This window comes from Peromyscus californicus, unplaced genomic scaffold (assembly GCF_007827085.1).
Source record: "Peromyscus californicus insignis strain IS unplaced genomic scaffold, ASM782708v3 Scaffold_21__1_contigs__length_65335640, whole genome shotgun sequence".
Classification (NCBI taxonomy): Eukaryota; Metazoa; Chordata; class Mammalia; order Rodentia; family Cricetidae; genus Peromyscus; species Peromyscus californicus.
The window spans coordinates 11916709-12060887 of NW_026294514.1; the positions used below are offsets into that span (position 1 = coordinate 11916709).

Genomic DNA, 144179 nt, shown 5'->3' on the forward strand with positions numbered 1-144179 from the left:
GTTGGCAGGGAGAAATTTTGCTTTTTTTGGCTTTTCACACTTGTGCCATTCCTTAAAGCATTCTTTTCGCAGTGTAAAGACAAAATCAGCAAACAAGGACACTTAGTGCCCAGACACTGATCTGAGAGCCGTGGGAGCCGCCGCGTGCTGGCATCTCTTCCTCCTCACCGACTGCAGTAAGCTCTGGTTGGAAAAGGCCCTCCAGCGGCTTACCCCTGGGGCAGGGAGAAGTGTGTACTGAGCATGCGCTTCGCCAGGAAGGGGCTTCCAGGGTGGTTTAAGGAAAAGAGGAAAGTGGAAGAACTCAGAGGAGAGCAGTGAAGAAGGTGGGGAGCTGTGATGGGGCAGGGCTGGGTGGGAGGAGTCCACAGACAAAGCCACAGAGCACACAAAGCCCAGATCCTGTGGGGCTCTTGTCCTCCTCAGAGCACAACAGTTCTTCCCAGAGAGACGGGTCTCAGGCACAGGAGCTTTAGACACAACGGCATAGAACACGGGCGACGGTCATCAAGTCATGTCTCGTGCTAAGGAGTCAGATGAACTCGTTTTCTTTGTGAATGGAAAAAAAGTAAGTGCTCTACCCTGTAACTAACAGCTGCCCATAAGAAACGCTGGTAGAAGCCATCTGTTACCAACTTTGCCAAAGTGAAGGTTTTGGGTGGAGGGTGTGTGTGGGGAGAGGTGCTAGATCTAGCGATCTGCCATGCTTCCTGGGGGAGAAGGGAGGGAGGAAGAGAGAGAGAGAACCGACAACATGTGTGGAATGTGTTGGGGCTAGCAGAGGGAAAGTGTCCAGTTAGGTGTCTCCAGACCAAACCTCACCACGTTTGAACGTACCTAAGCATTAGGCATTGGCTTTCACTGGGTGCTTCCCTTTCTGCAACAGGAGCCCCTCTTTCTTCCTCTACACCTCCTTTTCCAGCTCCAGCTCAAACTTCTATGCCACCCAAGCAGTGCTTTCACATGTATGTGCACACACACACACACATACACACACACATACATACACACACACATACACACACACACACATACACACACACACACACACACACACACACACACACACACACACACACACCCAGAGTCCAAGGTTTTCAGGTCACTTGCAAATAATTATAAAACCTTCAGTCAATACGAATGGAGGAGAAAACATACTGGAAAGCCAGAAGTGAACTGTTAGTCTGAATGTTAACACCTTACACCTTTAAGATTGGATTCATGCCTGTTATCCCAGAAGAGCAGGAGCTTTGAGGCTACCTTGGTCTGCAAAGTAAGTTTCAGGACATGAAGGGACTACGTGATGAAACTGTCTCAAAAGTAAATAATGAGTGAGCGAATGAACAAATGAGGGGTCTTAACTCGCTGAGGAGAACAAGCTGAAGTGTCCTCTCGTCCCTCTACCCTGATCTCTTGAGACCTAGACAAGACATAAATGACGGCAATACACCCTTTGCATATATGCTGGATGTCCTTGACAATTGTGTGTGATGCGAAACCCAACACCCTTGTTCTCAGCACTATTGGCACAGAGAGAGGGCAGTCAAAGTTTAAACTGGGCTTATGGTATTGTGTACTGTGTGCTGTGGGCTGTGTGTGTGCTGTGTGCTGTGTGCTGTGTGTGTGCTGTGTGCTGTGTGTGTGCTGTGGGCTGTGTGTGTGCTATGTGCTGTATGTGTGCTGTGGGCTGTGTGTGTGCTGTGTGTATGCTGTGTGTGCTGTGTGCTGTATGTATGCTGTGGGCTGTGTGTGTGCTGTGTGCTGTGTGTGTGCTGTGTGTTGTGTGTGTGCTGTGGGCTGTGTGTGTGCTGTGTGCTGTGTGTGTGCTGTGTGTATGCTGTGTGTGCTGTGTGCTGTATGTGTGCTGTGGGCTGTGTGTGTGCTGTGGACTGTGTGTGTGCTGTGGACTGTGTGTGCTGTGGGCTGCTCTGTGCCCTGTGCTCTGTGCTCCGTTGCTCTGTGAAGGTTCAGGGTGGTTGCGCAGCATGCCCAAGGTCACTTGGCTAACAAATATGGGAGAGACCTTGGCTTTCATCTCTGGGCTCCTTTCCCTGGCTCTGTGACCGCCTCCTGGGGAGATGGCCATTCTTCTAGAACACTGATGCCAAGGGGAGGGGCTGGAGATTTGCATAGCTTTCCTGCAACTGCCAAAGGAATGCATTTTGTCTACCACTGCCAGACTCCTGCTTACTTAACTTCTCAAAGCTGGATGGTGCACACAGACCAAAAAGCATGCTTAGTAGGTGGTGATAAGAATTATAACCCTCAATTTAATTCTTTATCTTTTATTATACTGTAGGAATGCAAGAATTTTTAAAATACTTGGTCCTTCAATTTTTTCTGTCTTTTTTATTATTTTCTTGACCCCATACTGTGCTAGAATTCAAAGACTTGTTGCTCCTCCTCCGAAACAAAGCCAAACATTTACTTGTCAAAGTCTGACCAAGTATCATACAGCGGCGTCTGATTTTTGTCACTGCAAAGAGTGAGGTTTAATCAAGTCAGGCAAATAAGATCAGCAAACCTGTTCTAAAGCATTCTTACTGTTTAGAGATCAAAATGGAAACTGCCTCTACTTATATAATCATGTCCCCTGTCCAGGTCATCGAGAGGAATGCAGACCCTGAAGTTAATCTGTTGTTTTATCTGAGAAAAGTCAGTATCCTTTTGCTTGTTTGTGAAAACAGAACGAAATTTCCAACTCTGGGAACTGTGGTCTCTCTTGCATTTACAGAACTGTTTCCACCACATTTCACGGAGAATGTTTTGCTTGTGTGTAGGAATAGCGAAGCTGCTTGCCATGTAAATGGTTCCGAGTGTATGCAAGTCTAAGGATCCCCTGGGGACGGTGGTTAAAATGTGACGTTCAGAAGCAGGAAAGGGGCTCAGTAGGGAAAGCGCTAACCGCACAAGTGTGGGGGCCGGGGTTTGGGTCCCCAGAAATCACACAAAGCCTGGCATGGTAGTGCCCATCATCTGGTGTTCTTATGGCCAGGTGGGGAATGAAGAGAGTAGAGTCTCGGGACATTCCTGGGCTAGCCTGGGGTTAGCAGTACTGCAGGGAGCAAGACACTGTTTCAAGACAAGGTAGAGGGCTCACAGCTGACGTTCTCCTCTGACCTCGATATCCATACCGAGGCATGCTTGCATGTGCATGTGAACACACACACACACACACACACTCCTCATTTGGTCACAAGCTCACAGCAAACAGCATTAAAGTCTGTCAGGGTTTCTCCTTGGATGTTCCTGTTCATTGCCTGGGGACAGGCAGAGCTGTGAAGGTTTCTAAACTGGACCAAGATAGGATGAGGCACCTGTGGTCACCTAGAGATTAGAGTTTGGGAACCAGTCAAATCCTCCTCTAGAAGGCAGACTATCCAGTTAGGAGGTTTTTCAAAATAGTTTTGTGTCCTTGGAAGCAGGACTAGATAAATCCATATTCTTCAAAATTTCTCTGTGTATAATCTGTATTGTATGCGTGTGCATGTGTGTGTGTATGCATGAATGTATATGTAAGTGTGCATGTGTGTGGATATGTGCATGTGTGCATACATTCATGTGTGTATGTGTATGTGCATGCATGTACATGGGTGTATGTGTGTGTATGTGAGCATGTGCCTTTGTGTGTGTGTTCTCTCCACTTCAATATTTCACGCCCACATAACTAGCTAGATGTGATGTTTTTACCCATTGACTCCTCAGTCCTGTGATTCGGGAGACACAGAACACAATGTAGGAGCCAGGCGAATGTATTGTAGGCTGACAGGACACTCCGGGAGTGAGTGGTCAGTGGCCAAAAGGACCACTGTAGAGGGAAGCACTTTCAAGGGTGAGGGTGGAAAGTGGCCAAAAGGACCACTGTGCCAATATGCATGTTTAAGTGGGTTGTTATATTCTCATCCTCGTGTCTCTGGAGCAGTTTTTGAGGAGCATTTCCCAGTCCAGGTGATTGACAGGCCCATTTGGAGTAAGTACTGAAGGAGATATGTCTTTGCTCTTTATCAGAAAGCTACATAATAATCATATAGTCTCCCTGGTAGTTCATAAAAATCGTGTCTCCACATGGGGTCAGAGCTACAATATAGATATACAGATTTATTTATTTACCAAAAATCACATAACAGAGTAGGTTAAAAATAATTAAAGAGAAAATGAAAAAAAAATCTATAAAATGTTTGCCTGGCTTAGCCTGGGGATGGAGCTCAGTTGGTATGGTACACACCTACCATGCACAAATCCTTGGGTTCGGGCCCAGCACCACACACACATAAACCAGGTGTGGCAGTACCTGCCCATAACCCCTGCGCTCAGGAGGTGGAGGCAGGAGGATCAGACGTCCAGTGTTACCTGAGACTCTGTTCTGAAAACAACAAAGTGAAGAAGAAAGAGGCCCCACTTCCCCGGGAGGAAGTAGCAGCCCGTGCAGGATTCAGGAAAAGCCTGCTCCATCCACCTGCCTGACCTTCACCCGAACTCCAGTTCTCTTCTCACGCGGTATCTTAAATCTTAAGGGCGATAAAGGTGGGGCAATTGGGACATTTCCCCTTCCTGAAGAACTGCCGCGTCAGCAGGACTGTAGTGACTGGGTCCCGATCCTTCCTTGACGACCCTGAAGCATGCTCATTTCTTCTGTCGTCGCTTTTACCGGCATTGTGTCCCTATACGTAATAATGGGCCTCCCGTGATGTTTTCGTACACATATACTGTCCTTTGAGTCACCCCGTTACCCTGCCCCATGCCCCTCACTCTTGATGACCTCCTTCCTCTCCCCAGCTTCCTCCTCTACTGCTTTTGTATGTATATTTTCTTTTCTATGACTCAGTGAGCTCCACAAGGTTTGCTTTCAGGACCATGGGTACAGGTTATCTACCAGAACATGGACACCTGAACCAGTGGCTTCACCCCTGAAGAAAACATCTCTTCCTCTCCTGTCAACCGTTAACTGTCTATAAATCCTCAGAGGTGTGATGCTGCATGAGACATCCCAGCCCCGATTATAGACTATTGATGGTACCACTCTTGTGCAGGTGGTCACAGATGCTCTCTGAGTTCAAGAGTTCAACGGCCATATCATACCCAGAAGACAGCCTCTTCCACCATGTTCCCTAAATCTTAGAGAGGGTGATATAGATGTCCTACCTATGGCTGAGCATCCAACAGTCACTTCTTTTCATAACTTTGACCAACTATGAGTCTCTGCAGTTGCTGCTGCCCACTGGAAAAAGAAAAAAAAAAAGAGCCATTTTGGACCAAATCAGACAGCAGTACTAATCTATGGGCATGAGTAAAATTATTTAGAAGGCTGTTTGACAAGTGTACCAAGTCCATTTAACAAAACAGCAACATTTACTTCCCCCTACTTCAGCCTATGACCTCCCCAGTCACAAGCTTTTGACAGTGGGCCATTCAAATCCAAGCAGAGTCGTTGGTTACCCCAATAACAGACTAGCCACTGCTGTACTAGTGGACACATCCTGCCTGGTCAGCCAATAGTGTTGTAGATAGCTGAATAAAAATACTGATGACAATTGTCCCCAAGTAGCCTGCATAGCATCGTCAAGGACTGTGAGAGACTTGCGGATTTCTAACTAGCTAACACCTGTGTCTACGAAGAGTTACAACCCTCTGCCCTCCCTGCTGTCAACTCAAGAATGAACTGAAAGCTTAAAGAGCTTTCTGTCAGGTAACTCTCAATTTCTCGGCCCTCTTTTTAGGACAAGCACACCAACTTTTATTGTGTTTTTGGTTTTAGTTTTTCTTTCCTACCTTTCTGTTTCCTTGACCAATAGAGGTTGTGTTGTGGAGTCTCCAGTGAACTGGGGATGCTCCATCCTCCAGGGTTGGGATGCTTTTCAATTGCAGTTAACTGGGGATGCTCCATCCTCCAGGGTTGGGATGCTTTTCAGTTGCAGTTAACTGGGGATGCTCCATCCTCCAGGATTGGGATGCTTTTCAGTTGCAGTTAACTGGGGATGCTCCATCCTCCAGGGTTGGGATGCTTTTCAGTTGCAGTTAACTGGGGATGCTCCATCCTCCAGGGTTGGGATGCTCTTCAGTTGCCTTCCCCTCCTGACTTCATGTAAGTAAAGGGAAAACACTGATGTGAAACCAAAGTCGGAGTCTTTCTAAATAGGAAGGACCAGGACTTCAGAGTGCTGGAGGCGAGGGGGATCTCCCTTGCTGTTCTGGAGGTCCATGGGTCTAGCTACCTCCCTGCTTGGCAGCAAGTGCTGTCTCATGAGATGCCACATTCTGACTGACTTACACTGAGCACCCATCATTTTTCAGATGAGTGGGGTACTTCACGGAGGCCTGTACTGTGACAGTAAGTGTTCATTGTCACCCAGACAGAATCTAGAATCACCTGAGAGGTGTCCTCTGGGCATGCCTGTGGAAGGTTATCTTATGAGTCGATACGGGAAGACCTGTCTTGATTGTGGGTGGGACCATTCTCTGGCGGGGGGATCCTGGACTGTAAAGTGGAGGAAACAAACTGATTACTGACGCCTGCCTGCATTCAGGATCTGCTTCTTGCCTGTGGATGCAACATCGGTGTCTTCTTCAGTTTCTGGTGCCCCGACCACCCCACATGGTGGACTGTACCTTGAACTGTGAGTCAGAACAAACTATTTTTTTGGTCAGAGTTTTTTATCATAGCAACAGGAAAAGAAAGGGTATATACTCATCCTGATGCCATTCTTGCCATTTGTGAAATTTTTTATGGTAAGAACTGAAAGCTCCAGTTCCTCTTTCTTCCTTAACCCTAACCCTTCCAGTCCGACTCACAGGGACAAAGTACGGCTGTGGAGGAGGTGGCTGTGGGGCCTGCACAGTGATGGTCTCAAGATATGACCCCATCTCCAAAAAGATCAGGTACCTTTCCCCTACCCCAGACCGGCTCCCTGTGGGATTTATTCCTGGCACACTGTGGACTGTATTTCACTCCAGAAAGGAATCTGAGACAACCTCAGTTTCATGAGCTGGAACTAAAATACACAACTTGTAAGTTACTATTTGAAGAATGTGGCACAGAGTAGCCCGAGTCCTAGCAACGCTGGCGTTTTACAAACGATGGAAACTCGGGTTCTGAGGGAATTTGTATTCTCACCACAGCCATAGAACCAGTGAGTATTAGATCATGAGCCCCCCAAGTCCATTGGTCTGTAAAGCCAAGATCCTTTGAATAAGTGCCACCCCAAGAGAGCTGTGAAAGCCTGCTTCCTTCTACCTGTGAAGTTACTCTTTCCCCATGCCCAGGGGAATACTTGTATTCATGGGTCGGAGACTCTGGTGGAACTACTACCTCACAGGTCACCTCACTTAATTTCGTCCCAAGCCTTTCAGGCTTTTTCTAAAACCACACACAACTGATACCACTCAGAAGAGAAACAGCTCCGTATTTAACTATCTTCTACAGCTGATGGGATGAAATGGGCGCATCCAGCAAGACCATTTGAACTCCTGTTTTTAACAAGAGAATTTGGAGGAGATAATGACTGTCTTAATTATAATATTTATTTTTAGGCAGACATAGTTAAATTCAAAATCATTTATTTGATGATTTAATTTTAACATGCACTCAATTATGTTCCTGTCAAAGTAATTATAATCCTGTAAATGCATCTTTTTTTTTTCTAATGCCACTGTTGTTTCTATGAATTCTTTTTGACGTCGCTGCATAAACTTTGAAGTCATTTCTCTGTTGCTGCCTGCCTGGTTCCCGTCTGCTCTCTCTATGGGGCTGCTGTCACCACAGTTGAAGGCATAGGAAGCACCAAGACCAGGATTCACCCCGTCCAGGTAAGAGCTTGCTCTAACAAGTTTAAGATTTAACAAGTTGTCCTACTTATCATTAACCCTCAACCTGACACAAACTAGAGTTGTCTGGGAAGAGAACCTCAACTGAGGAGCCGTCTAGATCAGGTTAGTCTGTGGGTGTGTCTGAAGGGGATGGTCTCCATTGTGAATTGATGGAGGAAGGCCCGGCCCACAGTGGGCGGCCCCATTCCTTAGGCAGGTGGTTCTGTATAGGAAAGCTGGCTAAGCACATGCCTGCCTGACAGCCATCTAGCAGCACCCTCCATAGTTCTTATCACACTTCTTTGGTTTAGAATTGAGTTCCCTGGTCGGAGGTAAGGCTACATGGACTAGCAAGTAGACCTGCCTTCAAGTTCTGATTTGACTTCACTCACTGATAGACTGTGACCTGGAATTGTAGTCCAGATAAATCTTTTGTCCCCCAAAAGCTGCTTGGGGTTAGGTGGTTGTCATAGTGACAGAAATGACACCAGAACACAGGTTTAGGTGACTTCTTTAGTTGTCCAGACCTTGGCTTATGGTTTTAGAGGACAAAGACAGTAAGTGAAGGGCTCTGTTCCCTTTATAGAAAAAGACAGCATTTTTCCCCTGAATCCCTCGAAATCCTTTCGAGGCTTTCTTTGTCGCCACTTGAAGTTTATTTGGCTTCTGTAAAAGTGGGGAGGAGAGGCTAGAGAAAGTGGCTGGTAGACTGGGTGGGGAGCCTGGAGAAAGTGGCCGGTAGACTGGGTGGGGAGGAGAGCCTGGGGAAAGTGGCCGGTAGACTGAGGGGGGAGGAGAGCCTGGAGAAAGTGGCCGGTAGACTGAGGGCGGAGGAGAGCCTGGAGAAAGTGGCCGGTAGACTGACGGGGGAGGAGAGCCTGGAGAAAGCGGCCGGTAGACTGGATGCCTTCTGTTGCCTCACAGTCTCAGCGGCCCCACCACTTTCTGGGAATGCTTTGGTTTTATCACAAAGACTATGAAGGAGACAACTCCCATGTATCTTGGTTTAGACAAGAAAATGAGAAAAACTGGGATGTGTATTCTCTTTGGTTGGGTAAATAGCCATGTTGCTGATTCTAGTCAGAAAAACTAATTTTGTGGCCTACATATTTGCACTTAGCACTTATGCTGTGAGAGTCTCCTATGAAGGTTGTGTGTGCTAAGTAGCCCCAAAATTAAGTCATAAGCTCTTCCAGAACAAGGATTTTCACCTTAGCCTGAAAAATACCTTTCCATGGCACATACACACAAAAAAAATATATTCCATAAAGACTATCAGCAGGGCTGGGAAGATGGTTTAACCAATAAAGTGCCTGCCTACAGCATGAGGACCTGTGTGCTAGCCCCAGTACTCATATAAAAGGAGTCCAATGGCACTCGCCTCCGGTCCCAGCACTAGGGAGGCGGAGACAGGAAGATTCCTGGGGCTTGCTGGGCCAAATGCTCTAGTTGAATTCATGAGGTCTGGTTTCAGTGAGAAACACTAACCCAGACAATAAAGTGGTAGACAACGAGGATGACCCTTACCATTAACATCCGTCCTTCACACACACATGTGTCTATACATACACACACACACACACACACACACACACACACACACACACACACACATGAGTTCATTGCTTTTTCAAGAGATGGTTGGCAGACTACCAAATCACAGGCCTGCTTGTCCTCCTGCCTCTAAGGAACCCCTCCCATCAGAGGCACACAACTGAGTGTATCAGTCAGTCTCCAGGCCAAGTACTTATAGAATCTTTCCATTCATGCAGTAAATATTTCTTAGTAAAACTATCCAAATGTGAACAAAACTTCAGGTAATTACTGTAGCTGAAGTTTTCCTGTGTCCCACGGTCAGGACAAATCTCTCTCACCCGCCAGTCCTGCAGCCGCTTGGACCCAAATAAACACACAGAGGCTGATATTAATTAAAACTGCTCGGCCATTAACTCAGGCTAACTATTGATTGACTAGCTCTTACACTTAAATTAACCCATAATTCTTATTTGTGTTTAGCCATGTGGCTTGGTACCTTTTCTCAGTTCTGCCTTCACATCTTGCTTCCTCTGTGTCTGGCTCTTCCCAGAATTCTCTTCTCTGCTTGTCCCACCTATACTTCCTGCCTGGCTACTGGCCAATCAGCATTTTATTTATTAACCAATCAGAGCAACACACAATCACAGCATAGAGAGCGATATCCACAGAAAATTACTAAAGTTAACCCAAAAGGCAAGAGGTAGAAAAAGTGGATTTCCCTTCGTGGAGGTAGTCCTTGACAACAAATCTCCAGTTTAAATTATTTGGTATGACTGAGGGTAGAAGGGTTGCCTGTGTGGTAGCAGAATGAGGGAGTACTGAAATAAAAGTGGTCTTGATGGAAGACACTGGGTTAACATGGAGAACTTCCCTTCCAGACACTTCAATGGGACCTTCCCCAAAAAACCTCCCCTGGCTCTGTAAATATGAACAATTGCAGCATTCATGGTTCCTACTGTTAGTCCCGAGACTCACAACAGAAAAACCAGCTCCACAACTCTGAGCCATATTTGAAGCAAACTTTAATTAAATACTGACCAGGATGGACTCTGGCCAGGCCCACCCCTGGTTCCCAGTGAATGGCCACAAGACACGTGTTATAGGGCTTCTTAAGGGCAAAACCATAAGGATACTGTATTTCCCATGTGGCTTTGTTATTTTCCAAAAACTACAATTCCTGGCATTCCAGGAAGTTACCTGGCCCTCGGGCAAGTGGGGCTTACAGGTTGACTTTGGCTCTTACACTCTGCAACAGAGCTGCACCTGTTTCGTTTCTGAGAACTAAAATTCTCAGCCTGGAATATTCCTGCTCTTCATTTTTAGGAAAGGATTGCCAAAGGCCATGGTACCCAGTGCGGGTTCTGCACTCCAGGCATGGTGATGAGCATCTATGCTCTCCTGAGGAACCATCCGGAACCCTCCACAGAACAGTTAACAGAAACCTTGGGCGGTAAGTGGTGACTTCTTAAATTGTAGGATAAGGAGGCAGCAGGTAGCAGGGATGCTGGAGCATCTCCATGCCCAGAAAGCCAAAGCACGTGACACAGGTCTATACACTGATCTTTATGAGCTACACATCATCAGTGCTGAAAAGTATTCATCCCCATTGAGCAGGAGGGAAGACTGAGGCAACCAGAAGAAAGTCAAGTGCATTCCCCATGGAACTATGACATTCTTGGCAACATATCCTCTAAGGGACTTTAGTGTGTTACATATTGGCATGCCGTATGCTTACTGAAATAGTCACTGTCTGGGCATCACTGATGTAAATTCAATGCTATTGAGATGGCGTTTGGAAATATTAAGACGCTGGGATCTTGCGATTAGGCGATTGGAGCTAGCCTACACGAGCAGCGACCTTGTGGCTTGTTTTTGTTTGTGGCTGGGGCTGCTGTCACACTTGTTCCTGGAGTAAAACTGATGCTCATGAAGTCACAGATGCTAAGAAATCAAGGAGGAAAATGTGGTGACTCATAAACATGCATGCCATTGAAATGCCTTGAGACCTCAAAGGTAATTTCTCTTCCTTTGTCCTCTTGGAAAATTTTATTCTCCTCAAGTCTCATATGCGCATATCCTTCTGTCAAGACCCTTTTTAATTTCTCTGTTTTTGCAAATCTGATCAACATTGCCTTCTGTCCTTATGCAAGTCATGGTCCAAACGACTGAATAGAATAAGTCAAGCAGAGCTTTGTGAGAAAATTAATCCACATCATTAACACTGAACTGCTGTTTAATTGTGTTGCGTGCACTGACATTTTCTGTCCTCGATACAGAGGAGCCCAAACTTGTCAAATGCCCTGGGAAATCTCCTCGCACTATGTCTGTGGAATTAAGCAGATCCACCCCAGAATTCTTATCCCAGAAGAGAAGGCTAGCTTTCCTAAGTCCCTCGTCTCCTCTTGGACAACACTGTTTTTAGACTCTGTCACAAATAACCCCTGTCAGAACAGATCCAGAGAACTGGCCAAGAGTAGAGTCAACCTCACCTAATACCCATCTTTAAAAAAATAAATAAAAAACAGGCCAAGGGTTGACTGTCTCCAATGTTCTAGAACATTATGTCTCACAAAGACGGCCCCTCATAGTTTCACAAGCTCATCCTGCCATGAGACATAATTCCCTTGATCCATCTGACATCTTGAACAAATTCAAAGAGGCTACAAGTTCTCTTAAAGTCTCCATGTATCTTGGACTTCAAGGCTTTTGGAGCAAGGCCCAGCCAATGCTTAGTTACCAGGTATTCCTGTTGTGAGAAACATGTGAGTGATTTTAAGAACAAGACAGCTGTGCCTTCTCTCGGGCATCTCTTAACGTTGTGAGAGACGTGAGCAGTTGAAAGAAGGAGGCAGCTGTGCCCTCTCTTGGATGTCTCTTAATGTTACTCTGTTCTGTTGGTTCTCTTTTTGATGTGTTGTTGATGACGATGACAGTATTTTCTCCACAACCTGTCTCAGTCCCGGGTCCAGTCAACCTGACCCTGCTCTATACCACACTTTGCCGTTCGTTCTCTGCCTTGCCTTATGATGTTCAACATTTCTTCTCTCCTTTCTGGTTTGGCTGGTCGGGAAGCAACCTGATCACAGCCCTCCTCCCTCAGTTCTTGCCACATCCAGTTACATCCTCTAAAGCCCACAACTGAGCGCTTCCCTGCTCCCGTACCAATGCTTCCATCTGTGGTTTCTGACCAGTATGGGGGTGGTGCCGGGGGGCTCTGTCACTGTGCCGTGCTCTTTGAAATTGCCTCTTCACAACTACTGCCCGGAAGAACATCGAGCACTCTTCACCTTCAGAGACCCTGTCCCCAATGCCTACCATTGTCGTGTCACAGCCTTTGTGGTTAGCGTGACAGCCTTGACCGACACTGGTCTCTCTGACTTTCATGACCCTCAAAAAGCCTTTACCCTCCACCCCCCTTTTAAGCAGAGGTGAAACCTCCCAAACTTGGGTCACTACAGGATGCTTTCTCAGCGGTGACTTCCTCTGTTACAGCTTCTCCAAAAAAAGGTTCTGTCCATACCTTGAATTGGGTCAGGCGACCTGGGTTGTCCATCCCCTCTAGCAGCCAGATGCCGCCCCAACTAGTAGGAAGGTGTTGGCGGTATGAAGGGTTTCCGAATAAGGGCTGCAGGGGGTGCTGAAGGGAAATTTTCAGGCAGAGCCTTGAGTCAAAGGGGAAGCCGGGGTTCATCAGGAAAGGAGTCTTGACATTTTGCAGCAATCTGAGGGACTACAAGCAGATTTCAAAAGTCACAGGCAGCTAAGAATCAGAGAATCAGGTTAAAACAGCAAGTTAGGAAAGGGAACAGTAAATCAGGACAATTGCCTGCAGGAAGCAGCGTGGCCTGTGATGTGCTACAGAGCCCACAGCCTGCATTTCTCATTAAGTTGTCACCCTAATGGTCTCGATATCCTTCCTTCGGAGAACTTGGATTTCCACTCAAGTACGTACTTGATGATCCTAGTTCCTGCCGCCTTGGTTAGTTTTTATTCTGTAATATTGCACGTGTTTTATCGAGTCTCATCTCTCCAGGCTTTAGAGGTTCCTGCTAGACCCCCAAAGTCTCATTGCACCAAAATTGAAGTGATTCTCTGTATGCCTTCAGTCTGTGCTCTTACATCTAGAGACTGCCACAACAGCTAACTTCTGGAATAATTTTTGTACACTATATCATTCCACGAGAAGTACTACATGTCAATTATGCAAAAGAGGAACTTGAGGTGCAAAATAGTAAAGTTACTGCCCAAGATCTTAAGCCTAGCCAGGGAAAGAGTCTGCTTTTGAACCTGGATAATTGATGTAGACCCCACGCCTTTATCACCTTGTCTGAATTATGTTTACAGGACTGTTTTTTTCTTATTATTTTCTCTAGAAAAATGACAGAGACTCCTCTACTTACCTCATACATTTGAGTAAAAATTATGTATGTTTCGAGTCATTTCTCTTTCTAATGCAGTCCCTTGTCCTTCTGTAAGCATTAACAACTGCCTGCTCTATGGCAGGCAGTGTGCCTGTCTGTGGGCCTTAACCTTGGGGACAGTGCATCACAAGGACTTCTGATGCCAATTGTTGTTTTGAAGGAGTCTGTGAAAACGTTGTGTAAAATGCAGAACAGAACAGAAATGCCATCATAGTCTCAGAGTCTATGATCTCACCTGATAACAGTGAGAGCCAGTGGTCGAAAGAGACCCGGCAAGGTGAGATGACCCCTCTGTGTCAGGGTCAGTCCCTCTGATAGTATGAGATTATTAACACCACCTACTGGGGCCTCAAGAACTTGCAAGGGTCTGCAATTTCACCCTGCTCGCGGGCTAACAAGTTATCCTGCCGCCATTGTGGGATGCTGGTGGAGACGTGAGATTCTCCAGCTGGGTCAGTGACTGACAGAGAAGCATGGCTAGAGCAGCTGCACCCGCCACAGCAGCTCCTGGGTCCCAGATCCCACAAGGCAGTTCGGATAGAGCCAGTAACCCCTGCAGGTGTGATAGGTCATGTTACAAGGAAGAACCCTGGATTTAGGAACTCAAGTCTTATCTAGAGGAACGCCCTCTAGAAGGTGGCATATCTTGGTTATACTAGAAGTGCTCATTTCTGTAATGAGATCCTGTGCTTACTTACTCTGTACAAGTGTCCTGGAAAATGATCTGGATCTAAGCAGTGAATATTCACAAGCTATGTACATCTCTGGCATGTGAGTTGTGTCCCTTACAGTGGTATTTTCTGTCCTTTCCTTTCACCCAGTTTCTGTTCTGTACCTCTCTTGAGAGTGTACCCCATAAATAGGTCCCGAGTAACTCCTAATAATATGTGTGAAATCTAGAAAGATTCCTTTTAAATGATTGGCAAGGGAGGTAATATAAAGAGAGAGAGAGAGAGAGAGAGAGAGAGAGAGAGAGAGAGAGAGAGAGAGAGAGAGAGAGAGTCGGTATGAATGAGAGAGCTACAGCAAGCCCAGAGAAATGGCCTTGGAGTTGAAACCGTGTATTTCATTCCGCCAGGTAATTTATGCCGCTGCACTGGATACAGACCCATTGTGGAGAGCATGAAAAGTTTCAGCCCTGTGAGTGTGAAATGACTGATGGCTGCTGAGCCACCGTTATGCCCACCCCCACACTGGCTCCTTCCTAACCGCCCCGACACACACGCCAGATGGGTTTCAAGGAAAGTACAATACTGTGTTTTAAAGAAAAATGATTTTCTGTTTTCGCCCATCTCAGTAAGCGAAACTGGGTATTTTTTTCAGAAATACAGACAGGTAGCACCATAATAGCTCTTTCTCTGAAGGTGAAGTTTGGAAATGGCGTATCCTTAGTGAAAATGGATTAGGCCGTTCTAACATCTTGCTCCATGATGAAGAAAAACTGATAAAAGTCTGTTTTTCAGACTGTCACTTCCACAGCACTTTTGGTTGAGACATAGCCCAAGTGAAGCGTTTCCATCAAGTGAATGCCCCTCTTTGCTCTGATTGTGATTCCGTCTGAGATTAATACTGATGGGAGATGGGGAAGAGAGGAGAAGCCGTCTCCATCATTCACGTTAGGTGGACTCAATTGAATGTGAGATCTGCAACATCCACAAAGCATCAGTCTGGGACTCCCTCTGCCCTCGCCATCTGCAGACCTCTCCGAAGCAGACACCACATGCTTCCCCACAGCCCCCTAGAGCAATCCTGATGTCAGACATGCAGGGCTTCCCACACCAAGCAGTCTTCCAACCCCCCAGATGCTCACAGGGCACTCTCTGCTTTAACCTAGTAGTGTGACACTAACTACTCAGAGTTAGTGTCACACTCTACGAGTTAAGGGCTCACAAGACTGATTTCATCTTATCATCAAATGCCGGACTGGGCCTTTGGTATTTCTGATCCGCTAGCTAAAAATTAGGAGTTCCTAGGACCTTACCTCCTCAGCTTCAATAATTTGCCATAAGTCAGGAAACACTGCTTATTCTTGCTGGGTTACTTTAAAATCGGTTATAAAGGGAACAGGTGAATAGCTAGATGAACTAGTACAGCAGGCAACAGCCAGAAAGGGCGTCCAGTCAGTGGATTTGAGGTCTATCATGTTCCTAGCACAGGGTGCTTCACCGACCCAAAGGCTCATAAATTCTCTGGTTCAAAGTTGTTGTTATTGTTTTGTTTTGTATGTTTTAAATGTATACAGTGTGTGAACACACACGTGTGGAGGTCAGAGAGCAACTTGTTAAGTTGGGTCTCTCTTTCTTTTGTTTTTGTTTGTTTGTTTGTTTGTTTTTTCGAGACAGGGTTTCTCTGTGTAGTTTTGGTGCCTGTGCTGGGTCTCCCTCTGTAGACCAGACTGGTCTTGAACTCACAGAGATCTGCCTGGCTCTGCTTCCCAAGTGCTGAGATTAAAGGTGTGCGCCACCATCCGGCCTTGGTTCTCTCTTTCTACTCTTACCCAAGTTCCAGGGTTTTGAACTCAGAAAGGACTCTATACAGTGAGCCATCTCACAGCCCCAGAAGTTCTTGTAACTGTACAGTTGCACACATCTGCAATTCCAGCACCCAGGAGGTAGACTAAGACAGAATAATTGCAAATTCAAGACCAGTCTGGGCTACATAGTGAGTTCAGGGATGGTGTAAGCTGTAAAGTAAGACCTGTCTCATCTCAAAAATAAATAAATAAAACATTTTTAAAGCACTCAATCTCCAGCCCTATTAACCCCCAGGCTGGTCCACTCACTGAGCCAGATTGGTGGGCTGCAAATTTAAACCTATTGATGGCAGGATCTCTGCCAATTGGCTCCATCCTAAGGCTATTCAGGAGTGGTCAGAGGTTCAGCAAAAGGAAGGAGTTGTCAGTGAATCCCTGCATCTTGGTGACAACCCAGACGATGTTGTTCTGATTTCAGAAGCTCCAGGTCCTCTATGTCTCCCACTCCTCCTTTGGACAACCTGCCTCCCACCTTCTCTCTGGAGAGGTTCATTGAAAGCTAAAAGTTTTAATACATGGGAAGCAATGAGCATAAGCCTAGACTAGGATAGACAATCGGGAAACTGCAGTTACTATTAATAATTAGAACATAACAAGTGTAAACTAACTTCATATCAGAATGCATAGCCTCAAATTCTGATTCCACAATTCTCTAGCTACATAATTTGATAAATTACATAACTTTCCTAAGCTCTTGTTTTCTTGTCCATGAAGTGGAATCGTGATTAAAAGAATTAGAACATAACATGTCCACAAAACACAAAACGTCTTGCTGAGCACAGACTGTTCGCTCAACCTAACCTAGACCACAACCTACACAGTTTACCACTTCCACCACCTCTGTGTCTGAGTCCATTTTATATTCCTGTACCAGAATACCACACACTCAATCAATTCTAATGACCAGAAATCTATTGGTCACAGTTCTAGACGCTCATACAGTCAAGATCAGGGGTTCCATTGAGCAAGGACTCTCTTGCTGTGTTATAACTTGGCAGAAGACATTGAAATCGTGGAAGAGATTTGAGGGTAAAAGAGAGCCAAATGTGGTGATATTTTGTTTGTGCTCTAACAAATAAAGATTTCCTGGAGATCAGAGAGCGGAGCTAGCCACTAGAGGCCAGGCAGTGGTGGCACACACCTTTAATCCCAGCACTTGGGAGCTCATGCCTCTGATCCCTGTACTTGGGAGGCACATGCCTTTAATCCAAGTACTTGGGAGGCACATGCCTTTAATCCCAGTACTTGGGAGGAGGAAACAGGAAGTGATATTGCTAGGTGGAAAGAGGAAGTGATAAGGCGGGGTGGAGACAGGTGCTTGGCCCTTTCAGTCTGAGGATCCCTGGAGGTAAGAAGTCTTTCTAGTGACTGGCTGCTAGGGGACCTAGACTGTCCTTTAAATAGGAATTTTCTCCAGCTGTAGTGGCATTAGTCCATTCTTGAGTGGAAACTCCTTCTAACACAATCACAGTGGCTCTTAAGTATGCATTCTGGAAGGACACACATTGCAAGCATACCATCCCATCATCATAACCATCCTTACCTCTGGATTCATACAACTCTATGACTCTCTGATTTAACCATTAATGTTGTCTTCTACAGAGTTCATCTTGCTGCCGGATAAATGGGAATGGGAAATGTTGCTTGGATGAAGAAAAAAATGAGCCGGAGAAGAAAACCAGTGTGAGTCTCCCTTTTCTCCCCTCGAATCCCTCCATCTTCTTCTATTTGCCCTCAGTGCATCCCACCCACATGAGTCAGAGGGTTTTGTGTGCTGGGAAAGAGCAGAGGCTCCCAAAACAACTGTCTTACTCCTGGCCTTTCCACCCTTTCTGTCCATTGACCTCCGGTTACTGCCAACAGGAGTCCACCTGGAAGAAAGGGAATCTTCCGAACAGGGCTGCAGTGAATAGTAAAGATGGCTCCAGCATGGAGGGCAGGCTTTGGGAAGACAGGACCTGGCTCAAAGCCAGCTCAGTGACTTCTTCAGTATAATGGGGTAACCACTGAAGGAAGTTTGCAGTAGAGCACATTTGCTCATAAAGTCCCAAGTTGAATGACACACAGCAGTTGTGTATTAAATGTCTGATTTTCCTGATGACTGGGGTTCAGAATCTCCCTTTCAGCCAGTTGTGGCAAGCAATGGAATTTGTGTGTCGAGGGCATTAGATATTACTTTTGTACTTTCTGACTGAGCAATTTCGCTGCCAGAAATCCACTCCAGGAAAATAATTAAAAGTAAGTCACATATTTACTATGAAAAAATATATGCACCACAGGGTTATGTGTAGTAAGGGTTGGTGCTAACCTGAATGTCTAGCAACAGGGGGTCACTTAAGACTCTCTTGACATAACTGCTGAATTGGACCTTACACTAACCTGGAATCTTCTTCTGTTACCTTTAAAGAATTTAAACATAAAAATGACTTATCTAAAATGAAGTAATTTGAGATTTGAGAATTTGGCACCATTAAATATTACCAGCATATGCAATATAAATACATATATACAAAGTGAAATTAGGAATGGGAAAAATAGACATAATGACAGTAGTGGTTACATCAACACCATGCTATTACGAAGCTGTTTTATTTCTGAAGACTTTTAAAATCATGTAGACATGATTTTATTATAATTGCACACACACAAATGTTTAAACAAAATGAAATTCCCGTGGATATTATAGTAGTTACATTAAAAACACAATTTCCTCTAAAAGTCAAGATCACTTGATTTCTAGTCTAGAGAGAAAGGAGAGGAAGAAATTTGCAAGAATAATGTAGGCTCTTTAGCCCACAGCCACCAAATATCCCTGCGTGTGGTGACAGAGGTCAGGTCTGTCACCGGTATCTGCAGGCTCAAAGCAGAAACATTAAGGAGAAGAGCCCAGTTCTCATCTCTCTGTGCCCAGCTCTGTCCCACACGGCTGACATCACAGACTGAACACCCAGCTCGTGTGTCCCAGTTCCACCCACTCCCAGTCTCTTCCCTCAGCCCCGGCTCAGGCATCTCTCAGTGAGGAGGGCGTGGAGCAGAGAAGCCTGCAGGGGTCCTGGAAAGTGGACAGGGGGCTTCTGGGTGGAAGAATCCTGAGGTCATGGTGCCAAAAGCCTGTGGCTAGCAGGCAGTGGGGTGCTGGCTACAGGTGGAATGTTCCCTAACTCTGGGATCTTTTTACACCCTGTGGGAGGGACTTGGCGAGAGAGGGCCAGATTAGGGACTGGGTGGCCAATAACCTGGGGGCAGATGGGGATAGACTTCTTGAAGCTGCATTTGTTGTTTCCTGTAGCTAGAGTTTTCCTGCCTGACCCACAGTCAGGACAAATCTCTCTCACCTGCCAGTCCCACAGCCGCTCAGACCCAACCAAGTAAACACAGAGACTTATATTGGTTACAAACTGTATGGCTGTGGCAGGCTTCTTGCTAACTGTTCTTACAGCTTAAATTAATCCATTTCCATTAACCTATACCTTGCCACATGGCTCGTGGCTTACCGGCATCTTCACATGCTGTTTGTCATCATGGCGGCTAGCAGTGTCTCTCTGACTCAGCCTTCCACTTCCCAGCTTTATTCTCCTCCTTGTCCTGCCTACACTTCCTGCCTGGCCACTGGCCAATCAGTGATTTATTTATTGACCAATCAGCAACACACTTGACATACAGATCATCCCATAGCAGTTTCCCATACCAGTAAGATATAAATCAGGGCACACTGCACGGTGTCAGCTCCGACCGCTGTGACTTGACAAGGAATCCCTTTTCTCTTGGTGGTGTGACTCCCAGCAATAGCAGATACTTTCATTCCAGTCTCAACTAGTCATGTCAACTCTCAAATCACACACTGCACGCAGTAAGATATGTGTGTTATAGAACGGCTACAAAGGGGTTAATGGAGGGGCTACAGACTTGGGGAGTGGGTTTATTAAAGACAGCAGCTAATACAGACGCAAAGAGCCGTTGCAGGTGAGCTATTAAGAACCCCATTAGAGAGCAACTGGAGGCAGAGCCAAGCCGGGCTCCAGGCAAGCCGAGGCCAGGCAGAGGGACCGGCGGCAGATTTGGCACCCCCAGGAGAGGGCCAGTCAGGCAGTGGGCACTATAATGAGCTGGAACTCAGGGGATGATCAGGATCCCTCTGCCTGTTGGTGTCTTGTTGCACACACACACACACACGGGGTGGCCAGATCAGTGAGGCCCTCAGGGCCACAACAGAGCCTTCATTTCAGGTGACCCAGGGGAGGGGTTATGCCCTTTGCTGGTCTAGTGTATTTGATGAATTCTCGGGCCTGACTTTTCTGATGTGGTTTTAATAAGTCACATGCTCCCAATCTTCCCCAGCGGGCATTTTGTCTTGCCTGAATAAGCTGGCACACTGTGCCTCCTGGTTTGTTGCTGGGCAGGTGGTGGTGTCTGCATGCACAAACAAGATACAGTGTCATCCTGCCTCTGTGCTTGTACTCAAAATGGAGCCAACTTAGGGCAAGGCACAATCTGAAAGCCCCTGCCCTCCCCTGCCCTCCCCTGCCCTGCCCTCCCCTTGCCCTCCCCTCCCCTGCCCTGCCCTTCCCTGCCCTCCTCTGCCATTCCCTACTCTCCCCTGCCCTCCCCTACCCTCTCCTGCCCTCCCCTCCCCTCTCCTGCCCTCCCCTCCTCTTCCGTGCCCTCCCCTACCCTCCCCTGCCCTCCCCTACCCTCCCCTGCCCTCCCCTACCCTCCCCTGCCCTCCTCTGCCCTCCCCTGCCCTCCTCCGCCCTCTTCGGCCACTGTCCTTATGTCCTAGTCCCCAGTCCAGGCTTTTCAAACAAACGATAGTCGCTACATGGCTGCTGAGAACCATGTACCAACCTTTGCCACAAAGACTAAAACATTTTTTTCTTCTTCTTCTTCTTCAGATTTACACCAAATTGTATGAAAGAGAAGAATTTCAGCCCTTGGATCCAACTCAGGAGCTTATATTCCCACCTGAGCTAATGGTTTGTTCTCCCCCTGCCTTAACTGATGGTGCTCGTGAGAGAGTGAACAGTCCCATCATCAGCTCGTCCCCACCGGTGTCTCTGCCCATGTTTGCTCCTCTGGGTGACTTTGTACTGTGTGGCCCTCCAGAGTCACGAATGCATTTTTTTAAAGTTTATTTTCAGACTTTGCCTGTGGATAGGCTCCATCTTGTCTCTGATCTTTCTCATACTCCATGTCCAGGGCAAATGCATTCTGGTACCCAGCACCTATAAAGACCCATAGGAACTTCAGGGTAAGACTAGGAGCAGGCAAGGGCAGATCCGGGCCCCTGTGTCAGTCGGCATCAGCTCCGCACCTGTACGAGGTTCTGAGCTGTCTCCCTTACATTGTCCAATCACTTCTCTAGGCATCCCGTGGACTCCTTTCTATTTTCTGTTTCTCAAGCTTCCATTAGGAGAGCCCCAAGTATCCAGCCCCAGGCTGGACACCCCGGATGTGGAAAGGACAAACTGCCTCTTCCTGAGGACAGTCCTGTCAGTGTGGGCAGTGTCCCCTCCCTTCCCCCATGGGATATTTATTCTCCTGCAATGGGGCGCTTGTCTCTTTGCTGCCTTGGTTGTGAGCCCATGCTTGCTGTGCAAGAGAATGACCGAGCACCGGCACTCTACACAGTTCTTGGCCTTTTGTTTGTTTGATTGGTTGGTTTTGGTTTGGTTTGGTTTGGTTTGATTTGGTTTGGCTTGGTTCCAGTGTCACTTACATCTATAAGAGTGACAACCCAGCAAGTTCTTGTTATGTGGGTTATAGCTATTGACAGATGCAGTGTGTGAAATTCAAGTGGAAATATTTTAATTATTCAATTCATTTCTTTATAAGTAGCCAGAGCAAACGTTTTAAAATATTTATTTATGTGTCTGGGTGTTTTGCCTAAATGTAGTGTCTGCACACCACATGTGTGCGATGCCCATGGAAGCCAGAAGAGGGCATCAGATCTTCTGGAACTGGAATTATGGATGGTTCACTGCTGTGTGGGTGCTGGGAACCAAATTCAGTAACAAGAGTGGCAATGTTTCAGATTGATGTACATCTCTCTAACTCTGGCTTAAGAGAAAGCAGCTGGGTTTGCACACAGCTGCAGATAGGTGTGAGAACACACACCATGGAGCATTTTTACACTCAGCCATACACTCCTCAAACAATGGGAAGGAAGAAAGCAAATCATATACATTGTTCTTCATTACAAAACAGTTTTGACTTTGGAACCCCTAAAGTGTGTTCTGCGGGGGACTGCCAGAAGTGATTGGACTCGACTTTGAGAAGTGCTGGCTTCACCTGATGAGAGCATATGACACATTTCAGTAATCAGAGTTTTCCCACATGCCCAGGAACTCTTCTGTCCGTCATCCTTCCCCACTCAATACGTAAACACTTAACTGAATACAACATTTACAGTGATAAAGAAGTTTTCATTTAACCAGTCACCTTTAGTGACAGCTTGTTTCCAAAAACCTTCTGCCAGGATTCCTGTACGACAAAATTATTCAGTGAGATGATCCATTAAAACATGGAAATTATACCAAAAGATCTTCCCCCGTGGATGCTCCAGCAAAGAGCAAGCATGTTTTCATAAAATTTGTTTGCAAGGATATCATCAAAGTTCATTTGAAACAAATTAAGCAATTCGATTCCTGCTTGAGAAATGGTTGCCTTGTTTAATATTAACTGGCAGAGACTGTTAAAACCATGCTTCTTCTGAACGCCCACAACTTTGGTTTCAGAGGGCACCAGGCAAGGAGCCTGGTGCTCTGGGGCTCACATCTTCTTCACGGTAACAATCCATGTCACCTTGACCAGGCCATGTCTCTGACTGGCTCCTTGTTGTATTTTTTCCTTTGATAAAGCTGGATGAGTCGTTACCATACTTGCACTTTCTTTCCTGCACACTGTAAAATAACGCCAAATGTGATTTGACTTAGTAGGGTAGAAATGATTTTAGGCAGAAAATATGAGCATATTAAATGATTCCTGTATCAAATCAAAACAGAGGGCACAGGAAGTCCACGAGAGGAGAGAAGGGAAGGAAACCAAAATTAAAAGTCTGCTTGACTAAGCATGAAATTATCCTCATGAATATTTATCTCACACTCGTTCACGTTAATGTATTACTACCTATCACAACCATTTGTTTTAGAGAAATTGATGGGAGGAAAACCTAAGGAAATTCTGCCTGTTAACAAGTGAGAAAAACCCACTGGAAGCGTTGAAGCTCTCTGTCTTGCTTAGGAAGCCATGAACATCACTGGAAGGTCCCACTGGCTTCAATAAGCTTGACGTTTTCTGTTTTCACTGGTTTGTTGTGGTTGGGGGTATTGCTTTTTGTTGTTCAGCAAAACAGCTTTACCCTGTATTTCAGTGACCACTGAAGCCCAATGACATTCACACATCATCCTTAATTTTCACACACATCAAGCCAGACATAGAGAGGGTCCAGAGTTTTCCTAAATTGATCTGGGTACTCAGTAGCCAGGCTGGGATTAGAACCTGGGTCTCCTGTCTCCTGGTACATTCAGCATGTTTCTCTGCCTGGTAATACCACGTAGCCCTCAGCCCCTGTGTGCTTAAGTCTCTGGTGACAGTCTGTCATCATCGATAGTTTGGTTTACAGTCATTTCTTTGGTTGGGAAATTGACATAAGATTGTGTATGTAAGAGTCTTGTTTGTTTATGTTAAGACTTCATTAAAGTCCACTTCATTTTTTTAAGCTGTAAGAGATGAGAAAAATATTCAAAGGAATTAATTTTGTTATGAATTAAGACGTAAAATACCTCCCTTTGTTTTGTGATCCTCCGTTCCTGCCCATTCAGTTGTGAGCTGTGAAGACGTCTATGTGTGTTTTATCACTGACATCATCGTTGTCTGAATTTAAATACTGCAGAGGATGGCAGAGGATCCCCAAAAGAGAGCTCTGACTTTTTGTGGAGAGAGGACTACCTGGATTGCCCCAGGAACCCTAAAAGACCTCCTGGAGCTGAAAATGAAATACCCCAGTGCTCCACTCGTGATGGGCAACACATCCCTCGGTGGGTAGCCAAGAAGCAGTTCCCCCTGCTGTGTTGAGACCCAAATTGCTGCAGGAGGAGAGAGCTGTAGCACTGGGTCACAAAGCAGATTCTCGAGAGCTGTAGCACTGGGTCACAAAGCAGATTCTCATCTGGCGACAGGCTTCTTTCTTTGGCCCAGCTGATGGCCAGCTTGCTACGCAACACATTGGCCTCTCTTTCCAGCTACAGAGTGTGATTAGATTGCAGGGAAGAGGGAGATGTTAAGGTTTTGTTTCTTCTGGCACCGACAAATAGTAAAACAGATCTTTCTCTTACTGAGTTTCAGAGGATGAAATCTATAGGCGGTCGGTCTCAGCCCAAGTAAGGAGAGACCTCTGAGAAGGGAAACAGGCTTCCTTTGCCATGAGTTTACTTCATTTTAATGAGTTCTAGGTCAGAGTTTTATTTACAAGGTGAAATTAAATGAAATCTAGCTGGTTTGTTCCTCCCCCTCCTCTTCCTCTTCTTCCTCCTCCCCTCCTCCTCTTCCTCCTCCTCTTCCTCCCCCTCCTCCTCTTCTTCCTCATCTTACCCCTCTTCCTCTTCCTCCTCTTATTCCTCCTCTTCCTCCTCTCCTTTCCCCTCTTCCTCCTCCTCTTCCTCTTCCTCCTCTCCTTCCTCCTCCTCCTTCTCCTCCTCTTCCTCCTCCTTCTCCTCCTCTTCCTCGCACTGGGGAAGGAACCCGAGGGATCACCAGGTTAGACAAGTGCTCTACCACTGGGCAATATCCTCAGCCGGCTTCACCCTTTAAAACTTTGGTGCAGAGGCTGGCTGGGTTCCCTGCCTCCTGAGCCTCCAGGATTACAGGCATGCGTCACCAGGCCCAGCATGCATGGTTTTATTCTCAGTTATGATCATTCTTCTCTCTTTTAGGGCTTGATATGAAGTTCAAAGAAGTTTCCTACCCAATTATCATCTCTCCTGCCAGGGTCTTGGAATTACACATCGTGACCAATACAAAGGAAGGTATGTTCTCATCTGTTCTCACAAGGTCCGTGTGCGGCCAAGGGCTTGGCTGGAGAAAGCAAAGGTTGTTTGACACTAAGGAGGTCACAGGCTCATGAGATGGGAGGAAATCACACTTGGCACTGCAGTGCCGAACCACGACTGATCCTTTGTACAGAACATCTTCTAAACTTAGAAAATCCTGAAAAAAAGTTTGCACATCTTGTCTTGAGATTCAACTTTTTCTGCAGAGAACTGGACCTCAATAATGTTGGTTGGTTTTTGGAGAAAGGGTTTCTCTGTGTAGCTCTGGCTGTCCTGGAACTCGCTCTGTAGAACAGGCTGGCCTCGAACTCACAGAGATCCGCCTGCCTCTGCCTCCCGAGTGCTGGGATTAAAGGTGTGCACCACCACTGCCTGGCTTTACTCTGCTACTTCTGAGGTCCCAGCTCCTCAAAGAGACTGTTCCCTGTTGCCTTCTCTCTGGCAGCTGAGGAAATAGTTCCCTGGTCTCTGGTAGGTAGCGCACAGCATTTTCCCAGGCAGCCCTCAGCTGTTCTTTCTCCATGGAAGCAGAACCGGTTCCCGTGAAAGCCGCACAGCTATCCAGCAAGGCTCGATGCGACTCTCTCACAACATAGAATTTGATTCTGTGAGAAGCACAAGCAGAATAAAGCCACCTCTAAACAGTCATTTTTTTAACTAGTTTTCAAGTTATTTGGTTTCTCCCCTGATGCCAGACACAGAGCTGTGAGCCGGCAAATCAAGTCTCCCGAGGAAGACATGGTTTCTTCCCTAGGTGTCAAAGACATAATCAGCAGATGTGTAACGAAATTATCAGAGGATGATCGAATGACTGTGCCTGCCACTCATCATTCACAGTTTCTTTCATCTTCGGTGGAATCTTCTTCCACAGCTAAGAGATGCTTTCAAAATGGTGCTGTTTTAGGATCATGACAGTTTTGGTGCTTTTTAAACTTTAATTAAAGAGAGTCTGGGGTTTTTTTTTTTAAAGGAGGGAAAAATACAAAAGTAAGTAAACATTGAAGTGCTCCCACGCACTGGATATAAAGTTACAATCACAGGATTGAGAACATATGTGTCCGTGTTCTTCTCTACACCTGTGCGTTTTCTATTCACAAATATGTTTAAGGAGAGAAAGGATTTTTTTTTAAAATGTTGCTTTTTGAGCCAGGCTTGGTAGCTCATGTCTGTAATTTCAGCATCTGAGAGACTGAAGTGGGAGTGTTTCCATGAAGTTGAGGCCAGCCTGGGCTATATAGTGAATTCCACGACAGCCCCCTGGGCTACAAAGTAGCTCTCTCTCTGTCTCTCTCTGTCTCTCTCTGTCTCTCTCTCTCTCTGTCTCTCTCTCTGTCTCTCTCTCTGTCACACACACACACACACACACACACACACACACACACACACACACACACACGCTGCTTTTCATCTTGTAGAAGCAGTTAGTGCAGGAAAGCATGTGTCGCGCTGAGGGAACTCCTGTCTATCTAACCCACGTGTTCCCAGCAGGCCTTGTCCTTGGAGCAGCTGGGAAACTGCGGACCACACACACAGGCACACACACCAGTCTGTCACACACACACACACAGGCACACACACCAGTCTGTCAGGGTTGCTGTCTTCACCGATGGCTTCGGTGCCGCTCAGTCACATCACAGCTCTGACTCTGAGGACTTAATTATTTCTCCCGGTCTTCATCTTGCCAATGAACAGATCCTCGTGGAGTAAGCACTCTTTCAACATCCACTGAGTTGTAAATAAATCCGTGCTTTGTAATCTCCGATGGCAGAGGTCTCTGTTTAGTCAATGATAAATCACAGCCCAGTGAAGAGAGGTCAAGTAAGTTGGCATCCTGAGGTCAACGAGGGATGAAAAGCCACAGAGAGGTGGCTAGGTGAACAAATACTGCCTTTCTAGATGAATCTTTGGCCTCTTGAGCTGGGCTGTTTGTTCTCAGTTAACCTGTTGGACAAACAAAACCTTACTGACCGGTATTCTGCCCTGAGATGAAGCGCCAGCCACACCCATTCACACCATGAGGCAGGCAAGCCTTCCTTTCTCAAATGAGGCAGGCAAGCTTTGTCCTGCAAGACCTGGCTTCCTGCAGGTTCTTCTTACTACAGCCCTTTTATTCAGCTTGCCAAAACTAAATCATGAGCTCCCCCTGCTGAGTGTGTGCTGATAAAACAGACTCTAAAACATTTGCATTCTTAGACATGTAAGCAGTTACAAATTACAATTTTTTTCCTATGGAAGGTGGGTGACTCCGACATAGAGTGAAACATGATGTAATGTACAAAACAGAGATGCACCAGCTGCACATTTCTGGTTTCCTGACGAGATTTTCCGAGCATGGCTGCTGGCAGGAGACACTTCACAAGGACCAGAAGCGTCACCAGGAGGTGTTTGCGAACACCTCTTTCCACATCTTCCTTTATCACGTATCATAGCTAAAATTACATTATTTATTATTTGCCTAGTTATCTCTCTCCCTATTGAACACTGACTTAAGAGGAGACCTTATCTGTATTCTTTGTCCAAGATGTTGCACACAGTAGGTGCTTAGAAACAGTTAATGAATGAAGCAGGTCAGTATTTATTCATAGTGTCTTTCAGGATAATGGTTCAACTAGAGAATGATTAGAACACTGGTCATATAAAAACAAATACAGGTTTAGTAGTAAATAATAGAAATGAGAAAAACAGGGCGGGGGAGACAGCTCAGTGGTTGAGACACTTGTCACACAAGCCTGAGGACCAGAGTTTGGATTACCAGAAACATAAATGCTGAGTGGATGAGACAGGCTGCCTGTCAATCCAGCTTTGGAAGGCAGAGACAGACGATCCCCAGAGCAAGGTGGCTACCAGGACTATCTATATCAGCAAGCTCTGAGTTTGATTGAGAGACCCTGCCTCAATGAATAAGGAGGAAGACTGACAGAAGACATTCCTAAAATCCACCCTGGGCCTCTACATGAATGCATGTTGCACACATATGCCAGCACAGATGCAAACATGCATACACACACAAAATGTGAGAAAAAAATGAGAGGGAGCAAATAGGCAAAGGAATGGGATTCAAGTTCAACTTTTAAATGGGAAGGGTTTGAAGTAAACCAGGAAAACAAGGGTTGTGCAAGACATCGGAGATACAGTGGTCTAAAGCAGGTCTTGACCCTGTGTGATGAAGCTTATCATCAGGTGGTGAAGGCAGACGTCACACAAACTACATGAAAGATTACAGCTATGGCCAGCGCTGCACAAGAGAGACACATGGTGTTAGAGAGGCAGGTAACAGGGCAGTCTTATTAATAAGATCAAACCTGAGGCCAGGTATTGGGGTGAATGCTGGAAGATCAGAGAAGCAGAACAAGCCACAGCTACCTCACCTTGCCAGTTCCTCAGCTGGTCCTGTTTCCTCAGACTGGAAGCCTCTGAGTCCTCATCCAGAATGAATCTCAGCTGAACTGCTGCTTGAAAGCCTGAAAGCTTAGCCAGTCAAATGCTTCTAGTTCCTGGTCTTCATGCCTTATATACCTTTCTGCTTTCTGCCATCACTCCCTGGGATTAAAGGCTCACTTCTTGGGATTAAAGGCATATGTCACCATACCTGGCTGTTTCCAATGTGGCCTTGAACTCACAGAAATTCAGAGGGATTTCTGTCTCTGGAATACTAGGATTAAAGGCATGTGTGCCACCATTTTCTAGCCTCTGTATCTAGTGGCTGTTCCATTCTCTGGCCCCAGATAAGTTTATTAGGATGCACAATATTTTGGGGAACACAATACCACCACAGGCGGCATCTGGTTGAGAAGTTGGGACCTCACGGATAAACACCCAAGACAGAAAACCGTACCTGATACTGGGGCAGAGAGGCGGAGTAGGAGAGGCGACAGAGAGCCACCTGGCCCCAGGTGAGGGATGTCCTGATAGCAGAGAGCTGTGAACTGCCCTGAAGGTTTTGGTTTCTCTCCAGGGGTCATGTACTGTTTCTGCTCTTGTTTCTCCTTGTGTTTGTAAGATTGTCTAATGAACACGGGGAATACTCATGAGTGAAAAAGGCAGCATCATAACTCTGGCCATCTTCCCCCCGACTCTCTCCATCATTTCCAAGCTTACAGAATATTAACAAAGCCATCTCACTTTCAGGGCTGACACTGGGCTCTGGCCTCAGCCTGACCCAGGTAAAGGACATCTTGGCGGATGTGGTCTCCAGGCTCCCCAAGGAGAGGACACAGATGTACCGTGCTCTCCTGAAGCATCTGAAGACCCTGGCTGGGCAGCAGATCAGGAACATGGCTGTAGGTTCTCTGCACCTTCCTCTGGGTGGGGTTCTTTAAGGAGGAAAGATGACCTTAGTCACTATTTCTGTTTCCGGCTGTAACCACCTGTTTGGCTGAATGAGAGGTTACCTACTTCAGACCCCTGCAGAGTAAGCCACTTAAATGGCCAGGTTAAATGCAGGGATGACATCTCCTGGTTCATTCCCCCCATGATTTTACACTGTCTGTGATTTTCTGTTGAGGATTTGTCTATTCAATCCAGAAGCTTCTGTCTTTAAAAGCCCCCAAAGAGGTTTTTGGATTTGTTACCTTATAAAGATGGGTTTGTTGAAAATAATTAACCTGGTCACAGATGTGAATGAGAGCCACACAGTAGTGGTTTTTCCTGGGAGGTAGATTGCTCAGAGCACAGGAGTCTACCCCCAGGCCACATTTCCCATGCCATACCTCTCACCAGAATCTCTCATTATCCTGCCATCCAGGAAGGGATCCATAAGGCTTGGCTGGAAGGAGACACATTTTTTCTACCCTGCAGATGTCACTTGTCTCTGACGCTAGCTGGTCCCCTCCTTCCAATACTCGAGACCTCAACAACTTCATCACCTCAAACACACCTTGCCCCCTTCTCTGGCCCCCACACTCATAGCCCCACCCTCCCACCAATACTTACAAGCAATCTGTGTGGCTTTGTTTAACTATTTCCTGTCTGCTGTCATGCAAGCCACAATGCATTAACTACAGCATGGTGACCTCATGCATAAATCATAGCTTGAGCGCCTTCCTAACGGAGGTGGTTTTCACGGTCTTCCCTCTTTCTTTCTTTACTTCTTCCTTTCTTTTTGTAAATAATTAAAATAAAAAGATAAGTCATTGCTTTAAACATTTCCGAATTTGCAAGAAAACCTGGAGCCATACTGGCACGTTTTATTCTAATGGCTGAATTATCCTGAAAAGAATGTCCTCCTCTGTCTAATTCACAACAAAAGCTCTGGGTTGCTTATTAGTATTTCTTTTAGTCCTTAGGTGGTCATATTATCAGCAGACTGCCGACCTCTGACCTCAACCCTATTTTGGGTGTAGGCAAATGCATCCTCAATGTTGCGTCAACAGGTGAGTTACCGAGTTCCCTTCCAGGCACAGATGAGTCCTCCAGACACTGAGCACAGAGATGTGGGGTGACAGGAACTCATCGTTCATACCATTTGACAGGGTGCTGATGTCTCATTTTGTTGTGGGAAGACCTAGATGCACACACATCAGGAAGACAGCAACATGACACACTTCCAGCAATTGAGAATTGTCAATAGATCCATCTCCACTTGATTTACTCTCTAACTGTGTTAGGTATTATTAATTGTCAACCTGATAAGATCTATAGTCAATAAGAGACGACCCTTTAGGAACACCTTGATTCTGAGTCTACCTTGACTTAGACTCACATTCCACATGATGAGGACTCATATTACAAGACTGTCCTCACTTCAGATCCCAACCACAAATTGGGTCTCTGGAACTTCTGACCAAAATCAGGGTTTCCATGACCCCACCCTTTGGTTCTATTATTTTGCTACATTGGCTCCCAAAACTCAGGCAAGCACTTTATTGTCATCTTAGGGTTTCTGTGAAGAGACATCATGACCACAGCAACTCTTACAAAGGAAAACATTTTAATTGAGGTAGTGGCTTACAGTTCAGAGGTTCAGTCCATTACCATCATGGTGGGGAGCATGGTGGTGTGCAGGCAGACAGGGTGCTGGCTACATCTCAATCAAAAGGCAACAGGAAGTGGACTGTCGGTCAAACTGAGTGAAACTTGAGCAAAAGAGACCTCAAAGCCCGCCCCCACAGTGACACACTTCCTTCAACAAGTCCACACCTACTCCAACAAAGCCACACCTCCCAGTAGTGCTGGGGGCCATTTTCTTTCAAACTGCCACAACTGCGTTTGCCCATTTACTATATGGGATATTATATATGTCAAAGGTTACTGGTAAGCCCTGGGTGAAGACATCACAGGGCGACACTCATGGAAAGGACACAGAGCTGCTAAATTCTCTCCAAGCTGACCACGGTCCGGACACCTCCACATGTTCCACCATCTGGACCCAGTCTTTAGAACCACATCATGGTAGATGTGGTTGAGGACCCAACTGGTGTTTGTTAAAGTATCAATCCTCCCATCACATGGTTGGTTCCCCTGGCAACCAGCTCCCATCTTGAGGCCATTCAAGTACCCACTAAGAGTCACTTCATCAGTGAGAAAGATGCTTCCCTCATGCAGGAAATCCCAGGGAGTTTAGATGTCAGATGCTCTTACCTCTCAGGAAATCGCACAGGCCTAAGAGTTCTGTATCAGCAAACAGAACCGAAAGGCAAACACTGATGACAGTCTCCTAGCGCTCCTGCCTGGGGCTCTAGTACTCCTGTCAGGGACTAGGTCAGAAGCCAAAGGTATCTTTCTTACTAGTTCATAACATCGCGGGCACTGCATGCGTGTGTGTGTGTGCAGTGTGTGTGTGTGTGTGTGTGTGTGTGTGTGTGTTAGATCAAACTCAGGGCCTTGAGTATGCTAAGCAAACACTCTACCATTGGGTTGGACCACCAGTGCCACATGGGTCCTGTCCTGGGAAATTCTATTGCAGAATCCACAGAAGAGGATCCATGACTATCACATGCTTACCCTTCATGATGTCAAGAGCTACTAAGCAAATCATCATTAACGCTCACCTTGTCGAATAAACTTATTTGAAGGAGAGGTTCTAGCAGGACAGGACAGGACAGGACAGGACAGGACAGGACAGGGAAGTAGTCCCCGTGTGGTGAGACAAAGAAAGCTCTTCCTGAGTCACACATTACACAAGAAAAATCAGTCTATTTTCACTTGACTTTTGATCAGAAAGTGTATTTGTTAATTTGAGCCAACACCCTTTCCATCAATCCTGCTCCAGAATGTCTGTTACCTCTGGGCACAGATCACACCCACCTTCAAAGGACAAAGATTCATCCTCACCCAGGCTCAGGAAGACCACCCCCCCCCCCAAGAGTTCCCAAAATGTCACAGGAAATAAATATGTCACCTTCCCCAGGTGACTTTCTCTAGATGTGTAATGTTTATTTCTGGGTCTATGTTTTAGGATTTGGGTTTGAAATAATCACATGAGTTTATGGTTGTTTCATGTGTTGAGGGACATGACTACCATTATCCATATTTCATCTACTAATATCCCTGTCCTCACAAGTGATGTCCCCATGTTCATCATATGCCTTCAGACATTTGAGGTCCTCACCCTTGCTCATTCATGCATGCTCTGCCCACCTCACATACATTATCTGGCTCTGTGGCCACATATACACACTGATTCAGGATGTTCTCCCCCATAAGTCTCACACTGTGAGCTAGGCAGTATTTCCCACACACTGGATGACCCTGCCACTACAGGGAGAAGGCTGTGTTTCCCAGGTGAGACTCAGATCATGGGGTTGCATGATGTTGTGGGTAGCTATTTTTCCATTTAATTTCCACTTTGGAATTTTTTTTTTTGAGACATGGTTTTTCTGTGTTGCCTTGGCTATCCTGGAACTCACTCTGTAGAAGACCAGGCTGGTCTTGAACTCATAGAGATCCACCTGCCTCTGCCTGCTGAGTGCTGGGATTAAAAGCATGTGCCACCACCACCCGGCTTGGAACTTGTTGTTAGAATAGGAATACCACCGGATATTATCAAGAAAAGATCTACAGTGGTATAGGCCTTTGATGAAATGCTTTTGCTTTGGCAGAAGGAGCCCAGCAAATCCCTCTGGATGATCGCTTTCTTGCCGGACTACCAGATGCAAGCCTGAAGCCAGACCAAGTGCTCATCTCTGTTTTCATGCCCCTCTCTGGGAAGGTATGAGGTCACAGGGTTACAGTATCCAATATCATCTATGGTCTTTACCCTGAATTAGCCTTGGCATAGAGAAGCACAGAATTTGTAGCAAACGCCTTATGCTTGCAGAGGTACAGATAATTCCAGATGTAACTAGCTCCTTCAACAATGTCTTGCAGCATCAGGACATTGTACTCTTTCCTCACCTAGCTCTCAGGCTCAGGACACTTGGATCCACAGAGCAGTTCAGTGAAAAGGACGGATGTCCTCAAGGGATAGGTGAGGAGATGGCACTCCAAGGAGGTTTTATCATTTCAACCAAGATTTGTGGTGAAAGGTTGGTGGAAACAGGAGCCCAAGCCGTCACCAGCCTCAAAAGAGCTAAGTAGAAGAGTCACCTTAAAATCATTTGGCCTTACTGTACCAGATTAATGTTTTCTTTCAATTATTGATAATTACAGAGACGTGCATGATGTGCCAGTGAGCTCCGCTTATATGAGGATGCTCTCAGCATATCAGGCTTTCACGTGGTCACTGATGGAGAGATACAGCTTTGACACACTTTCCGTTCAATAACAATATCTGTTTGCTATCCAGAAGCTTGGGCAAATGTTTGTTGCTGTAGTGTCTCGGGTTTTGTTTTTGAGAGCAGTTCAAACGGAAAAGGGAAAGCAGTCGGTCACTGCCAAGCATACTCATTTCATTGACACTTGCCCACAGCGTCATTCATTCACTCACCATTCGTTGAGGGGCTTCTGAGCAGATGGAATGCCAAGGACAGACTGAGAGTCACTTTCACTTACCCAAAACATGAGTAGATATCTTCTCTCTGCCAGGGCGTAAAACAGATTACAGTTTTAGCTAAAGTTCAGAGATGTGGCCGAATAAATTAGAACAATAAAATTAGAGATTCGCTGCTGCTGATTGAGCAGCAGATCTTAACGTTCAGAACCTCATGGGCTAGCTTCAAAGACGCTATGACTTCAAAACGAGTTTTGCCAAAGGAGAAGAGAAACGGTGCTCTAAGCACGGAGACTATTCCAGGGTTCACGTGTCTTAGTGAGATTATCTGTAGTGAGTAGGAGGACGCAGAAGTTAAAAAGAAAAGCACATCCCATACTCCATCAGCCACATTGTGTTCCTGTCACCCCCCACAAAGTTCAACCTAAATCAGTTCATGAAGAGAGAATCAGATAAACCTAGTTAGGGACAGTCCACAGTCTGTGGTTCCCCAAGTTCAGTATCATGGAAGAACAAAGCACAGTACTCCCTCAGAACAAAGGAACCAAGGGGGTTGTGACCATGCCACCTTCACCACCCAAGGCAGGGTGGGGGTCCTACCTGCACGCACGTAGAAATGTGAATGTGAACATATGTATGTCAGATAATAGCTCATATCATTACCTGCTAATAAGGCTTGCTGTTAATAATGCTGTTGACATGGAGCTGTAGAGGGGAAAGCCCTTGTATTTTAGGAGTTACATATAGACATATTTAGTGAGGAATCATCCTGGTGTCAATGATTCATTTCAACAAAGGTTGAGTGTGTGTGTGTGTGTCTTAAGCTTAAGGGTAGACACATGTGATTAGTCACTGGTGAATCCATGAATCTAAGTGAAGGATATGTATTTATTTACAGTTCTGCTCTAAGACTGCTATAGATTTGAAACCTTTCAAAATAAACGGCCATTCTTCTCATTTTCCAGTGGGAGTTTGTGTCAGCTTTCCGACAGGCCCCACGTCAGCAAAATGCCCTTGCGACAGTGAACGCCGGAATGAGAGTTGTTTTCAACGAGGACACAGGAGGCACCATTGCGGACTTGAGCATCTTATACGGAGGCGTCGGTGCGACCACAGTCGGCGCAAATAAATCCTGCCGGCGGCTGATCGGAAGGTGACTTACAGACGCTTGCTCTTCCCAGATAAGTCGCTGTCCTTTGAATAGTGGCAACTGATGTGATTGTCAAAGGGCAGGAACTGTGCCTTCTCTCTGTGGCCTAGAGCACTTTGGAGCAAGCGCAAGAAAACAGCACGCGCGCGCGAAGACGGCGTTGGTGTGTGCTATGCTCTTCCTGTGTGAGAAAGTAAATCTGAGCAACCTTTGTTTATATTTTAGGGTTCCTTTGGTAACTGTACCAGGCTTTTTCTTGGGGGCCACCAACCAGTTCCCAAATCGTGACGCAGAGACCTATTCTTAGTTTTGAATGCTCGTCCTGGCTTAGGCACATTTCTGGCTAGCTCTTCTAACTCAAATTAACCTGTTCGTCGTTATCTATCTTTTGCCTCGGAGCTTTTCTCCTTTCTTACTTCTGTTTATCTAACTTTCACTGCTTCTCGGGTCTGCCGGCTGGCGGCTGCCTGGATTCCGGCCCCTCCCTCATTCTCTCCTCTCGTTCCTTCTTTCTCTTGAGCCTAGCTGTCTCCTCCTATTTATTCTCTCTGCCCGCCAGCCCCGCCTATCCTTTCTCTGCCTAGCTATTGGCCATTCAGCTCTTTATTAGACCAATCGGGTGCCTTAGGCAGGCCAGGTGAAACAGATGCAACATATTTACGTAATTAAGCACACATCCTTACATCATTAAACAAATGCAGCCTAAGCAAAAGTAACACACCTTTACACAGTTAAAGTAATATTCCACAGCATAAACAAATGTAACACATCTTTCCGTAGTTAAAATAATATTCCACAGCAGGTAAGTATTAAATGCTTGTTTGGCCCTGCCCAAACTGAACTGGTTACATTCCTTTCCATGTGCCCAGGTGTTGGGATGAAGGGATGTTGAATGAAGCTTGCCGGTTGGTTCTGGAAGAAGTCTCCCTGCCAGCATCAGCCCCTGGAGGGATGGTGGACTACCGACGGACACTGACCATCAGCTTCCTCTTCAAATTTTACTTAGACGTGTTGCAGCAGTTAAAGATGAGGGTAAAGTTGTGTTTGTCCTTAGGATGCCCCGGGGAAGAGAGTTTGTTCTAGATGCTTCTCCAGCCTCTGGGAAGCTTAAGGGAACACCATGTGCTGACCTTACCATAGTTCTGTTTGTGAGCTACGTTTCTGAGGACCATACTGAATGAAACCTGAAGTTCTCCTTAAGTTCACTCAAACTTCCCCAGAGCAATAAAAACAAAAGTCAGAAGACCGTGCAGGAACAAACATTGAAAATCCTGTATCTCAACTAAATCTCCATAAGAAGTACTTTCCATTAAATAAACTACACATCTGTATTCCAGGATCCCCGTGGATACCCTGACATCTCCAAGAAACTCTTACAAGTTCTGGAAGACTTTCCTTTGACCATGCCACAGGGGATGCAGTCATTTAAGGTCAGTACACTTTCTCAATGAACAGAACGTGGTAGAATATTGTTTTAAGGTGTGTTACTTTTGTTTATGTTGCATTTGTTTAACTCTGTGAAGCTGTGTTACTGTGCCTGTGTAAAACACCTGATGGTCTAATAAAGAACTGGCCAATAGCAAGGGAGGAGAAAGGATAGGTGGGGCTGGCAGGCAGAGAGACTATATAGAGGGAGAAATCTGGGAGGAGAGATCTAGAGCCAGAGAAGGAGACATCCCCAGCCACCCAGCAAGCCACAAAGAAAGGTATGCAGTAATAGAATGGTAAAAGTTCAGAGGCAAAAGGTAGACGGGGTAAGTTAAAGCTAAGCCAAGCTAAGGCCGGGTATTTATAAGTAATAATAAGTCTCTCTGTGTGTGATTTATTCGGGAGCCGGGTGGTGGACCCCCCTCCCTGAAAGAGTAAAAGAGTAAAAAACACCACCAATAGAACAGCCAAATGGGGCTGCAGCTGTCTTTTGACCTGGTTTTAACTTTGAATCTCAAGTTGCTACTGTAGTCTTTTAAGAAAGGTTCAGCTATGGAATTATATTCATACACAGCAGTCAGAAAACGCTATTGACGATAACCAACCAAAACTAAATCCCCAGAAATAAAATCAGGGGAAAAAAATGCAGTGCTTGTGTAAAATGAACTTTTAAACTGCTGATAAACTTTTTCAAAGAAATTATATTTGAATAAAAAGAAACAGAGTTCATAGCTAGAAAAATATAGCATATAAAGATAACAATTTTCTCATAAGTAATGTAGATATTAAATATATTTCCAACCAATAATGCTGACAAGAGTTTTGGAAATTTTGATTTTAAGGTTTATCTAGAAATATGGAAGAAGGCATGTATACAAACCAGTAACGAGGAGTGGACCCAACCCTCTTCAGCCCTGACGCTGAACTTCTAGCTCTAGTAGCTAAACATATAGGCACTACATTAAACATCATAATCATTACAGGATTCAGGAACAAACTGAAAGATCAATAAAGCAGCACATAGTCCAGAAACAGACCAGGAAGGGTGTCATCATGAAAGCAAAAATACATTTCAAATAAACAGTAAAATGGAGGGTTTAAGTAAAGACTTCTATGTGAGTCACTTTAAAAATAAAGAACAGAGTCATGTTTTCTACCTTACAGTGCATGTAAAGTCCAGATTTATTACTATTTTAAACATTAAAAAGCAGCAACATGAAATCACTAGGTTAAGGTGTGTGCAGATTCTGAGGAGGTCTTCCAAACAGGACTGACACCCAGACGCCATGCAGGAAAGCCTGACAGATCCGACCACATAAAAGAGAACGCATGAGTGATAAAAAAAAACATGCACAGCAAAAACTTACAAATGAATAGACGTAAAGAATTGGCAGATCACTGGGGAAAAAAATTAAATTACATCATTAAAATGTACAGAGGCTCGCTCGGAATATTTTAAATGCATTTTAACACAACTGTGAGATAAGTTTTCAGTCTATCGAACTGGAATAATTTAAAATTTTCATCGTGCCCAGGTCTCACTGGACTTGAAGTATTTTTCTACAAACCCAGTCTCACAGAATCAAGTTGCTGAATTAGAACAGCCTATTTGTAAAGGTAGTGGGGCTCTCTGGGAGCCCAGCAGCAGGGGGCAGCAGAGACCTCCTGTGCTGTGTCGATTCATTCCACGCCCTGGTTTTAAGAGGCTTTTTCTGTTGCGTTTTCTGAGGCAACAGTTAAACAAAAAGAGACAGCGTTATCGGTTCCTGTCACTGTCTCAGTGGCAGTGAGTGCTCAGGTGGCCGCTGGCTGGATGTTACCTGGAGAGCCTCCTTGCCGGGTTTCATGCTACTTTGCTGAGGAGACATGAACATCTGTTCACCCCACCCACGTAGGGTACCGCTGAGAGGACAAAGGAATGAGCCCATCCAAGTCCAGCTTGGTGAAACCATGAATGTATTGGACTAACTCATGGAGGCATAAGTGAGGGATCACTTACAGGACTATGGGTAGCCCCCAAACAACTGTGTCACCAAAAGGTCCCACCCCAGTGGGGGCCGGGGAGGGGCAGCCCTCCTGACCTTTCTAGTCACTCATGTAGAGCTCAGGCTCCTGTTTCCATCATCAACAAAGTTGTTGCTTACACAGGCCTCTGTCCTCTGCTCCCATTAAAGAAATCCACCATGGGCCCAGCTCCAATGATTGCCGTGGTGGAGCTCTCTGTACTTAACTAATAATGCAGATTAGCTTTTTCTAGCGCTAGCTATGATAAAATACCTGAGGTCAATCAACTTCCAAAGAGCAAAGGCTCATTCAGCTCACGGTTTCAGGAATTTGCACCTATGACTGGTTGGCTCCCATTTCAGAGAGACCGTGGTGAGGCAGAACATCATGGAGGACAGTATGTTGTAGAACCAAGTTGCTCACCTCATGGCAGCCAGGAAGCAGAGATGAAGAGGAGAAAGAGCTGTGGTCCCGATCCTTTCTTCAGGCCCCCAGTGATCTAACATCCTTCTGCTAGACTCTGCCTCTTGAAGGCTCTACCTCTCTTCCCAGTATCACCCCAGGCTGGTCACCGGGCCTTCAACACCAGGTCTTTAGGGGAATAATTCAGTCCTAAATTACAGAAGGAAACAGGAGAAAACTTTATACCCATCCATCGGTGCCTGTCCAGTCAAAACACAGCTGCCTTTAGAAGTCTTGATATACCGTTCAGGGTTGGGGAAAGTGTGAACTGAGAAATTAGGGTTGTGTACACACATGCACAGACACACACACACACACACACACACACACACACACACACACACACACACACACACACACACACACACTGTTTTTTTATTTCTTATTAGAAAAGTAAAGTGTGTCCTTCGATTCTCATACAAATCTAAAGCATATAGCAGAGATTTTTTTTCAAGACAAGGTTTCTCTGTGTAACAAACAGCCTTGGCTGTCCTGGAACTTGCTATGTAGACCAGGCTAGCCTCAAACTCACAGAGATCCTCCTGCCTCTGCCTCTTGAGTGCTGGGATTAAAGGCATGCGCCACCATAGCCCAGCTTAGCAGATTCTTTTTTAAAATCATTAATGAGGAAACTAATTTTTAAAAAAGAAATCAGTGAATAGAAGTGAAAGGGATTGAGTTTGGTGAAATGTGGCTGATTTAGATGCAAAACCAGAGAATATCTTGCAGAGAAAAACCTGTAACCTTTGAGACCATTTTTTCCTACAGGGAACAAATAACTTGATTCTCTCTGGGAAACAAAATCAAACCCTGCATGTCCCCACATAACTGCATAGGCAGATTCCAGAGGCTTGCGGGCCAGCCAGTCTAGCTCAACAGCAAGCTCCAGGTTCAGTGAGAGAGGTCCTGCCTCAAAAATAAGGTGAAGAGTAGAAGACACTAGATGTCAAGTTCTGCCGTTAATTGATGACGCTGTCTTCAATGGCCTCTTGCTGAGATCTATTTATAAACCATACAGGTTTCCTCAGAAAATAGGTCTCCTAGATGCTAGCTGTCACAAAATCTATCTTTGTTCAGGTGGAACCCCTGCTTGTCTCTCTTTACCAGGTGTGAGCACCCTCTGTTTTACACAGTGAGGGGGGGGACTCCCTTCCAGACCCCGGATCAGTCACAGACTGCACCCAAACACCTGTTTCACAGAGATCCTTCATTAAGCAGGAAGGAAAGTTAAAGTGGCTGCTTTCTGACTCGGGCAGGAAAACAGCAGCAAACGCCCTTGCAGGTCCATTCTTAAGAGAAAAGGGGAGTCTGGGTTAGGACGGGCTAGGGTGCAGTGGTAGAAGAGGTAGGAGAGGAGGGAGAAGGGGGAGGGTATTTGTCCTGGAGAGACAAAGGACTGCCTCTGGATAGAGGGAGACAGACATGGCACATGGGCAAATGGCGGTTTATAAAGGTAGAGGGAAAAAACCGTGTTAGGATGAGGTGTTTAATTTTAACTGGACATGTTAATTAGATGAACCAAAGGGGACTTTTGATTGCTGGGCCTTGGTAGTCAGCCTCAGGAGGAGGAAGTGGTCAAATAAGGGAGCAGACCTTGGGGGCTTAGCTTCAGGAATGGAATCTAACGGTTTTTAGCAAGGCAGAGGGAATAGGGAGAAGGGCAAGGCCTGCCAGAGCCACGTGCTGGAGTGGGCTCGTGTCCCTTCATACAGATAGGCAATGGGAAAGAAGAAAAACCCAGGTTAAGCTGAACTGAGCTGCTTTGGAAAGCTTGCCTCAATAGAATGGGCAAGACAACCACTTCCTGGTGGATCCTGCTGACCCTGGTCTTTCTTAATTGTTTCCTTCTGTGCTCTATTCTTAACACAGGGTGTAGACCCCCAGCAGCCCCTGCAAGACCCAGTCGGGCGTCCCATCATGCATCAGTCTGGCATTAAACACGCCACAGGGGAGGCAGTATTTTGTGATGATGTGTCTGCCTTGGCAGAAGAACTCTTCCTGGCCGTGGTAACCAGCAACAGGCCACATGCTAGAATCATGTAAGCGATGATGGTGGGGTTGGGAGGCTTGGAATACCCAGCGGGCACCTAGGGACGAGCTTGCCTCTCAGCAATTAATCCACTCAACACACTGGAAACACAATCTGAGCATGCATCTTGAAAACACAACATGAAGGGAAACAGTGGATGTGGGAGCGTAGAAGAGGAAGCCCCTACTGCATGGGCAACTTTTTTCATCTGAAGAACTTGCCATTGTTATCTGAGAATTTAATGGGGCAAGAACGACTTTCCTGCCTCATGAGACCCCCCCCCCCAAAGCTGTGATTCTCTCTGTCTTTTATGACGGTCTATGTTTCTCAAAGTGCCAGCCCCTGAGCACTGGCCTAGGGAAGCGGGCGTGGACTCACCCTGGAAGGTGAGGCTAGTCTGCGCCCAGTGGAACGAGTGTCCTCTACCTCCAACATCGTTTGGCCCGTGTTAAGACTCCACATTGTGGACTTGCCTAGTGATGCTCATGTGAATCCAGGGAGTTCCTCAGAATCTCCGTCTTGCCTTGGATGAGGTCCTCACCGCTGGGTAACACACACTATGGTCTTTTCCTCCCCAGTTCCCTCGACGCCTCTGAGGCCTTGGCATCCCCTGGTGTGGTTGATGTGATAACAGCTCAGGATGTTCCTGGTGACAATGGCAGAGAAGAAGAAAGCCTATATGCACAGGATGAGGTACTGGCAGCACCTCTCCCCTGGTAGAGATCATTGCACCAGGGCTTTGTGTACGTGACCACATACCCTCCTCCAGTGACCTGAGACTACCTATCTGCTAAGCCTTGCTCTGTAACTGACTTGGGGCAGTGAGAACCAGCTAAGCGGGCACACTTCTTTTAAGACGAAGACATTGAGGCTTGGATACTTTGGTGACTTACCTGAGGCACATCAGTAGAGGCACTATTCACACCAGCCTGTTTTCTGTGGTACAAGTCACCCTCCCCCGCCCTAATCCAGAACACAGCCCTACTTCCTCCCTGGTTGACAAGAGGAAGCCATCTTTCATTCTCTCTGGTGTATCCTCTGCTCTGCTTCTCCTCAGGTGATTTGCGTGGGTCAGATCGTTTGTGCTGTGGCTGCTGATACTTACGCTCATGCCAAGCAAGCCACAAAAAAAGTGAAGATTGTCTATGAAGACGTGGAGCCCATGATCGTGACAGTTCAGGTAACTTCAGCATCTGCTCGCTCTTGGGGACACCTGGCAGTGAGTTTTGGTAGGAAGCGTGAAAGGGTATTGTTAGAGATCGCTATGCGGTACTTGGGAAATTCCTTAACTTATGACATTTGTCATGCACTCTGGCAATAATACACACAGAAAAAAAAATTTTTTCTGGAAGTTTCTTGCCTTCCTCTTTCCATCAGATACTTCTGGCTAGAAATGGGTCTTCCAATCCCACTACAGACCCCTCCTGGGACCACCAGCCCTGAGGACACCTGAAACAAATCCTTCTGGTTTTCCCAGTTTCCAAGTTTAACATTTGAATCTTAGAAAGTTCACCCCTTTGCCTTAGGTGGATTTGAAGATCCGTAAATTTGGAATTTATTTCTCTTAGCATCTGCCCTGGCTCCGTTGTTATCTTTAAGTTTTCTGTTGCCCTGCATGAGATTGGCCCTTCCCCAGAGTGTGGAGAAGATTCTTTTGCTTTTCTTCACATTTTTCTAGATTCCAAGGTAAACTGCAGCAATTCCGTCTTGCATTTCGTGGCCAGCCCACTAGAGAAGGAAGCAGCACCATTCACCAGGAGAGGGCCAGTGATGGGAATCGGCTGCATTGCTTGGCAGACCAGATAGCCTGCAGAGCGTTCTCTGCTCTTTTGCTACAGACTCATTAAGATTTGGCCACAGATCCCTACAGTGGGGTCACATACACTTGAAGTCAAGTGCTAAGAAAAATAAGAGATGAGCAGAGTTAACCTTACCACACTGGCTCATTGCATCAGAATAGACCAAGATCAGGAGGGTTAAGTACTGGTAAAGAGGTCAAAAGCAAAATCGAAGCGGTGAGGGAGGAACAGGTGGATGCCTTAACTATATTTCTGAGTACGGCTCCACTTCTGACTTCCATAAGAGAGAAGATTAGTAAATTAGCAATGTAAAGTAGGTACGCTTTACACAAAGAAAAACATGCTAGGAACAGAAGATAGGCAGCAACTGGGAACATGCCCGCCAGCCACAACATAGGAAACAAGCATATCCCTAGTTATATAAGGATTTCCTAGAAACGAAAAAAAGGAACAAATAGGAAAACTGAACAAGTAGGTCCAAGTCGGCAGACCACAAGAAGAAATTACAAATGGCCAATGTGTGATACTACTAACAAAAGAAGAAAATTAAGAGCTATAATGAGCTGTCATTTTCAACAAAAATACCAAAGTGTGACAACACTGAGCGGGTGAGCTGTAGGAAAGGAAGCGGGTATTGTCTTATCTTCCTGAGATTAATACGAAACACAACAATAATCTCTGTGAAGGAACATTAGCAACGTCTATGAAAAGTCTAAGCAGATATACCCTTTACCAGCAAGCCCAATATAGGATCTTATCCCCAGGCTTAGACTGTCCACCTGCAAGAGAAGGTTTTCAGAATCATTCTCTACACCGTTGTTGGCAACAGTAAACACTGAACACAAGCCCAGGTCTCCTCTGTATAATGGAACTGAAGCTTGGCAGAGTGCTTGCCTAGCATGCAGGAGGCCCTGAGTTCAACCTCTTTGAACCAACACACATACACACACACACACACACACACACACACACACACACACACACACACACACACAGGAATTCTGTGGAGTTTTGTGTACTTTTTTATGAGCACATTCTCTATCCCATAGCTACAGAAAGATCTGTAAATCGTACTGATAAATGAAAGGCAAAAGTGTGAATAATGAGGGGGTGAAGAATATAGACATGTTTATTCGTATTTGCATATATCTGGAAGATACATACAAAAAATACATAAGAACCTAACGGTAGTGCTCACCTTTGGGGGGGGGGGTGCACCCACATCTGTGCACCCACAGGAGGACTGCCTCTTCACCAATCTATGGAGATGCTCTCTCACTTTGCAAACACTGAAATATGTTGCTTAATTTCAAAAAAGTTTTAAATATAGCTTTGAAAAAAAAAGTGAACCATTCACAACATAAAGAATCAAGAGAACAGCCAGCTGAGACTTTGAGAGGACCTTGGCTAAAGTAAGGGACTCGTGTTTATGTCTGATTCCAGCTACTGAAACCATTCTTTTTGACACACTCATCAACATATCTGGCTATGAAGGGAGGGTGGAGTGAACTCCAAAGCTAGTGTAAGTGTTTAGGCTAATCTAGCTTTAAGCCTCCATAATAGGTTACTTCTGAAGGTTAAAGAACACTCATGTCCTGAATTCAGGGAAGACTGATGGAGCAGTTGTGTAATGGGCCAGAGTACACTGTGATCATGTCTTCCAAAATGTACCAGCTCAGAAGACAGGACCTAAGGTGTCCCCAGACCCACTGAGGTACCAGCCAGTCATGTGCTGTCTGGGGAATTTTGAAATTAATGCTTATCATTATACATGGGTTTCAGTGTGCAGGACGTGTAAATGACCAGACTGAGCCGCCTGAATAACACCTTTCATTTGTTACCTTCCCAGGACGCACTGCAGTATGAATCATTCATCGGACCTGAAAAAAAACTGGAGAGAGGAAATGTTCAGTCAGCATTTCAATGTGTTGATCAAGTCCTCGAAGGTGAATTCTTTTGGGGAGGTGTTCAGGGAGGTGGTTGAGACAGGGTCTTACTCTGTAGCTCTGGCTGGCCTCAAACTCACTATGTAGGAGCCAGGCTGACCTCAAACTCACAGAGATCCCGCCTGCCTCTGCCTCTCGAATGCTGGGATTAAAGGCGTGGTCTACCATACCCAGCCCTTTGAAGCTGAATCCTGAAGTACTTTCTCCTCGATTACAGGAGGTTTTGATATATTGATACTGCGGCTTCTGTGAACGTTGAAGTGATGCTGTGGTGTACCCCAGCACTCTGGATGCTGAGGCAGGAAGAACAATGAGTTTGTGGGCAGCTGGGGCTGGGGCATAGTGAAAGCCGTCCCCAAAGCTAAGGGTGAGGGACACGGCTCAGTGGCAGTGCCTGCCCAGAACCTCCGAGGCTTAGATGGACTTAATGAATCTTAACTCTTCTCATGAAGTGAGCTATGAGGGGCAACACCCAGAATATCAGACTCAGAGAGAATTCTGGGAAAGATATGGAAGAGCTTGATTCATTGGAAAAAACAACAAACAAAAACAGTTCTACTACCTTTACAGACAATGGAAAACCTTTGGTATTTTGGATAGGAAAGCGGCAGGGTCTCAGTTGCCAAGTAGAGCACTTGGCAGGAAAACTCAGATTGAAACGGGATGAATGGGTCCATCATTGCCAGGTCAAAGGTCACCACAAAGTCCCTGGTGAGAGATAACTGATGCTGTCCGGCAGGAGAATGTAAGTGAAGAGTTGGGCACTGACTAGATGTGACCAGCAAAGGACCTGAGAAGACTCTGAAATTAAAGATGTGTTGTCCAGGGGGAAAGTGATACTATTAGCAACATGGTAGACATCTTCATGGACAGACAGATGAGGGATCCAAGAGGTATTGACCATGCCACCCACAAAAATGAGATGGAATTCATCAGCAGTTAAGAATTCAGATGCTTGGAGAAGAGTGGAGCTGGAGACAAGTTTTGGGAGGATCCATAAAAATCAGTCTAGTCCTTAAAGGAGCAAAAAATACCTAAAAATCCATTTAAAATCCATATTCAACCTGTTTCCACAGGGAGTTAGCATGACCTCCAGGTAATAAGACCAAACCCCGGGGTTCAAGTCGAAATTGATGCTGTGAAAAGAAAAATTCGAGATGAATTGAAGTTAAGAGTTTAATTGAGTGAAAAATGAGTCTCAGGTTAGGTGCTCTGAGCAGTTCAGAGCACTCTGCTCCCACAGGGGTGGACAGGAAGATTCAGAGACAGGAAGAAAAGTGGGTGGAGAAACCTGTCAGTTGGCAGTTTCTGATTGGCTGAAGCTCCAGAGCTGGAGGAGACAAAAAAAAAAACACATTTCATGAATTAGGTTGAAATTCATCATTGCAAGTATGGAGGCATTCTGGGGCCAAACAGCTCTACAATAAAAGTTAGTCACCAAACACTACAAAAGGAGGGGCAGGAAGCAAATGGGGCAGAGAATGAGGGGCAGAGTCTTCAGCGAGGATCCGCTGAACTCATTACAGTTTCAAACCTGTCTCCCAGAGAAGTGAAGCTGGATGAACATGGTGATTCGGGGATGTTCACCAGGGACACTCAGCCCTGGAAGTCAATCACGGCAGAAGAGTAAACACCGTCTAGAAATCCAGACCAGTTTAAGAGTTGTATTTGTGGATTGACCGTAAACACTCCACAGTCTTCTAACTACTCCCTTACACACGTCCACCTTCTTGACTGCAGACCAGCCTTATTGTTTTTCGAGACAGGGTTTCTCTGTGTAACAGGCCTCCCTGTCCTGGCATCTGCTTTGTAGACCAGGCTATCCTTGAACTCACAGAGATCTGCCTGCCTCTGCCTGTTGAGTGCTGGGATTAAAGGTGTGCACCACTACCGCCCAGCCAGCCTTATTTTTTAAGAATCGTTTCTACATTTATTTGGGGATGTGGTGGTGGGGTGCAAGTCTTCAGTCTTGCCATCAAGTACCTTTACCCACTGCGTCATCTCACTGACCCTCAAACTTTATTTTTTAATACCTATAACTGATCGTAGGTTTCTGAAACTTTTACTTGCTACTTAGATGAAATTTGTAAATGGAAGGAGGAGGAGGAGGAGGAGAGACAAATTTATCCTGCCCTCCTCCTCCTCTCCCTCATCGCAAACACCATTTATTCTTTGTACCTGAGGTCTGTACTCTGTCTGGGTTGTTGTGTGGGTGGGGGTGCAGTTTGCAGTGTTGAAAATCCGACCCACACCCTGACACATGCCAGCTAGGCGAGCACTTCACCACTGTGGGTCCTAGCGAAGTTTCTTCCAGCTCAGTGGGTAACTGAGATGTGGTCTGTGGTTTTAATACGTCCAACAAGCAAATGAAAAGACATCAGGTTGAGTGAGTGTCACTGTTCCAGTACAAGTTTCCGTATGCTATGTAAAATCATTAACTATCCTGGGCAGCCTCGTTGCAGAGATGAATTTACCCTTAGGTAAATCATCTTGTACTTGAAATCCCAGTTGTTGCTCAAGCCAACAGAAATTAATTTCTAGTTCTTAAGAACGCACTGACATGAGTAGGTAGGGAAATGGAGCCAAATGCATAGGAGATTTTAAATTGCATATAATTAGCCAATTATGCATAATGACAGCTGCTTATGGGAATGTTGTCAAATTGCAATGATTTTTTTTTAAAAAAATCAAGACAGGAAGCTAAATGCTATTCCCATGACCTAAAAGAAAATCATGACATTTAGCAAAACATGCCATACTCCACTTCAGATGTATCTAAAGGATGTGTCTCTAAAGCTGCATGTGTTTGCTGTGTCTAAAAGGGGAAGTGCACTTTGGAGGCCAGGAACATTTTTACATGGAGACCCAGAGCGTACGTGTGGTACCCAAGGCAGAGGATAAAGCGATGGATATATATGTGTCAAGCCAGGATGCAGCATTTGCGCAGGTAGGTTTCATTTTAAAGTGCCATTCATCTGACTTCTAGCTATGAAATCAAGGTAGAGGATACCAGTTAGACCAAAGTTGAACATCCAGTCAGAGGCAAAACTGAGCCCCGATTTTTAGCAGTTCCTTTTGTCCTCTACAAAAGTCTATCCACTTCTCAGATGTCAGCTGCCTCCTGTCTCACTAGGAAATAAACTGAGGCTACAGGGCGTGACTGCTCCTAGTCTTCATCTTCCTGAAGCCCCTCCCACCTCTAGTGTGTGGTGGGGGGCCCTCTCTCCTCTCCAGTCGGAAGCTTTCCATCTGCACTTTTAGCCCCATAGAAACCCACATTTGCCTCTGCTGTGTTTTATAATGTCAATTCTAATTATTTGCCACCTGTTCAGATCAGTACATAAAAACATGTTTGCCGTGTGTGTGTGTGTGTGTGTGTGTGTGTGTGTGTGTGTGTGTGTGTGTGTGTAGGTGGACATGCATGTGAGCAAGTATGTATGGAGGCCAGAGGTCCACCTCAGATGTTGTTCCTCAGGTGCCACCCACCTTGTTTTTTGAGATGGTCTCTCACTGACCTGGAGCATCCCTAGTATTCAAGGTTAGCTGACCAGCAGGCACCAAGGGTCCACCTGGCGCTTCTTCCTCAGCGCCGGGACTGTAACTGGACACCAGGTCACCCAGCTTTTTTACACATGGTTCTGGGGCTTGAAATCTGGTCTGTGTGCTATTGCAGCAAGCCCTTTACCCATGGAGCCATCTCCCCAGCCCAAATATGCCCTGTTCTTAAAAATAACCCTCCTGGCTGGGCTATGTTCTAATAAGTTCAAGGCCAAACTCAATCAGTGAGACTTTTGTCTCAAAAAATAAAGTGGGAAGCTGAAGAGATGGCTCAGCCTTCAGAATACATGCTGTTCTTTTCTAAGACTCAAGTTCGATTCCCAGCACCCACACCAGGCAGCTCACAATCACTTGTAACTCCAGCTCCAGAGGACCCCACACCTCTTACCTCTTCCAACATTTGCACTCACATGCATGCACACACACACATACACACACACACACTTAACATTAAATTAAAAGTGTTAGTTATTATACGGCGCTGTTTACCCTGCGAGAAAAGTCACAAAGCACAACAAAACCCACTATAAGAGTTTATTAGGAGAAGGGAGGGACGGAAAAGGATGTGCTTAGGCCTACTGAAAGACTGGTGCAGGAAGACGGGGGAGGGTACATGAGATCCACCTTTTATGGACTCCCCCACACACATGCGCATATGGGCTTACGTAGCTGCACCACGCATGCACATAGATTTTGCCATCACACTGCGCACAATTATGTGACCACACAGCGCACGGATTCCGTAGGATGTAAGGTCCCCGGAAGTGACTACAGGTCTTGCCAGCACATGCTTGGTTATGGGGGCGTGGCTAGAAGTCCTATCAAAAAGTGTCCCCTGATTCTGCTTCACCTGGTGGCTATTGCTTCCATCTCTCCCTCCCTTCTGAGACACGCTGTAAAAACAATGGCTTGCATTTCCCTCTTACACTTCAATCCACTCTTTCTGACATGGCCACCAGTTGCTGCTGTTCCTCAGATCTAAACCACACCTTTGTCTCCTGTCCTGTGCATCCTCATTGCCTTCCCCTGCATACCATTTGTTTATTCTCCATGCACCTTGCTATGCCCTCAAGTCTTTCCTTCTGCTAAATGACTATGATTTTTCAAAATAAAAGTTTACACAGTAAAATATAAGAAGGGAAATGAAATGTGCTAAATATGTGTGTTTATGCAAATACACACATAGCCATGTGTTCCTACAATATTCGCTTTTATATTCACAACATAGTCATTCTTGGGAAGTTTAACTGCTACAGGCCACAGGAATATATCATAAGAACTCAGCTGGTTATGGCAAAGTCACTACCTGGAGGGATCAAGGAATTCCTTCAGAGGAAGCCAAATTCCAAGGAGCTTTTGGTGTTATTTGGCTTGTTATATATCAGCTGTCTTCTGTTGTGAAAATCATGTGTGCCTTCATAGTTTTCCCAATTAATTTTTTCCTAAGAAGGGCTAACAGTGTGGACTGATCACTCTTTGGACATATACGTTCAAGGTATTTGGAGAACAGCCTCAGGAAAGGCTTCCTTCCCCCCAGCCCACCCGTTTCTCCCCTTTCAGCACCGGAATCAGATCTCTTCCTTAGCCACTTTCAAGGACTAGCAGAAATAACAGTCCAGACCACCACATGCTAGTCACCCGATTTAAGGTAAATTCCACAAGGAGACACCGCCTAGGTCAGATGGACCTTAAGTAATAGCTTTGTACAATTCAGCTCGGACCCTCCTTTTCTTACAGCCTTACTAACTTTATAGACCCCTAACTCCTTACCTAACCACTTCTAGGAATATTTAGATAACCCTTCTGTGCTGACAGCTATGCACAGCCAGAACCCCAGTTCAAGCCTCCCTGTAATTATCGTCATTGGCAGCATCCGGCCAGGTCTATCCCCAGATGGAGGAAAGTACCTTATCAGAGATACCTCTGTATTCTCTAAGAACAGACTTAAGCATCCAGATTACCTGTTTGAGAAGGCCTGATGGATGTGCCAAATAAGCTTAACTTTCTCTCTTTGCAAATCTTACCTCTAGTTCCAGATCTCCCTTTAACTATCACCAGAGGCATCTAGCTGTACACAGGTTGCCGAGCACACTTTCCCCCACCCTGCAGAAAAATGGCAGATAGCTTGGACAGATAAGGGTCAAAGGGATTAAAAAGGCAGTTTTATTTTCAGAGAATTAAGATAGAACTTAGAGGTATGAGGAGATGGAGAGGAAGAGAGAAGTAAAGAACTTGAGGATGGAGAACTGAGAAGGATAGGAGGATTTTGACCAGAGAGAACGTGTGAACGAGATGGAAGATGAGGAAGAGCCAGATGGGGAAGTACTAGCTGGGTAAGAATGGGATGAGAAGGACCTAGATGAGGCAGAATTAAGATGAGAGAATTAAGATAGAAGTTAAGAGGAAACAGTAGATAAAGGTAGAGAGAAATCGGGCAAGAAAGGAGTTAGGCACGAGAACAGAACTGAAGCTGTGTAGATAGGATTTTATCCCAGAGAAATAAAAGCAAGTGGACTAAGAGCTTGGTGTGCTGAGATTCTATTCCCTGAAAATAGTCCTCGCCATTAGTAGTTTTCTCTCCTGAGCCCCTGGGAAGTCTAATATTAAGGCTGGTCCTTCTAATATTATACAAGATTCAGCGTTGATGAACACTGATGAGTCGCAGCCAAGTTTCCGCAAGTGACTCCTTCACAGCTCAAGGCTGCCCTTGTCTGCTCTCTCTGCCCCAGTTCTACTATCTTTCTGGGCCTCTAGCCTTTCTTACACCTGCACAGCTCCGTAGAATGATTCAGGCCTTCAGAAACAACATAGATTATCCTGAGTCCACAGACACTAGCTCTATTTATCATCAGGTTTGCCCACCCCATCACTCACTACCCAGGATGCATCCCTCCCTCTCCAGCTATGCTCCGACTTTCTTGTGTGAGCTCTTTGTAGCACGCTATGCTGGTGGTCATGCTTTTCTACCCACTGAGGCAGGAGCAATTATTCCCTGATGGATGGTCTGAGTTAAAGAGTAGGAGTCGCCATTCTTTAAAGTCCCCCCACCATGCTGTGGCATGGTCCCCCTGCAGCCACCTCTCACCCGGCTGCAGCCTGAGTTGTTACCCGCTTCCCTCTGGCCCATTTGCTTCCCCTTCAGACCCATCCCCTGGGTCATAGCAGGCTCAGATTTACCTTCGTGTCACATGGCCCGCTGATCAGCTCTGCAGACCTGACTTGGAACTGTGTGATATTTCCTTTTGCATAGTGCATGGCTATCTGTCTCTTCTGCCAGTTCGTTTGTAGAAGGTATTAGTGCTCGGCCCTAAGAGACCCTTGGTAGGATTATAGAGACCGCTGTACAGCGGGGAATGAGGAGTCCAGGGTGGCTATTTGTAATCCGATCTATCATTCGTTAATTTTGAAAAGCAACAGCAATGTATCCTTTCAGCAGGCATGTTGCAAGCATCCATAGCATTTTCTGCAGTTGGTACTCAAAACAGAAAATTATATTCTTACTGTAGGCAGTGAGAAAGTGCTAAGAAAGTTCTTGGGTAAATGAACGTCTTGCTAATCACGTGTGTTCTGTTTCACCTTCTTGGGGGCCTGTGGCCAAATACTCACAGGAAATGGTGGCTTGCACCTTGGGCATCCCGAAGAATAGAATCAACTGCCATGTGAAGAGGGTTGGTGGAGCCTTTGGAGGGAAAGCAAGCAAGCCTGGGCTCCTGGCGGCCGTGGCAGCTGTGGCCGCACATAAGTGAGTGGATCTGTGAGCCCCTGTGTCTCCTTGGTGTCCCAGTTCTTACCTCTCTGGTCCCAACAATTTCAAGAGCTTTCTTGGAGACACTCTCAATTCACGCCAAGGGATGGCAGGCCTATTCAGCCTCACTATGGGGTCACTGCACTGGGAGCAAGCTGACTCTCCTGTCTTCCGGCTTCCCAGCAGAGTCAGCAGCGTGGGGGTGGGTTCTGTCTCACACTCCTGCTGGGTTTTCAGCTCAACCACCAAGGAAATGAGAGTAAGTGAAATAGACATTTTGATTGGTCCAGTATTCACTGAGACATAGGCAGAAGCCCAGAGAGATGGAAGGTAGGATGGAGGGGATGTTATCCATGTGGGTGTCTCACTACTCCTTAAGGGAGAAGACACCTGGTAGCACAATAAAATTTTAGTGTGTTTAGAAGGACAAACAGCTGACATCTGTGCTTCTTGGAAGAGCTATGTGGCTGGGGACTGCGGCAGGAGACTTGCTTTTCACTGAACCGTCTCTTGAATTTTTTAAACTGTCATATGTGCGTGGATAACCTATTAAAAATAAATATTATAGTTACTACAGAGGCACATGGCTAACGAAGACTTCTGATATAGTGATGGAAGGGGCAGACCACAAATCCTGCATCTCTGAGGAAAACCTGATGCGCTCTCAGATAACTTAGAATCTAAGGAGAGTACCTAGAGTTCCCAAGCCAACACACACACACACACACACACACACACACACACACACACACACCATATGTACACTCACACATTCTCTCTCTCTCACCACTATGTCCTACAAAAGGACACAATCACGAAGATACGAACCATATGCTCAGTGTAGTAATCCTAACCATATTTAAGCAGACTGTGATGATGAGAGCTTCAGAACTGGGGTATTCTTAAGTGAACTGTTGAAGGAAGAAAAGTCTGGGTTGATCTGATGGAGGTATGCCACCAGAGGTCTATGCTATCTTACCATTGTCGCTATTTTATCGTTATGTGTGCATGAGGTAAATACGGGACAGGCACACTGCGTCACACATGTGGCACTCTGAGGACTACCTCACAGACTCTGTTCTTTCCTTCCATCTTCATGTGGATTCAGGGATCAAACCCAGGTTGCCAAACTTGTATGCAAGCCCCTTTTCTCACCGAGCCATCTTGCCAGCCCATCCATGATGTCTCCTTAGAAGGTGGCATCTGATGCTCACCTGGAGGACTCCTGGGGCATGGACTGAAGTTGGAAATGTCCAGAGAAGACTATGGAATTCCAACTGCAATCATCTGGATATAACAAACTTAAGGCTTAGCCAAAGGAACACTCACAAAAAGAGGAGAATTAGAACCTAGAAACTTTGTAGGAGAAGAAATAAATGAACAGGAATTGGTATTTGAATAAAGAATACAAGGAATTAAAATATATAATTAGACTTGCATAGTAACTAGACCAGAGGTTCTCAACCTGTGGGTCACAACCTATTTGGGGGTCAAATGACTCTTTCTTAGGGGTCACATATCAGATATCCTGCATATTAGATATTTACATGACGATTCATAACAGTACAAAATTACAGTTATGAAGTAGCAACAAAAATAATTTTATGGTATGGAAAGTAATTGTATACAGCATGAGGAACTGTTAAAGGGTCTCCTCTAGGAAGTTTGAGAGCCACTAAACTGGACAGTGACATCATATAAGTGGAGTGTGGCTACAACAGGAAATAATAAAATAATAATAATAATAATAATAATAATAAAAGATTCACCAAAGTCTCCATCTTCAGAGGGTTTTAAGATTCCCAAATTACTCTGAGGGGAGAATCTAATTCACGGCTGTTGACCTTTTCTAAAAATTTAGAGTCAGGTCCGCAGCAGCCACAGGCAGGCTCGACGGTGAATAGAGGTCCTGCAAAGGAACTTCTGTAGCCCACAGGCGCCTTCCCAGCATCCCCATCCATCAGGAAGCAGCAGGAAACTCATAGTGTCCTCTCTCCTGGGTGTGGCGGCATCCTGGCTCTGTCCTTTCACAGACAGAATAACAGCTGCTGCTGCTGGCATTCTGCAGACCTGAACTCAAGTCTCCAATCTGTTAGAACTGTTTCTCCCAAATCTGTTTCTCTCTAGGACTGGCTGCCCAATCCGTTTTATTCTAGAGCGTGGGGATGACATGTTGATAACCGGGGGACGTCACCCACTGCTAGGGAAGTACAAGGTGAGTGGGTAGCCCAGTCTCTGTACACATGCTGCAGCTCCAGATCTTCAGTGTGAGCGCTCTGTGAAGTGAGAGATCCCACAGAACCATCGCACCGAGGCTTTGAAAGACCTTTTGTTTAAAGTCGGGGATTCTTTTTTTTTTTTTTTTGGTTTTTCAAGACACGGTTTCTCTGTGTAGCTTTGGAGCCTGTCCTGGATCTCACTCTGTAGCCCAGGCTGTTCTTGAACTCACAGAGATCCGCCTGGCTCTGCCTCCCGAGTGCTGGGATTAAAGGCGTGCGCCACCACCACCCGGCTGAAGTCGGGGATTCTTACCTGAGTGCTTCCTGAAGGATTCCAGAGCCTCTTACTAACAGAGCACCGGGCAAAGCAGGATGTCTCAGGGCTGCTAACCGCTTAGGCAAACAGCTCTAGAGAAGAGGTTTTGATAGGCACGAGGCACGAATCGCTTGCCCACGGTGAAAGTTGTGTAACTGTGAAGAGGCTTTGCGAAGCATCGGGCAATCAGTTCGCCAGAAGCTGGCTCACCCTGCCGCTTTTGCTACGCCCCAAATTCATCTTGGAATGACCCTTTTGCTTCGACAGACCCTAGCAAAACAGAACACCAACAGCCCTGGCCTTCTCACCACAGCCTGGGCATTACCGGTGTGACCCTGGAGTGACTCTACATAAAAGGAGAGGAGATGCTAAGACAGAGGCTGGGGCAAGGACCCAAGTGAGCGGAAATCGACATTTGCGGCTCTCGCCGTGCCTGGGACCTCTGGAATACAGACGTTTCAGGATCTGACACTTCTCTCAATTGGACTCATCCTGTACATTCATGAGTCTAGTTCAAAATACTTCCTCCTTGCTGGAAGAGAGTTTTCTAACAACCTCAACCTGGTCAGAAAATACCGCTAAGAAACAACAAAGCTGGCCTCCCCTGGCTCCCACTGTAGACCCCGGAGACTTCAACCCATGGGAGACTTGTGAACTCGAGCAGAAAGCGTGAGTGGGCGCTCACACCACCGTGGATCAGAAACAGAACCTTGCTCAGGAGAACGAACCTTCCCTAGGAGACTTCAGCAGCCGAACCCCCAAACCCCATAGTTCATTCTCCCCAACTGTTTCTATGGAGTGCTTCCTGTGTGCCAGGTGCCACCCTGTTCATCCCTCCTGAGTACCTGGCGCATACGTCTAACCTTGGACATCTCCTTCTGAATCACATGGCTAGTGATGGGCCTGTCTCTGTACCAGACCACTGGCTTGTGCAGGAGGCCGGTCCTATCTTTACATGTCTGTTTTCTTAGTATCGACCACATAAACAAAATATGAAGTGTGTAATAGCCAACACTCTGTAAAGGAATTGGAGGTCAGTCAGACAAGTAAGCCTGCTTTCCTTGGAACAACCATCCATTCAACAGATAAATACCCCATTTCATAGGACCTACAGAGGAATCAGTTGATCCAGCCAAAATGGAGTGGGAGAGGACACTGATAACTCAGTCCACTGAGTTCCTTTTTAGTTTCCAGTCTTCTCCTTCCAGCCAAGTACATTGTAAACTATTGCCAAAATAGACAGAATTCTTATAATACGGCAATAAAAGCTACTTGCTTTGTGGAAAAAAAATTAATGGCAGAAACTCGGTATGTGTGGACTAGAGAAAAGAGCTAAGATGTAAGGAGGACTGTTGTGAGGGGACAGGGAGCACTCCAAGGAGAGAGGGCTGTATGCATAGGGTGGGTACCTAAGGCAAATCAAAATGTGTCCGTTCAGTCAGAATCCCTGCCCCTTCCAGCCTCTTGCAGCCTCCATGGACATTGACTTCCCCTCTCCCTCAGCTGCTGTGACCACCTCAGGCCCAGCAGGAACCCTGACTGCCTCCCATCTTCAGCCTCACAAATGCCTGATTAGGTAACCCAGATCCAGCCTAGCTGGGATGCTGTCACTACTCGGATTGCTGAAAAAAACTATGCAAGAAGCGAGAAGAGCCATTCAATGTTCTAGTGGAAGACGCCGGCGGAAAGTGATGGGGACCGAGCAGAGTCCCCCCCACCCCCCTCCCTCTTGGGTTTCTGAGACAGTCTTACTCTGTGCTTCTGGACAGCTTGAACGCTGGGGCTGCAAGTGTGAACCCCCTGTGGGTCAGGTCAGCTAGGATCAGAATATGGCTACAAGACCAGCCCCAGGAATGTCACCTGGGAATTAGCTAGAAACAGATTCTCAGGCCCAAGTCTACTCAGTCAAACACTCTGAGGTGGGACTCAAGCCTTCCAGATGGTGGTGACAGACTTGAAGTCTTGAAGTGGAAGATGGCTTCTTTCCTGTTACCATGCCTTAGGGTACTGTGGTACCCCAAAGCAAATGGGTATCCCAAAGCAAAGGGCAGACGCTTGAGTTTGAACCTAGACCGGTCCACTCCCCAGCCCACACTCTTAGCAGTCACAGAACTTCCACTTGCTCTGTTCAAGTGCTCAGGAAATAGTATTTATACCACAAAACTCACAGGGGCAAATGTTTAACTCTTCACAGATTGGCTTCATGAATGATGGGAAAATCAAGGCAGCAGATGTCCAATTTTACATCAACGGCGGCTGCACACCAGATGATTCTGAGCTGGTAGGTAACTTGAAGAACACGCTGGGTTCCAGTTCTTGGTGACGAGAGATTCAGTGTAAGCCTGGTGTCTTCGAAGGTTAGTGTAGATGGTCTGTTGTGCCCACTGACCTGCACCTCGTTGGCCCTTACTGTAAATTGTAAGGGTGACTCAGGATTGCGTCCAGATCCCCACCACTGATGAGTCAGGGAATGGTAAGATGCTCTGACTCGGAAGTACCCTGTCCAGGAGAGTGCCCAAGCTTTCTTTCCACTCACTGTGCTCGAGGGCCTGGGTGTGACCCTTTAACGAATATCTTAAATTGATCTTCAGAACTTCCCCAGAGGAGAACTGAGTCTTCCAGTCCTCTCCTCCTTCCAGTACCCTCCTCTGGGCAGGGCTGAGGGGCTGTTAGGGGAGACCGTGCTAACACATGGAGAACAGGGCTGTGGGTTTGTCTCAGGCAAATCTCCTCTTTATGCCAAGGAAAACTTCCCTACACAATCCCGCCTCTTCCCTCCTGCTTAGAACTGAGGCCCTACCTAGGCTCCCGTCCAAACCCAGCAGCTTCTGCAGTGTCTCATGATCCAAAACTCACATGACATGTCTTCCCAGGCCTGTCACAATCTGATCCCTTAACGATAGATATGAGGATACCGCTGGCCTAATTGGCCTTTTCCCCCTTTCTAGATCTTTCCATCAATTCTGAAGGCACGTCCAGCTCTTTTGTAGGACCCCCAGAAGTGTGTTGAAACTGGGGAGAGCATCTCTTCCTCCTCCTTTGGAGAGGAAAAATAATAAGTAAATAAAACCTCTTACTACTTAAGAATTAAAAACAAACAGTGAAACCGTAAAATGAAGTGCACGGCCATAGGTGTTGATGGCCAGGGAATGAGGGTAAAATTCCTTTCTGGCTATACCAAGAACGGAGTCAAGAAATAGACCTCAGAAAGGCTTGTCTTCGTCCTCCGGACAGGGAGTCTAACGTGCTTAGACTTTTACCTTGGGACTCTTTTCAGGTGATAGAATACTCTTTGCTCAAACTGGAAAATGCTTATAAGATCCCCAACCTCCGGGTCCGAGGCCAAGTCTGCAAGACCAACTTGCCATCCAATACAGCCTTCCGGGGATTCGGCTTTCCCCAGGGGGCGTTTGTAACAGAAACCTGGGTGTCAGCAGTGGCAGCCAAATGCCACTTGCCACCAGAGAAGGTAAGAGGAACTGACAGTTGTTTCAAAGTCTTTAAATAGTTAAACATTTTTCATTTTCAATCCTTGGCATCACAATGTTTCTTAATCGCTTCATTTGATGCTCTGCCAGCTCTGGAATATTCTGTGGCTCATCTCTGTTAGGGCTCACTTTCTGGAGATGATCCTTTTTGTGAAATTTGGCATTTCCATCCACCAGGTTCGTGAGTTAAACATGTACAAAACGATTGATAGGACAATTCACAAGCAAGAATTTGACCCAGAGAATCTGATAAAGTGCTGGGAGACTTGTATGGAAAATTCTTCCTACTACAGCAGGAAAAGGGCTGTGGAGGAATTTAACCAGCAGAGCTTTTGGAAGAAGAGAGGAATCGCCATCATCCCCATGAAGTTCTCAGTTGGATTTCCAAGGACATTTTATAATCAGGTGACTTTCAGAAATGCTAAAAACTAAAAAAGTATTTTCCAAGTGCATGTAACAAAAGCTCTCTTGATACTAATTCTTAGAACAGTGGCTCTCAACCTTCCTAATGCTGAGGCCCTTTAATACAGCTCTTCGTGTTGTGGTGACCCCCCAACCATAAAACTATTTTCATTGCTACTTCATAACCGTAATTTTGCTACTGTTATGAATTGTAATGTAAATAGATGATATGCAGAATATCTGATATGCGACCACTCCACAGGGGTTGAGACCCACAGGTTGCCAAGCATTGTCTTAGAAGCTAACTCCAGAGGCCACGGCACCTGTTTGGCAGGTTGTTTCTTTGGCTCTCATGGCTACAGTATTGATGGTTGAGCAACTGCTGATAAGAAATCTGCAGTTCTGAGTACTTCCTTAAACCCAATCTGTGACACACCTGTGATGCTCTTGGGTAACCTCGAAGCACTGGGGCGGGAAGCCATCTGGAGCCTCAGTGCCTGCCCTGCTCTACCTCAGTGATGCTTAACTCTTGCTAAACTCAACTGTCAACAATGCAGGAGTCTGACTCCCCTGGAGGGTTCCTCATTCCAGGCTAGACCTAAGCCCTTCTCTGTCCCACCTGTCTCTTCTCTAGCCTAGCGCCAGGTGTCCATGACTAGATGGATGGATGCATAGTTCCATGGGTAGATGAACAGTATACGGGTGGATACATTGTTACACCAATAAGAAAGTGAAAGGATGTTCTTGAGTATTCCACCATTCTTTATAATCTTCTTGAAACTGAAGTTGCCTGAGGTTTAGAAAAGCGAGCTGGGGGTTTTGTGGTCACCCCTACCTAGGCAAAGAGGACTCACTGGATCATATACAGAAAACCCAAGACTCCTATCAGTAACCTGGATATGCTAAATGGGAGCTGGAGAGATGGCTCAGTGGACCTGGGTTTGGTTCTCATACTGTCTATAAGTCAAAGGAGTTACAGAGGATCCAATGCCCTTTTCTGACTTCCTTGGACACCAGGCATGTACATGGGACATGTGCATACAGGCAAGACTCACATGCACATAAAATAAAGACAAATAATATTTTTAAAGACTATGCTAAATGTGCTAGTAAAAATAACTATATGCTGTGATGCATTTGCACTAAGGCAAACCACATTCACTGCTAGAAACTTTTTAAAACAACCTCATTGAGAGATAATTTATATGCCATAAAATTCAACCCTTTACTGTGTACAATTCAGCCAGGCACACCTAGGTTTCTGAAGCAGGAGGACTGTAAAATCAAAGCCAGCATAGGCTGTATAGCAAAATTCTGTCTCAACAACAACAAAGAGAAAGAAAGGAAAGTGTATAACCCAGTTGTTCGTAGTCTTGTCACAGAATAAAGCAGTCGTTACCACAGCCTAAATTTCAAACATTTCATAGTCTCTCCCCTCACGCATCATCCTCATTACAGCTGCTGGAAATTTACCTGATGAGTCTTTTCAAAATAGTGTTTGTGGGGGCTGGGAGATTGCTCAGCAGTTAAGAGCACTGACTGCCTTTCCAGAGGACTCAGGTTCAAGACCCAGCACCCACATGGAGGCTCATAACCATCTGTAACTATTTCCAGGGGATCCAACACCCTCTTCTGGTCTCCACACACACACAGACATATATGCAAGCCAAACATCCATTCATATAAAATAATAATAATACATTTATAAACTGTGTTTGTTGAGATATATATGCTAGGATGTTCACAATCTGAAGATATGTACCAAAAAAAAGTGTGAACAACAAAAAATCTGTGCAAAATAGTCCTCATTTGGAAACTTTTAAAATAAAAAGGTGTAGTCCATATAATTAATGGAATATTCTACAGATATTGAAATAAGTGAAGTGAATCTAAATATGCAACATAGAACAAAAATCCAAGATGAAAGGAAGAGTATCAGCTCAGGACCCCAAGACCACATTCTCAGCACAAAGGGGATTTATTTGTCCCAGAGGGAAAGAGGACAGGAGACAGAGGATGAGGGAGGAGGAGACCAGAACAAGGGACAGGGGGCAGGGGTATTTGTCCCAGAGGACAAAGGTGTGTCTCTGGATAGAGAGGAGACAGATGTGGCACTTAGGAAAATGGTAGTTTATAAAGGTACAAGCAGAAACCCCATGTTAGAATGAGTTCTATTTTAATTGAGCATGTTAATTAGGGCAGCCAAAGGGGCACTTTTGATTGCTGGACTTCAATACTTTGACAACCGGACCTTGGTAGTCAGCCTCAGGAGGAAGAAGTGAGCATAAGGGAATAGACCTTGAAGGCTAGCTTTAGGGATGTAATCTAACAGTTTTTAGCAAGGCAGAGGGAATGAGGAAGGGCAAGGCCTGCCAGAGCCATGCTCGCTATGCTCGCGAGTTGGCCAGAGTCCTTTCAAAGATAGATTATAAATAATCAAAATAATTATAAATAATCAAAAGCAGAGCAGCTTATACTATTATGCCATTTGTAAAAGTCACAAAATGAGGACACATTCCTAAACCCTCTGAAAGCTGTGACTGGGACCTGATGATTGGCCCCCTGGAACAAGAGGAAAGAGGGTATTTCTCTCCATCTTGTACCTTTTGAAAATGTTTGCTTTTAAACATGGGCATGCTTTTGTGATCCGCTCCTGTCAAACCATTAAAGCCAGGTGTGAAAGATCATCGCAATCCCCATACCAATTATTACATAAAGTCCTCATTGGCTTCTGGGACCACACGCTCTGCTCAAGCATGAGCGTGTCTGCAGTAACGTGTGCAGTAATTCACACTAAGTGACATTTCAAAAGACACCACTAACCTCACCTCCTTGGGTGAGAGCGAGCTGAGTCTCCACCAGCCACATTGGAATTCAACACAGACGATGAGAACAGACTTCCAATTTCATTTTCAGGCTGCCGCTTTGGTCCAAATCTACACGGATGGGTCTGTATTGGTTGCTCATGGTGGTGCTGAACTGGGACAAGGCGTTAACACCAAAATGATACAGGTGAGAGAGATTGTTTCAGTATTGCCTTAGAGAGAGCTTATAAAACATCCCTGGACGCTACACTGGACCACATTTGGGCTTTGTGATACAATGGCCAAGATATCCATAGTGTCCTAGTTGTTCTTTGTGGACCAGCTGGAAATAAGCCAGCTGGGATGCGGAAAGAGTCTTCGCCTCCCTCCTGGAGTGACAGGGACATCACTAAACCCAGCTTCCAAAGGGGTCAGTGGCTCCAGACCCCTAACTGCAGCAGCTTACATTCCCATGGCTTCTAAGCTTGGGCTCTGGGCAGCTGGCTTTCCCAGGCAACTCCTGTGCATACTTAACACACCAAGTTCAGGCTCCCTGATCCCAGAAAACCTGCTCCTTCCTCAGACACAAGTCCATTTGCTTGTGGTCATTTTGTAAAAGGGAAGCCCATGGTTGGGGTGGGGGGCCCCCCTCTAGCCCATGGACTCCTGCTACGAGTAGCCGACCTGGCCTCTCGGAGGCAGTGAAAGGATGGAGGACCTGGGTTTTGACTTTGCAGGAGCCTGTCTCCCCAGCAAAGTCTGCCACCTGGCACTGGGGAGATTAGCCCAGCTCCTGGCGTTGGACAGGTTTAGAGCAGAGAGAGGCCCTTGCTGATTTAAAGACCTTTGAGGTCTTTACAAGTTTTAATTTGTGCATACTGTTCAAAACATCTTTCTCACTTTTCCGAACAGAATTAAGAAAATCACAAAACTTTCTGAAAGGGTCAAGTCATTGTCCCAGTTACAGTTTGGACTGGTACATTCTGTCTCTCCCTCTGGACAGGTGGCCAGCCGTGAATTAAAGATACCGATGTCTTACATACACCTGGACGAAATGAACACTGTGACCGTCCCCAACACAATTGCCACCGGAGGCTCCACTGGAGCCGATGTCAACGGCAGAGCTGTTCAGGTGAGGAGCTCCCTGATGCCCAGCCTCCTGCGGCTCTCCAAGCCCTTTCCCCGAGGACCCAGTTTTTCAGGACTCTCTTAAGAACATTCCCATCCCACCCAACATAAACACGGAGTTGTGGTACAGTTTCAGGAGACTCGGACCGCAAGGACTTAGCCTCACGGGTGGGCAGAACATCACGGTAGTGAGAATTCATGATAGGGGAGGTGCTTCACCTCACAGGAGTGAGCAAGACCAGGGGCCATGTATAACTTTCAAAATCACATGTCTTGGGGGGGGCACCTCTGGAAGCTTTCCACACCCCCCAATAATAACACCACCAACTGGGGCCTGAACATGAACCACTAGGGGTTATTTCGTATTCAAACTATAACATTTGCAAAATGTCTCCTGATGCTTTTTCCCAGAAGTTTCTAGAAGGAAGGAGGCAGAGCCCCAACTCTTGGTGTCCCTCCGCACCACCCGAAACTGGGGCACCAGAGCGTTGCCTAGCGCTACGAATTCTATATTTGCTTGATGTATTTCAAGAACACCCTAAGACGTGAGTGTCACAGAGGCAAGTGACAAAGGCCTCTTTGGCTGACACGTCGTTTGGCGTACATGACAGAACATGGCCCAGTGTTCCCAGGCTGCTGTGGGAGGGCATCCCTGGAGGGCACAGGGGCTCAGGGAGAAACCTCAAATGAGATTGCAGTGTCTTGTGTCAGAGCAAGTGGGTCGACTCCTCCAACACTTCAAATGTAAATCAACTCCATTCCTCCACCCTCATTTCACCTTCCACACAGAGGAAAACCAAGTTCCAACGTGCTAGTGAACCCCCCCCACACACACACACATACACATGCGCACACACACACACACACACACACACACACACACACACACACACACACACACACGAGAACAAAGACCACCACAGACTTCCCTCTAGGTAGGACAGAGCAGCCTGTTGAGACAACGGCCCTGGTGTCTGAAAGAGGACAAGTGTGACGACCCCTGAAAGGAGACAGACTTTCTGGGTTTGGTCCTTAGAATTTGATACCCATGACTCTGTAGCCGCTTGACTCCAAGTTCCAGTCCTTCTGGACTAAAACAACTGAGAAAACAGCTAGTATTATGGCAACCGAATATGAAGCAACCCTGGTGGCTATCGGTTAGAATATCGGCGTTATCCAAGCCAAGGCACTTTGGAGGTCAAAGGGAGTCCATGATAGCAATACAAATTGGCAAGCTCACGTGGGACACGTGGGACTTGGCCTGAGAAAAGGGAAGGATATGGTCACCCATTACTAATATCTTCAGGTCATAGATGAGGTCCCTAAGGCATGGAAAGTAAAAGGCACTCAAACTCTGGACACATTTTACTGCACACATGAGGCCTTTCTGTGTGACCTCGTGAAGTACTGGATCTGGGAAGCGCATTCGTGTTCATTTTCCTGGGTAGTGGTTGTCGTAGCTTTGCTGGATATTTGGCAAATCCCAAATGAAACGTTGACACATAAACAAACTAAAACCTAGTTGGTGTGGCTAAACTGAGAAGAAGGGGTTTGCATTTTGCCTGGTATCCCTCTGAGCCCTCACATCTTCTGTAGTGGCTCCCAAAACTCCACATCAGCATCAGTACCACAGGGAATGGCCAGGGCCTGACTCTGGCCCAGATGTGGGGACAAACCCCACGAAACGTCTGAGGGAGGAGAGGAGCCATGGCAGGTGCTGGGTGAGAGGGAGCTTGTGCTTGGAAGGCATTGCCTTTAGTTCTCAGTTGCTCAGGTGTCCTCTCCAACCTGCAGAATGCCTGCCAGATCCTCAGGAAGCGCCTGGAACCCATCATCAGCCAGAACCCTAATGGTACCTGGGAAGAGTGGGTGAGTTCCCGGGGTGACTGCATCCTGCAGGGCCTCTCGAGGCCATTGGGTAGAAACATCTGTCCCGTGTTACACTGGGTCCTGCAGGGTCCCTTCTCCCCTGGGCAGCATAGCAGGGAATAAGTAGCCCCAGTTGTCTAGGAACACACACCACCTGGCCTGCTTGTTAAAGTGCAGCTTCTTATTCAGTGAGCTCGGATGGAACTCAGGGTCTGCACTTCTGCCGACTCCGTAGCAGCCCCCACACTGCTGGGCCATGCTTTAAGCAAAAGAGTAAAGGATAGATATAGATCTGAATCACACCTTGGGACATCTTACTGGATGGACACCTTGGTTCACTTGCAGAAGTAGCTCAGAGGTGTCAGATGCTATTCTTTTTTTTATGTTAAATGACTTTATTTAGGGGCTGGGGATTTAGATCAGTAGTAGAGCGCTTGCCTAGCAAATGCAAGGCCCTGGGTTCGGTCCTCAGCTCCGGGGAAAAAAAAGAAAGAAAGAAAAATGACTTTATTTAAGCAGTACAGCCTCACACTAAGCATGTATTTTAATTTTTTTGATTTATTATTAATTTTTTAAAACGTATTTTACATACCAACCACAGTTTCCCTTTCCTCCTCCTGTTCTCTCCCCTGCCACCTCCTTTCTACCCCACCCCCATCCACTCCTCAGAAAGGGACAGGCCTCCCATGGGAGTCAACAAAGCATAGCATATCAAGTTGAGGCAGGACCAAGCTCCTCCCCTCTGTAGGTAGATGCTGTTCTTTTTTTTTTTTTTTTTTTAATTTATTTTAATTTATTTTGCAATACAATTCAGTTCTACATATCAGCCACGGATTCCCTTGTTCTCCCCCCTCCCGTCCCCCTCACCTTCCCCCCAACGCCCCCCCCCCCATTCCCATCTCCTCCAGGGCAAAGCCTTCCCCACAGACTGAGGTCAACCTGGTAGACTCAGTTCAGGTAGGTCTAGTCCCCTCCTCCCAGGCCGAGCCAAACAATCCTGCATAGGCCCCAGGTTTCAAACAGCCAACTCATGCAATGAGCACAAGATCTGGTCCCACTGCCTGGATGCCTCCCAAACAGATCAAGCCAATAGATGCTGTTCTTAAGGGCAGTTTCCTAGATAGATGATTATTCTCCAAGGAAGGGAGAGCCTACCCCACTAGTCCACTTCCAAACTTTGCGTGTAATGGGAGTCCTTACAGGAGAAGCTGCTGTATGGGATCCAGTACATTGAAAAGTCCCTTCAGTGCCGATGACAACGGCAGCTGCTTTGCACATACACCTTTCAAATATGCCTGAAGAACCCAGGGTGGGCGTTCTCTGAGTGCTAAGTCTGGCTCTCCTTTCAGTATAAACATTGCATGTGAGAACATGGCCCCACTAAAAAAGCTACCAAACCCATAGCGTTCCATCAGGGTCCTTGACAATATTGACAAAGGGACACCCTGAGGGAGTTGATGACAGATGGAACACGTTGAGTGACAAGATCATGTAACCTGTAATTTATCAACATTACCTCATTTTTCACTGTGTTCCTTTGAAACTTGAGTGTGTGTGTGTGTGTGTGTGTGCGCGCGCTATGTTTCTGACCATAGTTGTTGCTCTGTTCTCAGGACAATTCCAGTTCTCCTGGGGTGGGACCGGAAGGTGGAAAACCCTCATCAGATTTTGCTTGGGGACCCTACCTTTAAACTCCCACCAAAATTTACCTTTCATCCCTTTTCCATTGCTCTATAAGTGGAGCCACAAAACCAGCAACTTAGTCTCTTCAGAGGAAGTCAGACAAGCCAGTCAGACTTCCCGAGCAAGCAGTGAGCACTCACCCGGCAGTATGCTCCATGTTCATTCTGCAGAGGCATATTCCCAAGAGTAAGGGAAAGCACAGTGGCCTGTGGGTATTTGCTTTCCTCCTTTGCCCAACTGTGTGTCCCTTGAAAACAGTATTCCTCTTTTGCAGGTTAATGAAGCTTTTACTCAAAGCATTAGCCTCTCTGCCACGGGATACTTTAGGTAAGAGGTGGCCTGTGTCATTCTACAGCTATTCTCTTTAGAATAGAAAAGAGCTTAGGAGATGTGTGTTCGGTTGTTTATATCTTCAATGTGATCTCTATTGCTTATTTCATTTTCACTGGAAGGTTTTCATTAGAAGTGCTATATTATTCTAAAAGTAGATAATTTTGAGATTAGTCCAAGTTTCCTAATTGCAATTTATTTTATTTTATTTAGTTTTTCAAGACAGGGTTTCTCTGTGTAGTTTTGGTGCCTGTCCTGGATCTCGCTCTGTAGACCAGGCTGGCCTCGAACTCAGAGATCCGCCTGCCTCTGCCTCCCGAGTGCTGGGATGAAAGGTGTGCGCCACCACCGCCCGGCCCTAAATGCAATTTCTTATTCACACTACGTACAAATTATGTTATATACACATACTATATAACAGAGGTGTATATTATCATAGATTTCAAGGTTTCCTGCTAATGCTCCTATGTGTAGAGTGGACAGCTCAAGACATAGCGACACTAGCAAGTTTTTATATAGCCTAGCATGAACTTAATACTTATGCTTTTGGTCCTGATATTTAATAGGACCCAGGATTTGGTGCTTCTAAACACTCTTGACCTTCAGAAGTCTTGCCCTGCAGCCTGTCTCCTGTCATATGGGAGTCTCTAGAAGCCATGAGTCAAGCCAGAGCCCAGAATAGTTCTGTACAAATAGGATAAGAAGTTGTGCAAAGTAAGTTAACAGTTTCTCAGACAAGGGTGCTTGTCCAAATAGGCAGTAGATATCTCACCAGAGGCAACAGAAAACTAAGCCTGTTCTTACCCCATGAGCACAGCTTTTGTGATTTAGGCGGGAATAGTGGTGAGTTCTGCTGATGTCTAGCTCTGGTGTGTCTGGTGAGACACAGCTCGTATTAAGGAGATCTTCAAGTGTCAGTCGCTCAGGGAAAAGGTGAACTTTAGAAACTGGAGTGAGAGTGCTCAGCTTTGCTCAGTCTCATAGACAAGACCATGGAAGACAGGGGCACTCCAGAGTAGGGGTGGTAGCCATCCTGAGGTACACCAGAAGCTAGAGAGGTGTGGGTTATTGTTATGGTTTTGGGTATGGTTATGGTTTGGGTTTTGGTTGTCCATGTGTTTGCCCAACAATTAAATAGAAGCTGAGTTCTGAACAAAGCTAATGGAATAACCTTCTTTTGTAGATTTTCTTATATTCCATTTATCCACTTATGGGCATTGTAACTTTTTAGAGTTGGGTTGTGGAGAATCAACCTAAGAATCCTGGTGAAGTACTACTATAAGCATATGGCCCACAACATACTAAGGAGAGAGTGTGTCTGATCAAATGACAGCATCAAATAATACCTTTCTCACATTGGTGGATGTACCAAAATATACTGCGGAAGAACAGCTTGGAACAGCAGATCCCAGATTACTTAGCTGCACTGCTTAAAGCACACTAGAGAGATCTGACCACCCCCTTTCCCATGGTGACATGGCTATAAAGACATGTTCATTAACAAAGCGCTTTATAGTGGGTTGACGATTTGTGAGCTCTTGGATGAGTAGTGCCGGCATATATAAAAAGGTGAGTTGCTTATGTGTGGCTGGAGCCAAGGCCAGGCACAGAGCTTCTCAGAGCAATGACCTGTGTTAGGACATGCAACCTTACAAACACATCAGCTACTGCTGCACCGTTCACCTGGAGGCACTTAGCCCTAAAGAGTTTTCAGTAATAGAGTCTGCAGATTGTTCTAAGTGAACCAGACACAGTGGCGCACATCTGTAATTCTCGCCCTTTCAAGGCTGATCAAGAGTTTTAAGATAGCCTAGGCTACACAGCAAATTTTAGGTTACTTGTACTACTCAGCAAGACCCTATCTCAAAAAGACCCAACAAAATTAACCTGTAAAAACAATGATTCAAGTGTGAGATAATTTTAGAGCAATCACAATGAAATAGAAACAAAACAAAACACTGACAAGAGACGCTTCAGACTCAAGATTGAATTGTAAAGTTTCTTCATGGAAAGAATTCACGTGTGCATATAGAAACCAATGCACAAAGATTCAAAACCTGCATGTGGGCAATGAGTATAGATTTTATAGTGGCTTTAAAAATTGGGGCTTGGGGTATAGTTCAGTAGTAGAGTACTTCTCTAGCATGTACAAGGCTCTGGGTATAATCCCTAACCCCCCCCACACACACACACACGTACACACACACGCGCACACACACGCACACCCATCTTATTTAAGGCAGTCACAGAAGAACAAATACCAAATGATAACACTTACATGAGATTCCTAGAAGAGTCAAATCCTAAGGCTGAAAGCCGAGTGGTAGCTGTTAGGGAGAGAGGGGATGTTGTAGGTTTCAGTGTTTTGTTGATACAGAGTGTCACTGGGAAGAAGAGAAAGTTCTGGAAGGGATGGTGACTATCTTTATTTGTAAGGGTTTATCTAATGTTATGGACCCACACAATGCCCAAAACAGTGATAAATCTCAGAAATAGGAATCTGTGGGTTTGTTTTCAAGGCAGTGTTTGTAAGTTGGCATGTTTAGCAGACTCTGCTAGATAATGAGTCCAAATGCTTTGGTCTCAGGTGAAAACTTGGCTACAGAGAAAATATTTCAAAGCTGGAGAGAAAGGCTTGATCATGGGACCTGGATATCCATCTTTGTGAGATAAAAAGCAGCATCGGTAGTAATTGTCCCTCGCTGAAGAGAGCAGACCCGGCCAAGTGAAACCAGTTTTAGTGACATGTTCACCCCAGCTCTTCTAGCTTTCACAGTTCTTAATGAGATTCTGGACCTTTTGACCCCATGACTGCTCAACATAATTTGCAAAGCAATGCTAAATCAAAAAGGTATTTTGATCAGGTCTCCTGTAACATCACAGCAGTAACTCCAGGACCAGAGATTGCCACCTGCCTCTGGACCTGAGAGATGCTGTCCTTGAATTCATTTGAGCCTCGCCTCCAACAAAAAGCACACTCCATGCCACCGCTCTCCAGCCAACAAGGAATCGTTTTTCAAAAAGAAAACCATGTTCACTTCTCTTTCTTTTCACAGTTGTGATCACTTAAAATGATGTTGGGTGTTGTTTTTGGTTTTGGTTTTGGTTTATAAACAGTGTAGGTCTTAAAGGTTTTACACTTGCTTAAAGTTAAAAGTGGAGTCACTTACTGAAACCTCACATGAAGTGCATGTCCCTCCCTCCTCGTGGTAGGCATGTTCCTTCTCCTCCAGGCCAAGTCCTTCGCAGGATTTTCAGAGGCTCCACATTCTGTGAATAATTTACCCCTGAAGCCACCTGGATTTCTCTCATTTTGTTTGTTTGGTTTTTTGTTTGTTTGTTTGTTTGTTTTGTTTTTTTCTCCCGAGACAGGGTTTCTGTGTGTAGCTTTGGAGCCTGTCCTGGATCTCGCTCTGTAGACCAGGCTGGCCTCGAACTCACAGAGATCCGCCTGCCTCTGCCTCCCGAGTGCTGGGATTAAAGGCGTGCGCCACCACCACCCAGCCATCTCCATATTCTTAGAGACAGTCTCACTGACGAGCCCCTGTCCTGACCACTGGCTGTGTCTGTCTTCTCAGGGGCTACCAAGCCGACATGGACTGGGAGAAAGGAGAGGGTGACATTTTTCCCTATTTTGTTTTTGGAGCCGCCTGTTCTGAGGTTGAAATCGATTGTCTGACCGGCGCTCACAAGGCAAGTGGCAAACACGAGTGACCAGTGTAGTCGGTGTGTGTTATGAAGGCGATGTGGCCTGCCTTCATTTGCATGTCACATGCAAATATGTACTAAACAAATTTTGGTGCAAGCAAGTGTTCATAGGGAATGAGAGGGAAGGAACAGGTGCAGGCATGTTTCGATGGAGCTGGACGACCCTTGGTGGTGGGAGGGAGAGGAGGTGAGAAAGGAGAGCTGTGGTCATCCTGACTTGGGTGTTTGGACCTCTGTCCCATTCAGGTTTTCCCTTTCCGGAGCCAGGACACATAACTTCAGTTATGAATTCTTGGTCTCAGTTGTCGTCTGCCAATAACTGTAGAACAGAACTCTGCTTTTGTAGACCACTAGCATTTATACACATCTTTGAACTCAATGAAGAACCTTCCAGTCACTTGCTTCATTGAGCTCCATTAAAAACTCCGTGAGCTAGAAGTTATTATTGATCCTCCCACTTACTGATAGGAATATGGGAGCTTTACAGGAGTTAACTGGCCAAGTCCAAGTGACCATTACTAAATGGTGTAGCAAGAACACACAATCAGAGATTCTCGCTCAATACTGTTCTCAACACATCACGGTAGTTTCAGGTTTTGCACAAAAGGAATTTAAAAACGAACATCCCCAAACAGCAAGCCACTGTCCGTTCATCCACAGTGTACCAATGTGCATTAAGGACAATTCACCAAAGATCTGGATGCTCAGGTCCCTGTATGATAGACAAGGACCACTGCTGACAAGCAGTGTCTGTGGGAATTTAGAACTGGGCCTTGAGGCCTGCTAATTCAGGTCCCTGCAGCATCTCCACACTGAGGATGGGTGACACTCTGTCCCGGGGTATGAAATCCAGCGTGACATGCCTGCTCTGTGGTACCATACACTAGCCTAGTGATATTGGGACAGTGACATTCTGTAAGCTTTCATTCTCTGGCCTGCGGGGGGTGCTCTCATAGACACTAGATACTAAAGTCTTAGACCAGCCACACTGTAAGAGGGAGGAAATCAGGCCAGGGCAGCCAGGAATCAGTTCTACAATGCGGAGGGGCTGAAATCCACTCTCACCAAAGTGATCCAGGGCTTCCCAAAACTGCAATGGCCACCTGGAACTCAGGAAGTGATCAGCCAGGAGCGCTGTCCCCTTGGGTTAAGGAAAACCCTGATCTAAACAAGGAACCAGATGACAACCATAAACCATAAAGGATACAGGAAGCTGCATCCTTTTCATCCCATTGGCAATAGAACCGGAAGAATGTGTGTTTGAGGCCAGCATGCACTACATAGAGTTCCAGGTCCAGCCTGGGCTACATAGTGAGAACCTGCCTCAAAAAACAATAACATAGTACAGGGGATGACTTATTAATCCTAAAAGAAAACCCCCTGCCACAAATTTTCAACACAAAATAACATGCTTTTAAAACCTCTTCTACAATATTACTATTTTAAAATAGCATGCCATGTATTTTTAAAATATTTAATTCTGATAATTTACTTTTTGTTGGTGGTGTTGTTCCAAGCACAAACAAAATACAAGGAGATTCTTTATTAAGCAAGGCAAAGAGACGAGGTGGCTGAATTTGAATCGGGCAGAAACAGCAGCAAACAGCTTTACAAGTGTTAATTTTAAGAGGGAAAAAGGGGAGGTCTGCGTTAGAATGAGTTAGGACATGTTGGTGAGTTCTGATTGTGTATTTTAACTAGGTTAGTCAAAATAATACATTTTGGTTACTGGACCTTGATGTTTTGATGAGTGTTCTCATCTGTGTATATAATTTTATGGCCTTGTTTTCTTTATTTCATTGGCTGTCATGACCACTTTACACATTATTACTTCATAACCATTATTTCAAGTGGCTGTATAATATTAGGATTGAGCAAGGTAAAATTTCACAACCTCAAATTTGTAGGAAGGTGGGCTCATCTCTGGTACTTGTGAACTTTAAAAATTCTAGCAGACTCCATGTCAATAACTCTATGGTCATCACTTACTCAACAATACCTGGTTCGTATTTATCCCAAGGAGCACCTCTTAATTAATAACATATGGTATTCTTATGACCTTTACCAATAGTAGAACTTGGTCGTGGTCCTTTAGAATCACCTCTTATGCCCTAATCAAAGAAAACATTTATTGTTGATAAGAGGAGTATATACAGCAATCACGTTTTTGTTCTCCACAGAACATCAGGACTGACATTGTTATGGATGGATCTTTCAGTATAAACCCTGCTCTGGACATAGGCCAGGTAGGCAATACCTTGTTGGTGAGGTAATATCCAAATACTTCAAACACTAACCACATTTTCACCTGCTCTGGATACAGGCTGAAGGAAGCAACTCTGTTTTCTGGGTATCACTAAATAGTTTATCTATTCACTAAGATTGTTTTCACTGTCTTCTTCTTTTCATTGTCTTACACATAATAATGTATCCCAAGGAGTGGGAATGTGAGTAAAAGAGTGCACACTTCAAAGACAGGAGTATGGGTTCCACTTGGGTGTGTTGACTTGAAGTTGCTTATGAGAGACCCCAGTGAAACCACCAAGAAGAACACTGGTCTTCAGGCCCTGGGCAGAAGTCATATGTTTGGAAGTGGTTGGAGGGACAGTGGTAGTTGAAACCACATAAGCGTCAGGATCATGAGAGGGAGAGAGGAAGAAGAGAGAGAGGAGAAAGCAGGAGTGGGGGAGCTTGAGGGCTTTAACTCCACAGGGAAGGATCACACGCGTGTATTCACTATGGTTTTAACGTAACCCCAATATTCAGTACATTACAATATGAACAAAGACAGTGTTTGAAAGTCTCTTTCCACACAACATTTGTAACAGTGTTGAAAAGTCTCTTTCCACACAACATTTGTAGACATAGTCCCCAACACTGATTTTTTTTGTTTGTTTTATGTGTGTGAGTGTTTTGCCTGCATGCATGTCTGTGGACCACATGTGTGCCTGGTGCCCACAGAGGCCAGAAGAGGCCTTTAGATTCCCTGGAACTGGATTACAGACAGTTGTGAGCGACCATGTGGGTGCTGGGAATGGAAACGAGGTCCTCTGGAAAACACTGTTTTTTTTTCTTGACTCTCATTTTTGTGGAGTTAGATTCAACTCAAATAGCTATTGAACTTGGGGCTGGGGATTTATAGCTCAGTGGTAGAGCGCTTGCCTAGCAAGTGCAAGGCCCTGGGTTCGGTCCTCAGCTCCGGGAAGAAAAAAAAAATAGCTATTGAACTAAAAAAATAATGATCAAATGATGTTAAAATTTTGACTTTGGAATGAGGCAAAGGGTGTAGAGGTGATCTGATACAGACCCATTGCTAAAAGTATGTGCTGAAAAACTCTTCCCTGAGAAAGAACAGATCCAAGACCTGCTGTCATCCTCAGAATGGGCATTCTAGCAACCAGAAAAAGAAAGGTCTTTCCATTCATTGAATGACTTGGGGGTACAAATAACTTGTTGCAGGTCCCACAGGGGCATCAGACATCTGTTTCTAAGATCACTGCTATGCAAATGACTTATCCAACCATTAAAGATAAGCGTTATTGTTTCTGCAACAAGTCCTGTTAGTTTTCTGAAATCTACCCAGGGGTTTCAGAGGCCGTTGTTCACACCTGCAGGCAGAACACGTGGAGCTAAGAGACCTAGACTCCAGAGGGAATCAGTCTTTTGAAAGATGACATCCTTGGCTGATGTTTGGAAAGTCAGCACATCATTTCAAAGATGACATTCATCCATTTCTGTGTCTCAGATTGAAGGCGCCTTTGTTCAAGGTCTTGGACTTTACACTCTAGAGGAGCTGAAATATTCCCCTGAAGGAGTCCTATATACCCGTGGTCCGAGTCAGTACAAAATACCTTCAGTTACCGATATCCCCGAAGAATTCCATGTGTCCCTGCTGACACCAACCCAAAATCCAAAAGCCATCTACTCTTCTAAGGTAAGTACATATGGTCAGGCTTCGTTCAGCTTGCCATTTATCTGTACATGTTCCAAACAGTAGCCAAAGAAAGTGGACAGAGGCGTGATGTGTAATCGCTTCTCTGTCTTTTGGCTGAGATCAAGTGTAGGAGTGATGATGTAGCTCAGTGGAGGAGCACTTGATTGGCATGCACAAGCCCCTGTGTTCTATCCCCAGTATCACAAAAGAAAAAAGGCTGTATTGACATCCTCCTCTGTAGCCAGGAGGTGGTGGTGCATGCCTTTAATCCCAGCACTCGGGAGGCAGAGGCAGGTGGATCTCTGAGTTTGAGGCCAGACTGGTCTATAAAGTAAGTTCCTGGACAGCCAGGGATAAACAGAGAAACTCTGTCTTGAAAAAAAAAATAATAATCATCCTTTGAATAGTCATGGTGGTGCTTTCCACCTGCAGGACTGGAGAATTGGTCACTGTTTGTAATGTGTGGAAACCCTGAGAGGATGGGGGCGTGAACAGAGAAATGTAAATAAGACCAAGGCGATACTTTTCAACTAAAGTCATTTCACACTTCTCACCCTAGATCACATTACATTTGAGCATGTTAATTTAGCGTATAACCTACTCATTTCTCAGCTCTGTAATCTGCCTTCCATCCCACCATGCTGTTTAAACGACTGTCCCCAGAGACCTCAGTGCTGCTGGGTGCAATGAAGGACCTCTCTCTAGCCCTTAACCTACTTGACTTTCATTGGATTTCTTCTACTGACCTCTCTCAGTCTCCGGGGGGGCGGGGCACAACCCTTGCCTCTCCTGTGTGCCTCTGCCTGCTCTTTGCTTTTTCTTACTGGTGATTCCTATTTCTCTGACCAACTTTCTATAGATGCATAACCTCACCCACTAGTAAGGAGCTAGCTGTGAGCATTGGAGGAACACAGCTGTATTGCCCCCCCCCCTTGTGTCTTACAGTCCCAAAGCAGGGGCTAAACATGAGAAACATATAGTACGCATTAAATGGGTTGAACTGATCTTTGTCTTTCTCCATCCAAACCGCATCTATGGCTATCCCAAAAAATTATTCTATCCATCGGCTTCTGTGTTTGTACACACACACACCACCACCACCACCATACACATACACTCCACACACACTACATACGCACATACCACACACATACCACACACACACACACTCACCCTCAGTACCTTGAATATTGTGAACAGTCTAGGAGAGAATCATAAAATGAACTTACTAAACCACCAATTGTAGCTGGAGAGTTTCTCTTCGAGTTCCACCAAGCCCCCACAGTCCCGTAGCCCACTTATAAAATAAACACACAGATGCTTATATTATTTAAACTGTTTGGCCTAATGGCTCAGGCTTCTTGCTAGCTGTTCTTATATCTTAAATTAACCCATTTCTATTAGTCTATAAGTTCTCAGCTCATGGCTTACTGGTATCTTCTCGTCATGGTGGCTGGCAGCATCTCTCTGCCTCAGCCTTCCACTTCCCAGAATTATTCTCCCTCTTTGTCCTGCCTATACTTCCTGCCTGGCTACTGGCCAATCAGCATTTTATTTATCAATCAATCAATCATCCACAGCAACCAATCACCAATTTAATGAAGTTTAATAAGAGACAATGTATAATAAAAAGAAATTTGGTGAAACACTGCTCTGAAATATGCATATACTATTTCTTGTCAGAAGCATTATCAATATAATTTGTCTTGTAAGCAACATAGAGTGAGGTGTAAACTCCTCATTCAGCCTTAACAAATGTCACAAGCTTAAATCCATTCCAGAGTAAGTTTCAAAGTAAATAACTGGTTTTTGGTTGGTTGGTTTTTGATTTGTTTGGTTTGGTTTGGTTTTTCAAGACACGGTTTCTCTGTGTAGCCTTGGATGTCTTAGAACTTGCTCTAGACCATGCTGGCCTCAAACTCATAGAGATTTGCCTGCCTCTGCCTCCTGAGTGCTAGGATTGAAGGCGTGTGCCGCTGCTGCTGCTGCTGCTGCCGCCACCGCCGCCACCACCACCACCACCACCACCACCACCACCACCTAGCTAAACTAAACAATTTTTAGTTTCATAATTCATAAATTATGAATGACTTCATAAAAGGCTACTCAAGAACTAGGGGCTTGTATCACCACATGAGGTTTTCTCTTTTAACTGGACTTCACTAAAGGAAAATTAAGAAGATCACAAGTATTTTGCCAGAATCCGTTTTTCATAGCATTGAAATAACCTGCTCTGGGAAAAGTCAATTCTTGTGAACTAGATGGCAGGAACCAGAGACAAGCAACATCCTGTAGAACTCTGTGCACATGTTTACAAGGCTGGTCTGCTGCAGACCCTGCTCGGGGCCATGAACATGGCCTGTGACCCTTGCACTTACCTCTTCCCAGGAGAATGTACCTATTCATACCCTGAGAAGGAGATCAGGGATGGCACACTGCCCTCCTGGATGGTGACGGTCTGTAACCCTGGAATAGTCCACCTGGTTGCCAAACTCGAGGGACTGTCACCTGTGCAGTTTCACAGCCAGGGGGAGCAGGTCACACGATATTTCAAAATCCTCACTACGCTCCACCTGTCAGGTGTTTATTTTCAATCAAGCTGAGTGTAGGTTAGAAGACACTTCTTGATGTAGAGCACTACCCATCATTTTCTCCTGGCTTCCCCTTCCTCCCCACCTTACACTGTCCCCATTAGGGTCATAGAAGAGTAGGAAGACCCTCGTCCAAAGGCTGGGCTTGTCAGGGCTGTCCTTTAGCATAGTGTTTGGACCTCAGGGGCATTTGTCCTCTGAGAGTCTGTAGCAATTATGACTTCATCTGCACATGTGGAGAGACTGAGTCTCTGCACTTGTCTTGGGTGCTTCTCCACAGCCCAGCACAATTGCACATTGCTTCACAATGAGGGTACGTTCCAAGAAATTTGGGTTCGGTGATTCCATAGGAATATCATAGCATATACCACACAAACTTAAATGGTATGCATCCGTCACTTGACATGGTCCCTCTAGGTACCTGGGAAACACAGTAAACATGCTACACGAAGCTGCTGCCAATATGACACAGCATTCTGGTTCACAGTCAGCTTTTTAAGACAAATGTAAGTGTATTCTAAAATAGCAACAAAATAAGGCAAACATGAAACTAGAGCACAGTTGTTGATTACCAAGTATTGTGTACTGCGGGTACTTGTATTGTGGAAGTTTTGTACAACTGGCAGAACAGTGTTCTGTCGAGATCAGCGTCCTCACAAACACCTGGACAACATGTGGTGCCATGGTGTCACCTGGTCATGATGTCACTAAACAATTATTGAGCTCCCTTATAAACATGTGGGACCACTGTTGCATATCCTGTCCATCACTGATCAAAATACATCATCAGTGTAGGACTGTACCCAAGGTGTGTTCACCTAAGTCATGTGGTTGTTTTATGTCAACCAGGAGAAAGGGGGTGCCTTCTAAGGCAGCGAGGGAGTTCTACATAATAAGAATGGGTAGAGACACCTGTGACATTGCTCAATACCAAACGGCAGGACAGGAGAGCTCATCCCGTAACCTGAATAGCCGGAAGAGTCAGGGTTTGATGATTTAATCTGTTCTGTGTTGCTGTATCAGAATACTTGAGACTGGGTAACTTACAAGGAACTTAGTTCAGTCTCAAAGCTGGCAAAGTCCAAAATTAATGAGTCACCCCTGGTGGTGACTTCTTGCTGCTTTATGCCATGGTAGAAGATACAGAATGCTAAGACCAAAAAAAAAGGCCAAGCTCACCTTTATAGCATACCCACTCCTGCCATAACATTAATTCATTCATGAAGGCGGAACCCTGATGACCTAACAACCTTGCAATGTATAGAGAATGAGTTGTCAGCACATGACCTTAGGCAGACATGTTCCAACAACAGTAACCAGTAGACACAACCAGTGTGTGGGAGACGCTGACGCTAAACGCAGTAGGGCATGTTATAACGTTTGGGAATATGACCCAATTCCTTCCTTATAAGTTACCCGAGTCCCGGTCTCCATATCTAAAATGTGACAATGGACGTGCAGGCTTTGTAGACCTCAAAGGTTAAGGACACTACCCGTGCAGAAAGTGTGGCAGTGGTCTGTTCAAAGTCAGCTGAGGACGATGCTAGCTGCTAATGTCACTTAGGTATGTCAGTCACTTGTGCGTGGCTGTGACAGATAATACCTGGCAGAAAGGACTTAAAAGCAAGATTCATTTTGAATCGTAGCTTCAGAAGATCTACTACATCATGGCAGGCAGACCAGTTCACGGTAGCCAGGGAGCAGAGAAGTAGGGGTCCTGACTCTCGGTTTCTTTTCTCCTTTGTCCCCTTCTTATTTTCTCTGACACTCCGGCCCACAGGATGGTGCAACCCGCATTCAGATCAGCTCTCTCTACCCCTGGGTGAATCCTATCTGGAAAAGTATTCACAAGCATATCCAAACATGTGCCTCCCCAGTTTTCTAGGTGATGCTAATCCAGTTAGGTTAACAATGAAGATGAGGCAATCATTCATTCTGTGCCGTTGTCTTAACTAATAAGCAAGAGCTCATCCATGTCAGATAGTCAGTCTTTCATTGAATATTCAAAAATACCTGAATATGACAGTTGAACTTTAACCATGAAAGACACAATCCCTATTTTGGGTCAAGGTGGTGGCATTGTTCATCAAGGCTTTCCTGGTGTCCATGATAGACAATCAGTCATGTATTTCTGGCTAATTTAAGCCTCTTGAGGAGTCTTTGATCACCAAGTACGTCCCCTGTGGATTTGATGGTGGAAAGTTGCCAGCCCAGGATTGTGTGTATAGTCTAATTGCTCCTCATAAATTAAGGAAATGGGTATGGTTCACGTGCCAGTCTCTGGAAATTTGAGTAATTTTCTAGGGTGCAATTAGCTCTAGAGCCTGGTATACTTAGATTGGGGGGAAAGGGGTTATGTAGACTCTGGATTGATTCTAATGTCAATCTCTCTCCCCCAGACCTAGACACTCGGCTTTCTCAGGAGCATTCAGCTCAGGTTTGGGGTCCTAAGCCATGTTGTCTAAGCCTGAAAAACTCCACCTGACCCAGTTCTGCCACTTGTAGCCACCTAAGCCCGTGCAGAGCACTCAGAGTACAGGGCACTCACTCCCCCAGTTTCTAAAAGGCATAAGTAGTCTAACACAAATGGGAAGGCTTGCCAGCACATGAAGGAGACAGGGACGGCCATCTGCCATGTGATCATATTTGATGCAATGATGGACCACCTACACAAAGGCAAACCTGTCAGACTCTACAGCTTGGTGATCCTGTAGCTGCCTTCTTTGTGTAGTTGAAGGACAAAATGGCTCAGTTTCAGATTTCTCATAACATATCCCCATCGTCACGTGTCACGACTATACAGAAACACAGCCACAAGATCCCTTTTGCCTATCTCCATCACTCTGACCCATCGAGGACAAGGGGTTATAGCATGAGAACCTGATGGCTTCTCCTGCCAAGGAGACCCATCTATTGAGGAGGGCAGACCTGAAGAGCTGACTGGACCAGTATATGTGGAATAATAACGTCCTCAAAGGCCTTGGATCTTCCCCCACCTATCCACCAGCTAGTTCTCAGCATTAGTCACTGCTTGAAGGATTTCTTTGGCGTGTTATGTGAGTTAAGGCATACTTGATGTGTTAAGGCAACAGATTAACCACAGAGTACAAGGCTGGGAAGAAAGGTATATGATTCAGAGTAGAAATCCTTTGATGGCTTCCCTTGAGTTGACAATAAGTCACAGCTCTGAACATGGCTTCCAGAGCCCTGCATAGTCACCCTGGCAATCGTTACCAAGGCTTCTTTCTTGTACCGTCCTTTCCGTGGTGAAGTTACATAGCTTTTTCAGTCCCTTGGATGAAGCCAGCTCTTCCCCCTTCCCAACACCTTCGCAATGTTGCCCTGCATCAGTTCTCTAGACAAACAGGACCAATGGCTTCTTTCTGGGTATTGGAGATACACGTATGTGTTTATGTTAGACATGTGTGTTATGTATGTATGCATGTGTGTCGATATGTATATTTGCATGTGAATCTACATATGTGTGTCTATAAATCTATACACACAGAGATTTATTTTAAGGAATTGGCTCACATGGTTGTAGAACTGACAAATTCAAGATCTGTAGGGTGGTGGGCAGCAGGCAAGGAAGTCAGGTGTGGTTTCTGTACTGATGCCCTGGGGCAGAATCAAAGCTAGTCATTTCTTTTCTTTTTCTTTTTTTTTCTTTTCTTTTCTTTTTTTTTTTTTGAGACAGGGTTTCTCTGTGTAGTTTTGGTGCCTGTCCTGGATCTCACTCTGTAGACCAGGCTGGCCTCGAACTCAGAGATTTCCTGCCTCTGCCCGCAGAGTGCTGGGATTAAAGGAGAGTGCTACCACTGCCCAGCACTGAGAGACTCTCAATGCCAGGCACCATCCACCATGGGATAGAGTCCACAGGTGTGCCTTGAAAAAGTTTTGACTCATCGTAGTTCTCTCCAAACCTTGGGAAAGCGCTTGAACCCCTGCTGTTGACTTAATTCAGACCAAGAAAGATAAGTCCTTGGCACGGGCCCTTCTAAGAGTGTCAGCCACTAACAAGCTGTTCCTCTGCCTTCCTCATCCCTTAAAAGCCCAGTTGGCACAGTGGATGGCTTCTTCTGCAACCACATGGTCCCCTTGGGCATGGGCATGCCAGGCCTTAGCCAGGCTATCATCATTTGGCAAGTGTAACCAGCATTGGGATTATTACCACCAGAATGGGGCTCCTTTGAGTCCCAACAAGCTTCCTAAACAAATAGAAACTGGCCCCGTAGCAGAGTTCAGGCCTGTTCTGGAAGGGATCCTAAGGGTGGTTGGAAAGGCCATCATCTTGAGAAATGAATGATCCCCAAGTAGGCTATTGTTTAGAAGAGGCAATCCAAAAAATACATGCTGAGTCCTTTGTGGATTTGTAGAGCAAGCATTAACCACACCCCACCATGACCCAGGCACTGGGCACAGTTAAACACCCCAGATTCTGTCAGAGGGCCTACCCGCCTACCTGCGAGATTGCTACAAGGACATAAGGGCCAAAAGGGGGTGACCCCTTCAGAAGCACTGAGTCAGCTCAGGCCAGCTCCATGGTGTGTGTGTGTAGACATGTGTGAATGTGTGTGTGTGTGTGTGTGTGTGTGTGTGTGTGTGTGTGTGTGTGTCCGTCCGTCCGTCCCCATGTCCGTGTGTCCTGCCCCATGGGTTGGCTGCCCAAGGCCAGGTTTCTAAAGGACTTCTCATTTTGTCTTCCCCTCCCCAGGGCCTCGGTGAGGCTGGATTGTTTCTGGGCTCTTCTGTGTTCTTTGCTATTGTTGATGCTGTGGCTGCAGCTCGAAAGGAGAGAGGCTTGCCCCCACTGTGGGCGATGAACAGCCCGGCCACAGCGGAGCTGATTCGAATGGCCTGCGAGGATCAGTTTACGGACCTGGTATGGGACCCCGTCCATCTTGTCTGTGAATGTCTGCAACCCCTTTCATGGTTCTTAGCGCAGGGACAGAGGACATGGGTCAGTTCAAAGGTAATTTCACAAACCCCCACAAGCAGGATGCCTTCTTGTGGAAAATGGAAGTTGCTTTGAGAATTTTCGAGTAGGAAGGTATGGGATTCTTATATTTATAGAAGGGAATGTGGGTTTTAAAGAGTTAAAAATGATTTTTCCCACTTGGGTCCCAAAAGAACTGCAATAGACTATTGTTCTTTCAGCAGCACAGCAATCTCCAGGCACAATCCACCCCCTCTACCACTTATGCAGGAAGAGGGGGCTACTCGATATCACGTCTTAAGCCAGGCATTACCTGCTGCTGTAGCTGTGAGCCACATATGACCACAGAGCCTAGAAACTAGCTTAGTGTAGACTGCCGTGCACTATGTGTGCTGAATCCACACCACATTTTAAAGATGGCTTGGTGAGTAACTTTTTATTCACATGATGAGAATGGTAATATTTTGGTATATTGGGTTGCGGCTAACTATAACTAAAATTAACTTTACGTAAGTATCCTCCTGTGGTGATATTTTATTTGTATTCTAACACATAAAACTTATCTGGGGATCAGAGGACAGAGCCAGCCACTAGATTAGACATAGAGGCCAGACAGTGGTGGCCCACACCTTTAATCCTAGCATTTGGGAGGCAGAGATCCATCCAGATCTCTGTGAGTTCAAGGCCACATTGAGAACAGAGCCAGGCATGGTGGCACACGCCTTTAATCCCAGCACTTGAGATCTCATATCTTTGCTTGGGAAAGACATGCCTTTAACCCCAGGAAGTGATGGCAGGAAGCAGAAAGGTACATAAGGCATGAGGACCAGGAACTAGAAGCTTTTTAGCAGCAGTTCAACTGAGACCCTCGGGGGTGAGGACTCAGAGGCTTTCGATCTGAGGATTCATGGAAACAGGGTTGGCTGAGGAGTTGGCGAGGTGAGGTTGGCTGTGGTTTGTTCTGCTTCTCTAGTCTTTCAGTTTCCACCCCAATACGTAGCACTGGGTTTTTTATTAATAAGATCACTTAGCAATTCATCTTACATCCTCCAATGACCTAAGGTCCTCCAATCAAACCTCTCCCAAAGGCTTAATACCACACCCATGCATTGGGGACCAAGCTTCCAACACATGAAATTTGGGGGTAAGAGCCACATGTAAAGCCATAGCCACCAATTTCACTTTGGTAAATATGAGTACTAGAATTTTTTTTTACCTTTTAGAGGTTATGTTTGGTTTTGTTTGTTTTGTTTCTTAAGATGGGGTATATGTCCCTCCACATAGCCCTAGGTGTACTGGAACTCACTATGTAGACCACGTGGGCCTCAAATTCAGAGATCTGACTGCCTCTGCCTCCCTAGTACTGTGATTAAAGGTGTGTGCCACCTCACTTGGCCCAGTACTTGGAATTTTAAGAACATGTGTGGCTTCCACTCGTGGTTTTCTGTGGGGCTGTTGTTGCTTCTGTGCACAATCCCATATAGATCTTGACTTCAGGAGAAAAGGTCAAGACTGAGAGATGTTGGCACGTGTGGTGATTTGGAGGCTGTAAGGAGCCAACGAAGGAGCGCAAATTTTTAATTGCTTAAAAAAAAAATCTTTCCCAAGGTCCAAACTTCAGGAAGGAGAGGGAACTAGAAAGGAAGAGAGGAGCCCTAACACCTTATACACCCCTCACGCGGTCTTCCTCCCGGACCCCTTCCAGTGACCCCGCCCACGCCTTCCTTCCTGTCATTTCATTCGTCCTCTGGGAAAGCCCCGCCCCCACCCCACCCTCACCCCCACCCCCACCCGTTTACCTGTTCAGCTCAGCCTAGCGGCTGCATTCAAAACACCCACTACATGCAGCAAGGCATTGCGCTAGGCTGAGACAGCCACAGTAAACAACGCACGTTCATGCTCCCAGGAATCCAACGTCTAGCAAAGGACAGGCACAGAAACAGGGATTCCTACACAAACCCTCCATCACTGGGAACTACACACTCAGGTGGCGCAAAGATGACGTGTGTGAGCTGTTTACCCATCCTTTGTCCCCAACTGGATGGCAGACTCCCTGAGAGCAGGCGGCATGTTCTGTTTCTCTTGCTCCTATCATTGAACTTTATAAAATGGCCAACTAAAGTGGTTGGGGTTCCTAGCTTTGAAATCAGATGATTGGGTTCAAATCCCAGCTGAGCCACTCACTACATCTTCAAAAGAAAGAAAACACCTGCATGCTTGTATCCCTCTGAGTAGGAAATGAACTTGGGTTTAACAGTGGTTATCACTGTACTGGCTCATACTGAACAAACATTTTGAGGATCATTATATTGGCCATCTTGTTATGCCCCCCAAAAGGCTCTAGCTTCTACCCTTATGTGTTCTGATTTTCTTAACCTCAACTTCATAACGGAGAACTGATTGAAGGAAGAATTTTAACTGAGTCACGGTAGCAAGCAGGGACAGATGCATGGGTTTGGCCAGGACGCCACATAAATACTGGCCCATTATCTCAATATGGTGTCAGCTGAAATTTCTCTACGCCACCATACTTGTACAAACCTGAGTTGATGAAAACAGATGCTAAAACGCATGTGAAAGATGTTTAATATAGTCTCAACTAAAGGTGTACCAAGCCAATCACAATTGGATTACGGGGTGTGTGTGTGTGTGTGTTGAGATGCCTATACACATTTTATTTAATTCTTATATGTACCTTTCAAATGGTGACCAGGCATTGACACAGATAATCATAACGAAACCTCCACCTCCTGGGACTTAGAACTATAACGACATAAGGTTGAAAGGAAAGTGACGTAGGAAGAAGGCACCAGAGTAGACAGGGCCCAGTGCAGTCCTCCTGAAGGTGACAGAGAAAACATCAGCTAACGGGTGACAGTGAGACAGGGGGATGAGAGGGAAAGGAGTCCCAGTGGCGGGAAGCTAGAGCAGACGCAGGGCAGAAGAGAAAAGCATCAGGCTGTCTTAGAACACCGAGAGGGGAGAGTGCGCAGAGGGAAATCCTCAGAGTAAACCAGGACAGCAGCCTGAACTCCCCCCACACGGTCATAAACGTAAATTCGCTTCTTCCCCCGGGGCAGGCGGGCCTTTGGAGGTAATGTGATCATGGGAATGACATACTCAAGGATGTAACCCGACAGATAGACGCTATAGCATGAATTAGCTTGAGAGCAAACAGTTGGGAGCTGCCGTGATAGTTAAGAGGTGACAAAGACTTAGCTGGGTAGAGCTAATGGCATTTGAAGGCGAGGCAGGGTCACACAGTACCTGCCACTCTATGGAGAGCGGCTGAGAATCCAGGCGCATCCAAGGTGGTGCTCTGGATGAGTGGGAAGGCCGTCCTGCCTCTCACAGCAATAGGCAGCCGGGAAATCCTTCAAAGGAGAGTGGCGAATTCGCTTTTAGGCTTGCAGCCGAGTAATCGGTTAGTCAAAGGATTTTGCTAACAAGCGATTATCTCAGGACTGACTGGAGAGCAGATTTATGAGTCAGACAGATTTGTGAGTCATTAGTGCAAACTAGCAATTAGAATGGTGAAAATAGATAACATTCACCTGTGGGTGAAATCGTAAAGAGAGGAGAAAGAGAAGAAAAAGGGAAGGAGAGGTGAAGAGGAAAGAGAAAGGAGTGAGCCAGGTGGGCTTCATGGGGGCACCTGGCGGGCAGGCAGACCTGAGGCGGGAGTGGCAAAGGGCAGGCTCAGCCTTTGATGTAGAGGTCCCCAGGTCCTGTGCACCCTGGACATGAGCACACCCAACCACAACTCTGAGCAGAGCAAACTACTGGCCTGAAAACCACACCGCCATAACCCCTCCCAGATGAAGGTGCCCCAGACTCCAAGAGGCCTCTGCCCCCATGCCCCCCAAATCCAGCCGTGCTGCCTGGTTCTTTCCTTCCCTGACCCACACTCACTTCCACAGTCACTGTTACAACAAGGGTGGGAATGGAGGCCTTTGTGGACAAGGAAAGGCACTTAGGAGACCGAGGCAAGAGGATGGCCATGAGTTAGAGGTCAACTTAAACCATATAATGAGGTCCGGGTCATCCTGGGCTACACGACAAGCCCTTATCAAAGGAGGAGGAAAAGAATACAAAAGAAGGAGGGAGGGAAGAGGGGAAGAGGGGACCAAGGAAAGGATGGCGGGTGGGTGGGCCTCGAGGGCCTCCTGTTGACCTGGGAGAAAAGACACGCAGGGATCCCAACACCCACCTGACGGCCACCGTGAGCCTGGTGACTGCTGCTCACTGGGCCCTGGTTGAAGCAAAGAGTGGTTTTGATCCAGGTGCGCCGTGCCCAAGCTCTGCCTCGAGCCAGGAAATCTGCACTTGTGAGGCTGGTGAACCCTGGCACCCCCGACAGGCAAGGCTCAGGTTTGCCCTGAATGCTCCCACTTGACAATCTGTAAGCTCGGGTCCCAGGAGGGATGTGCTAGTGTTCTGTTTTAACCCCCTCCCACCAGACAGATTTTGTTTTTCACCCACCTGCGGCGAGTGGGGGCTTGGGGGCGGGAGAGGGGGGAACCCTGGGTAAATCTCATAGGAATCTGTGTTTTGACATGATACATATGAACAGGTGCGTAGTTGACTTTGCAGCAATGTGTGTCTAAGTCCACTGATGCAAAGATCTGCTTTTCCAACCGCAGCGACGAAACAATGTTGCTATCTTTGAAACAGAGCAGAGTCAAAACCCTGCTCGTGTCGGATGAGGACTGGATCACCAGCAGCCAGCCTCCCAGGACAGTGGATTTGCTACTGCAAAAGGGCTGTGCTGCTTTCAGGGTGGGGGTTTACAGGGAAGGAAGGCTGAACCTAGGATCAGGCAAAGAGGTGCATCGGGAGAGGCCCAGGAGCTGCTGGCCAGCACAGGTACCTGGATGCATTGCTAGAATTCCTTAGACACTGAGCCCTGTAGCAGCAGATCTGTGTGTGTTTTACAGCCTTGAAAATCAGTGTCCCGATTACATCCCACTCACTTTCCAAAGCAGCAGAACAGAAATTTGCAAAACTAGAACTCCACGCCCCACCTTGAAAGTATCAAGAGCGAGTGGTGTGGAGCAGACATCAAAATTCTGCTGTTGTCACACTTTCTTCAGCAGCACACAGAGAAAATCCTGCTCTTGCGTGTGTGCAACAAGGTCACTATCATCTGTTATCCATCATCTGTCTCTCATCTCCATCCAACATCATCTGCCATCTACTCACCTCTCACCTGCCTCTCTGTTGACCCACCAACTCCAGCCTCTGTGGAGGTCAATTCTTTGTCTTACTCCTTTGCATGACATATAAAGGAAACATTTAAAGAAATAAAATGGCTTTTAAACTAATTACGCTACAACAATGTCAGCTTACACTTTTGATTTATTGGGAACCAACAAGAATTGAAGGGAATTGTGGGGATTTCTATTTTGTAGAACAAAGGTGAATTCACATCTCTGGTCAATTTTGACTTGCTGAATTTAATGAAGTCCATCTGTAAACTTTCTTTTACTTGGATAAAAGATTGTTTAAGACAACACCTGATGACGTAAGTGTTAAGTTTCAAACCCAGGACAAACAGCTGAGGTGCCCATTTAACAGATCAAAGCAGACCTGACTTCCAGGTTCTCCCAGCATCCCTCAGTCCCTACCTATTACAGGGTATGGTGGCATACCCAGTCCCTTACCCAGAACTCTTCAGCCCAGAGGCTGCTCTTCCCCCAGAAGCTCTTCCTATATAATCCAGACATTTTGGTTACCTGCCCCTTTTGTACCTTTGGCCTCCTGGCTGCTGCACCTGGTTCCTCTTTCTCCTCTCTCCCTTCCCTGCCCCCTCTCCCCACATGGTGCATCTCAATCTGGTCATGTCCACTCTGGACTCTCGCGGATGTTCCTGCCTCTGACTGTGTCTCCCTTTTATGTGCAATCAACTTTTTCTCCGCCGTACCTGTGAGCAGTCCTGGCCTTCCTCTCCTGTTTTCATCCACTAAGTAGAAGTTCTGTTTCCCTCTGCGGTCATCTTTTCTTCTCTTACTGCACCTTTAATACCTCTTCTGTTCCCACTTGACACTAGCTGCTGCTTTTTAAAGGTTACATCTTTTTGAAACCGAAAGAGGTGACTTTTTCATGTCAGATTGCTTTCATACTGAGTTTTATTTCTGCTTCCTTTAGCAAAAACCCACCAAAATAAAAAAGCCCCGCTTTAAACTTGCAAACATCTTTCTTGGTGGGGTGTGGGGCAGGTCACTGAATTCTGTGGGTGAGCCCTTCACTTGGCAGGCCCTTTTTGAAGAGGTTGTCTACATTTTCATCAATCACCACGCGCAAATGGGATGAGTGTGACGTGCGTAGGGAGTACTCTCTGGCTCTCAGTTGCTTTTCTGTTTCAATTTTGATGAACATTTACTTCCACTCACACTGAAGAACTTCTGCTTCTGGGCTGGTTACAGTTTGCCTAAGTTAATAAGACCTCATATCACCAAAGTCACGGACCCGGAGAGAAGATTAACTGTGGAGAAAGCGTATCTTTCCATTATTTGACCACGGGGATGCCCTGTGTCTGGGGTTCTATGTGGAGAAAGTGCATCTTTGACCATGGGGATGCCCTGTGTCTGTGGTTCTATGTGGAGAAAGTGCATCTTTGACCATGGGGATACCGTGTCTGGGGTTGTATGTGGAGAAAGTGCATCTTTGACCATGTGGATGCCCTGCATCTGCAGTTCTATCTAAAAACACTCCATCGGTTCTCTCCAGAGGAGCCAGTAGTGTGTACATTTTGTCTCTGCTTTATTATTATGTCAAAGAGCTAGATTTTTTTTAAATCCAAAGTTACTTAATTCCTGTTGAGAAAGAGAGAACATATTCTTATACAAGTTAAGCAAATAATTTGTGATAAATAAATAGGTTAAATGTCTTTTTGAATAAGAAACTATTTTGCCACCAATTAGTTATATGAGTTGTTTTAGGTGGGTTTTTTCTTTTGTTTTTTTTTTGTTGTTTTGTTTTTTTTTTTTTTTTTTTTTTTTTTTTTTGGTTTTTCGAGACAGGGTTTCTCTGTGTAGCTTTGCGCCTTTCCTGGAACTCGCTTTGGAGACTAGGCTGGCCTCGAACTCACAGAGATCCGCCTGGCTCTGCCTCCTGAGTGCTGGGATTAAAGGCGTGCGCCACCACCGCCCGGCTTTTCTTTTGTTTTTAAATTTTATTTATTTATTTATTTTTACTTTTCTTTTTAGGTTCCACACGAGGATTCTAAATGCTGTAAGCCATGGTCCATCCCAGTTGCCTAATGCCTGGGGTTCAAGCACAAAAGCAGATATTCAGATGGATTTAAAGCTTCAGCAGGTTACTAGTATAAACATCTGTGTCTAAAATACATAGAAAATTGGGGGCAATTCTTAAATTTTCATATTTACAAAATACCTTGTAATCTTTGATCACTCACGCGCACTATAAGCAATGATGTTTGTGGAGCTCCAGCCAAAGATGATGCTTAATTCGATATAATAAAGAGCACTTTCCACTGTGTGAAGAATTTCTATGCTGAGTGTACAGAGAAAATGAATGTCTAGTCTAGGCATATGTTCCTGGAAAAAAAAAAAAACAGAGAAATAAGCAGGATTCTGTGGCTGTTTTCCTACAGTTTCTGAAGTTCCTGACTTAAGATGTGTAAACCGACTTCGTCTTATTTATCACTCTGGATTAAATGTAGAGTTTAGGAACTGACAGTCTCTGGTGACTATGAAATGAGTGCTCACTTATTTAATGCACAAGTTTGTTGGAAAATCATTTGATTTTTTTTCTAAGGCTCTCAGTTACCAAAGATTCAATGAGATGCTACATATGGTGGCGTTGCCTCCAAGATGAGCCACGGGAGGAGAATTTGAGGGCACTGTGGAAGCAGCTTTGGGATGCCAAAGCTGTGGTGGCATCTGGCTTCCCCAAAACAAATCTGTGTTGAGGTGAAAGGCCCAAATAACTGCAATCAGTGTGTCCCTGAGTTAAGTTCGGAGGGCATGAGCACTTCATATTTTGATATTTAGAGCCTATTTAAAATTGTCCAGTCTGGAATATTCTAGCATGTGAATAACCCACAGTTTTTATTGTTACAAAAGTTTTGTTGGTTGTGACTTTCAATGGGCTGATTTTATACATGGCATTCTCTTAAGGACAACCCAATAAGTCCTGAGTCCCACTCATTCCTCCTCTCCATTTTGGGATGCCTCTCCTTCCTACATCCACCACTTACAACACACGGACAGCTTGTGTGAGGGCCAAGTGAACAGACAGAAGGATGGCAGACAGTTCATACACTACATGCTCTCAGAACTTCCTGTTAGAAACTCAGTAATTAAAAACCGCATGGCCATAACAGGACCACATCACTTCCCAGTTAAAAAGCATTTCACATCTTCCACTCCCTTGGAGTCTCAAACCACACCCGAACGTTTGCCTCAGTATTCTTAATCTCGATCTGTAATTTGTATTGACCCATTAATTACAGTTGTCCATTTCTTGAAGGACGGCACTGTGCCTGTATTTCACGAGCATTCCACAGCTAGACAAACCTTGCAGAAGTAAATACTATCCAGCTGATGGCCAAGAAGTTAAGAGCTCCCAGGACAAAAGCATCAACATTTGATGACAGAAGAGCTCTTAGACAGGAAGGACTAGGAAAGTGAGTTCCAGGAAGGGCTTCTATAAGAGCCCAGGTGTGGTGGTTTGAATGAAAATGCTCCCCATAGGCACTATTAGGAGTGTGTAGAGGGGCTACAGATCCGATAGATATCCTGGTGGTCAGAAGCCAAGGAATACCTATAGCTCTTAAGGGAAAGGTATCTAACGGAAGTGTTACAGCTCTGTTCCAGTGGGGGGACTGTTTCTCCAGCAACGTGTTACAGTCCTTCCTCTGGCAAAGGTTTCCCTAACGCAAGTGTAACAACTCTGCTCCAGCAGGGGAGGGCTTCCCCAGTCAGGTGGTTATAGTTCTGCTCTGCTTTGAGAAATGTTACAGCTCGGCTCAGCTCCCCCTGAGTGTAACAACTCTGCTCCAGCAAGGGAAAGTTTCCCCAGCCAAAGTGTTAGAGTTCTGCTCTGCTAAGGGAAAGTTTTCCAGCCTAAGTGTAGCAGCTCTCTCTGCTCCACTTCATCAAAATGTTACAGATCTGCTTTCTTCTGGCAAAAGTTGTTACAGCTCTGCTCCACTCCACTCTGGGAAAAGAAAGTTGTTGGAACCAACCTCACTTAAAAGATTTATTGGGAGGGAGGAATCCAGGAGAGTGGCTGCCTCTGCCAGGGTGAAAAAGGCATCTCCAAACAACAGGTATATAGGGTTTCTTAGGGGCTGAGCTTTCCAGAGTAAAGATTTTCAGGGTGGAGATTGGTAGGATCTCAAGTCCTGAGCTTGGAACAAGCTCAGAGATTGGTTGAATTTCATGCTCAGGGATTGGTTGATTTTCATGTTCTGGGATTGGTTGGATTTCAAGTCCTGAGTTGGTTAGGGGCGGGGTGTGTTTCCTTGGCTCTGGTCTCAGGGCCAGGGTGTTCTTTCACTGGCCCTTTGTATCCTACAGTGTGGCCATGTTGGAGGAGGTGTGGCCTTGTTGGAGGAAGTGTGTCTCTGAAGGTGGGCTTTGAGGTTTCAGATGCTCAAGCCAGGGCCAGTGTCACTCTCTCTACCCACTTACCTTCAGATCTGGATGTAGAGCTCTCAACTACTTCTCCAGCACCATGTCTGCCCGCATACCGCCTTGCTTCCCGCCATGATGACAATGGACTAAACCTCTGACACTGTAAGCTAGCCCCCAATTAATTGTTTTCCTTTATAAGAGCTGCTGTGGTCATGATGTCTCTTCATAGCAATAAAACCCTAAGACTCCAGGAAAAGAATACACCAGGAAATATTCAAGCGTTATCTAAACATTAGCCCTTCACTTACATGTCTTACACACTGTCTTGCATATACATGACTTCATTTACACATCTTACATACATACAGTCCTGCATATACATGCCTTCATTATTTTTAAAGATTTATTTTAACTGTGTGTGTGGTGGGGAATGTGTGCATATGAGCCAGGTAGCCATGGAGGCCTGAGATATCAAATCCCCCTGAAGCTAGAATTACAAATCAATATGGGCTCCCTGAAGCAGATGCTTGGAAGGGAACTTGGGTTCTCTGCAAATGTCTTCATGCTTTGTAATGGCCATATTACTTTTCATGTTATCTATACAGGGCACTGAACAAATCTTCCCATTCCAGTGTGTTTGTCCACTGCTGATTTGATAATACCTAAGTACAATTCTCTGGGGATAAAGTTGGACATTATGGCTCTTAATCCTACTTTCATTTGAACTTTCTCACGTCTTAATCACAATTATTAGGTATTTGTATACTCAGATGTGCAAAGAAAATATTGGCCTTGTTAATCAATGTTTTAGCGTGATTATTTTCTGAATAGTTGTTTGCTTTTGTCTTCAGGAACAGATATATTCCTGGTTTCTTCCTTGATTTTTTTTTATATTTTTCTGCCTTTTGTTGTGAATATTTGGTTTTCTTTTTGAAATCATTGGGTTTAATAAAAATATTTAAACCTACTACATTTCAGGGGCTGGAGAGATGGTTCAGCGGTGAAGAGCACTGGCTGCTCTTGCAGAGGACCCAGATTTGGTTCCCAACACCCACATGGTGGTTCACAACCACCTGTAACTCCAGTTCCAGTGTCTCTAATGCCCTCTTCTGGTCTTTGGGGGCACAATACATACATGATACAAATATATGCATGCAGATAAAACATTCATATCCACAAAATAAAAATAAATTAATTAGTTAATTAACTTTAAAAAGAACTATTTAATTCACCCAGAATATAATAGTAATTGAGTCTTACAGATTTCTGAAACAAGATTTTTGTCCTCTTGTCTTTTGTTTGTTTGGTTTGGGTTTTGACACAGGATCTTACTGTGTAGCCCAAACTAGCCTTGAATTAAAAATCTTTCTTCCTGGACTGGAGAGATGGTTCAGCAGTTAAGGGCACTGACTGCTCTTCCAGAGGTCCTGAGTTCAATTCCCAGCACCCATATGGTGGCTCACAACCATCTGTAATGAGATCTGGTGCCCTCTTCTGGCCTGCAGGGAAACATGCAGGCAGAACACTGTATACATAATAAATAAATATTTTTTTAAAAAAAAAAATTTAAAAAAACTTTCTTCCTTAGCTCCCTGATTGCTAGAATCACAGGCATGCACCACCCTTTCTTATATCTTAAACTTTAGTTTCCACCCCACACCCTAGTTTGTTTTTACTTCATTTTTTTCCTTTTAAACAACTCTTTGTGAGTACGATGGAACGGCACTAGAAATTTAATGTAAAACCAACAAACAAGACATACAACCGCAGATATCTTTTAGAACAAAATTTCTATCTATTTAGGCTTAGAGAAGGCATGAAAACAGAAAATAAAGTTTAGATAGAAATGACACAGTTGATAACACCTCTGTTGCCAGAGTGTTCCTTTAGTCAACTTACTATTCAATTCTTTATGTCTCAGTTTACCTGATCTGTAGATGAAGACAATGTTAGTACCTACCTTAAACGTTTTGAGAATTAAATGAACTAATGCCTAGACAGTGCCTGGTGCACAAGCACATGGTGAAAACGAACTCTTCCTGCTGTTGTGGGTGGGCATCCTCGCCGCTGCGCAGTCAAGGAGTGCACAGACCTGCACAGAGTACAGACACGGGACGCTTGTGTTGACTCAGCCAATTATCGCACAGCTAACGTAAAGCAGGCATCCAGACATGTGAAAAGCAAATTAGAAACCAAGACTTCAGTAGCAACCAATGGTTAGGAATCTCACGTGTCAAGACTCTTCGGTCAGAGAGAATGTAAGCAAAAGCTGAGACCTGCAATAGCGTAGGAGTCCTGAAGAAAATGAACTCACAGCAGAGACTCGAGTCAACATGGACTATCCAGAAGAGGCTCCAGGAAAGAAGAAGGAAACTGAGAGCTAACATCCTAAAATCTTTACCACAAATGTCTCACGTTAGTATGGATTCAGTCATTCATTTCTAAAGATACCAGTTTATAAAATCATAAGTGAGATATTTAGACAGTCATAAGTGAGGTGTTGTTTTGGCCACTGGAGATATGTGATGAATCATGCAGACGAAGACCCAGTCCCTAAAGTGGTTATCATCTGAAGGAGAGATTGACATTGTCTAGATTGCCCTACAAATGTCACTGCAAGCTTTGTCAACTGCTAAGAAGGAAACGTGGAAGGGGTCAATGAAGAGGATGGTGGGGGACTTTCAGATCTGGAGGTCAGAGAGATAAGTCTTGGAGAAGGTAACGAGTAATGCCATGCCCTGCAGAATGGGAAGGGTCTGGCTAGATAAAGAACCGAGGTAGATGGTGTCAGGGACCGGCGTGCTCAGGGTCCATTGACAGGAGATGCAGATGTGGTAAAGGCACTGAGAAGCCTGTGTAAGGATCATGGTTAGGATGGAGAGCCAGCCTACACAAGGACAAAGCCAGACCCCTAAAACAAATCACAGACGGTATTTCGGCAACTAAGTGTGTTGGGGTTGAGTGTGAAGGACTAGTAAGGAATACAGATGTCCATCAAGGTATCTTTCAACCCAGTCATTACAATCAAGATCACGGCAAGTCCAACCAAAAGCAAAGATCCCTTTACCTTATCAGGTCCTGAAAGGCTCATTCCCAGGGTGTTGTATATGCGCAACGGCACCCACGCCAGAGGTCAGCAGAACATTCATTTAAATCCACCTTATTTGAATCTCACTTGGATAGAAGGGAGTCACGAGTCGCACACATCCAGCCATAGGAATGTTTGTGGGAAGGACAAAGGGGTTAAACCTCAGGAGACAAGAACCTGGAGACGTGTTCCCGAAACTATAAACAATTAGTGGTGCAGGGGTGGGAGGGGCGCCCTTGAAGCCAGGACAATTAGGAAATAAAAGAGTTGGACAGAAGACAAATTAGTGTAGCAATTTTATTTCAAGTAAAGCTGAGGATTTGGGCTTAAGCCTATGGATAAGCATGGCCTCAAAGATTTCACCACGGGACTAAGCCTGTCCCAGTTACCCATGGCTCTGCGGTGGACTGTTTAGCAGACAATAATGGCAGAAGGTGAAGGGGTCGTACTGCGACCCTCTTGGACTCTCAACACTTTTGATTTTGTAGGTCCCTAGCTCTCCTCCTGCCCCCACAAATAAAAAACCCTAAAAATTCTATCTCGTGGCTTCACTGGTAACAAGGCAAATGTAATCCAAGAAAGTCTATGTCATAATTTTGTGCTGACTTTAAAAGATCAGAAAAGATTTTCATGGACCCTAAAAGTCATGTCAGACCCTCAAAAAGCGTGTCAGCCCTGTAGAAGGCTGCCAGGAACAGAAGGTGGGGATCTGGGGAGAAGAGAGGGATCTCAACTGCCTGTGGAGTCCTCTCATGAAAACTTGACAGGCGGCCTCTTACAAGCACTCTGGAGCTCCAAGAAGTATCCAGCCTAGATCAGATTCCTAAACCTACAGATTCTTGCTCATTCTAATCTGATTATGGGGCCCAGAATAATTCTAATTTGATTATGGAACCCCAGAATAATTCTAATTTGATTATGGAACCCCAGAATAATGTCTCCATGTTTCCCAAACTCTGCATCTCTTGAAGAGCGCTCACTGAAATCGAATGCATTGTTCATGGTAACACCCCTAACACCACCTGCCAAATCCTCAGCATGGGGAGGATAACCCCCACCAGGACAAAGAAACAAGGTTCAACCCCACCCACAACAGAGGAGCTCAAGAAATCCTGCACATTCAAGACGTGATTGCAGGGTTCACATGCTGGGAGTAAGCAGGGTGCCACCGTTGTTACAAGCTTGAACGAACAGGCCTGGGGCTCGGGAAGGGTGCTGTCCTGTTCAGCCTTCCAGAAGAGCTAGTGTTCTATACGTAGGCATTTCTGGTCACCAGAGGAGCACCGCCATCCTGTCTGCTTGAAACAAGCTTTGAAATTGCCTGGCTTTGAAATTGCTAACACATCTCGGCGGGGTTGTGCGATGCGTCACACACACACACACACACACACACACACACACACACACACACACACACACACAAATTGTGCTCCATCGGTGGCAAGTCTGAGCCAACCCAGCCAATGACTAGAAGTCTCCAAGCTCAGACCCTCACCCTGACATTTAAAAAACTTCAATAGTTTCTGTTTCACGCACCATGGAAACCTCATGTGTAGATGATCCGAGCACTCGGAAGAAAGTGAGAATCATTCTGTCTCACTGAGCAGTTAAGGAAGCAGGCTGTGTGAAAGTATAAGGAATTTCGGAGGTCACAGGCGTGGGCATGCAATACACATAACTCATTGAGTGCCTCCGATTCTTTATAAAGTAAGGATGCTATTCCCATTTCAAGGGTTAATAAAGATTAAATGAAGTAGCATAGGGAGACATCTGGCCTGGTATATGCTTGAATACTGAATAGAGGTTAGTTTCTGTGCAGGTATAAGTACACATACACACACACACACACACACACACACACACACACACACACATACATATACATATACTTATGTATGTATATATACATTCCATCTCAGGCCCTATTCTGCCATGTGCAGGGCCCCAGTTCCATACAACTGGAAAGAAAACCAGCAGAACAGAAATTCCACAGCAGGCTCGGGATGATGGCAGTGGCGAGGACATCTGTCTGAGGCACTCTCTCTGGGCATCCTGTCCAGTGTCACTGCCAAAGGCCTTAAAGGCTTGTTTGGCCTGAGCCTGCCTGTTGTAACCCCTGCTCTGGAGTTGGGAGGGGCAGCATGCTCTCCTGACCTCACAGGGTAGGCAAGGAAGTTTTGGGGAGAGTACATGGCCTAGCAATCTACAGTGTTCTCCTGCTACATAGAAATAGTGTTTTTTTTTTCCTTTGTGCATTACAATCCCCAAGGAGTTTGTGCTAATACAATTGATAATCTGATGATTAATTAAATTGGCATCTTTGTTATCCTCTAGATTCCTGTATTCCACTGACATCCACCCTTGGAACTCAGAAAGGCACCTTACGCTGTATAGATCCAAGAAAGAATTTTGTGATCCTTTTCCCTTAATCCCCGGGCTGTCCACTCACCCCACTCCCGGCTTCCCGTCTCAGCCACCGGCACTGCCTCACCTAGCTGTTTATGCTGAGACCTCTCATCTACTTTTTACCCCGTTCTTATCTAATCTGTCAACTGGTCCAGTTGGATATGTCCCCAAATTTCATACAAAAGATGTACTCTTCTCTCCACACTTACCTCTGTGCCTACCACCTCACACCACAGTCTGGTGCCACCTCTAGCCTGGGGTATGCAGAAACGGCTTCAGATCGGTCTCAATAGTACTAGTAATGATCTTTCTCTATACGTTAGAATAATAGAATTTTCACTTTAAAGTTTCTTTATGGGCATGAATATCTCTCTGTTGTGTCATGTATGTATGGGTGCCCACAGAGGCCAGAAGAATACACCCAATCTCCTGGAGCTCCTCTGGAGTTATAAGTGGTTGTGAGCCTCCTCATATAGTATCCAAGCTTGGGTCTTCTAGAAGTGTAACAAGTACTATTAATCTCTGAGCCAATTGTCCAGCTTCACTTTTTTTAAGACAGGGTCTCATGAATCCCAGGCTGACTTTGAATTCACCACGTAGTAGAGGTTGACCTTGAACTCCTGATCTTCTGCCTCCACCTCCTGAGTGCTGGGATTGCAGGAATCTGTCACCACAGTCAGTTTATACAGTGCTGGAGACCAAATTCAATGCTTCATGCATGCTAGGCAGGCGCTCTACAAACTGAGCCCCAGCTCCAGACCAAGGATGGCTGAATTCAAATCATGCTGTGTTGTATCCTACATGGAAACTTCCTGGGGCGTTCCTTCCCACCTAGTTTCAAACCTTTGTCTCACCCCTGCATCTCTGTCTCACCTCTGCATCTCAGCCTCACCCCTGCATCTCTGCCTCACCACTGCATCTCTGTCTCACTCCTGCATCTCTGTCTCACTCCTGCATCTCTGTCTCACCCCTGCATCTCTGCCTCACCCCTGCATCTCTGCCTCACCCCTGCATCTCTGTCTCACCCCTGCATCTCTGCCTCACCCCTGCATCTCTGCCTCACCCCTGCATCTCTGCCTCACCCCTGCCTCTCTGCCTTACCCCTGCATCTCTGCCTCACCCCTGCATCTCTGCCTCACCCCTGCATCTCTGCCTCACCCCTGCATCTCTGTCTCACCCCTGCCTCTCTGCCTCCCCCTGCATCTCTGCCTCACCCCTGCATCTCTGCCTCACCCCTGCATCTCTGTCTCACCCCTGCTCTCCACACTCAGCTTTACTCCCCTGCAGCTTTAACATGCCAAGTTCACATCTTCTTTGGAGGCCACTACACTCGCTCCTTTCTCACACATCCTCTTGGTAGGAGTCTCCCTCGCTCAGACAAGACACTCTCCAGTCCTCAAAACCAAACTGAAGCCACTTAACTGTCACCGTACTTCATTCACTGCGTCACTGTCCGTTTCCTGAGGTTACACCATTTCTTAAGTTTCAAATCCCTGGACAGGCACGGAGCACTGGGCAGAAGATGCTGGGAGCCACTGAGGCAGCAGACGGAGGTGTGCAGATGGTGAGGTCCAGCCGTGACCCTGACCGAAGACAGGGTTGGAATCCAGCCCCGACTGGGAGCCCTTTGCTCTGCTGCAGACAAAAATGAAAACAAGGCGGGATATCTGACTTGAATATCCGACAGTCATTCACAGCCGTATTTGCTGTGTGTGTGTGTGTGTGTGTGTGTGTGTGTGTGTGTGTGTGTGTGTGTATGTGTGTCTGTATGTAAGTGTGCATGTGTATGTCTGTGTTAGCGTCTCAAACTTAACCTGGGCAGACAGGACTTGAAAAGCTCACTGGCCAGCTGCTGGGATCTACAGCTGGGCCCCCTCACATGCTGGCTCCCTCACATCCAACAGAGCATCTGCTCCCCCGCCATGCTCATTAAGTCTAATCTGAATCTCTTGACTGTGGCCCTGTCATAACTTGTCGCTCTGGCTCACCTTCTCCCCAAGCTCTTCATTCTCCATAGCAGCCTTGTAAATTCTGAAATGGGATCCATCACCCCCTGCTCAAGTCCATAATGACTTTGCTCCCTGTTAGGACAGCTCTCTTAGTGGCTCCAGGGCCCTCAGAACCTGGCACAACTGTTCCTTGGCCTCACTCCCCACCATATTTCTACTACATCCCAGGACAAGTGACAGCTGCAGACTCCAAGGCAACCCTGCTCTCTGGGCAAGTCACTTCAAATCTCCATGTCTCACTGTTCTCACTTATAAAGTAATGGTGGTGATGATGGTGGTGGTGGTGATGGTGGTGATGGTGGTGATGGTGGTGGTGATGAAGATGGTGATGATGGTGGTGGTGGTGATGATGATGATGGTGGTGGTGGTGATGATGATGATGATGGTGGTGGTGGTGGTGGTAATAATGGTGATGGTGAGCCGGGCGGTGGTGGCACACGCCTTTAATCCCAGCACTCAGGAGGCAAAGGCAGGCGGATCTCTGTGAGTTAGAGGCCAGCCTGGTCTACAGAGTGAGTTCCAGGAAAGGCGCAAAGCTACACAGAGAAACCCTGTCTCGAAAAACCAAAAAATAAATAAATAAATAAAAATAAATAATGGTGATGATGGTTGTGGTGATGATGGCAACAATGATGCTCTCCTGAGATGATACAAAATTCCCAGCCTATGAGAACAGCCTCCAGCCCACAGCAAACCTGTATGCATGTTAGTGACTTCAAATAGACTTGTACTAAAAATACTTGTAGGGTATTGCTGAGCATGAGACTCTTGAAATAATTTGCTGTCTTAAACTCTCAGATTTTGGTCGAGTGGGGACGAGTAAGTACAGAAAAATCAAGAACAGAGAATGTACTTGCACGTTGTTATAATCAAGACCCAGTTGAGGGGCTAGAGAAGAGATGGCTAATAGTTAACAACACTGGCTGCTCTTCCAGAGGGCCTGGGGTTCAAATCCCAGCACCCACATGGTGGCTCACAATTGTCTGTAACTCCAGTTCCAGGGAATCCGATGCCCTCTCTGGCTTTCAGGAGCACATACATGCAGACAAAATACGCATACACATAAAGTGAATTAATAAGAAAATTAAAGCTGCACTTGAGGTCTTTCACCACAGTCGTGAGAGACTCTCCCTTTGCAGTCAAACACAAGAAAAACCGGAGAAGGGATCAGTCTCCCTAGTGCGGACAGCATGGTATTGGTTGATAGGCTGGTTAGTTTTCTAAGGGCCATTGTTATCATTGAACTAAAAGTCACCTCTCAGAGATTAGCCAGAGTCTAAACCCACCATGGATAAACCAGTCACTTCAAGCAGCCACGGGAATTCTTGACTCACTCATGCCAGAGAGAGAACCAGATGCTGCCAAGAGTTGCCAAGCCTTGTGGGCCAGGCAGGCAGGGCTGCCAGCAGGACTATAAATCACCAGCGTTGGGCTGCACTGCCGACTTTCACTGCTCCAGCACACGCACGCTCCTGCTCTGGTGTACCTGAGACAGACAGATAGGTAGATTTGCCGGCAGGAAACTGTCTCCTTTTTGTGGTTTTGGTTTTCCATTGACACGATGCCCTCCGTTTCCGATCCTGATGAGCTGATTTTTTTTGTGAACGGAAGGAAGGTAAGTTTCTGGCATGACTAATGTGGATTTTCCTTCACGGAGGGCAAAAGTCTGACTTCTTCACTGTGGTGCATCTCCTTATCTCTTTAGTAGGGGTACAAATTTAAACATGAGTCATTATCTCCATTTTTGGCATCAAATTATGAAATTGTGGGGTGTCGGCTTGCTTTCCATTTTCACTTGGAGTCGGTAAGAAAAAGAACCTTTTATTTGTTTATGGTGACAAGCGCAAATTCTGACAGGGCAGCTTCACGCTGCAGGGGTGAGAGGCTGACGTCCCTTCGGTGTTGGCTAGATATGAGGGCCGCCTGAGTTCACTATTGTCCTTTACACAGGAAAGAGGCAGGACCCCGAAGGTAACCACAGCCAAGGACTCTCATACGATAGCAATTCCCTCAGCCTAGCCCATCATCACCCCGGAGGCAGAAGCACCTCTGGCAGGCGATGCAGTGGGTAGGCAGCCTCTGCAGAGGACAGGGCCGGAAGATGTTCTCAACTTTGTTCTTAAGGTGAAAACTAGCACATGGGAAGTTTGGAGGGCTTTATAGTCAGAATTCATATTTACTTGTGTGTGGCAATTAACAAGGAAAATTAAATTAAACTTTTTAGGAATTTGTTATGGTTCTTGTTTCCCAAACCTCACTGGTGCTGTGTTGTTGAGTGTTTTGTTTGTTTGTTTGTTTGGGTTTTTTTGGGTTTTTTTTTGTTTTGTTGTTGTTGTTTTGGTTTTTCAAGACAGGGTTTCTCTGTGTAGTTTTGTTGGCTGTCCTGGATCTCGCTCTGTAGACCAGGCTGGCCTCGAACTCACAGAGATCTGCCTGGCTCTGCCTCCTGAGTGCTGGGGTTAAAGGTGTGTGCCACCACCGCCACCCGGCAGTTGCTGAGTTTTTTAATGGCAATCTGGAACAACCCGAAAGAGCCCAGGACATCAGCTGCGAAGCGGCTGAGTGACCGTCTAAGGATGGCAAGTCTGTGGGTGGGGGAAATGGCCTTTGTTGACTTGTCCTTCAATGTTGTTTAATGTTTCAGTGCTAACATGCTCACTTCCACGCTCCCCAACACCAGTTTCCAGTCTCTTGAATTCATATCTGAAGTGTAAGAGCTGTTAGCTCATTTTATCCTGTGTATTTCTCGGAAAAATTATAGATGCCACAAAAGGGGACAATCTACACAACCCTGAAGAGGGTGTCATGGCCACAGCTGGCTCCTTTCTTTAGACCGAGGGCTCAAGTTGACTGAGGCACAGTGTCCATGAGTGCCTACCACCCCACAGACTCCCCAAGGCTCCGCTTCTGTTTCCTATGTCAACATTCTTTTTCTGTGCCTTCCCCTTATGCTTTCCTGACCATTTCAAACCTGTATCTTTCCCAACTGCTTCTCACGTGCCCACTTCGAAGTACAGGTGTTCCCTTGAGGCAGAGGCCATGTTTGTAGTGCATGAATGCCTGGCTTCTGGATTTGTGAAAACAGCGGCATGAAATGCCACCCTCCTCTGGTTTGGTTTGGTTTGGGGAACTCAGCACTGGTCTTGGATTTGTACACGTTCCTCTGTGAAAATTTGCCTCATCAGTGCATGGCTTTCTAGGGTGAGCTTATCTGTCGGGGGCTTGCCCTGCTGTTGGAGGCACAGGCACCTTTCTGTTCCCCCCCCCAAGCCCCCCCCCTCCCCCAATGCTGGATGAACACCCTTCCATAGACTCCTCAGCAGAGAGCTGCTGGGTGACCGTGAAATCACAGCAAGGCTATTTCATAGATCGCCCTGGTGGCTTGCCAAAATACAGTACAGGCTGCTGCATTCTCCACAGTGGGCGGGCGGAATGCCAAGCGCTTTCTCCGTGAAAATATCTGTTTCGTCGATATCTGGCATGCAGGTGCTTGCTACAGGCTGACGTCCTGCATTTTGCTACTCTTCCTGTCATTGTTGGTTTTTTTATTTGTTTGTTTGCTTGTTTTGTTTTGTTTTTCGAGACAGGGTTTCTCTGTGTAGTTTTGGTGCCTGTCCTGGAACTCATTAGGTAGACCAGGCTGGTCTCGAACTCACAGAGATCCGCCTGCCTCTGCCTCCCGAGTGCTGGGATTAAAGGCGTGTGCCACCGCTGCCTGGCTTCGTTGTTGTTTTTATTTACACACTGGCGATTATTGATGAGCTTGCTCCCCTTTCATGTGCTTCCTGAGAAGAGGTTTGTTCCTTCTCACAGTTCCCGAGATCTTTTTAAGTGGCTGGGGACGCTGGCTGCTTGACGCCTGATTTGCAGCAGGCAGGCTGTAACTGCTCCAAAGCAAATCCCACTCTTCTTTTGGAGCCCTGCCGTACTCGGTGCTCTTTGGACCTGAGATAGGCATGACTGACGGGGACAGCAGTGTGGCAATCGGAGGCCTGCTGATGTGAGGACGGAAAGTACAGTATTTACCAGGAATGCTGTAGCAGGAAATCCAAGCCTTAAGAGTCATCAGGCCTGGATCTAGGGACAGAGGAAACAGGAGGAAGGATCTGCAGAGTTCGTCTGGTTGTCAGCCCCTGTTGCTGTCTTGTTCCCAGCTTGTCAATCATCTCCCTGGTCTCACAGTTAGGGTGTTAAAGAACATGAGATTCGGATGCTCCGCCTCTGTAGGCCCCTACACACACACACACACACACACACACACACACACACACACACACACACACAGAGTCTGTAGTGTGGGTGTTGGGCTGATCTCTGCATTGGTAAATCTTCTGAGGGCTTTAGAAGGAGAACTGCAAACAGGCGGTGTAGAGCGAAGACATCAGTGGTCCGTTTGCCTTGCACAAAGGCCATGTGAACACAAAGCGCGGTGGAGGACCGTGCCCTCCGAGTCTGGGTTCCGCGCTGCTCTGCTTCCGGGTCAGGGCATTCCGACTTGCTTTCCCCATCTCGCCTGGCTGTCCCAGCAGAGAGACTGGCTGGGTTCCTCCAGGTCCCGAGGGCAGCGGGCTTCCCTCTGTGCCAACTCCAGTAACACGAGGCGCTGAGGTGAGGGGAGAGCTGTGATGGGTGCCACTTGGCTTTCCCTCACGTACTGGTAGAGCTGGGAAGCGAAGGCCCTGGTGCTAAGGAGCATCCTCTCTGGCTAACATACTTTTACAACTCTCTATGGCTATGAATTATCAGAGTCATTTCTGTGTGTCTGATTCCCCTTCAATCCTTTCCGAGGAAGTCAAGAGTAAACGCTTGTCATAGATGATAGAAAATTCAGACATTGAAATAAAGCTTCACTATTTCTCCAGACTTTTGGGTTCAAGAATCACTAATAAGAGGTTTTTGTAAAGCCACCCATATTATAAACATGCCCTCCAAACAAAGACTTGGTTGCTGTAAGCCATGATGACATCTTCCCCAACCCCCTCTCTTCTTTCCCAATGTAGGTCATAGAGAAGAGGGCTGATCCCGAAGTCATCCTGCTGTTCTATGTGAGGGAAGTTCATATCCTTTGACTGCAAATGGGGAGGAAATGGGGAGACATGATCAGAAGGGCTGGCGGGGTGGTGCCTCGGGGGTGAGAGCAGTTACCGTTCCTCCAGAAGAACTGAGTTCAAGTCCCAACACCCCCATCAGACAGCTCACAACCACCTGGCGATTCACACATCCAGCACCAGAGGGAGCTGATGCCCTCTTTTGCGCGCACGCACAAAAACACAGCACACATTCATATAGACACAGACACATAAATACAATTCATAAAAATAAATCTTTTAAAAATAATGATCAGAAAAGTCACCTGCATTCATTCTAGGTAAGTGACTTGTGTTCCACTTGTGGTGTCTAGTTGGAGTTCAGAGAATGGCTGTATGGATGTAAAATGGATTTATGGATTCATATTTGATTTATTGTATTTTCACGTGAACAAAACTGAAAGAACCCTCCAGTGGAGTGTGAGTGTTTACTCTGGCAGCAACTTCACGGCTTCTGAGGCCGTACGCATTCCAGTGATTAAACATCTCTAGGCAAACTTGTGCCCTGCCAAATGTTCAGGGCGTGTGTCCCTGATAATGGTGTCCCCACAGGACTTTTTAGCTGACTCCTCCTACACCCTTGCCTAATTCTTAGCAGAGAAAACAAATTTTTATAAATATATTTCAAAATCCTGACGTGTCATCGATGTCCTCTCAGATTTTTACCTCTGACCTTCTTATTCTTTTTTCTGTCTGGGCTCGGTTTTCCTTTCCTCCAAGGTTTCCATCAGATGCTGGTAAACAGTTCTCCAAGAAGTGTCTCTTGTGTCTGAGTGCAACAGTGAGGGACCAGCACTGGCTAGTGACCGTGGGGCTGTGGTCACACAATCTCTACATGAGCTCGCACAGGACTGCACACACAGGCGTGTAAATGTGTCTGTAACAGGTGGGCTCTGCATAAGCTGTCCCCCAGTTACCAATACGGAACCACTGCTAAGTTCCTGAGTTTGGGCTCTTTTTTCCACATTTGGTGAGAGAGAGAGAGAGAGAGAGAGAGAGAGAGACAGAGAGACAGAGAGACAGAGAGACAGAGAGAGACAGAGACAGAGACAGAGAGACACAGAGACACAGAGACACAGAGACAGAGAGACAGAGAGACACAGAGAGAGACAGAGAGAGAGACAGAGAGACAGAGAGAGAGAAAAGAGGACAACTTGAAGGAGTCAGTTCTCTGCTCCTACCACATGAGCTCTGGGCATCAGCATCAGATTCAGGTTCAGTAGCAGACTCCTTTACCCAGTGATCATCTCTCTAGCCCAAGCTCTGGTTTTAGTGTCCCACTACAGCCTGCTATAGCCATGTGGACGTCATCAATCCAGGAGAGCTGGGTCATGGAAGAACAGGGTGGTCTGTCTCATTCTTCCCGTGAGACTATTATTTTTTTAAAAAAATACATACTCACTGGGGCAAGGGGCACAGCTCAGTCAATAATGCATTTATCTTACAAGGACATGAGTTCAACACTTTAAAAAAGCATTAAAAATGCCAGGAGTGGCACACTGGGGAGGCAGGGACCAGCAGATGCCTGGAACTCATGGACAGCCTACTTGTCCGGTGCCAGACCAGTGAGAGATCGTCCCTTCCTCAAACGGACTGTGCCTGCGGAATGACACTGAGGTTGGCCTCTGGCCTCCATGTGGACACACAGAGACACACTGGGCTCTGTGGTCAGGCAACTGGGATTCAGTGGTGAACAAGATACTGTCCTTTCTCCGTCTGCCTCCCCACCTCCCAATTAACAGGCCTCAAATAACACTTCATTGCTTACCTTGACGAAGGTGTTCTAGAAATAGCCTGTCCCTGGTGCCGAATTTTTCTCTCCAGACTCCCTCTCTCTATTCGAGCCTTACATCCGTCTTCCTGTATCATCATTTTACAGCCCCTTCCTGGTGAGGACCATACTGTCTAGGGTCCCTCTCCCACTCAGTCCACACAGCCGAAACCCTCCTCCCCATCCCACTAGCTCCCCTCGGCCCCACTACAAAATCTCACCGTTGGTCGGCAAAACCCATCACCGCCTTCCCTTTAAAAATCATCTCTAGGAGAGATGGCTCAGTGGTTAAGAGCACTGGCTGCTCTTCCAGAGGACCTGGGTTCGATTCCCAGCACCCACATCGTGGCTCACAAAAATCACCTCTAAAGTCCACACACATTCTGCTGAGCCTTCTCTAGATTTCCCAAAAGGAAGCAAAATCAGGAATAAGCTGAAAATTCAGGTGCCCAGGTAACCATGGCCAGAACCAACCCTAAGTGAAACCCCTGACCCCCAGATTCCCAATGCTCCTTCTGCACGTTGCTCGATGGTAACTAATATAAACACACCGTTCTGGATAAATGAGGCTCTCCGGAGCTCTAGGCCCCAACTTTTGATTAGAGTCAAGAGTTCTAGAACAGGGTGCGGATGTTACTCTAACCTGTTCCCTGGTGGGTGCTACTGATGAATGGTTACAGGAAGGAATGAATGCTTGTCTCTGCTAGCAATAGCGCCAACCTAAAGCATGTTCACGGGACTCCTGCAGGCCTTCCCCAGGTCCTGGTCCTATGTTTACATTCATATTTTTTTTTGGTTTATAATCTTTCCTTATATTGTGCTTTTCATATTGCAGAACTATCAGGCCCCACAAAACCCAATTTACTGCTGACGTAGGCCCTGGCTTAGGTATCATGCCCAGATCACTGTGACACACGATGATCATAGCATCTCCTGTCTACTGTGCCACCTCCTCCACGCACAAAGTCAGGAGCTGTGGTGGCCTTTGTCCCCAGAGTCACCACACCCATCCCCCACTGGCCTGCCCAGATCTGCAGAGGCAGAGGATGCAGAATGTCAGAGTGAGTTCATCTCTGTGGGATCTTAGCTCTGGGCTAAAACTGTGGACATGGATAACTCAGAAGCATTCCCAAACTCTCGTCCTCCTCACACCCAGCATCCAGCTCTGTAATTTTCCAAATAACTCTTACCCACTCAAGAGGCTGAGGAATCACTAGTTGGTGGGGTACTTGCCTTAGCATTCATGAAGCCTGGGGTTCAGTTCCTGACACCACAGAGACCAAGTGTAATGGTGCACACTGTAATCCCAGCACACTAAAGGTGTGTGGGAGGGTCAGACGTTCAGGGTCCTCCCAAACTACATAGTGAATTTGAGGCCAGCCTGAACCATAGAGACCCTATCTTAAAAACAAAGAAAAACCACAGTCTGAATTTATTCAGATAACAAATTTTTTGAAGCACTGAGTATCCAGAAGCTAGACAGGCACTGCCTTTGGCCCATCGTAGTGAAGGGGACGGCCATAACGGCACACGGGGCAGGGGGGGAGGGGAGTGATGGGAGCCATGTTGTAAAGCACAGGAAAGGATGCCCAGCCAGACATGGAGAGAGAGGGTGAGATAGGGTTGAGTACAACTTTCCCGCAAAAGCTGAAGTGTTGAAGCCAAGGGTGTTCCAATCAGAGGCATGGGGCCAGAGGCAAAGGACTATTGTGTTTTGGAGAAATAAAGTTTTTGTTAGCAAATGTGAGGAGCTGAAGGTGAGGATGGAGAGATGTGATGGAAAACAAAGACAAAATAATCAGTGCGAGCCTTAGAGAAAAAGACCGGGTCTGGCTCTGGTGGCATGTCCCCGGTGTGCGTTGTCTGTCCGGTTAGTCTAAGGCAACTTCTAAGAATGCTGCAGCGCTGTTCATCTTGGGGGCAGTGAGAAATCTCCTCTATGCAAAGAACCAAAAAAACAAACTTACAACACACTGTTTCTACTCAGCCTGAGTCATGTTTCTGTATCCAGCATTTATAAAAAACAAAGCACAACTCGTCAAATTTGAGATTGCCCAGGACATACTCATCCTACATCATTATCAGTTGTTTAGTTGAAGTTCAGATTTAACTGAGGGTCCTGAGTTGATCTGGCCACACCGTCCAATGATGAGCCCCAAGACGAGCTCATAGAGTGCATAAGGAACCAATCGTGGCTTTCTGTGAGGGCAGGGAGTCTTGAAACTAGCTGGTAGCTGTCCAGAGGGCAAAGGGGTTAGAGGAATCAGGCGTCCATGTTTTACTTGGGACAGCTAAAACACACAGCCCAGCTCTGCTTGACCGAGTGAAGGCTCAGCTCCGCCTTTGAACCAGACAGCACTTGGGTTTTCCAGACTCCCAAAGCAGGGACAAACGACTCCTTGCCTTTTGTGCCCTACTCACTGGAGTGCTGTAAGGTCTGACCCACGCCACCTTCAGCCCTCGGTCTCAGCCCTGAGCTGCCTTAACTGGCTCAGAATTAAAGAACAGAGTCACATGTGCAAAGCCTTCTGGGAAAGGCTGCAAAGAACTCCTCAGCTAGGGATTCCAAAAACCACAAGTCTCCTGACTGCAGCACTTCATCAAAGGTAGCAATTTACAGGAAGAAATGACTCAACCCCCCTGCCTGAGCCAGTTATCGGCTCCACCCATAAAATCCTTTGGCCTGAAAAGGTCCCAAGCCAACTCTGATAGACTCCTGGATGCACCCAAAGGAGAGGATTTGAATATATCATTTGTTCTCTCTTGGAGGAAATATGCAATTTTTCTGCCATAGTGATGTCGATAGGACCAGCCCAAGAGCCAAGGTTATCATTGTTATTTGCTAAACTGGGGACTGAGTCCAGGGCTGCACGCATGCTAGGCAAAAACTGGTCTGGTCTGCTGCTGTCCTGTAGCCTCAGCCCTGAGGTTGATGTTTTCTAATTCCACAAGACAGCAAAAGTAAATACTGCTGTACTGGAGGAAATTAAGCCTCCCAGGAGGATTTCTCTGAATTTTACACAAACCACCTTCTGTAACATCCAAAGAAATGACACCATATGGATTCATCTTCCATTACCCACAGTTCTGAATTCTGTAGAGGTCGTGAGCTTTTCCACACTGCATTTGGGTACAAACCCTAAGCTGATCACAGGAGACTCGTGTAATCTGCGTGTCCTACTCAGGAAGAGTGTAAGCATGGCTCACTGCAGAAATATCTGGAGTTTGACTGCAAGGCACTGCCCGATACCCACTGGATAGATTTCCCTATGTTACCCAGACTGTTGCAGCAATCCTCCTGCCTCAAACTCCCAAATCCCAGTAGTAATAAGTATAAATCACAATAGCCAGCATCTGCTAGTTCTTTTTTATTAGTTAGTGTTCTTTTGGGGGCCAAAGATAGAACCCGAGGCTTCAGGAAGTAAGCACTCTACCACTGAGCTGGCTCCCCGATTACTATTTCATCGCCTTCCCAGCTGAATTGGAAATTCTTATATTCAGAAATGCCGTGGGACCCAGTTTTCAGAAAGCTGCTGTGTCTCTTGAACAGTCCCTCCTCAGTTTTCATCAATGAGCTGAGATATAAACGGCAACTTGAACCAACCCCTTTCACCAAGAAGCTGTGACCAGCACGGTCCGAGACTCCAGAGCACGCCGCTTGTTATAGGCACCCGAGGGAGAGAAAGGTAACAACTAAAGCCACTTGGGTCCCTTTTCCTTGACTCTCCTCCTTCCAGTCCGTCTCACAGGCACTAAGTATGGCTGTGGGAGCGGAGGCTGCGGGGCCTGTACAGTGATGGTGTCACGATATGATCCCAAGAGCAAGAAGATCCAGTATCCTTTGCACTGGCCTGGCCATGCTCTGGGCACATCTGGGAAGGGCGAGGGGCCTCGCCAATGAAGACTTGGCTTTCCCTGAAACTATGCGCCCCTCCCTCCTGTCTCCAAGTCTCCAACATGCTCACCCTGCCTCCATCTCTTTCCCGCAAATGTTCTGCCCAGCAGGACTTATTTGTCCCGTGTTCCGAGCTCTCGGGGCTCGGTTCTCTGTTGCTGTAAAATAGTCCCTTTGCTTTTGAACAGGGGGTTCAGAGAAGTGTCTGCAAGAACGGCTAATGCAGAGTTATAGTCGTGGTGAGCTTTAGGCCGTGGCATACAGTAAGAGTCATTTTCCCAGGAGGATGAGTGATTGCTCAAATCCAACTGCCTCACCTTGACCTTAAAATGCAAATCTGCTCTCTGGCGGAATGGGGAGATGAAGGTGGAGTTGTCTAGTGCAAGTGCCAGGGTTTTGCCATGGATGACGCGTGGGCGGTACCATTCACAAACTATAGAACTTGGAAGAGGAAAAGCTGAGGAGGCGAGAAGTGGCAGGTTAGCTGGGGACACATCTAGGGTACTGTCTCTAGGGCATTGTCCAGCAGGTGTTTCTATACAGAGCTTTACTGTTTAGAGGCATCTCTTCTCAGGAGTTATAACTTACTGGGTGTGTGAGCAGAAACAACAATGTGCTGATGCAATCAGCAGCATCTGCTGGATGCTTACTGAATGTCCTGCACTGTTGGAAATGCTTACATATTAGGTATGTCATCAAATTTAGTTCTCCAAACAACCTCACGAGGGTGTGGTTGTCACCCACATTTAAAACTGAGAAAGAGCAGCAAAAAAAAATTAAGTTTCATGAACTTCTTGCTGCCTTTCGGATGGTCTGGCTGAGGACACAGGTTCGGATGGTCTCAGTCAGACCATCCGAAAGGCAGCAAGAGCTTGAGAACAGAGGTGTGGGACACTGTGAGAAAACAGAAAGGGAGACGGGCAAAGATGTGTGTGCGTGTGTGTGTGTACACACACACACACACGCACACACACTCACAAACATGCCCTCATACTCACTCACATACATACACATGTACATACACACATATCCACTCATATACACACATACATACACATCCACACCTCTGCACACATGTATACATACACTTACACACGTACATACTGACACACACACGTATCTGTATACTCTCTCTCTTACACACACAGAGTCATACATACATACACACTAAAGAAAAGGAAGAAAAGAGAGAAGGAAGAGATGAAAGATAATTGTGGTGAAACAGTAACATCATCTAAAGAGCCTAACCAGTGACTAGCTGATCTCAGCCCAGAGATTCTAACTTAATTGGACCAGGATACAAGAATATTCCTGTTCTTGGAAGCATCCCATGGTTGGAGGATCATGGGCTAAACTGCTCGGTATTCAAGTCCAACTTTCCTGGTCTCTTGTAGTAGTTACTTTTTACCACTGTGACCAAGATATGGATCAGAACAACTTACAGATAGAGACATTCTATCTATAATGTTTTAATGACCAGGAATCTCTTAAGGAGGGAGAAGTGAGAAATATTTAGATAGAAAAACATACCTAGATGGCGAGAGGAAAGACAGAAACACAGGATAGCCTCAGGAGGGCCTGGATCCTTATCCACCAACCCAGAACTTTATTCAAAACTTTATTATAACAATGCCAGGGGGTGAGGCAAAAGACCTCCCCCTTGCTAGACACAAACCAAGTACAGATCCTTCCAAACACTGGTCCCCAGGCCTGTGGTCCAATCATCCTCTTATGCAGCCCTGCTGGTAAAGCCAGCTCAGATCTCACTAGGAAACCTCTGTGGGCTCCAACAGGCCCTGAGTTCCGGGAGACTTCAGTCTCTGAGTGAGGGAGGCGGAGCATGGCACCTCCATCTGTGGCAGAGGGAACAAGAGGCAAAGTTCACTTCATGGTAGAGGCCATCGATGAACCTGGTGCCAGGCTGTCACCTTCAGGCACACTCACTGGACCTGCTTCCACCACCGTCACCTACACACAGGCTCCTTAGCCCCACAAATGACACCAGCAGCTAGGAAGCAAGTGCTCAGAACATGAGCCTATGGGGACATTTCCTTTTTATTTTATTCTTGAGATTACAATATAATTACATCATTTCCCCTTCCCTTTCCTCCCTTCAAATCCTCCCAAATGTCTCTCTGTGCCTTCTTTTAAATTCATGGCCTCTTTTTTCATTAATTGCTGTTATATGCATGTATGGACATGTGCACATACACACACACACACACACACACACACACACACACACACACACACACACACATGCTAAAACAAGAAGGGAGAAATGCAGGGAGAAAGATAGACACATATGAATTCCCAACTATAACCTGTTCAGTTGGTTCGTGCGTTTCCAGGGCTGACCATTTGGTATTGGATAACCAATTGCTGTGTTCTTCCCTGAGGAAGACTATTTTCTGCCACTCCCATCATCCTTAGTTGCCTGTAGTTCTTTGTGTAGGGTTGAGGCCTTCAGGGACATTTATGATCCAAAGAGGAACACTTCCTTACTTGCCTTCAAAGGAGAAAATAATAAAATAAGAGGTGAAAGAAGGTCCCTTAGGAGTCCAGAAGGAACATGCCCCCCGCTTTACTTCCTCCACTTATCATATGTAAGGTCTTTCTCAGGCATGGCCAGAAGTCTACGGTTGTATAGGTCATCTTCGCCACAGTTGGGGAAATACAACCTTGTCATTCTCAGGGACTGAAATAACACCCGACTCTTTGTCACCCATTCCCCATGATTTCAGTGTGTTCTCTTTACATTAGCCCATCACAGCCACTACCCAGCAACAGCATGCCTGGTGCCCATCTGTTCTCTCCATGGGGCAGCCATTACCACAGTGGAAGGTGTGGGAAGCATCAAAAAGAGGATTCACCCCGTGCAGGTAAGATCACAATGTGATGGGGACCAGATGCTGGAATAGGCATGGCCCGTAATAGTCTAGTGTGTTCTCCTGAGGTCTCCAAGCTGGAACAGTCATGGCCCATAATAGTCTGGTGTGCTCTCCCAAGCTCTCCAAGCTGAAACAGACATGGTCCATAGTCTGGTGTGCTCTCCCAAGTTCTCGAAGTTTTTCAGGCATGTCCCATAGTCTGGTGTGTTCTCCTGAGGTCTCCAAGCTGGAACAGTCATGGTCCATAATAGTCTAGTGTGTTCTCCTGGGGTCCCCAAGCTCATAGTCTGGTGTGCTCTCCCGAGCTCTCCAAGCTTGAAACTCTTTAAGCTTTTACATTCTTGTTCTGGAAGAGTCAGTGCTTCGTGGCTAGGAATCTTTTTCAGACATTTCTTCAAGATGCTGTCATCGACTGTAAAGACAACTTAACCCGAGAGACCTTCTTAGCTCTGTTCTTGCCAGTAACTAACAGACAAGGACAGTCTTACTCAAGAAGAAAATGAGGTAGAAAACCAAAGTTTATAGAAAATAGACTTCTTCATTTCTCACTGTTCCAAAGTGTGGGGTACTGAGGAGAGTTTAGCTGTGTGTGAGAAGGCTCCGGAAAAATCCCCCAAATACTGGCTACAATTAAAATGCAGCAGGGTGGTTGTTCAAGTCTGGAGGGCTCTTCAAAGAAAGGGTGGCAGTTTTCTTATGACTGAGCAGGAACTCCTGCTAGGTGAGCTTTAAAGGCAGAATGTAGAAAGAGAAGGATGAAGAGTCTTTCCCTTGGACTTCTTCCTTGAAAGGCTGTAGCTGGAACACGGAGGCTTCATTGACTGCCCGCTACTCCTGACAGAGACCTGTTCATATCTTTCAGCCGTTAGCTCAAATAGCTGTGTTCTGTAGATTTACCCAGCATTCACCTTCTGTGTTTAGTAAATTTAACTCTCCTAAGTCTTGATGGGACACGAGTCACATTTGTTCAATGGTGCCCTGGAGAAAGCTTGCCCCAGCTCACAAAAGCCTATTGTTAAATTTGCAGGTTTCTGCTGATTGTCTTTAAACATATCCATAGTCAAATTAAACTAGACTCCCTTAAAGTACCCTGGTTTTTATAAATTGTACTTGCCGTGGTAGTGGAGGTATTTGTACAATAAAATTTGGTAAAGGAGTTGCGCGTGAAGGCCTCCGTCTCCCCGAGAGAGCCAGGTGTTCAACACACCAGCAGGTTCTACAGTCTGGACTATCTATCAGAGCAGACATGACGGCCATGTAGCCATAAATCCAATGCAGCCATGTTGTCCCCTAACTAAAATATTGTCTGTCCCTTCAGTTGAACCACAGACAGAGTATTTGGCTTTCATTAAAGAAGCCATGATGTTTGGGGGGGAAATGTTGATTTGAGAGCACTAAAATTATACTCAAGCCAGCTGGGTTAATGTGGAGTGTCAGATAGCCTGGACTGGCAGTCCTGGTTCCATTTGCAGCTTCCTGGCTTAGGGATTCTGTGTAGAGCAAAGAAATTGACATTTTCCCCACTGTTTTCTCTGTGTAAGATTGAATTGCACGATTTAAACGTGTGACTAGCCCCGCAATATGAAATAGATGCTCAATTTTTAAAATATATAGATTGTAACATTTAGTCCACCAAAAATTCTCTAATCTAAATGGGAAAGAGCATGAAGATGCCTGTCCAGAGCCTGCTGAATGATTCCCATACGTTCATTTATCCTGTAAAGTGTGGGCCACTATCACCCTAGTTGTAAAAATGAAGAAAAGTTGAATACGTCATCCAAGGTGACAGAGTGAGCGGGCTACTGGAAGGAAAAAGAAAGCAGGCGTGAGAAGGCCTCTGATACTAGGCCTTTCTTTTTCTTTTTTTTTTAAGCAAAAGCCCATGAATCTGACTTTAAGAAATGCATCTTCTTCCTCCGGAAGCGAGCCTTTCTCCCGAAGTTATTTTCAGAAAGTTTAGACTCTGTGCTGCTGGCCAGCACGCCAGGCCAAAGGTCTAACGCACTGATGGTGTGCCTCTGTCTCTCAGGAACGGCTTGCCAAGTGTCATGGCACGCAGTGTGGATTCTGCAGCCCTGGCATGGTGATGTCCATCTACACGCTGCTCAGGAACCACCCGGAGCCGACACCTGATCAGATCACTGAGGCGCTTGGAGGTGAGGCTTTGGCGGGCAAGACTCGGGGAGCTAAAGATGGGTGGCCCAGCTCCTCAGAAAGACACTGGGGCAAACAGATGCTGTCTTGGTTCTGCAGCCCTGAGACTGGTAGTTGAGACCATACTGGCTTCATCATAAGACTTTTCCTTTACTGACGCTTTCATGGTATTTTAACGCCTACGCTAATGCTAATACAGCCTTTTCCAAACACGGAAATGTGGGCAGAGTGGAATAATAAGATTTTGCTATTTGTGTTTTAATTAGTGAGTCTAAATCATTCACTAACACTGCTTATTAAAATTAATCCTACAAAGAAAGGAGGAAAGATTTGGGGGTACTGTATATCTTTATGTGATGGCTGTTTGGGGGCCCTCAGAAACAATGGGTTATCATAAACAAACAGTGAGCAATTCAATTCTTACAAAAATATTGATAAATCTAAGTGTGAAAATTCTGACTTTGTATCTAGAAAGACATGTTAACAAATGTAGTTTCTATTACAAACCTTTCTAGTTTAGGGGTATGAAATCTAAAGTATTAATAGTGTTGATTCAACTAAGAGATATTAAAGGAAACTCCTTGTCCCATTCCACAAACAGAACAGACAGAAACTCGATTATGATAAAAAAAAAAAAAAAAGATGCAGAAGAAAGCTAGGTCAAAGTTCAACTTAAATGGTTTCAGAATTGACGTATAAATGTTCCTTCATATCTTCTCTCAACAGCTTCATTCAAAATTTTCAGTAAACTGCTGTGGCCTGTAGTTTTGGTTGTAATTTTAACCAAGCCTGAATTGATTAAGCAACCAGTAATCTTTTTGTTGTTCAGTAAAGTAATGAGTAATACAATGAGTATTAAGAGCTTTGAGAATCAGAGATCTTGGACTTGGCGTTTTGTTTGACTTTTTTCCTGGGTACAGACAGTCGGATAGAGATGGACTATAGCCATCATGATTCCTGACTATAATTCACATGATGGCCAACATGAAAAAGATGGAATATCAGCTGAGGGTGTCGGGGTACGCCTGCCTAGATCTGGGTGCTGTCCTCAGCACTGAGGGTTTTAGGGGTACACCTGCCCAGCTGTGTGCTGTCCTCAACAATGAAGATGTTAGGGTACTATGTGCCTAGCTGTGTGTTGTCCTCAGCACTGAGGGTTTTAGGGGTACACCTGCCCAGCTCTACATGCTGTCCTCAGCACTGAGGGCTTTAGGGGTACACCTGCCTAGCTCTACATGCTGTCCTCAGCACTGAGGGTGGGAGAGAGCAGACACTATTCAAGAGGTAGATCACCTTACTCTGAGTTGATAGCTTGAAGAGTGTATTTGGCTCACAAAGCATTTACTTGTGCTCTTTCTAAAATTATAAGTGTTGGCCACACTGATAGCATTCATGCTCACAGTCCCAGGAAAACAATAGTATACAGTGCAGTTCAAAGCAAAGCAGTTAAGAGGTGCGGTGGTGCATACCTGTAAGGCTGAAGCAGGAAAACACCAGCTACAGAGTGAGAGGCAGAGGAGAGATCGTGAGAGGGGCCTGTCTAAAAAAGTCAAAACAAAATGTAGTGAGTGCAGGGGCTAGAGAGATGGCTCAGTGGCTCAGGATACCAATGCAGTGGATTTTTTTTTTAATCTTAGGGGGCCCACCACCCAGCTCCCAAATAAATACATGGAGACTTATTTTTACTTATGAATGCCCAGCCTTAGCTTGACTTGTTTCTTGCCAGCTCTTCTTAAATTATCTCATCTAGCTTTTGCCTCTGGGCTTTTACCTCTCTCTATTCTATACAGCTTCCTTTCCTTCTTCCTCGGTGGTTCCGTGGCTGGGTGGCTGGCCCCTGGCGTCCTCTCTCCTTCTCTTTTTTCCGGCTCCTCCCTCTCTCCAGCCTAGATTTCTCCTCCTATTTATTCTCTCCGCCTTGAAGCCCCGCCTCTCCGTCACCTCTAGTTCAGCTCTTTATTAGACCATCGGGTGTTTTAGGCAGGCAAAGTAACACAGCTTCACAGAATTAAACAAATGCAACATAGAAGAATGCAACACATCTTTGCGTCATTAAACAAATACTCCACAGCACAAACAATGTAACACACCTTAAGCTAACATTCCACAACATACCTGCTGATTGGGCAGAAGATCTAGACTTGGTTCCCAGCAGCACTTGACAGCTGCCAACTATGTGTGACTCTAGTTCTTCTGGCTTCTGCTGGCACAAAGCATGCACATAGTACACATACATGCATATATACATACATTCATCCACACATACAAAGCATTCATACACAGAAAATATAAATAAATACATAAATAAATTTATTTCAAATCAAAATGTAATAGTGTAAGCACACAACTTCTAAATCAGCTACTGTACGAACCATTGCTTCATTGAAGTTAGTCTTTGCCCTTCAAGACTAAGGGAGTGAGATTTTTTTTAATTTCCACCTTTTCCCTTTAGAATTAGAAGAAATATTGTCATTGGTGCAATTATCCTGGGGATGTCTTTAAGATATTAAAATATATATGTATGCATTTCCTTTTGGCTGTATATTATTATAAAATACAGACATGACAATTTTTTTCTTATTTAATATTTTCTATTATTTGAAAGTTTCTTATGTTTATACAGTGTATATTGATCATATCCACCCACCACTAGTTTCAACTCCCCTAGTGCCCTCCCCCTCCTAACCTTACGTATGCTCTTTTTATTGTTATCAATAACCCCCCCCATTCAATTACTGCCAGATGCAAACAGGTGTGTGGCCGTCCACCGAGGTATAAGCAACCTACCAGCTGTTATGTCTTCCTGGGGTCCTCCTGGGGCTCTTCTTTGGGATCCTCCTGGGGCTCCCCCTTCGGGGTTCCTCTGTGGTACTGTAGACTTAAGACTGTGGCCCAAAACAAAACCCCTGATCCTGGCTCATGCTAGACCTTATGTTTGCTTTGTCTCTTTATGAAGGAAGGAGTTCATTGCCTTCCTAACCTTCTAACTCATGCCCCCTGACTATGTTTTTGACATCCTGTCTCGGCTCCACAACGAAGACAAATTCTAAGTTTAGATCCGTTTATGATTTTTCTCTCCCTCTTACCAAAAAGGAAGATCACGGAATCTGCAGCCCTTCTTGCATATGTATATTCCTGAGCTGGCCCCATTTTAATAAGCAGGAAGGCGCTCCCCCAGAACCCGTTTCCACATGGCTCACCGGCATCATTTCTCCACACACTTTTCTGCCGGGTATTTAAGGACACCCAGTCCATAGGCTCTGAACTTGTAAAATTGAAGTGGAACTTAATAATTTGAAGTGTTCTTTTGAGTGTAATTATAATGTCTTCTATTGGGAAAATGTTCCCAAAATTAAAAGGCAAAGAAAAACTCATGCACAATTCTCCCACTAACAATCACTGTCAAAGACTTTGTCCATCTTTTAGGCTCAGATTTTTGTTTGTTTGGTTTGAGTATGTATATCTGTTTTATGTGTGGTTTTCTATGCATGATTTCAACAGTATGAGAATCTCCCAATGTTAGTCAGACCTCTTCATAATTACCATTCAAACTGATTGTAAAATTTGCACAATGTATTTTCAAAATTTTGAGACAGGATCTCATTATATAGCCTCTGGCTGTCCTGAAACTCACTGTGTAGACCAGGCTGGACTCCGCCTTCTGAGTGCTGGGATCAAAGGCATGTGCCACCACACCTGGATTCATACACTTTTTTATGGATAGCGGTTTCCCTCCTACTTTCAACCATTATTTGGAAATGTTGACTGACTGAACAGTATCAGCTACATATTGAATACAGACCGTGCCTTCACAAGTGGGCTCACGAACATCCAAGGCAATCTCCAGCTTATGATCCAACAAGTAAACTAAGGTGAATTCACAAATGACCCAACACACCTATTGCAGAATCCAGGCAATCAGTGAAACAGTCCTGCCTGAAGTATTCTCCTGGAGAACAGAATCAGGGACCTTCAAGAATGGTCCCTGTGTTAGGCAACTTCCCATTACTATGACAAAATGCCTGAGGTAATTAACTTATGAAGAGAACGGGTATGTTTTGGCTCACAGTTTGGAGGCTTCAGTGCAGGATCTACTGGCTCCATTGCTTTGCATCTGTAGGGAGACTGCTTATCATGATCGAACCTGCTGGCAGAGGAAATGTATGCTGTTTAGAGTATAGGCAGGAGATAGGCAGGAAGAGTTGGTTGGGAAATGTGAAGATTTCTCTAGTGTTTCAGAAAAAAAAAACCCAAAAACTGTAATCACATGGCCTGCTGTTGAAGAACATCTCCCAGGGAAGTGTTTTTTCAAAGAATCTTGCTGGGTTTCAGAGCAAAAGTAAGCTTTCCTATTTTGCTGAAAACACTAAGCATAGCTGTGCCATCTGTTTCTGGATGAGACTTTAAGACCTGATTCATTTCTTATTAATCAGGTAATTTGTGCCGATGTACTGGATACCGACCAATTGTAGAAAGTGGGAAAACATTCTCACCGGTAAGTTAAAATGTTGTAGGCTAATATTCTGTTAACTTAATTTGTGAATGGACTTTTACATAAAATAACCTATTTTACTCACTATCCCTAGAAGTGAACCCTGATATTGCCCATTCTAACCATTGAGGATTGCCAGACACCTACTGTTTATATTTTTTATTTGTATTTATTCTTTCACAATTTTATACCTGTATGTAATGTCCTTTGATTGTGATCCCCTCCATTACCCTCTCTTCCTGCCCCCCACCCACACTAAACCCCTTCTTCTTCCCAACAAGTCCCCCTCCTAACTTCATGTCTTTTTCTGTGTCCCCCATCCCGCCCTGCATTTTAATTAGGGTTGCTTACATGAACGTGGGTAAGGGGTTATTCACTTGAGCAAGGGGAGCTTGCTGGTGGCTCCACTACTGAGGAATACGACTCCCCTCTCTCAGCAAACATATAGCCTGCGGCTCCTCGGGAAGGGATGAAGTGTCATGAATCCCTACCTCTTCCCCAGTGCGGTGTTGGTGGACTCAGTTTTGTGCAGGCAGTCACTCTGAGTTCACGAGTATAATAGCACACTGTTGTGTTTTTATAAGTAAGCCCTAAGCATCTATCTTGTTTATGTCTTCAAATTTGACACTTTTATGAGAATTATAAAATTTATTCTACCACTCCAATAAATGAAGAGAGTGAAGTGTAGAAATAATAAAATAAAATAAAATAAAAAGTAGCTAGTTTTATGGCACAGAACTGAGGCCGGGGATGGAGAATGTCAAGTTCAAGATGCCCTGGAGTATAGAAGGCATTCAAGAGCAGCCTGGGACACCCAGTGAGGCCCTGTCTCAAGTCAAAAAGCAGCCTGGGGTGTGGCCCAGAGATGGAGCACTCACCAGCACATATGAGACCCAAAGTTCAATCCCCAGTGTAGAAAAGGAAAGGCCAGGGGGAGGAAAGAAAGACAGGTATTAAATGCTTACTATATCCACCAGGCATATAGATTGAAGGAACACCGACTGAAGAGAGTTGAGGGAAAGGAAAAGGCAGAGAACTTCTCAGAGAATGGGAATTTTGAGCTAGATTATAAATTGCTGGAGAAAAAGCAGTAGAAAAATTACAAGGAAGAGAACTGGTTGACATAGAAAAAGACACCCAACATCCAAGGCTCAGAGTGAAAATGAAAAGGAAGAAGGAGAGAAGTTGGTGTGGTGGAGGTTTCAGAACTAAAAGAAAGTATACCGCTTGGGGCTAAAGAGTTTACACTTGAAGCTGTTGGCCAACACACAGACATTGTTCCCCAGCCGGAGGACACAGCGAGCACAGAACTTCCCAGGGAAGTGAAGTTCCTGCCCGTGGGAAGGATGAGCCTGGGGGGCACAGTGGGGGGAGGAAAGCCTGAGTTACCGAAGAAGGGAATGTTCACAATGGTCAGGGGGCACAGCGGTGGGGACAGAAAGACAGCTTCCAAGAAGGAGCTTGCCCGTCATAACCAGATCTAACCACCAGGCAGCAGAGACTGCAGTAAGCCAGGAGCCAGGTCACCTTGAAAGCTAAGAACAGAGAAAGTTGGAAGATATGATTAGTGCATACAGGGGCAGACATCTTGAAACATAAAGGGTCCACTTTTCATGACAAAAATTACTTTTGTATCATTTTTGTTGACCGAAAATAATTCAAAGTATACCAGTTCACTCCCAATACTGTAAATTTTTGAGGAGCCAGGGCATAGTTTAGTTGGTAGAGTGCTTGCCTAGCATGCACGAAGCCGAGCACCACATGAAGGTGTGACAGTGCATGCTTGTAATCTAAGCATTCAGGTAGGAGAGGCAGGGGGATCAGAAGTCCTTGGCTACACAGCCAGTTCTGGACCATTCAGAAATGCTAGAGACCTTGTCTAAAAACAAAAAACAAATAAAAATTAAACCAACCAGGACTGGAGAGATGGCTCAAAGGTTAAGAGCACTGGCTGCTCTTCCAGAGGTCCTGAGTTCAATTCCCAGCAACCATATGGTGGCTCACAACCATCTGTAATGAGATCTGGTGCCCTCTTCTGGCCTGCAGGCATACATGCAGGCAGAACACTGTATACATAATAAATAAATAAATCTTTTTTAAAAAATTAAAACAACCTTAGAAACTTATATTTTTATGCTACTACTAAAAATTTTCAGGAAGTTTTACAAACTACAGGCTATTTCATTTTAATTCCTAAGATACTATTTATGGTAAGTCATAATAGTGACCAATGTTTTACCATTTGACCTACAGAAACACCACCTTCTTCACATTGTCCAGCCTAAAACTATATGGTCTTCTTTGTAGATAAAAATCTATGTAAAGATGTAAACAAAAATACAAAGAATTAGTTCCTTTACTATGCATAGTTTACAGTATCCAAAGCCCTAATTAATTCTATAGAAATGGCCTTGGAGTTCAAAATACCAACTATAAGTTTCACAGCAGGTTTGTGTGTCAGGCAAATGTGGGATTTTCCCATCATTAAGTGTAACAAAACTGTTTGAGATGGGCTTTATTATTCCAGTTTAACAAGCCCAGCCTGGCCAGTACATGCTAAACCAGGAACTAGACGATTTTAAATATGACATCTATTGCCTCCAAATTGCCACATGCCCTTGGCACTGTTTACACAAAAGATGGCAATAATAAGTGAAACTGGGCATTGTGGTACACACTTGTTATCCCAGTGCTTGGGAAGCTAAGGCAGGAGACCTGCCAGAAGTCCAAGGCCACCCAACCTCTAAATTAAATCACTTCCGGGTCAGCCCGGGCTATAGTGTGAGGCCTTCTCTCACTGGGGCATTAGAAAAACTAGAAAAGGAGGAAGAGGAACAGGCGGACAAGGAGGAGGAAAAGGAACTGATGGTCACAGCAACTGACAAATTCAGGCCCAAAAGTTTATCTTTTGGTTCCACATGAAATACCCTGAAAATTATAATTAAATGATTAGCAATTTGAATCCTTCAAATAATTCATGATGGCCTCAATACTTGGGTTAACCACCATAGTATAAGTGCCCTCCATGTTTCTCACTTCCTGTGGTAAGCCCTGGTGACTGATCCCATGGACTCCAATCCCATGTGTCTTCTTCCCCTGAGTCCAGAGTGACAGTTTGTAGGTCCCCACTGGGAGCACAGTTGCACATCTCCTTTATTTTTCTCTAATCGTTCAGTAGTGGGCGAGCTTGTTACCTAACCTCCCGAACTCATGTAGAGGTTTAAAGCATTTTTATTGTTGTCCGTGACGTGAGGCATCTTACCAAGGCACTTACACATCAGCTTACCTGCTGAGCCACATGGATTCCAGCCCCTTTTCTTGTTTTTGTTTATTTGTTTTGATTTGTTTGATTTGTTTGTTTGTGAGACAGGGTTTCATAGAGCCCAGGCTTGCCTCCAACTTATCTAAAGATGGCCTTGAGCTCCTAATCCTCCTGCCTCTACTTCCCAAGTACTGGGACTACAAGCCTGTGCCTGCCATTCCCAGGTCTTGTTACCTGTTTTACTGGGAGCAGGAGAATCAGTAGCTTGATGAGACATGAATCCTGCAGGGGTCTCCTTCCATTCAGCCAAAACCAGAAGTGAGGAGTCCACAGGTCCGTTTGGTGGAGTTATAGATATGGGGACCTCAGGCAGCGTGTTCAGAGACCTGACCACGAAGCTGACTTAAATTGCATTACTTCCCAAGGGAGCTACTGTTTGCCAAATGAAAGGATCTGGAAAATGCTGCATGGATCCAGATGAAAGGTCTTTTGTGAGCAGAGAGGAAAAAGTAAGTATCTGATTTTCCCACTCCAATTGGATTGACTCAAAAAATGTTAACAAAAATCCAAATGTATCTATCTATTCTTGTCAGCCATTACAAGGCAAAAATAAGTAACATTCATGTCACTAAAAGTCTCAATTGGAGAGAGCAGGGCACCATGGAGGGACGGCATGGCGCCAGGAACAGAAGATGCCTGGTCACACTGCATCCACGCAGACAGATGGGTGCTGTACTCAGTTCTCTCCCTTCCATTCAGTCCAGGCCCATGGGACAGTGCCACTCACATTCGGCAGAGGTCTTTCCACCCAGTTAACCCGGTCTAGACTCTCCCTCACAGACATGGTTGGAGGTTTGTCTTCTGGTAGATTCTAGAGCCTGTTGAGTTGATAATCAATATTAACCACCTCAGGCACCTTTGTGCTCATAAAAATAGAATAATACAGGAGACCCAATACAGACATCTAATGCTCAGCTCTGACAGCTGGGAAGTCCAGAGTCTTGTCCACGTGCTAAGGACACCACCCCTCAGTCCTGGAAGGAGAAGTCTGCATGAGGGGGTCCTGTGACTCCAATATCTTGCTTCGTATTGGGGTGTCAGGAGGAATGCCACCCTTGAATGTTGCTGTGTGTCTCTCGGTAACTCTGATGTTGCGTTGGTGTTGTGTTGTGGTAACTCTGACATTCCATTGGTGTTGTGTTGTGTTTTGTTGAGATGTGTACCAAACTGTATGATGAAGATGAGTTCCAGCCCCTGGATCCATCCCAGGAACCTATATTCCCTCCTGAACTGATCGTAAGTTGCTCTGCTTTTGTGGTTTCATAATACGATGTGGCACATGCCTTTCTGTACTACACTATAGAACCACAAAGCTCTAGCTATTAAGAAGATGGGAGTATGTCCACCGTGATGGAGTCCTTTTTTGGGACTTGTTCAGTCCTTTCAATAGGTAATCAAATCAGAGCTCAAGAAAGAGTGGAGCTGCCAGGACCTCAGAGTCCCATTGGCTAAATCCCTTTCACCTGAAGATGCTGAGGTCAGAGTGTAGATGAGTCATGGAAGGCCATACAGGTACTCACAGGTATCTTAAAGCCGATTTATAAAACAGTAAAGTGACAATAAAAAGATACTTAGGACAATGGAATTGGACTGTTCTTACAGTTAACCATTGGTTCAGTCTAGTAAAGAAAAAAAGGAAAAGAAAAGAATGTTCACATTGTGGTATGTCTGGACTCTGTTCTACAACTGTGGCCTGGAGAAAGCATGGTAGGAGACAGAGAATTCCCGTGGCTTCTCAGAACCCAGTGCCTTGTACCCCTCAGGGCCTGAGAACTTGGACACCTTGGCTATGTGTCAGTATTTTTTTTTCTGATGGATCATGGAATGATTAGCTTTAATTGGCAACTTGACTTGACCTAGTATCACCTGGGAAAAGAGTTTCAGTGAAGAGATTGTCTATATTGGGTTGGCTTGTGGCATGTCAAGGGGAGGTTGTTGTTTTTCTTCTTTTTTTTAACTTGTGTTAATCCTTTGTGGACCTCACATCCTACATTCCAATCCCACTTACCTTCTCATCCCCTCAAGTCTGCCCTCTGCCCTTGCCAACCTCACCACCAAAAATAAATAAATATAAATAAATAAAAATTTAAAAGAAAAACCAAGAACCCTGGACAGGGCACCCCTGGTTGATTGTGCCCCTCCACACAGACCAAGAAGTATGGGGGGGCAGCCATCTGTGTCCTCTGTGAGTCATTATTTTAAAGTTGTTTGCCTAAATATAGGTAGGTATATACTAGATAGATATAAGCAAGGTTGTGAAAAAAAATTTCCTTATACACACACATAACACACAATACACACACACATAGACACAACACACACACACACACACACACACACACACACACACACACACACACACACACACACAAATAGACAGACAAATAATAAGTGATTTTTAAATTTTTAAGGGAATAGTGTTGGGTAACAATGTTTCCTGTAGTCAGTGTTTGAGCCCGAAGGTGCGTCTCTGAGGACAGTTAACACTCTCTCCAGTCCACTGCTCACCGCTTTACTGAAGAGCTGGGAGGCAGCCGCCAGGAAACGGATTCACCTACAGTTTCCCCCAGAACTGAGGGGGAAACATTCTCAGCCTCTCACCACCTCGCCTGTGGCAATGGTACCATTTATATGTTGCCAGGACGTGTCACACATCAATCTGGGGGTGAGCCGAGTTGGCAGGGCCATGCGGGAAGTCTCGTGAGAACCCAGTTCTTCCTCAGGGGCTGTTTCCTGTGGAAATTCTAATTCTCCAACAGTGGGATGGAACTAGAAGAGATTAAGGCACTTGCACTGCCCCGTGTGTCTCTTCAGACAGTCACTTCACAAGTATAAACACTGTCCCTGTGGACACCTAGCAGGAGATGGGCTCATCGATCTGGTAGTTTAGTCCACCCCTTGCTGATCCCTGAGAAAGCTAAAATGACCCGTGGACCACATGGATACCCAGAAAGTACAGTGACTTTGCTTTTCTGCAGAGAATGGCCGAAGATCCACATAAGAGGAGGCTGACATTCCAAGGGGTGAGGACCACCTGGTTCATGCCTGTGACCTTGAAAGACCTTCTGGAACTCAAAGCCAGCTACCCCAAAGCCCCACTTGTCATGGGGAACACCACAGTGGGTATGTGTTATTTGCATGTGTTTTCCTTCAGATCAGGTAACCAAAGCTCCCCCACCCCACCACACACACACACATCTCCCCACACACCCCCACACCCTCACTCCCACCCCCCAGCTCTCTATAAACCCAGCTCATTTCTACTCATGGGACTTGGGTCCTTTAGAATTATTTCTTTTTTTTTTTTCTTTTGCAAGTAAGTTGTATACGTGATAGTTTTACTCTGTCATACCAGTAACCCATCGTTCTCTTCCTAACTGCTTCCTGTTTTTCTCCTTAAGGACCCAGTATTAAATTTAAAGGCGAATTCCATCCAGTTTTTATATCCCCACTTGGGCTTCCAGAACTGAACTTTGTGGAAAGCACAGACAAAGGTAAGCATCTTGGTTCAAGTAAGGCATCAGCCTTGGCTCGGTGGGGCTCTGATGGCAGTCAGTGACACCTCCCAGAAGCCCTGACTTCGCTCATTCATTCAAAGCAACTGGGTGTGTACTATGCGTTCACTATAAGCATCTTCAGGATGTCTCACTCGACTGTGTCCCTGAGCATCACATGGTGATCAAAGCCATGACAGCAAGAAGATGACCAAGAGCTGAAGAGCTTGGCCAGGTACGGGAAGACTGGTCCAATCAGCCCTTAGGACATTTTCTTTCTTGAGGCTCATCTCACACACGTGTACCCTTGTGTGTGCGCGCGCACACACGCGCGCGCGCACACACACAGGGACACGGACACAGACACAATCTTAGCCACAAGATTTAAAATGCAACTATGAGCAACTTTCTTTCTTTCTTTCTTTCTTTCTTTCTCTCTCTCTCTCTTTCTTTCTTTCTTTTCTTTCTTTTTTTCTTTTTCTTTCTCTCTCTCTTTCTTTTTCTTTCTTTCTTTCTTTCTTTCTTTCTTTCTTTCTTTCTTTCTTTCTTTCTTTCTTTCTTTCTTTCTTCCTTTTAACAAGTTGCCAGGTGTGTTCACATGTCCTGTCTCTTTGATTTTTTAGGACAACCCTAGGAGACAGACCTAGCTCATACCTTGGAGTCTCCAATGTCCTATGGAAGATTCAGAATCAAAGGACCTAAATAATCTCCCCAGACTCCCAAGTCAGGCCTAGAGCTTGGCTTCTTTTTGCTGATAATGCACAAACAAGACTCTCTGAGTCATCCCACCACCAATACCCAAACAATGTATTTGAATAGATAATATTAGATGATGGGAGCTAAAAATACCTTAACTAGTTAAAAATGTGAGCGTGACAAAGAAACCAACTGGGTAATTCTTGCTCTCCCTCCAACGTGTCATTCTTAAGTCAGTTCATTTTTTTCCCAACTATTGGAATGTCTGTACCAGTGGATACGGATACAGGAAAAGATGGATAGGGGAGACTATGCGGGCATGTCACTGGCTAGGGTGCAGTGAGGACGTAGAGATGGAAAGCAGCACTCATAGAACTACATCTGTTGCTCCAACTTTTCTTCATTGCCCTCCCTCCCAGGAGCAGTAAGCGCCGTTTCCCTAATCATCCCTCCACAAAACTTTAACACCCCAAATAAAATGCATGATTTTTTATGTGCAGTAGGTTAATTGGTGCTGGATGCATACTGAGATTTTTTTTTTTTTAGTCACTCCCTCGTGGATTCTATTAGCCCTGGAAAGACAACACTACTGAAATCATGCCCTGTTAGCACACCTGCAAATCAAACTAGCCTGCTACCAGCAGGTATCCGCTCCTGCTCTCTTTTTGGAAGGGGGCGGGGCAAGGGGAAGAGAGGACTGTGGAAGGAGAGCAAATGGAGAGTGGGAATTCTGCCAATCAATTTTCTAGTTTAATGATCTTCAAAGACAGTTTTTAAGTCCTAACGTACTGGCGCACGTTATAGTCTAGTGTCCAGGGGGTTGAGACCAGTCAGAGTGATATAGTGTAACAAAACTGCTTCAAAAGAAGGGTTTAGAATTCCCACATGTGATCCTTTACTCGGGGAAAGCACATGAAGTACTGCATCTAGGTTATCTGTGGTCAGCATGTACTGAAATCCAAGGCAAACGTGACGGTCTGTGACCGAGAAGAGGCACTGTACTAGTTTTTCATCACTATGACAAGATATCTGTGGGAAGTCAACAGAAGGAGGAAAGATTTATGTTGGATAATGTTTCAAAAGTTTCATTCGGTCATGGCAGGAAGGGTGCGGCTGAGCAGGGCAGCTGCATCATGGCACCTGGGGAGCAGACGGGGAAAGAGCCCCAGCGGGAGACAGCTCTCCCTTTTGGTTAGTCTCTTGTCTCAGTGCTGTGGCAAATACCCACCAGGAAGCGAAGGAGGGAGGGAGGGCTTGTTCTGGACCTCCGGTCCAGGGCACAGTCGTGTGACAGGGAACTCATGAGAATGAGCCCTGGGGGCAGCTGGTCACCTTGTGTCCCCAGGCAGGAGGCAGAAAGCGTCAAACAGTTCTCTTGTTAATGGTTTAGTGTTCTTTCTCATTCTGGGCTCCCGTGTTAGAAGACAACATGGCTCAGGCTGAGGGAAGTCTCTGCTAGTTAATCTCTCTCGAAACGCCCTCAGACACATGCGGAGGTACCTTTACTCATTTCCCAGCTTTTCCTCCATCCAGTCAAGTAGACTTTAATGCTGACCATCTCAATGAAGCAAATCGCCAGAAGTATCCCTAATTATCATTGCTGGTTGTCATCCCAACTAAACATACGAAGAGCTGACCTATTTAGAAGAGTGCATGCAGGCTCTCTGTACATGTACGTTCTTTCTCTTGCTTTCAGGGGCAACAGTAGGGGCAGCATACAGCCTGGCACAGTTGAAAGATGCCTTGGATTTTCTGGTTTCAGAGCAACCAAAGGAGAAAACCAAGACCTACCACGCCCTCCTGAATCATCTGAGGACACTTGCAGGGCCCCAGATTAGGAATATGGCTGTACGTTCTCTATTGTTCTACAAACTAAGCCACAGTGTGTGTGTATGTGTGGTATGTGTGTGCCCCAAATGACAGGTATCACAAGTATGTGTGTGCCCCAAGTGACAGGTATCACATGTGTGTGTGTGTGTGTGTGTGTGTGTGTGTGTGTGTGTGTATGTGTGTGTGTGGTGTGGTGTATGTGCCCCAAATGACAGGTATCACAAATGTGTGTATATGTGTGTGTGGTATGTGTGTGCCCCAAATGACAGATGTCACAAATGTGTGTGTGTGTGTGTGTGTGCCCCAAATGATAGGTATCACATGTGTGTGTGTGTGTGTAAAGTGATATAACAAATCATGATATAGAGTCAGAAGAAGCACAAATTCTTGCCCCAGTTTTCCTAGGCAAGTCATTTGGACTCCTTAAACTGCAGCCACTTGAGTTTGGAAATTGAAGTCCAGCCAAATGGGACTGTGTCTAGGGTCCTGTCCAGCCATCTATGAAGCATGTCTTATCCCGCCTTCCCAGATGCTCTTCTGATTGCTCCTCCTCTTAGACCTTTGCTCTGATGTCCATTTCTGACGTGTGACCGTGCATACACCCTCCGACCCCCAGCTGTCTAGAAGTCTCACTTACTGGGGTTTTTCCATTACTTAAGATTTCATGGTAATTGGCTCAACTCACTCCCCATCGCATGCATGAGCAAGACATCAGGACGAGGGGGCAGGGGTGGGGGTGGAGCAGGGGTGGGGTGGGAGGGCCAGCGATACAGATTTCTCATGACTCTCTCTGGTCTTCTGTTGATCCACAAAGCTCCTGCATATTCTTAAACCTGTATTTTATGTCCATTTTCTGAAGGACTTTGCTCCTCTCAATGAACTTGTTCCCATCAGTCCCTTAAAGACCCCTAGTAGCTGGAGGTTTTTTTCTCCGGGTCCCACCAAGCCCCGGCAGTCCGACAGCCCACTTATAAAACAAACACACAGACACTTATATTATTTAAACTGTTTGGTCTAATGGATCAGGCTTCTTGCTAGCTGTTCTTATATCTTAAATCAATCCATTTCTATAAATCTATACCTTGCCACATGGCTCATGGCTTACCAGTATCTTACCTGTTGGTACTCATGGCGGTGGTTGGCAACGTCTCCTGACTCAGCCTTCCTCTTCCCAGAATTCTCTTCTCTGCTTGTCCCACCTATACTTCCTGCCTGGCTACTGGCCAATCAGCATTTTATTTATACAGAGCAATATCCACAGCAGCCCCTGTTCAAGCCTCTCCTAAGCAGACTTTCAGGCCACAGAGAAGCACTGGGTTTCTGGGCAGCATGGCAGCCATCCTGAATGTAAACGCACCATTCTCCAGGTCTGTTAATGGGGTTGCAGGCTCTCCACCTTCCCTATATGGGACACTCTTCCTCTGGGTGTGTGTCACACCCACTTTTCCCCTAACCTGCTGGCATCACTCCCTAGATCTCCATCTGCTTCTCTTACTCAGCCTCATGAATGAGCGTGCATATCCAGGAAGGCTTTTGAACAAACACAAATTTGTGTTAGGACCGTTCCTCCAAGAAACTATTTCACTGCACGCAGGTGCTTTCTCGGCTGTGGTATTTGGGTGGGTCAAGAGTGAGAGTTGAGCACAACATGGTGTCTGGATTGTTTAGCTGCTTCCAAACGCTCCCACGTCTTTCTGCAGAGCAAAGGGGGAAATTAAAAATTTATACAATATCTCTGTGTACACGATTCCTTACTTGTCAAATAACTGAATGAAGCTTTTTTCGATGCCCTCTTTTTATCAGACTTTAGGAGGGCACGTGGTGAGCCGGCCTAACTTTTCTGACCTCAACCCCATTTTAGCAGCTGGAAATGCTACCATCAATGTGATATCTAAAGGTAAGAGGAAAACCTTTGGGAATTTGATTTTATACTACCATTAGTACATAGATCCTGCTGTCGATTACGAAACAGGGACTCGAGAACATCTTTCTTGATGCCCCCTGAACCTTAGACATCTCCTCACACCTGAGGCAGAAGCTGTGGTTGTCTCTCTGTCTCCCAGCTGTTCTGTACTTAGAGACTGGATTAATGTTTCTGCTACTTTTCTTAAACATTTGACCCGTTTATAAACAGCCCAAGTTATAACATCAAAGAAGTTCAAGGAAAGGATCAGGGCTGGTGTAATAGCGTGGTGGGTTAGGTAGGCACTTGCTGCCAAACCTGGGCCACCTGAGCTTGATCCCCGGGACCCACAAGGTCGAAGGAGAAAACCAGAGCTCTGTAGGTTGCCCTCTGACCTCCATGCAAGGGCCGTAGTACATACACATACAATTGATAAATCAATAAGTGAAAAAGATAAAGAGGAAGAGGTTTCTCGGCGGCTTTAAAGTTTATGACATATTTCTTTCCCTAGTTCTGAAAAGAAATCAGTTTTTATATGTACTACCCATTACTTCTCTTTTTATTCACATATGAGCTTTGTAGAGGAAAAATAATCTAAACTTAAGGGAATAAAAGCAAGTTGATGCTATTCACAGTGCTACTTACTATTGTAAAAATATCTTCCCTTAAATTAAAATTATAGTTTTAAGACTGTGATTCAAATGATGGTAAGCATCTCAGAAAAAGTGTATGTGCTTATGATTTTAATCAAAGAAAAGAAGATGGGGCTGAAAAGGAAACTCAATAGAAAAGTGCTTGCTGACGTGGGGGGGGGGGCGGGGGGAGGGAGCGGGGAGTTTGCAGAGGGGGTTGGCTTCTTGTCATCCCAGAAGCTGGAGAGGGTAAGCAGATCCCTGGGCAGTCAGCCTCCCTAACTGTCACATTCAAGGCCAAGTGACAGACCCTGTTTCCAAAGAAGTCAAGGTAGACAGAACCCGAGGGACAGCATCCAAGGTTGACATCTGGCTGACACACTCGTGTACAAGCATACTCACACAGACAAGTGCACCCACACCCACATGAACACACTCAAAAAAAGAACACACACACACACACACTCCACTGTGCCAGTTTGGAAAAGTAATTTAATTTCTCTGGACCTTTCTCTTCTCATTTGTGAAATGTTATACATTGTAACAGGTTGTTTCCCTGATACCTTTAAAGATCTTTAAGTCCAGTGTTGGTGAGTGGCATGCAATGGGTTCTAAGACTTTCAGTTCATCTGGTTCAAACCAGTCATTCTGAAGCCTGGGCCCTGAAGTTTCCATGACTTGCTTCAGGCAGCCCAGGTTCAGGGCTAGATCTCAGTCCCTGGACTCTGGCTCCCGGCCACACCAGTTCATTCCGCCAGACATTACAGGTGCTTACTGGGTAGTCCCCTGTTTGAGAAATGTGTCTTAATCTGGATCATTCTCTCTAACAGAAGGGGAACGGCAGATTTCTTTAAACGGCGCTTTCCTTGAGGAGTTACCTGAGGCCAATTTGAAGCCAGAGGAGGTGGTGGTGTCTGTTTCCATCCCTTACACTACCCAGGTGAGCTTCCTGTACTCACAACCCACCTACACACCCCCTCTTGCCTTGCGCATCCAAACGGAATGGGCCTCTCTGTGGCTGATGACTGCCTCTGAGAGAGTCTGGGGGCCACTAACACACGGTGAGGGATCGAGTCCCAGATGACCATTTCAGTTGTTTCCACAGAACGGCCACATTATGACTTTTCGGGGATGTGCCTAAAGGGACACTGGCCTTGCAAAACACGGAAGCTTCTGCATGAGTGGAAATCTTGGTTATAGATGAAAATGCATCTTAGCTGGGAGTATATAAATGTATAGTCAGTATAAGCTATGGAAGTTTCTAATGAACTGAAAATGTGTTATGAAGTTATTTGCCAATCACCAATAGCTATGAACTAGGTAGTTTACATGAAATCATTTATGTACTAAGTTCCTACCACTCTGTCACACAGTGCTGAGCCTGGAAGACAGTACAAGAGTTTCTAAGGTCTAGGGTTCCTTCCTTCAAGCTCCCTAAGCCTAGTAAGAAAGGCCTGAATCACCAAGGATGGGAAATGAATGGACCAAGAACCGGAGGAGCTCTGGGCTGGAAGTCGTCGTAAGGGAGCTGGGGTGGGGAGACGGGTACGCAATGACGGACGGAAGAATGGACGGACGGACACACGACAGGAAACAACAGCAGGCACCCCACACGGCCTGTCGGAGGCTCCAGATCTGTGGGGAGGAGGGTACACTTGCAGGCAGGCGGACTAAGAAGGGGGTTGGCGAACCAGACCAGCCACAGCATCAGGGGGCCTTGAGACTAACACGGAGCAGCAGGGAGTGTGCAGCTGTTTTAGCAGATGGCCACCTTCGAATGCTTAAAGCAGGGTGATTTTGTATGAAAGAGGCGGCGATCCAGCACAAAGACGCCATAGATGGCCTGTGAGAGGACTAAGGCTTGAAGGATCCGAAAGGAGACAGTCGAGTGTGGAGACAGTAGGAAGGGACAGGAGAGCCCCCACCGAACAGCATGGCACAGACGATTTTTGTGTCCCCCATGCCTCTCCCAGAGCTTTCCGTACACACATGCTTTGTGCCGGCCAGGCTCCCCGGGTATGATTGACTTTCCCTGCAGCCTCGAGACACCTCCCACATGAAGAGGTGTCCAGGCATCAGGGCTAGTGTTCCAAGTCGCTAGTGGGAGTCTACCTAGAGTGGCAGGTGTAGACCTGCATGCAACTTTGGGGACTTTTTCCTTTAACAAAGGGATTGGATTCAAATGAAACTTCTATAGAAAGCAAATAGAGACAGAAACAAGTGATACTGTGGCAGCTGATCTGAGGTATATCGTCTCCCTCTCTGGCCCTCGGCACACTTGGCAGCCTCAAACACAGTCTGATCCACCCCAATACCTTCTTAGAGTAAATAAGACCCAAACCCGTGAGTCACTTCCTCGTGGCCTCGGGTGATGCCGTGAAAAGCTGAGAGCCTGGAGCTTAAGCAGAATCTGAACCCCAGGCCAGCAACCACTTACTGTGACCTTGCACAAGTGACGAGCGTGTGTCCTCAGAATTGGAAATGAGCAGAGTTGTTGAGGATTAAACATTGCTCTAAATGAAACACACAGGGCAATACTCACGGAAACTACCATCAGTCACTGTCCGTGTGATCCACCATTTGCTGGAAATACCCATCGAAAGGGCAGGGGACATGACTCGGTGGGTAGAGTGTCTGTGGTGGCAAGCGTAAGAATCTAAGTTCAAGTCCCAACACCCACATTTTAAAAAAAATTGCAGATGTGATGGTATATGTCTGTGTCTGTGACCCCAGATCTGCGGGGTTGGATGGTGGCACACAGAGACAGGGCAGATCCTGGAAGCTCACTGGGCAGATATCCTGGCTAACTGGTGAGCCCCTGGGTCAGTGAGAGATCCTGTCTCCAAAAAAGTAAGACGGAGAAAACTGAAGAAGACTTTTGATGTTGACCCCTGGCCCCGACCTTCACATACTTGTGCACATTCATACAAACACCTACACACACACACACACACACACACACACACACACACACCACAAGCTATCAGAGTAGTTGCTGTGTGGCACGCATTAACCGTTCTGAGTGTTTTTCTGTCTCTAGTGGCACTTTGTGGCAGGACTCCGTCTGGCCCAGCGTCAGGAAAATGCCTTCGCCATTGTCAATGCTGGTATGAGTGTGGAGTTTGAACAAGGTACAGACACAATCAAGGATCTTCAGATGTTCTTTGGGAGTGTTGCCCCCACTGTGGTCTCTGCAAGGAAAACCTGCAAGCAGCTCATTGGGAGGTAAGTCACAGCCCGCCTGGGACACCATGCACAGTTCTTTCTGGGTGAATAGTTTTCTTTAAAGCTATACTTGTGGAAATCTTTCTAAGATTTTATAAGCGTATATATTTTTATTTTTATATAAATACGTTTTTTATAAATCTTTTTGAGATTTTATGAATATATATCTTTTTATATACTTTATATTTTATAAAAATATTGATATAAATATTTTATATTTGTACAAAAAAATTTTATGTAAAGATAATATATAATATATATTCATCTGGAATATTTAAACTCTGAAGAAAATCTTAAGAAAGCCACTCAAAAACCCGCTCCTTCAAAGTACATATTCTTCTATTATCACAGATTTTTGTACAATTATTGCAAAAATTATAGTGCTTGAGTAGATATTATTTTTAAGTAATTAACCTGTAAAATAAGCAAACATCTCCAACACTGAATCCTGAAGATGAAAAAGTGTGTTTATGTACATCAAGAAGATGGAGCCTTGGAAAGGTCGAAGAGCCCTGTTCCTGGCATGCTCCTCAAGGCTCAGCATCTAGGAAGGTTTTTTGTTGTTTCTGTTTTTAATTTCTTCCAATTAGTATTTTTGAAATCACTTTTACTTACCCATTTATGCTCATTCCCGGTAAGCGGGATTTAACATGGTTTTCCTCAGATACTGAATTAAACCCTCACTCCCAAGACGACCATGGAAACTGGCCATTTGTGAGATAGTCAGTCCTTCTCTGTGGTTCACTGTGTTTGTGTGCCAGGCTTCCCCGCAGAGACATACAGCAGACTCCAGATTTCAGAAACCTGTGATTTTAGCAAGGTCGAATTTTTTTAACCTAAACAAATCCATACTATCGGCTTATGAAGTTTAAAAAGAGAACAAAGGAAGACTTGGAAAGAAACACCTGACAGCTGTTAGATCTGATGCTGAAGAAAGCTTAAGGGACCTGGTGTGGAAGAGCATTCAGGAGGCAGGACAGGGGAATGGCACTCTGCAGTCAATCAGTCTTGGCTGCGAAAGATCCTGCCTCAAAATAGGAAGGAGGGGAGGGGAGGGGAGGGGAGGGGAGGGGAGGGGAGGGGAGGGGAGGGGAGGGGAGGGGAGGGGAGGGAAGAAAGCTAAGCGGCTTATCTTAAGGGCATTTTGTTTGGACTTAAAAGATAGCCAGAGTTGCACCCCATTTTTCCTTGCCCTAGTAGTTTGGTGTCTGCCTGCTAGCTGCAACACTCTGTTACTCTAACAAAACACCGGAGACTGAGTAATTTATAAAGAGAAGGGTTTTATTTTGGCCTCCAGGTTTCAAGCAGTGGTTCTCAACCTTCCTAATGCTGCGACCCTTTAATACAGTTCCTCATGTTGAGGTGATCCCCAACCATGGAATTATTTTCTTCGCTTCTTCATAACTGTAATTTTGCTGCTGTTATGAATCATAATGTCAATAGCTGTGTCCTCCGATGGCCTTCGGTGGCCCCTGTGAAAGGGTCGTTGCACTATCTATCCACGGGTCGTGACCCACAGGTTGAGAACCGTTGGTCTGGTGACTGCCGTCCAAGAGCATGGCACTGGCAAGGTGCTCTTGCTGCTTCAGTCCCCAGTAGAAAGTGGAAGGGCCTTTGCAGAAGACAGAGGACTGCCAGCTTTGCTCGCTGAGAGGCTGCGCTCCCAGCAACTGGTCCAGTCCTGGTGACGTCATCCGTGGAGCGATCACAAACCTCAGAAACATCCTTAGCTCCTGGGTGAAATGTTCATCTTCTGTCCTCAGGCAATGGGACGACCAGATGCTGGGTGACGCCTGCCGGTGGGTTCTGGAGGAGATCCGCATCCCACCAGCGGCTGAGGGCGGCATGGTGGAGTACCGACGGACCCTCATCATCAGCTTGCTCTTCAAATTCTACCTCAAAGTGCGCCGATGGCTGAACAAAATGGTAAAGGGCTTCTCCGGCCCCAGGGCGCCTGGGTCTGTGCACAAGGAACATTCCCTGCTGCTGAGAACATGCCATGAGTGGGCCAGGGGTGGGGCCCTGCGGCTCCTCGGTCCTTCTCCCCTCAGTCCGGGTGTGAGAAGGGAGCGGCCATGCTATCAGGATAAACGCTAAGGTGCCGTATGAGACTGACCAACGACGAGGAAAAGCCATCAGTAAGCAAACTGCATCTTTTCCTCTTTAAAAAAAGATGTTCTCGTTGAAGTAAGAAAAATGATATTTTAATACTTAACAGACCCAAAATGGGAAAATTACCTGCAATACTATCACCCATATTCAATCTCTGTAAATATTTTAGCGTGTGTCCTTCTAAACCTTTCATTATGGGTGTGTGTGTGTGTGTGTGTGTGTGTGTGTGTGTGTGTGTGTGTGTGTGTGTAACTGTTTAGGATAGTTTGGTTATTTCACTTTTTTTCAATGTTATTAAATATTTTTTTAACAATATCGTGATGTAACAGTTACTTGGCATGTCCACGGATGGACTTCACATTACCCAATTCATTCTGTGTTTTTAGACATATCTTCGAAGGTGGTTCAGCATTAGAATTGTTCACCTGCCTTATTTATTACTACCCAGCTTACTTTAAAACAATGCACACAGTAGCTGCTTAGAATTTACCACACACCTATAGGGTGTCCCTTTGATACGTGTCAGCAGACAGATGAGCACCTCCGTGTTTCTCTTATGACTGAGAGCTTTGCTCTGTTGGTTCAGCCAGTCCTTTCTGTTAACATTTTGTATCCACAGCATCATCCTTGTATTCTATGACATAGCCTTATATATTCTCTTATGTATTGCTTAACTCATTCAGCATATAGATATCAGATACATAATATATAATCGGCTAAATCTTTTTCTTTCATATATTACATATCATTACACAACCCAGGGCCTTGAATATGTAAGCACACCACCACTGAACTAACGCCCAGCCATTATATTCTCTTACGTATTGCATATGAATGCTATCATTATAGAAACAAAATTTCAAAAATAAGCCATAATAAGCCTACCCTAACTACCATTAGCACTTTATGATATATACAATTATTTGCTTATATTTACATGAGTATTTTATAATTTTTGCAAAGTTGAAAACATACCGTGCATACATGTTCCTAACCCATCTTTTTCACTTACATTCCCTAAACTGTTCTTTTGTATTCATGCTTTAAAATATTCTTCTTTATCACAGTGTCTTGGCAGGTGTGACACTTGTCAGTGTAGAAAAGGATATCTTTTTTCTTTTACTGAAAATAGAATTTTTTTTTTTTTTTTTTTTTTTTTTTTTTTTTTTTTTTTTTTGGTTTTTCGAGACAGGGTTTCTCTGTGTAGCTTTGCGCCTTTCCTGGTACTCGCTTTGGAGACCAGGCTGGCCTCGAACTCACAGAGATCCGCCTGCCTCTGCCTCCTGAGTGCTGGGATTAAAGGCGTGCGCCACCACCACCCGGCTAGAATTTTTTTACAATATTTTCTGATTATATTCCCCTCCCTCTCCCTACTCCTTCCAATCCCTCCCCACCATCCCCTCCTATCTAGATCCACACTCTTTCTGTCTCCAGTTAGAAAACAAACAGGTAATTAGAATTATATTAAAATAAAATACAATAAGTCAAAAACAAATCAGAATATGAGAAAACAACCAAACAAGAAAAAGAGCCAATAAGGAAAAAAGAAACACATATAGATGTGATGTGAAGACACATATGTTCCCACACCCAGGAATCCCATTAAAAACCCCAAACTGGAAGCCATAATATATACACAAAGGGGGAGGCTCACAGATTCCAGACTGACAACTGGGGAGCCTCCATGGGTCCACACTAGGCCCTCTGAATGTGGGTGACAGTTGCATGGCTTGATTGTTTGTGGGTCCCCTGGCAATGAGACCAGGACTTATCCCAGGTACATGAACTGGCTTTTTAGAGCCCATTCCCATGGTGCAATGCCTTACTCAGCAGTGATGCAGGGGGAGGGGCTTGGTCCTGCCTCAGTTTGATATGCCAGCCTGTGTTGACTTCCCAAGGGAGGCCTTACTCTCTATGAGGAGGGGATTGGGGTGGGATGAGGGGAGGTAGGGTGGAGCGGGAGAAGGGGAGGGAGGGGAAACAAGAGTTGGTATGTAGAATGAAAAAAAATTAAATAAAAAAGCTACAAAATACACACAAAAAAATCTGTAAGGTTTAAAAAAAACAGGTGTGGTGGCCCACACCTTTAATCCCAGCACTCAGGAGGCAGAGGCAGGTGGATCTTTGTGAGTTTAAGGCCAGCCTGGTTTACAGAGCGGAGATTCAGGACAGGCACCAAATAAATGGACACAGTAGTTCCTCTACTTGCTCAGGGAACTTGAAGTTCTGGGTCCTCTTAGCCAAGCTAAGATCTTAAGCATCAGATTGGAAAATTCTATTATTTATGTGTGTGTGTGTGTGTTTGTGTGTGTGTGTGTGTGTGTGTGTGTGTGTGTGTGTGTGTATGTGTGTGTGTGTGTGTGTGTGTGTGTGTGTGTGTGTAGGTCAAAGGACAGCTTTCAGTAGTGTCTTTCTATCTTGTAGGATCCAGGGATCAAACTCAGATTACCAGGTTTAATGGCAAACACCCTTACCTGCTGAACCGCCTCATGAGCCTGGCTCCTTCTGTCTCTTCACTTGTTTCTCAAGTCAGGAGCTCAGGTTGTAAAAGTAAATGCCAAGTGATGTTTTTCAGGATCCCCAGAAGTTTCCTGACATCCCAGGAAAGTTCGTGAGTGCTCTAGATGACTTCCCCATAGAAACACCCAAAGGAATCCAGATGTTCCAGGTGGGCAAGGGCTTTGTTTTATCTATGCATTTGGACAAGACATGCATTATATACATGTGCCTCTCTTTTGAATAACTTCATTATGAGTAAATACATAGTCTTTAAAAGCCAGCCAATGTCACATGTGGTCAAACGTATACAATTTGCACAGTTTCCTCAGGGCTGCTCGAGGAATTAGTCTGAATCTTCCTTCTCTACTTTTTTCAGACTTGTTACCTAAAATTTATCCTTCACTTTTTAGATCTCTGACCTTCCTTTAAATTCTTACTCAACATTAAATGCCGTTCCAAGCCCTTCCTTGCTTTACTACAATTGCCCCAAATCTCCCAGGAACTTGGCTATTTTTATTACCCTTTATCAGGTGTGCAAATTATGTTTTATTGCAAGCTGAAGCAGAACATATTAGTTTGATGTGTATTTGTGTGTGTGTTCTAATTCCTTAGTTAGACTGAAGAATCCTGAGGACATGAATGATGTCTTCTTTGCCAAAGGGTATCACAACCAGAATGTATCACAACCCGAGACATATTTACTAACCTCCATTTGCTGACTTGGGTATCCAGTCACCTATAGTTAGTTATTCTGGATTGTAAGTAAGCCAAGCACAGCAGACCCAATGGTCAGGTCTGGTGTCCAATATCTTACCTTGTTTCCTGACAGTGTGTGGATCCCAACCAACCCCAGCAAGACCCAGTTGGACACCCAGTCATGCACCAGTCGGCCATTAAACACACCACAGGGGAAGCTATATTTGTTGATGACATGCCTCCCGTTGACCAAGAACTCTTCCTTGCCGTAGTCACCAGTACCAGGGCCCATGCAAAGATCACGTAAGGAAACGCACAGTGATGCCATCTGCTAGTGAAATGCGCCCACCATTTCACATTCAAATTGAGAACTTATTACATATTTAAGTCAACTTAGGATAATCATCTTTTCTGGGTGAGAATTGGCCATTTTTTTTTTTTTTTTTTTTTTTTGGTTTTTCGAGACAGGGTTTCTCTGTGTAGCTTTGCGCCTTTCCTGGAACTCGCTTTGTAGACCAGGCTGGCCTCGAACTCACAGAGATCCGCCTGGCTCTGCCTCCCGAGTGCTGGGATTAAAGGCGTGCGCCACCACCGCCCGGCTGAGAATTGGCCATTTTTAAAGCATGGTTATAAGTGAACCTATGGCCTAAAGTTAGAACACCTGCCAATATTTTCCAGCATAGACTGTTACTCCATGATTTAGTTGTGATACTCAATCCCAGATTTCCCTGTCTGAGGAATCTTTTGTACTGGACTGTGAGCTTTCCTCTACAACCTTATTGTCCTCTTCATGTTTCTCCTCCCAGATCACTCGATGTGTCAGAAGCCAGGGCATGTCCAGGTGTGGTTGATGTGATTACAGCCGAGGATGTTCCGGGAGATAATAACCACAGTGGAGAGATTTTCTTTGCACAGATTGAGGTGTGTGATCTGTGTGTGGTTTGTTATCTAACACCCTGCTCCAATGTCAAAATCAGTGGTTGTGGCTACAACATCCGCACCTTCGTTCGCTAGAACCTGGGGTGACCTCGGTCACTCTCCCACTCCCTCTGAGATGACTCACCTTGAGATTCTGACAAAAAGCCTTACGTCCTCTCAAGGAAGGTTTCTAACTGTTGGGAAAGTCACCTAAGCAATGGGAAGCATAAGACATTAAAAGGAAGAAGAATGGCAGGGTGACTGGGTCACTCTGTGTGCTGTGGGAACAATGAGCAGCGCGGGCAGAAACGACAGAGGGCAAATCATTAAACTCCAGTGACTAAGTTCTGCGCATGCGCAACTTTGATCCGTCCCATTCAAGCCACTGTTTGAAACTGATTCTCATGAATAGAAAATGGTCTTCCTAAGCCAGGTGTGGTGGTGCACACCTTTCATCCCAGCGCTCAGGAGGCAGAGATAGGTGGATCCCTGAGTTCAAGGCCAGCCAGATAAAACTTGACTCAAAAAAAAAAAAGAAAAAGAAAAGAAGAGAGAGAGAAAAAGAGAAAGAGAGAGAGAAAGAAGGAAGGAAGGAAGGAAAGAAAATGGTCTCCCTTATGTGAAAGCAGTAATTCCTTTTGGAAAACTGTTTTATTTTTTGCCTTTGTTTTGAGACAGGATGTCATGTATCCTAGGCTGGCCTTGAACTCATTATGTAGCCATAATGTGCTCCATATATCTAGTTTATGTGGTGCTGAAGAGCTAGCCCAGGGCTCCGTGCACACTAGGCAAGCACTGTACCGACTGAGACACACCCCCAGCTCCTGAGTCTGTTCTAACTAACGACACGTGGCTTTTCTGCAGGTCATTTGCGTGGGTCAGATCGTCTGCGCTGTGGCTGCGGACACCTATGCCCACGCAAAAGAAGCAGCTAAACATGTGAGGATTGCTTATGATGACATAGAACCAGCGATTATCACAATAGAGGTAGGACTCTGCCCATCCCCAGGAGTAACCAGGGAGGCACACTTTGAACAGAGTTCAACCAGAGGGTCATGGGATAAAATAATTTATGCTTCAAGTATACTTTCGCCGGTGTGACCCGTAGGTTTAGAGTAGTCTCCAGTAATCTATCTGTGCCTCAAGTCAGGGCATCCTGTCTGAATCCCTCTTCTCAGCAGCACTTCAGCAGGGATCCACATCCTTGGACTAGCCGCTGGTCTTGCTAACAGCTGTCAAGTTCATCTTTACCTATTAATTACACTTTAACTGTCCCTTAAGCTCTTTCCTCTCTTTTCATTCTCTCTTTCCAGCCCCATCCTCAGTCACAGTATTTCCTCGTAAAGAACCCACATCCCAGCCAACCTGGCCTCGTTCTCACTTTGGCCCTTCACTTATGAAGTACCATTGACTTAAAATGATTCAGGATCCAATTCAAGCCATCAGTTCCAGGCCATTCCAGAACATTCCAGGCTTTATCTGCCCTCTTCTTGACCCCTCTTGACTCCACCATATCCTCTCCTTGCCCCAGAGCTAACACCTTAGTGACAGTCACCACCTCAGACAGTCATTCAGGGATCTGGAAGTGGAGCCATGTTTACATACCCTTGTACTACCCTCAGCTCCTCTTGGGAACCGTTAGCAACACATCGCCAAAGCCCACAAACACATCTAAATCAGTTTCTGCTAGCTCAACTCCATGCCAGGCTCCAATTGTCTTAGTGTGTAAAGATCTGACAGAGCAGAAGGTGGGATTCAGATAGGGACAAATAACTTATTAGAATTAAAAAATATATATTTTGGTTTGATTTTCCACTGCAGCAAGCTCTAGAACACAACTCTTTTCTTTCTCCTGAGAGAAAAATTGAACAAGGAAATGTAGACTCTGCCTTCAAGCATGTGGATCAAATCATTGAAGGTACGTATTGCCATCAGTAGCCAGAAAGAGGAGGCAGCTTCTGAAGCCAGATGCTCGTCTGTCTTGAGAAAAACTGAAACTCTCCATCATAAGGCGCTTGTTAAACAGAACTTAGAATGACAAAACGTTCCTAACTCGATGAATTTTGCATGTGTACAAAGCTGCGTGAATACTACACGCATCAAAATATACAATACTTCCAGTGCCCAGAAACCACACACACACACACACACACACACACACACACACACACACACACAAACATAATAACAACTAAATAAAATGTTTAAAATATGCTATGCTAGTACAGGGATTATTTTTAACTGAAGGCAACTGAGAAAAAAATAGACACAGAAGAAAGTTACATTTTCTCTGTCTATCTAAAAGAAGGGCATAAGGTTCCCTCTGCCCAGGGGTCCTCTCTCCTCTCTTGTACCAGGAAGGGCAGAATGCAAGACAACTCTAGACTCTGAGCATCACAGGCGCGAAGCCCTGGGAGGAGTCCGCACAGCTTCCTTACCTCACTAAGATAAACCTTCTCTGCCGTTAGTTTCCCCCATATATTTTCTCCCCATATTTTACCACTCCTAAACGCTCAGAACTCTTTCTGTGTATTTATAGACTTCTCCAAATATCTGTTTCCACTCGTTAAAATGGCAAATAAGCCTCCCGGCCTGACCACCTCCTGAGGTTTTCATTTCTATGAGTGCCCCATTCTCACCCCGTATGTGCGCAGGAATAAAACTCCTGTGGGAGAAAGAGTCAACAAAATGTATGTTTAAATTTAGGTTAGATTCAGCACGTGCACTCTGGAAGTGAACTCGGGGAAGAGAGCTTTTTTTTTTTTTTTTTTTTTTTTTTAGACAAGAAAGAGAATTCTGAATTGATTTTTTAGTTAGCATTTAAAATAATGGATTGTATTACAATGTTTCATCCCCCTGTCTCACTGTACTTTGCTTATGCTCTTATTCATCACCACCCACGACTCTTACATCCATTCTTCCCTCCTCTCTGCCTTCCTCCCTCCCCACAAATAGTTCCCTTCCTGGTGTGCGTGTGTGTGTGTGTGTGTGTGTGTGTGTGTGTGTGTGTGTGTGTGTGTGTTGGTGTTAAATCTGAATTCTGCATACGAGAAATCACATGCTGTATTTTGTATTTCTTCAGAGGGGCATTGCAGGACTCACCCTCCACGGACCTGATAGACAATTTTAAATGATCTTTGACTCGTGACAGTGTAGTTGACTTATTTTAGCACAGAGGTCCCTCAGTTAGTTATAAAGTAAGAACACTGTGTTCTAATATTCACACTGAGGACAGATACCTCTCCTAATGTGGTGCACAGCATGATAAAATATGCTGAACCTAGCTCAGGCATATGCCGTTATCTCACCTGTTAATGTCCCCTAACTCAGGCATATGGCATTATCTCACCATGTCACCTAACTCAGGCATATGGCATTATCTCACCAGTTAATGTCCCCTAACTCAGGTGGACACTCTTATTATTGTTATTGTGTTGTGTTGGCTTACTTATTTTTACATCTGAGAACATTGGATTAGCAACTTGGACAAACGCACCTACCAGGTTGATAGCTGAGCCTGGATATGTAGCCAGACTGTTCTCAAGTTCAGTACACAGCAGGTCTGACCTCCTCACTGAACAGATGGAAACCAAGGCCTAGCGAGGCAAAGTGAATAACCCAGGGCCACTCAACCAGCCGGGCACAGGCAGGGTTCACAAAGGTCTTTCAGCCAAATGATATGAAGCCCAGCTCCACAAGCTAGTACAAATCACTTTTTT

The 144179-nt window shown here is 45.6% G+C and overlaps 2 protein-coding genes across 3 annotated transcripts in view; both read left to right on the top strand.

Annotated features, from left to right (window-relative positions):
- The first annotated feature begins 318 nt into the window (after positions 1–318).
- LOC128117541 (aldehyde oxidase 3) lies at positions 319–92139 on the top strand. Of its 2 annotated transcripts, XM_052749506.1 has the most exons (35): positions 319–568; positions 2602–2659; positions 6780–6876; positions 7695–7803; positions 10663–10789; positions 14839–14900; positions 17896–17976; positions 21186–21266; positions 24185–24329; positions 25224–25316; positions 29469–29620; positions 30619–30712; positions 33380–33489; positions 35175–35362; positions 36229–36391; positions 36697–36789; positions 41123–41292; positions 41861–41975; positions 42340–42462; positions 44931–45027; positions 47850–47974; positions 52194–52327; positions 54458–54545; positions 57060–57146; positions 58143–58334; positions 58531–58758; positions 61672–61767; positions 62563–62691; positions 64482–64556; positions 66514–66566; positions 70148–70262; positions 72458–72523; positions 74023–74211; positions 81517–81684; positions 88947–92139. In XM_052749506.1, exons 1-35 carry the CDS (start codon positions 515–517, stop codon positions 88998–89000), a joined length of 4011 nt encoding a protein of 1336 aa, XP_052605466.1. In that variant the 5' UTR covers positions 319–514; the 3' UTR covers positions 89001–92139. The 2 variants fall into 2 exon arrangements, with proteins under 2 accessions (XP_052605466.1, XP_052605467.1); XM_052749507.1 differs by lacking the exon at positions 72458–72523.
- An 8150-nt stretch (positions 92140–100289) lies between these two features.
- The window catches only part of LOC128117542 (aldehyde oxidase 4), a 66742-nt gene continuing 22852 nt past the window's right edge, over positions 100290–144179 (top strand). The window contains exons 1-21 of the mRNA XM_052749508.1: positions 100290–100458; positions 103844–103897; positions 104212–104215; positions 109439–109535; positions 112370–112478; positions 114517–114643; positions 119075–119136; positions 122821–122904; positions 123611–123691; positions 125434–125578; positions 125857–125949; positions 128342–128493; positions 130279–130372; positions 131841–131950; positions 134051–134235; positions 135999–136161; positions 138923–139015; positions 139676–139845; positions 140349–140463; positions 141325–141447; positions 142282–142378. Of these exons, the coding sequence (XP_052605468.1) occupies positions 100405–100458; positions 103844–103897; positions 104212–104215; positions 109439–109535; positions 112370–112478; positions 114517–114643; positions 119075–119136; positions 122821–122904; positions 123611–123691; positions 125434–125578; positions 125857–125949; positions 128342–128493; positions 130279–130372; positions 131841–131950; positions 134051–134235; positions 135999–136161; positions 138923–139015; positions 139676–139845; positions 140349–140463; positions 141325–141447; positions 142282–142378 (2212 nt within the window). The 5' untranslated portion in view covers positions 100290–100404. The remainder of the gene's footprint in view (positions 100459–103843; positions 103898–104211; positions 104216–109438; positions 109536–112369; positions 112479–114516; positions 114644–119074; positions 119137–122820; positions 122905–123610; positions 123692–125433; positions 125579–125856; positions 125950–128341; positions 128494–130278; positions 130373–131840; positions 131951–134050; positions 134236–135998; positions 136162–138922; positions 139016–139675; positions 139846–140348; positions 140464–141324; positions 141448–142281; positions 142379–144179) is intronic.

Bases quoted from the DNA above. Each gene is read 5' to 3' on its own strand.
- LOC128117541 (XM_052749506.1), top strand. From the start codon at position 515: ATGTCTCGTGCTAAGGAGTCAGATGAACTCGTTTTCTTTGTGAATGGA. The intron at 35,363-36,228 runs GTGACTTACAGA...CCATGTGCCCAG, and splicing joins TGCCGGCGGCTGATCGGAAG to GTGTTGGGATGAAGGGATGT. The intron at 52,328-54,457 runs GTGAGTGGATCT...GTTTCTCTCTAG, and splicing joins GCAGCTGTGGCCGCACATAA to GACTGGCTGCCCAATCCGTT.